Genomic DNA, 143,791 nt, shown 5'->3' on the forward strand with positions numbered 1-143,791 from the left:
AATCCTGGCTTGCTCCCAGCTGAATCTGTAATGTGGTACTTTAGCTTCTTTTTGACCTTCTTCAGTACCTAATACTTCCCTTCATGTCATCACTTGTTGGATTTCATTTAATTTTTCTTTTATAAGCAGTTAGAAAACAAAGCCATAAAAATCCCCAACCAAATGAAGCACCAATAGCAAAGGTTTTCTCTATTTTACCTCTTAGCTAAGAGTGATCAAAGAGTCAGCTGGAGGAAAAAAGTCTTTGCTGTGGTGTGATGTGTGGACAGGAGCAAGCGTTATGCCAGATATGCTGCTTTGGAGTGAGTTGGGGATGGAGTTGTTCCTCATGTCTTGAAGCACAGCTTGTTTATGTGGCTCATCCTGAAAGAGCCCTGATGATAACTTTTTGGTCCATTGCATGCCAACTGCCATTGCAAAAGAGCCACTGGAATTATTTAGTGAGCTTAAGAATGATTCTCTGCTCCTTGGTTCCCTAGTGTTCAGAGCCAGAAATTTACTTTTTAATCCTGAAATCTTTGCATGCCTGAAAGATTGTCGGGGCTTTGTGTTTTTTTCCATCTCTTAGCTGATCAAATAAAAACTAATTTCTTTCCCTATAACCTTTGTCTCAGCTTCAGCCTAAAGCCTTCACAGCTACAACAATGCTACTACTGTGATCAAAGTTGCTTCCATTTCAATGAATCCAGCTGTGCAGAACTCAAAGCAAATTAGCTGTGCAACCATTTAAAAATGACTCAAATGCATTTCTATGCACACAAAGTCATAGCATTAAAATCTCAAGTCTTTTCAGGATGTGTGTCCCCTTTGTGCAGCTGGGAACTGCCCTTCCCTAATAGCATGAAGCTCCTATTTCTATCTTTTCGGGACCATCAGGCATTAAAGATGAGAGGGTTTTGTTTTGTATGGGGGTTTTATGCCTAGAAAAGCATCACTCGCCCAAGGCTGAACCTAAATCTTGTCTATCCTGAGTGGGGATAGTTTGGGGAAAAAAGCCTTTGAAACTGATGAGTTATTTGTAACACTAGAATCCATCTTGGGGAAGATGGATTAATGGGTAGAGTACAGCTGAGCTGGTGAAAGGTAAATGATTAATTCAGTTTTGACAGGACTGTATAATTTATAGCCTGGATCACACCTCCAATTAGGCATATTGCATTCTTTATTTCTACAGCTCCAGAGTCTGGGAATACCATACCTGAATGTCAGTTGTAGTGTGCTTGGTGCTGTACAAACAGGGTTAAAGATACAATGTGAGAGAGGGAAAGCACATACCTGAAAAATGTTGAGATCATTTTGGGAGGCAATGCTGCTCGCTAATATTAGACTATTAGACTTTTATGCTCAGTGAATTCCTATTTCCATAAATATCTCAGTTTCTGTCTTTTCAGCCGTTCCCTCATGGAGGCCAACTTTGATTCCAAGGGGAAAGAAGCTGAGGAAGGCAATTTAAGGGTGCAGAGGAAGCATTGCAAAGGTGGATGTCTGGTGATGTTGTAGATGAAGTGGGGTTTGGGTGCCAGTGTCACCAGAGGCTGAAGCTTTGATTATGAGTGATGTGTGGTATCCTGCTTTCTGGTGGGCTGAAGCTAACACAGGACTATGGAAAAGAAGGGGAATTTCCCTGTAAAAGAAGAGGTCTGTGCCAAGAACAGGTCCCTATGCCTCATTATAGGCATGACTAAGGTGATGAGGAAAGCAAGCTCGGCTGGAGCTCATGGTTCCTGTAAGGACATTGGCTGCCCTTGCTATGGGCTCATCTCTCAATATCAAGCAGGCTTAAACTGAACTGCTACACTGCTAAGAAGGACTCCTGCCAATAATTGTAAGTGGATGTCAGTTAAAACCTCATGTTGCTCTTGCTGCACTGAAGAACTTGCTGTTGCACCTCTACCTGTAGGACTTGGAAGGCTGTTGTAGGAGTCTGCTGTCCACCTCCATGTCACACCTTGGGACTACTGTTGATGGCACAGCTTGTGCTCCACTTGTTAAGGATTTAGGAAGTATCACTGCATAAATCAGTATGCAGGGATACAACTCAGCATCTCTTCAGGCATCTGTTTTCCTGTAGCCTTCCCCAGTATGTCAGACTGGATGGGTAATGAGGAGAGAGCTATATTTGCATGGAAGTGAGTTGCCAGCTCCTTAAGGGTTCATTTATTGGGCTCCAGGCCAAGGCATATTCTGGCCCTTGATTGCATATTACTCTCTGCATTTACTTAATCCAGTGGGGAAGGCTTTAAATTTTCAATCCAACACCATGAATGTAACATTCCACAGTCCTCTGTTTTTTCTTGCTAGTAACATGTGAGTAATGAGGAATGGGGCTAAGGAGGAATGAATCAACAGTGGTGTTTGTCTGAGGAGGGTCAGGGTCTGCTCGATGGCTCTGGGCTCCTTCTAGTACACGTAAGATGGGGACTGTGCTCTTGCTTTTCATAACATGAAGATCCATTTTGAGATGCTTCTGAAAAACCTAGTTTATAGTTGCCTTTGCTTTGTTCCCTTGTAGGAGAAGGATTAATTCTTAGAGATGACACCTCCTGGAAACCATTATAGAACATAGTATCCCTGGTAACTGGAGCTGATATTTCTATACTCAGAACAGAAATCTGTGCCATCTTAAACTGGGGGTTGAATGGGTGGAAGGGAATAAAGTCAAGAAAAGCTGCCCTGAGACACTGGGTCCATCAGAGGTCCATCCAAATGTAACCTTACTCACAAGTGTAAACCCAGTCCTAAATGCATCATCTATCAAACAGCAGTATGTCCAGGGAAGTCACTTAGGCATCTATTTGCTGTCCTACATACATTTTAAATTGCTGAACTACGTTAGTGCTGATACCGCTTTGAGGAAGCTTGAGTTGATTAGCATGCCCTGTTAACAGTATGAGCTTAGCGTCATTCTCTGCTGATCACATTGGACTGAAATCAAGTTCTGTTGTAGTAATTTAGGGGCTTTGATTCACTACCATGTGTGAAAATGAGAAGCTGAGGAAGTTAGGCTTCCAGTATCTGAAGGGGACCTATGAGGATGCTGGAGATAGACTTTTCATCAGGGACTGTAGTGATAGGACAAGGGGTGATGGGTTCAAACTGAAACAGGGGAAGTTCAGGTTAGATATAAGGCAGAAGTTCTTTACTGTGAGGGTGGTGAGGTGCTGGAACAAGTTGCCCAAAGAAGTGGTAAATGCTCCATCCCTGGCAGTGTTCAAGGTCAGGTTGGACAGAGCCTTGGGTGACATGGTCTTGTGTAAGTCATCCCTGCTCATGGCAGGTGGTTGGAACTGGATGATCTTAAGGTCCTTTCCAACCCAAACCATCCTGTGAATCTTTAGGCTGGAAAAGAGCAGGATCAGGGGAACAAATGCCTGCCTTCCAGTGCATACGTAGAAGTCATCAAGAAAATGGAAGCAGGCCCTTTTTGCTCAGGATAGTTAATCACTGGAATAGGGAGCTCAGAGGAGTTGAGTCTGTGTTGTTGGAGGCTTTGAGGAACTGACTGGTCAAAGCCCTGAGTAACCTGGTCTGAATTGAATGCTGATCCTGCTGAAATGGTTTAATTTACTCATTATTTTTCTGAAGTAAGAATTATTTCAAATTACTTATTTTTTCCTCAACTTAGGTGCCTCATAGGCAACTCTTTGAATACAAAGCTTTAAGGATTAAAAAACCCCTTTCAAACCTTTTCTGTATTTGAGAAGCTCAACCTGGAATATCTTAACAAAAAGATGCAATGTGAAGAAAAATGCTTCTGGTAAAAATCCAGTTGAAAAACTTGGATCTGGTTTGTGATCAGTTTTAGCTGTGTCTAGACAGAGTGAATAACAGTGGGGGTGGTAACTAGGCCTTCTCAGATTTATTTCATATTCATGAACCAGTTGCACCCAAGAGGCCTACTGGTAATGAAGCCCCCCATAGGTTGGTCCAGCACATGCCTTTGAAGAACATGTAAATGAAGAAAAAAGTGAATTTATTATGAAGGGCCTAATTTAGCTAAATTGAGTTGAGTCTGTGCTACCAAACTAAAAACTCCAACTGTTTTTAAAGCCTAATCCTCTACTTCTCCACTGAAGAGCTATGTGTGTTCCCTTAGCAGAGCATGCTCTCTCTGGCTGACCAGCACTCAACTGCTACTACCTTATGTTTTTGGGAGCCTTGTGTTTTTAAATGGGCAGTCTCAGTGGAGGTCACACACATTCCCTGCTCATACTAATAATGATATGGAGAAATGCAGGCATGGTGTGATAAGAGGCGTTGAAAGAGGTGACAGAGGATGCAGTGCAGAGAACAGGCATAGGGTGATGAGAAGAGGTGCAGGATACCAGTGCAGACCCCAGCTCTAGAAATACTTCACCAGTGATCAAATACAGAAAAGTGGATGTGACAGCTGGGCAAAACCAGTATTAAAGATTAAAAAGAACAAAATCCAATATATTTAGAAGTTCACCATATGTAGTAAATCTGGATGTGGTGTGGACTTTCAAAACAAGGCAGAAGGAGGGAGATGTAAAATCTTGCTAGAAAAATGTATAAACCTAGCTCCATATGTACCTTAGATGGAGGAGGAAGAATACGTCAATACTGTGTTCTTCCCTGCAAAGAGGAAGATGGGATGATTGCCAGGAAGCATAGAAAACAATCTCAACTGTATTACTGCTCAGGCTTTTTCCAGATAATAGTCTTTCTTTAATCTTTCTTCTAATGATTTAAGCAAATATTTCTTTGAACTCTTAAGATTTCAGTTACACTAACAGTAAATTTTTGGGTTTGCATATAAAGTCTGTTTCCACATTGTCTATAATAAGAATCTATTGTAGACAACATGTAGTGCAACAGTGGCACTCAGTAGATGAGTGACAACAATGAAAAACTGAGACATGCCCAGAAGAGGTAATAACTTCCTTGGGCTCAACTTTGTTCCCTCTGGCACGAGGCATTCTCCTGCCCTTCCAACTTGCAGTACTCCATGAGACCAAGCTCCTGTTGTGATATTTTCTGGAGAAACTAGCAAGTGAGAGATGCCACAGAGTGCTGCCAGCTGCAAGTCAGATGGCACTAGGGGAATATGTCATAGAATCACAGAATGGCTGGGGTTGGAAGAGATCTTAAATTCATCCAGTTCCAGCCTCCTGCCATGGGCAGGGACACCTTCCACTAGAGCAGGTTGCTCCAAGCCCTGTCCAACCTGGCTTTGAACACTGCCAGGGATGGGGCAGCCACAGCTTCTCTGGGCAACCTGTGCTAGGGCCTCAGCACCCTCATAATAAAGAATTTTTTTCCTACCATCTAATCTAAATCTTCCCTCTGTCTGTTTAAAGCCATTCCCCCTTGTCCTGTCACTAGATGCCCTGTAAAAAGTCCCTCTCCATATTTCTTCAAGCCCCCTTTAAGTATTAGAATACAGTTATAAAGTCTCCCTGGAGCCTTCCCTTCTCCAGGCTGAAAAAACCCTGCATGTGAGATGCAGTTTTCCTAAAGCTGAGGGCAAGCAGACACTTAAATTACTTCCTCTGCTAATCCAGTCCTGAACTCGGGCCTGTACTTGCTGCATCTTTATTTCCTACTAATGTGAGAGGGACCCTGTTATGATTCCTTGAGACTTGACTTGTGCATGCAATGGTTATGCTTAGCCTTGGCTGTGCTGCAGCAACAGCTACAAAAACAAGGAATGCTTTTGTTGGTGTGACCTGTTCTGTTCTCGTTTTGCTAAGATAAGCAAAAAGTAAGGCAACTGGTGTAGTGGGTTTTGAACTGCTGAGTGAGGCACCTTGCTGAGACCCTGCTCTCATTTCTCACACTGTAACTGTATTGTTGCTGAAAGCATTCATTGCCATTCACCTTTAGGAGTTGAATTTGCATAATCATTTTTCTTGCAAGGCTTCAGAATGGGCTGATCTGGACTCTCCACTTCAAAATATCTTCACTGTGCTTTTCAATATGCACACAACACTGCGAGCGAGAACAAAACGATCTTGTTGTGTTACCATAGAGACATCCAGGGTCCAAGAAGGGTTCCTGCTTGAAATCGGACTGTTAAAGGAACAAGGGGCTGTTAGAATTTAGAGGGCTTAATCCTTGTCCAGGCACTGGCATAAATCAGGGTGAAATGAACTGGCAGTCCCAATGTAGTGCTTTACAGACAGAGCTCTTCGGTCCAACGGGCCCAAAGGGGCTGTCATCTTGGTAGATTCATTAAAAAAGAGGTGGAAGAAAGGTCCAGGAAAAACACTTGAAAATGTTAAATCACTTTATGCTTTTCCTTCATTTCCCCACTGCCTTTTATTTGAGTGCTAATGAAGAGGCTTTCCTTTGCACTTAGACATTCAACTTTGCTTTTTAAGCATACATTTTTAAGCACCATTAAATGAAGGCAGGAGTGAGGGAAGGTGCAGAACTAACAACTCCGCACTGGAGACTGAAGTCCTACATTCATAATAAAGGCAAACAGTGGGACTATATCTGCGTTCCTGTGCTGACCTGGAGAAAGCACGATTTGGACTGAAAGGACACTACCTTCTATGAGCCTGTTGAGTTTTTAGTGTTGGTGCTGTAATTGCAGCTATAATGACCATTTTGTGCAATGGAGGGAAAAGAAAATGTCTTGCTATATACATAAAGGGAAGCAAAAATTGGTTGGGAGTAGATTCAAGAGCAAAACCTTCTGGCAGTTAACATTATCTTTACTTTGGAGTACGTTGTCCAGGCTACCTATGTAGGCATGAAAAAGGGTGCTTACAATCCTACTTGCCAACTTAAAAGCCCTAGTGCAAAATGGAGAGGATGTACTCTGCCCCATGTTAGATGTGGACCCTAGAATTATAATCCCTAAATGGGCATTTGAAAGAGCATTGGTGAACGTGTTTTGAAAATACACCTTTTGTTGTGTAACTGGTGGGAGATGCAAATCTGCCTTGTGTTATATACATAGAGCTGTTCCTTTCCTCCCCAGCAGTGATTGCTGGTTCAGGCTCTTAGCACCTCCTGTCTCTGGAGTTTTGATGAGTTTAATCCTTCCTGCTGTCCTTAAATTATCCCTGATGACTTCTTCATTTGGCTTAAATCTTGGCCCTGGTAGACTCACCTGACAACTCTTCTGTTATGCAGTGAGTGTGGTAAGGTCTCTAAGAAAAGACAGTTCTTCGCTGTCTTTCTGTTATGAAACAAACTCCTTCTGGCCCAGGCTAATGTGAACTATGCACACCCTGCCCTGCGTAAGAAAATGTGGCATGTTTTGCCAAAGCAGTATATTCAGCAGAGCTAAATTTGTCCACATCCAAGGTACTCTCAACTCCTCAGGTGCCATGTACCCTGACAAATACTGTGTGGCCCATGGCTAGCACTGCAGCAGGCAGTACTGTCAATAATAGCTCAGAAGCTTGCATTCCTGTCAGCAGTGATTTACAGGGTGGTTTAGGCTCCTTCCAGAACAGATCAGCTGGCAGGGACTCTGGGCAGCTTCCCAGCAGCACAGCAAACACTGCTAGGAGGAGAAGCTTGAGTCTGAAGTGGAGTATGAGCAGCTAAAATGTTAACCAACAGGTCATGTCAAAGTGCAAGCTTGTATTTTGGTCTTCTATTACATCATTCTCCCGTTGCTTCTGAACAGAAGACTTCATTTGTTGGCACTTGGCTGCCTAGCTTTTGAGGGACTGACCCTTTGGATGTGGTTGTCTTCCTACTCTGGAGGATCAAGTCAGATCCAGAAGATGCTGAGCACTTGTCCCATGAAGGCACTGACAGGCAGGGGTTAGGTGCATGCTCTCCAAAATTTAACAGTCACTTCAGTGTGGTGGTAATAAGTGGCATTGTGCCTTATGGATGGGAAACTTTGCCCAAATTGACCTTTAGGCCAGTAATACATAACCACCATCTCCATTACCTAGGCTATCTCTGGCCTTTCTAGGTAACTTACTGAATTAAAAGTTATGTTTGCGAGTTATTGATACAGGCACCATTAGTGACACTAAGATTAAGTGGCAGAATGTTCACTAGTGCAGGATTTTAGCCTCTTGTTTTCTGGACTCTTTATTCACAATAGGAAAAAGCATGTATGTGGCTGAAAAACATAATGTGGTTACTAGTTGCCAATGAACATCAAACAGTTAAGAAATGCAGAAAGCTGCAATATCTTTTTATTAGGATGCTGGATGTAATAAGATAAAACACATGAGTTTTCAAGCATGGTAGCCTTTCTTCAGATCAATATGCCTGAAGGTGTGTTGGTATCTTTCAGCTACATCAGCTGGTCTAGTAAAAGTTACTGCTTCTCCACAGGAGTTATTGCACCTCATATCTTTAGACCATCTTAGCTACAGCAATGTTGCTACTAAACAAGATTCTCGAGGACTTGTTTTTGTATTGCAACTGCAGGAATATGTCCACATGAGTCTTAACTTCAGTGTATTTCTTAATTTGGTCATCTATTTGTTTTGTCACAGCTGTGTAATAAACCCTTTCAGCAGTTTGGGGGGGAAAAATGAAAAGTGATTGATTTCCATTTTATGAGCTTTATGGGATGTGCTACTTAGAAGACTTGTCATTAGCACTGTTTGCTGGTGTTTAGTGGAAGATTTAATTCCCCTATTCTAATGATTTGGAGAAATCTGTTGATGTACAACTTATAAAGTTATTATGGAAATGGCAGCATTATGAAATACTTTTATATGGATGCAGCATCCACTGTTTGCTGACAGGGGTGGCATCGTGTGGCTGATGGGGTACAATGGACAGTTGTTAACCACGGTATGTACAAAGGAAAGATTTAGCTGAAGCCTTGGGGAACAATGTGTTCCCAACATGTCTGTGTGGATGGGGTTTGGGGGAGCGGAGTGAAAGAGATGGGGGCTTTCAAAACATGTATTCAAAAGATGTAGAAAAGATGGAGAGACACTGGCAATGCTGGAGATTAACTCAAAGCACATTGGGATGCTCCAGGGTGGTCAGAAATCACAAGGGTGATAGAATTGCATTTATTCCCCGTGCTACTGAGGAAAGGAGCATTTGGCGATGCACTAAGCATAGTTGGTGTATTGTAGGTACTCTGTATGCCCGTGATGATGAAACCAGACAAACTGGTGTGCCCACAAGGGTGGAAAAGTCTAGTGGCAGCAATGCCTCAGCCCAGCTCCTTGGTGCTTGAAAAGCTGGGCTTGATTCCTCCCTTTCCATGAAGTGGGGACAGGCAGAGTAATACTGCTGTCAAGGTGTGGGTCAAAATGACCTTGGAGAAAGAAACAGTGTGGTGGTCTACTTCAGCGCCAAGCAGCTTGACAGTATGTATGGACACATCCACTTGTGCCATCGAAGGAATGCAGGAATTTGCCTGTTATTTTGGGTCTGGTTTCACTTGGGTATTCCCAAGGTCCAAGGCCAGGTTGGACAGAACCTTGAGTGGTGTGGTCAAGTAAGAGACATTCCTGACCATGGCAGGGAGATTAGAACTGGATGGTCTTAAGGTCCTTTCCAACCAAACCAGTCTATGGCTTGGGTTGGAAAGTCTGCATGGCCAGCCTACAAGCAGAGGCCTGAAAGCCTACAGTTGGCAATGCATTGAACTCATGGTGCCTGCACTGGACTGCATCTGAGTTGTGACAGTGAGGGCAGATGAGAGTAAACGAGTAAATACCTACCTCTCCCAGGCTTGAGGCTCCAGCTGATTCCAGTACACAGGCTTTCAAACCCACAAACCTTTGTGCTTGGGACAGGATTCCCACATAACCATCCCCATATAGATGAGTTGACAGGAGTATTGCTATATCTTCTTCTGGTTAGTGACAGGTGCTCAGCAAAATAAATCTAAGGGTTTGTTTTAATGTTTCTATTGAGAAGGTAGGGAAGAGACTTGATTGGGTGTGTCTCTGAAGGTCTGTTGTATTTCTTCTCAGATAGGATTAAAAGAGTTCAATCTGCAAACTCTATTTCCTCTGTCAAAAAGAGATAACCAATTCCACAGACTGAGGTTATTAATGATTGAGTGAGTGAATTTTATCCATCTCTTTATATCTTGGAAGGACACTTCACTGAAGCTGATTTTGATCACTTTGTAAGCAATGTCACCTTCAATAAATTCCTGCCTGACAATAGATAACTCAGTAACAAGCTGGAGGACAGCAGAGGTGATGTAAGACTTGGCATCTCTTGAACCTAGCTGCATCCCCAGTGTTGTTTTGGGGGGGAATTTAGAGCCATGTTAAGGGAAGGAAGAAGAAAAAGCATTGTCTTGGAAGAAAGCCTTCTTCCAATTTGATTCAGAAAGATGTTTTTCCCCAAGACATGAGAATTGCATTACTTATCATAATTTTTTCAAAAGGAAAAGGTGGGAGTGGTTTCACTTTTATCCTTGTTGTTGTCCAGCCTAGCATGTAAAGCCTTGGCAAATATCTTGGCCATTTAGTTGAAGGATCCCATGTCTGCTCTTGTGAGCAATGTAACACAACAGAGTCCTGCAGTGCGTCACCTGCCAGCATCTGGTGGTTGGGATATTGCAAACTTATCTTGTCTATCCACGATGTGCTGTTCCATTAGTGCCAAGGAAGAGGTATAGATGCCAATGGTGGGAAAATAGACTGCTGCAGCAGCAAATGTGTCTACTCCTAGCTCTAGCATCCAACCAGCTGGAGTATGCTGCACTCATTGAATAAATGGTTGGCATAAGCCTATTGTTTTAGGGGAAGGCTCAAGGGCAACTCAAGTAGAAATTCAGGGTTCCAGGAACAGCATCTCCTTGTCCACATCCTTTCTGTACAATCTGCAGCTATTTTTGGAGGTTATGGCAAGGTGGGGAGGGAGCCAGGGTGAGAGGACTGGCTGGTACATCTAAAGATTGTTATTCCCCGTGGCTGCTCTGTCCTTCTGGACTGTGGCCACAGATTGTTCTTGCAGTTGCTGCAAGAGCAGCTAAAGTCACTTGCTGTGTCACTGTGGTTTGCAGGTATCTCAGTGTCTGCTGTGGTGACCACTTCCTAAAGGTGAATAAAATACTTCCTTCTCCTACCAGCTTGGGTCAGAAGAGTCTTTTAGGTCCATTTTGGGCAGGAATGCTTTCTCTGACCACCAGAGATTCACATTCTCACTGTGCTCTTTAGGAAGCACATTAATTCAGCCACTGTACAGGGTGAACTGATCTTTGCTGTTTACTTGCCAGCTGATGCACAGCAGGATTCAAGGAACAGTCCAAGAGATGGCATTGCCAAATGCAGTATGTCCTTATACTAAAAAACACACTTATTTTCCATTAGGTCGAGAGAGCTTCCAAGCCTTGGCAGATCAGGAAAGCAGTGCAGCAGTGGTAGGGAGAAAATGCAATTCTGGCTTTACTTGATTTGTCTTTGCATCTTTTTGTCCCCAGAAGTTATCTGAAGGAGTGAGGGTAGTACAGGACACTGTGCCCAATGTGCTCTGTGCTTTTTACCTTTGCCTTTGAAGCAGGCTATTTTTACAAGAGACATTCATGGGCTTTCATTGTAGTTAGGAGCCTGGACATAACCATTGCATTCCTCTAGGCAGCCACTGTATGTACTCGTGAGGATGGGGGCTTCCTGGAGCTGTTGCTGATCAATAAGAACATCACATTCCTCTGTCCTCTTTCTAGGTGAACAAGCAGCAGGTCAGCTAAAGGAAAGGGAAGCTGTCTAAGGGAGTCAGAGAATTCCAGTCCCCATACTGCTGGAGAATGAGGGAAACGGTGGGCCACGACTCTCCATTTGGTGCTTTTCTGAAGTGTTTTGCTTCATCTGCTTGAGCCTTTGCCAAGAACTGGCTCCTTAGTGGAGCAAAGCTACCTCTTAGGCTGCCTGCCCATGGCAGGGCTGGAGTGGAGGGTGTTTTGTAAGAGCATGAGACCTATGGGACTGTCCACATTGCCAGGTTTGATACCTGAGGACATGCAGCAGGTACCTTATAGACCTGGAAAGAGACTGGGGCTACATCCCCTGAACATGGTGCCTTCTCACCCCATTGTACCACCACTCATTGAATGGAATCCCAGCCCAAGTGGAATCAGCAGGAGCTTTAGTGCCTGATAAGGGCAGGTCTGCCATTGCTCCTTATAAATAGTTGGTGAGTTTTTCCCAGAACCAGGAAAAATCAGTAAACCTGGACTGCTGGAATGACATTTTTACTGAATCCTTTGGTAGAAGGGTGCCAAAGCTTGATGCTGGGCAAGGCAGAGCTTTACCTAGACTGGTTAGATGGTAGCTAGTTTCCCACTTACTATTTTCATGGATACCAACTTTTCATATTGCTAAGAGTGATTTCTGCTACCCCAGATCCTTTTCCTTGTCATCTTTGCTCTCAGGTGAAGGTCCTCCCCCCCTTTACAGTGGAAGTGCAGCCACATGAAGGGTCAATGCTGTGTTCAAGGCAACTGAGGCAGCAGAGACCTGAGAGCTGCTGAGCATGGGGATGCTCCCAGGGGCTCTGGCTGGGAAGGAAGTAGGGAGAAGCATTGCAGGGTGTGAAGGCTGCATGGCTGTGCTTCAGTGGCAGGGGAAGCTTTGGGTAGGGGAGTAAAGCTAACGTGGCCAGACATGGACAGGGAGCTGGCTGTGTGCAAGGAGTCAGTCAATACAAGCTCTTTGCTTTGATCATTTCCCTGGATAACCACCCTAAGCTTCTAAAAGGCTCCTTTCCTACCTTCCCACCACTTATATGCACTTGTTTTTCGATTGATTGATGTTTATGTGTAGCCTTAAGGCCTGTAATAGTTAAGCTAATGACAACTTGTTGATGATTGTTGTGTTAAATGGTATTGTGGGGCCCCAACTTCAAGAGCTGTCTTACTCCCCTCAGAGAGGTCTTGGTCTGATTTTTGGATGTGCTGAACACTTGAACCTCTCACTCACTTGAATGGAATCCTAGAATGGTTGGGCTGGAAGGGACCTTTAGAAGGGACCTTAACTCATCCAGTGCCAACCCCCTGCCATATGCAGAGACATCTTCCAGTACACCAGGTTTCTCCAAGCCCCATCCAACCCGGCCTTGAACACTGCCAGGGATGTGGCAGTCACACCTTCTCTGGACAACCTGTGCCAGCTCCTCACCACCCTCACAGTAAAGAGCTTCTTCCTTATATCCAATCTAAATCTCTCCTGTTTCAGTTTGAACCCATCACCCTTTGTCCTGTCACTACAGTCCCTGATGAAGTCTCTCTCTGGCATCCTTGTAGATCTGCTTCAGATACTGGAATAGCAGGGTTAAGGTAGCTCATACGCTGAGCCAGCAATGTTTACACTGTGTGTGCTGCAGCAACGCCTGGTCCCATGCATCCCAAATTTGCTGTGTGCTGCCGCTCTCTTCTTCCATGCAGCTATAGGCAGGCCCTGGAGGAGAAGATGCTCAGCAGAAGCTGGCCCGTGTAGCATCCCTGCGGATGCAGCGGTACCGGGTTGGCAGCGATGGACACATCCCAATCTGTGGGTGGCCCGCGCCACAGAGCAGGAGTGTAGCGGATGTGCCACCGTGTACCGGGACGGGGGGTGATAGCCGCAGCCCGGCGGGTTGCTGGGGCAGCTCGGGGCCGCCAGGCTGCGCTCTCGGTCCGGCCGCCGCTCCTGCCGCCCTCCCCGGGCGGGCGACCGGGGCTCGGGGCACGGCGGAGCGGGCGGTCCCGGGACGGCGGCGGTGGCACCATCGGCACCACCACCGGCACCTGCGGCTGCAGGGAGAGGCAGGGCTCGGCCGCCCGCTCGGCGCCCCTCGCCCGGCCCGGCATGACGCGGCGGCGCCCCGGCGGCGGAGGGAGGTGGGTGCCGGTAGCCTTGGCCGCGCTCCTGGCCCTGCGAGGTGAGTGCTGCTCGGGGGGAGATGCGGCTCGGTACCCACGGACGGGGCACCGCGGTGGGGTCGGCGACGGGGATGGGGCGGGCGGCCGCCCGCCCCATCCCCGTCGCCGACCCCACCGCGGTGCCCCGTCCGCTGGGCCGGTTGGGAGCGAACCAAGTTTTGGTTGCGGTCCCACCGGTGATGCTCGGAAATGCGGCGGTGGGTGAGTGCTTTTGCAGGCAGGCTTGGGGAAGGAGCGCTGCTCGGCTCGGTGCCTCCTTTTGCTGCTTCTTCCACTGCACCATCCTTCTTATACTAGTATCCTATTCATTCTTGCGGTGCTGTGAAAGTTGCCTTAGGCTGGGCTTCACGTTGCCTGGGCCTAGCCCCTGTGATAATCTCACCTAGGTGGAAAAGTCTGGGTCTATCTTTGAGGCCCCAAGGCAGCCAGGGAACTTTGTGCAGAGATTCCTGGAGCCCTCCGTGTCCTCCTCTGCCTCCTTCTCCTAGGATCTAGCTGAAGTGCCTGCCCCATAGCATGTGGAGAGATCCAAACCACTCCATCCCTTCCCACCTCCAGAAGCCCTTCTGAAATAATGTGTGTGCCCTGGTCCTCTGTGTGGAGAGAGAAACAAATGGCATGTGGCAGATGCTACTAACATCATATAGTGCATTGTTGGAGAGCACCAGGAGGTGCTGTGATAGGGGCAACAGCAGGAATTATGAAGTGTAGAGTGTTCAGACTCATCTGTTGGTCAGGTGGCAATGCCTTCATTGAAGTCATGCCAAACTTCAGAGCAGGCCTGCTCAGCTATGTTTTACTGAGGTCTACAAGGTAGTTTTCTTAAAGTCTACCCATTTATGCAGAGGTCCACTAAGTGATTTTGCTGAGGTACACAGCTCTGCTGCTGGGAAACTGAGAAATCTGCTGCAAATGATCCCTGATTGAGCAGGAGTATGGTAAGAAATGACAGACTCTCCCACTAGAATACCAGAGATGTCTCAGTAAAGCCTGGATGAAACTTCCTTTCAGTCTGCAATTGGATGGATATTCTGCTTGGGTAGATGTGCCTGGCTCTCGCTGTCCTGTGAGGTGCAGCAGTTAGTTTCCCTCTGCCTGGGACTCACTGAGAAACAAGTCTTTTTATGGACAAGGACTTTCACACATGTCTTAGCCCCAAAAGCACTCTGAGTTCTGTCTGATTCACACCCATTAACTGGAAAGGGCACCTGCTGATTTCAAAGAGATGGATTACGGAAATGAATAGTTTGTTAGCATTTAATGGAAAGAAATAATCTAAGCTGTTCCACGCTTCATCTTATTTGTTCACTTTTTATGTACTTTTCCCGGTTAGGAAAGCGAGTTCAATGACTTTGAGTTTCTCAATGCCCCAGTTTGTCTGCAAACATTGCAAAGGTGTAACTGTCTAGAAAGTTAGTGTGCCTACTGCAGTGAGAGGCATGTAAGTGATGAAGTGTTGGTGTGATATCTCTGCAAAAACATATAACAGTAATCAGCTTTCAGATTAAAATTAAAGGGACATTTAATTATTTCTTTAGGCAAAAAGATTGATTCCATGTTTAATTTCTTGGGTTTGGTCGAGGGCATGCGGGGACAATGACAATGGAGAGAACTAGCACAGAAACCCACTTCCCATGAAATGTTTAAGTGCAATAGTGTAATGCTTTTCCTTGGCCTTTAGGGCTTCAAAATTACCTGAATGAACCACTTGTGTCTCAAGTCTGGGGGTTCATTTTCCTTTTTGCCTTAGGAAAGGTCTTTAGAAGATGGTGGTAGATGAAAATAGCTGCAGTACACAGTTACTCTTGTGTTATGTGGTATGACTGTCTCATTGGTGGTTCTTGAATTAGGAAGGAAAACCCGGATAAAGTAAAAGGAACTCATTAAAGCTGAAATAAAATTGGGAGAGTTTTTTCTAAACACCACTTGCAAAAGACCAGTAAGTGTATTTCTGCTCTGGGTTGCCAAGTCTGGTTAGGAAGAGTGATTTTATTCCCTTTTATGAGGCTTTAGATTGGTTCAGAGGATACAGAAGAAAAATGATGGGATCATATGCAAAGTTACACATAAGTGAAAGGCTGAAAAGTTAAAGAATCAGAAACTGTAAGAGTGTATAATCAGAAGAAATACTTGATATGAAACTAATGAGAAGTGGTGGGGAAAAATTGTTCCTGGAGGTTGTTTCATCATTCTTACGCTTCCTGCCTATGACAAAATACAGTCAGGCTTTCTAGTGAAATGTCAATCAAACATTATAGTCTCATTTTCTTACTTTGCTTTGCAATTTGTAGAATAGCTGTGATTCTCTTTAACTGTCTGCTTTCTCCAGGACTATAATACCCACACTGAATGCTCCTGGGGCAGGGACAGCGTCTGTGTTTTCCCTCTAAAGCGTTATGAAAGTAATAACTTTAGAGGAAATAACATTTTTTCAGGCTCCCTAGAGAAGTTTAAGGAAAGATAGGAGGGAATTCTGTTTAGAGCTTGGAAACCAAACCTGCGGTTGCAAATCAATCTTGCTCTGTGGCCAGAAATAGCATGCTGCAAATTGTTAAATGTGTTAGAAATCACACATTTGGGTACAGCTAAACTGCAGAACCGACTTTAACTGCATGGTGTTTGGATCCTGTGATGTAGTATCACAACAGGTGAGATGTTGACGTGCTACAGTCGCTGCAGCAAGGTGAGGGTAAGAGTTGTGTATGCCTGGTGCTAGTGCATCAGTGCAACAGCAGGGCTGCAGATTACACACTACTTTCCTAGTCCTCACCTGAAGTCACCCTCCTGCCAGTCAGGGGTTATCACAGCTGAAATTGAGCAGTTCTGGCCTTGCGGCACCCTTGTGCTAGCTCACATATCCTTCCCAGCACTGCACCAGGTCCTCAACCCTAGCAAAAGAGGGCTCTGGCAGTCCCTTGCTCATCCATACTTATGCTTTCCTTATTTTGTTTTCTTTCCTTGGAACAGATTGCCATTTGTGTCAAGCTGTGTGGTTTTGTGACGTGTAGATAAATCATTTTGCTCACGACCTGACCTTGGTCCTCAGCAGTAGGCACAGATGCATTAACTACTTCTTGCGTCTCTGAAGTGGGCATCCTTTCCTTAGTTTGGGAACTGATTCTTTCTCTGTTTTTTTCTGTATTGCTTAGACTCCAGTTTTCTTTTGTAAGATTCCCTTCTCCAAGGGATCTCAAAGTGCCTCGAGAACAGCTATATTTAGCTGCTCAGTAGTAATATGGACATACAAAATATGGTGTAAACAACTCATTAAGAAACTTAGCAATTGTTTTCCTACCTCCAGTGGGGAGATGTGTTTTTATTATTATACCAATAATAGAGATGGAGAAAGTGAGGTTCAGAGAGGCTTTTTGACCTACTGAAGGTCAGCAGATGCTGGTAGTAGTCTCGAGTGTCTTGGTCCAAACTCTAACCACAGGAGAATGCTTGAGTTTATGCAGCAGGTTAAGCAATACTGTAATGGTACTCTTTAGGGATGTTCACTACTAAATTGTGGTGAGTCATCTATATTTAGCAGGATGCTACTATCATTGTGCTTTTTTAAGTAAAGTGCTTTTAACACAGTTTATTTCAAGGAGAAGTGCATGCACTGAAAACATGTTCTTTGTAGTTTTCTCATTGTGGAGCCTTAATGCTGTCTTTCCCCTTTGTAAATGTTCAGAGGGAAATTTAGCTCCTGGTTGTTTAACAGACATTAGTGCAACAAAGACAGTTCCCTGGTTAATACTACCTTGTGTTCGCACAGTCTTTTGCACACATTAACTAACTGAGAGTCTCCAAACTTTCCTTTGCGCGGGCAGTCAGTTTGATTTCTAGCATGGGAAACTGAAGTGTACAGAGGTGAAAGGATTTGCTGTCAGGTGGGACATCTGCCCAGCTTTTCATTTAGAGAAGTCACAGTTACGGGGCTCTTAGTCATATGCCACCCACTTCTCTCACTCAAATGCTTCATGTTTTATGCACCAGGGAGAAAGCACAATATTATTAAGTATGCAGAGTGAACCGTTGTGGTTTTGGGTTATTTTTTGCCCTTAAATGTTTACATCTCTTTGGTTTTGGAGGTCACTTGTGTCCCTTATGGCTCCTGCTTTTATTGCTTGAGCTGGGGTGAGGGCAAATGCTCTGTTTCATCAGGGTTGAGGGATTTGGCTTCATTCTAAATGGAAATAGATGCTTTGGTTTTGAAAGGAAATTTATTGAGAGAAATTCCATCTTAGGACAACCAATATTGTGTTTCCTTGTGGAATTGTATTATTGCAAAACAAGAAAATACCCTAGACAAAAAGGTAGTTCAGGGTGTTGTGGTTTAACCGCAGCTGACAGCTAAGTACCACACAGCTTGCTCATTGCCCTCACCAGTGGGATGGGGAGGAGAACTGGAAAAAAAGGTAAAAGTTGTGGGTTGATATAAGAAAAGCTCAACAATTAAAGTACAATTTAGTACCAAGAATAATTAAAAGGCAAATAACAACAACAACAAAAAAAAAAAAAAAAAAAAAAAAAGAGAAAAAACACCACTTTCCCCTATCCCAAACAACAGTGAAGTACAATACAATTGCTCACCACCTGCTGACCAATATCCAGCCTGTGCCTGAGCAGCCAAGAGAGCCTTCCAGGTAACTCCCCCAAGTTTCTATACTGGGCATGATGTTCTGTGGTATGGAATATCCTTTTGGGCTAGTTTGGGTCAGCTGTCCTGAGCATGCTTCCTCACAGCTTCTGCCAGTGAGGAGGTGCACACGAGCATGAGAGACTGGAAAGTCCTTGATCAGGGTAAGTGCTACTTAGCAACAACTAAAACATCAGTGTGTTATCAGCATTGTTCTCAGACTAAAGCCAAAACACAGCACTGCACCAGCTATTGGGAAGAAAATTAAATCTGTCCCAGCTGAAACCACGACAATGTGCAAGGCCAAAACTTTTCAACCCAAGTTGGATGCTTCTGTATTTCTGACAATTTTCTCCATCTTTCTTTTTAAATGCAGTTATGATTTTATAAAACATCCCATGTTTGATAAGGTTTGGGATATTGGAAGTATGTACAGTAAAATTCTTAGTGATTGCTATTTCTTATTTCTATGGGGCATTTGAAGACAGTGATAAAAACCAACTTGCAGCAACTTGGGATATCTGTGCACAGTCTCTGTTCATTATTTTTGCCATCTTGACACATATATACAAACACCAGGTACGTGTGTGGCGTTTCCTGTGTCCTTTCCTTATTCATTGTGCAGTAGAACGCTGTTTGTACCAAAAGAAGCAGAATATGGTGTACAAAATAAGACAAGTTTCTGTTTAACAAATACAACCTCTTTGTCAATCTTTGCTTCTCCTTCTGGAGCAGTTGATGGAGAAGTCAGAACAGGACTAGTAGATTGAGCTCAGCCTTCTATTACTGGTACATGTGCAGAGCTCCTCCTGGCAGCACGGTGGTACTGATGCATTTGCATATCTGCATGATGTTAATTTCCAGTGTAATTCTGACATTAGATTAATCAGATTGCTTACTTAAGGGTAAGAACTTGTGCTGTTTTTTTTCTCCTCCTAAGTCAAAGCAGCTATGAGAACATGAGCTAGGTTGGGTTTCACAAGCAACAGCTGGAGAAAGCTGATGTGAACTCCATTTTGTTACATCTGGGCTTGGTTTTACTTGATGCTGAAGACAGGAATGTCATCTGTGGGGCGAAGGACGCACTGTTTGCAGTGTGTGGTGCCATTCCTGCAGTGGCCTGTCTGGGCAGTGCTAGGCCAGGTTGGACCGCTGGCCTGGGGTGGCATGGCCAATCCTGGATGAACATAAAATGAACTAAGTCATATGTATTGCTGCCACCAACACAGAGTGAATAAAATGTCCATCCCTTCTCCTTTCCTCAGGGAATCCCCCTCTGCTTGCAAAGCAACTGATGCAAAAAATTCCCTTTCTGGGAAAACTTGTGGGGTTTCAGAGCCCCCTCTTTAGTTAATGGTATGTGTGTGTGTGCATGCAGCCCCCCTGGGCACCCGGAACTCGGCCTCCCAAACAGCATGGGCTATGGGTGAGCTCTCCCAGGCCCAGCTCTTCCCATGCCTGGCATATTAACGGTGTCTGCCAGGAACAAGTGGGTTGGTACAACCTCTCTGCATGTCCAGTGGGGAGATTACTTCCTAATCCTTGTTAATTAGAAGTTGTCTAATGCCTGGAAGCATGAGGGTGTAGTGGTGCTATGCTTCTTTCTTTTCCTTCATTCTGCCTGCTTTATCAATGGATGTTCCCAGTATCCTTATAAATGTACAGGACTCTGACTTCTGCTGAGCTCTTGACTTTACAAATACATGGACTAATCATTCCTCACTGTTAATTATGGGCTGTGTTTAGAATAAGCAGAAAAAGTGAAAACAGAAAAGGAAAGGGAAATAGTAATAGTTTCCTTATGTCTGCTCACATTTTGTGCTTTTCAGCTGTATTGAACAAACTTTTGTCTTTCTCTTAAACTCCAAACAAACAATAACAAAAAACCTCCACAAAATCCAATCACCCCCGCCCCCCCCCCAAAAAAAATCACCAAACCCCACAAACTAAACCAACCAAACAAAAACCCATAGAAGCTCCTGTTTCGCTTCGTGCCCATTTAATAACTTCTTTCCACCTAGCTCCTCTCCAGATTAAATTGTCCCAGTTTTAATTGTGCTTGACCAGTAAGTTGGCTGGTGATGGATGAAACCTTTCTGTGCATTCCCTATTTTCAGGTGTGCTGCCCAGAAGTAACCGGAGCAATCCCTACCCTGTCAGTGTTCCCACTGGCATTGGACTACTTCCAGCTTCCTTTCCAGCCTTCGCCTTTTGACATCCTAAAAGCTTGCTTGCTTTTTTGACCACTGTTGCACATTGAACAGATGTTTTCATTGAGCCGTTCACAGTGATACCAAGATCTTTTCCTCAAGTGATTACATCTGAATTAGAAGCCCCATGGTATATGAGTCGTTCAGATTATTCTCTCAAGTTCTTATTACTGTCCGTTTGGCAATGTTGAATTTCATCTGGCATTATTCTGCCTGCTTGCCGAGTTTTGTCAGATCCCTTGGAAGTCTCCCTCAATCTTCTTTTGTCTCAGCCAGCCCAAATCACTTTTCCAGCCCTCTGTCTCTCTTCCAGATATTAAGGAACAGATTAAACCACCCCAGAGCTGGTATGAAACCTGGAGATAATCTCTTGTAATTGGGGCCAGAGTGAGGGCAGGGGGAGAGGGCCTCCCATGCCTCTGAGCCTGGGCACTGAGCTGTGGGGCATCAGCTCTGGACTCAGCCTGAATCCAAGTGGCGTGTACCCCATTTGGGGGAGAGGAATAGGGAAAAAGGGAACCCCACTCTGGGCAATCAGGGATGAGGCTGGCACTGAACTGGCATCCTACTCAGAATGGTTTAGCAGATACACTTGCGACTGAAAATGAATCACTTAATCCTGCCTTTCCTAAAATTTGAGTGGATTGAAAGGCCACAAGTTCCTCTGAGCAGAGACCAAGCTGGTTTGTCTCCTGTTGTGTACTTTTAGGGGCTTAAAGAGTTTGACTTAACCAATCCCTACTGCAACTCCGAGGTTAGCTTGTGCACTCTCTCAGGAAAAGCATTACTAACTTGAAGAACCCTCTGACTTAGCAAAAGCTTGCACATCTCTGCTGGCAGCACAGCCACTTAAGAAATGCCATTCCCCTACTGTTCAGCACTTCTGGATGTGTCCTTTGAATACATTGAAATGATTATTTGTTTTTGTGACTTCTGCAATTTGGCCTTCAATTTTGTTCTCGGCCCTCTTAGCTACCATCTGATGAAACAAATGCTCAGGTTGGATGACTTCTTGCTCCTTTTGTTTGACCATACAATGTGCTTTCTTGCTTGTCGGCAGTTTTTTTGTTCAGGGGCACCGAGTACCTTTTCAGTGACAATGCCAAGACTGCTTCAACACCACCATATAGAGTATAACAACTGTAATCCCCTTGCTTTTGGGGTTAAGTTGTTCCAGCCAATTTTTGCTTATAATTGTCTTTTATAACGTTTAAGAGGCGTGATGCAAAGTTCGGGTACTATTTTTCTCACAGCAATGTTAGATTTGATTATGTGCGGTCGCTGTTACTTTGTGACTCAGATTGCTCCTTGCATCAATTGCAGTGTTTTAGCTTCTGAGTGCCCTGGGACTCACTGTTCAAGCTTTACCTACACGCTTTAAGACACTGCAGAACTGTAACCTGCTGTGACACTTAGCTAATTCCTGCCTGTGTTGCTGAAGTCACTGGTTTTTGCTGTTTGTTTTGACTTTGTTGTTCCTTTGCTCTCATTGCATGCTGCATAGTAGATGCTCCCTTTCCTGATCAGGAGGATGTTGGTAAATCCAGGTTGCTGTAGTGAGATTTGGGTTTTAGTTAACCTTTCTTCCTCTTCAGCCTTGGCTATCTATGTGGGATCTGTGCATTACTCATCTTGCAGTTTGATGTCTCTGCCTCTTTGCCTGCATCGAATTTGGTCTGTGGTGAATTCTGCAGCTGTGGGCCCATGGATGGCAAGACATGTTGGATGCTTTAACCATTAACATAGCTATTTCACCCTTTTCCTGCACTGTATAAAGCAGCTGCTGCATCCTGTAGGGAATAGCTTGCTGAAGGCTTCAGCTTCAAACCTTGAAGTGTTCCTTGGAGCCTTTTGCTCCAGCTTCACACCTCTGACTCTAACCTGTGTTCTCATCAGCATCAGCTACACTCCGAGATGTTTTGTTTTGAAGTGATATCTCAGAAAATAGCCATGCTTCTCAGTTAAAAGGTCCCTGGGTGTTCCTGCAGGGAATGCTCTGCATCCCTGTGCATTGCTTGCTCTGCTGTCTGAGATGGGGGGCCTGAATCTCCCTGTGACCCTTGGGGAAGGAGAGAGGAGTGGGTGGCAGACCCTGTTGTTTTAGTGAAGCCTTGTGAGAGAAGGTGCCAGAGTGCTTCTGTAGGGTGCTGCTGGGCTTGTGTGGACTCTGGGGCTACTTCCATAGCTGAGCATGTTTGAACTTTGCTGTCTGATGGGGTTTGATGTTGGAATGTCTGTTTTAGTTGTGGAGCTGCTAAGCTGCAAGCCTGCTGTGTATTTGGAGCTAGTGATTCAGAGAGGTTGATGACAGGACCTTGGCTACTTGGCAGAAGAACAGAATAGCCTCAATCTGCCTGCAGAATGGCCATGTCCTTGGCTTGTCAAGGGCAGCCTTTCCTTTTGCCCCTGAAACAGCTGGTGTGCCCTGGGCCCTTATTATGGGACTCATCCGCAATCAGTACCTCTGCACTGAAAATGCCTCGCACACAGAGCACAGGCTTGTGTTTCTCAGCTGCATGGAGTTGCAGCAAGGCTGTGTTTTGCTTGTTCTTTGGGGAATGCTCCATGTAGCTTTTTTTCGCGTAGTCTCATCTGTTCTTGCTGCTCTTGTCCCTATTCCCAGTGGCTGCTTTTTTGTTTCTGTAAGACTGCATTTTGGCTGCCACATTGACAGCAGTTTTCTATTTATCCACAGAATAGCTATAACACAGACAGGCTTCCCCCAACCCACCCTGATCCCCATCCTCCAGCCCTTTTTCACTACCCCTTACCTCCTTCAACCTCCCTGGTTGCTCCAGCCCGGAGCCAGAGGTCTGAAGTGGAAGGGATCGCTTCAGGTGAAGGGATGAGGGGGAGCTGCAGCATCTTGCAGCCACCGGCTTGTGTTGCATCCTAATTGCAAATAGCCCTTCCGGCGTCAGCAGTTTGTGGGAATAATTGACAGGAGGTGCCGGCGAGGTGCTGAGTCAGAGCGAGGTGTGCTTGCCAAGTCACTGCAGCAGAAGGAGCCCGCTCGCCTCGTGTGGAGGGAAGCCAGTGGACGGTGGGTTTCCTAGCTGCCTTTTGGGCCTCTTTCTTACCCCTTTCTGAAGCTGCAATTCAGCAGCAGCGATGCTATGCATGGAAGGAAAAAACCGGGAGGATGTGAAGGGAGCTCTTTCTTTTTACTTCTTCTTTTGTTTTGGCTGTGAGCACTAACAGTTAGAGGATGTGGGCTCCATTCCCACCTGCTGCCACTGTCTCTGTGCTGCCATTTCCATGCTCTGTGTGAGTAGAAGGGGTAGAAAACACATAAAAGGGATTGTCGGGGACAAGTGAGTGCCCCTAGTGATAGATGGGTGAGGAAAAAGAGCTAGTGGCAGCCTCAGCCAAGCAACAGAGGGATAGCTGAGAAAGCCAAAAAAGCTGCAGAATGAAATGACTGAAGAGGTGTTTTGGCTTATCCTTCCTGCGGGTTGCTTCTGCTGCAGTGTCCTACCGTTTGTTTAGGAGTTTGAAATTACTTGTTTGACATGCAGGAAGATGAGTGCTTGTCCTATATAGATCTAGCACCTTATGGACCTCGAGGTCAGGCTTGTGACAGCTTTGCCATTTACTCCTGACCTTCCTGAGTGTGGCTAGCATCAATGCTTATGCCAGAGCTGAATCTGTTCCAGAAACCTGGATGCTTTCCGTGCTCCAGGGTGACTTCAGATGTCTTTTTCTCCCCTTCTTGTAGCACAGAATACAGTACTCCTGCCTCAGAGACAATCAGTAATTGTTTGGACAGTGATCTAAATATATGTGTCTGTGTGCTGCCTTTATAGGAAGGGTGTATTATTTTTGCTTTGAGTAACCACTTTGTAGAAGATGAGGAACATGAAGAAAGATGCCCACATATTTCTCAGAAACCTTTTGTATCTATGCACCACCCACCTGTGTTTCTAATGCTTGATATAATCTTCCTCTCCACTGACTTAGGTAAAAGCTATGTTATCTACAGCATCATGCAGCTGATGGGGAAAACTGAGGCCCAGAGATGCAGGATTCTTATGGCCAGCATGGGGTTGGAGCCTGCGTCTCCCGACTGCCAGCCTGTGCCTTCTCCGTGGGAGCTGAGGCAGTTTAGCCTGCCTGAATACCTTTCCTTCCAGAGTCTTCATGGCAGTGGTTTCTGGATGGATACTGACTTTGAGTATTTAAAGAAAATCTGCAGTGATTAAATTCAATGCAGTTCTTCTCTCATCCTTGCCTTGGCCACCTCTGCAATGAAAGTCATGTATGGGATCCCCAGGTGGTGGCCCTGGGGAGAAAACTGTGTGAAGGTTATCTGTCCTCCTTGCCTCTGGCTTGCTGCCTGTTCTGTTGCTGCTACTGGGTGCAGTTTGCAGAGCTGGTGGCAATCACAGAATGGTTTGGGTTGAAAAGGACCTTAAGATCATCCGGTTCCAACCCCCTGCCATGGGCAGGGACACCTCACACTAAAGCAGGTTGCTCCAAGCTCCGTCCAACCTGGTCTTGAGCACTGCCAAGGGTGGAAAATTCACAACTTCCTTTGTCAACCTGTTCCAGTGTCTCACCATTCTCACATTCAATATTTTTTTCTTATATTGAACCTGAAGGTCCCCTGTTTCAGCTTGGAAAAGTCAATCTTTGACCATCTGTGGCTTGAGGATGTTTTGGAGGAAGCCTTGCCCCGCTGGGTTTGGCTGCAAGATCAGTTGGGGATAGTTTAGTGCTCAGGCTTGGCTTGAGAGGCGCTGGACAGTCTGCTGCATGACTGGTCTGCTTTCAGTTTGTGTTTCTGTGTGAGCCTTGCCATGGATGGTCTACATGGGCACTGCTTCATTGCCTAAAGGAACATTAGTCTCCATCTGTCCGAATGCAGCCCTTCCTCCTCATCCATTCACTAACGATGCTGTGTCTTCACTCTGCAAAAGGAAAAAAATAGTGTTGTCTGTTACAACTGGGACTTGATAAGGTACTTATGGGAACTGAGCACTCTATTCCCTTGAGTTCCTTTAAACAGCCTAGATGAGGTGGATTTATGTTGAAAATAAGCAAGGGGAAGAAGCAGTCCTGTCAGCAGTGCCATAGGTATTCTCCCAGTGTTTGATACAGCAAATGCTGCAATCAAGCTTATTTGGCTTTTAAGGTCTGTGGGTCAGGAGCTAGGACCAGAGTCTTCAAGAGGTCTGTGATGCCAGCTTGCCTCCGCTGGCCCTATGTGAGGGTCTTTTAAAGCACTGATACGTGCAGTGGAAATACTAGTGTGTAATAACACTTTATGTAAAGACTGCTCTGTGGCTTGATAAATGTACCTGATGTCCACTGTGCCAAGGACTAAGCCTGCTATGAGTCAGTCAGGATGATGAGGCTCTGCAAAACCAGCTTTTCGTTTCACTTCCAAAGAGTAAAGATGTATATGGATGATGAGGTGTAGCCTTTAATCGCAACCTTTGCACCAGCAGAGACAGCATTCGCTCTGGAGACAATTGAGAGCTTACTTCGACAACTGCAAGAACCTGTTTTTCCACTCTCTTCCTCCATAACCAAATAACCAGAGTTTGCATCAGTTTTCCACAGAGAAATTCAGTTGTAATTATCATAGTTTTAACTAAAAGAAAACAAATATGGTGTAAAAAGATATAAAATGACTGAGAGACCGAACGAGTGTTGGAGTACAGCTGTCACTTAGAAGTCAACAGAATGAAAAAGCTGTCTTCACCATCTAGTCTGGTCTCTCACCATCCAGTGCAGAGCCAGTGGGGCCCAAAGACCCACTGCCATACCCTGCCTGTGATTCACACCTGGCTCCCCCTTACTCCTTGTCTGTCTGATGCATGCCTCCTACATCTCTCACCTTTGTGAAAGTGTTGACTATGTGGCTTGATGGACACACAAAAATGGCTGCTCATCAATATGAATTTATGTGAAATGGACCCAAATTGTGGAGATTTAATGAAACTAACCAGCTGTTTTGGCTGATTTCCATTTGTTTTGGTTTTGCTCAGGGAGCAGCTTGGATTCTTCTCTCAGATTTTAAGAGTTATTCAGCCTTGGAGCTCAAAATCAAATCACAGTCTAAAGTCAGACCAGGTCTCCTTAGCTCAGCGCTTAGAACAAAAATGTATTACGCTCCAAGTCCATTAAAGACAAACGGCTGTCTTAATGCAGTAATAGAACTGGACAGTCAAAATAAAGCAGCACTGGGAAATGCATAAGTTAATGATGCCTTGTTATGTATCCTGTATCTTTTATGGCATGAATTTTATAGTCTAAGTGGTAGTAAGATTAAAGAGAGGTGAATAATTTATAGCAAATAATTTATTTAATGAATTCCTCTTCCATTTCTATTTGCAAATAGTTTGTGAACATCCTGTGGTTTCTTTGCCTTTTTCTTATTTGAAATTACTTACTGAATAGCTTCTACAAATAATATGTGACATACTGCATGCCTAGGAGCAGCAGGGTTGTTCTTTGTTTCCTTTGATGGGAAAGCAGTATTTCAGCTCCAGGTTTGGTTGTTCGGTACTGATACAGAGCAAAAGTTTGCACCATTGTATTTCACCCTCCTGACAGCTTAAAGTTATTGCTGGAAATATGCTGTTTCTGAAAGGTACCAAGATTCAGCTATTAATTTTTAGCCCTTCAGATTATTTATGTGGAGAGGCAAGTTAAAATTTCTCTTTTGCCAGCATGTGCTATAATTGCTTGAGATTGTGTTACTTCCTTGTACATTCACATCACTAAGAATACTTGCAGAAACAAGCAGAAGGATGTAAGGACCACAGTCAGCAGCAAGCTGTGCATATGCTTGACTTCAGGCATCTTCTTGAGTAGATGCAGAAGTGGTAGAGTGGCAAATGATGAACTTGAGCATATGCTGAAGTGGTTTGCTGAATTAGGGCCCAAAATATAGAATAAAACAAATCCATCTTCCATGAAAGTGAACATATGAAAGACTTTTCTTTCCTCATCTGCAATTATGGGGTAGTACATCTTTCAGATGCGGTGGAGGAGGCAGTGTTGTATATATCACACTCACTTGCAGTATTTCTGATTCCATCAAATACAAGACACTTCATCTGAAGTTTCCTATGTGTGGTTTTTCTCCTTAAAAACTGAGTGAAACATCATGAATGGAAAAAACCCCCAGGCATTAATTTTACTATTTTATTTCTAGCTTCATCTTTCCTGATTTCTCAGGTTTCAGAATATTTTCTATGTGTCTTTTATTGACTTATCTCTCTAAGAAAAAAAGCTAATTCAGAAATACTAAATAATGCTTGACCAAAGAGACCTTCACAGAAAGGAGTGCTTTCTCTGGGTCTGAGGAACAGGCATGAGTTACTTTAGCACCTTAAAGGGCATGGAAATCAATGGGGCAGCTGTGTGTGGTGAGGATGGTAAGGGAACTGGAAGGAGCTGGACTAGCAGTGTGTGCTGCAGGGAGGACTGGGGAGACCCTGGACTGATGCATTTCCCATCTATATTCCTATTTATCATCAGTGCTGCTCATGTCCTCTTCTGTGATTCCAGCTCCAGGACTGGAAAACCAAGGAAAAGCTGGAATTCCTGAATTTTGCACTGGTAGTTTCCTCTCTTCTTTACAAGGCTTTCAGAACATTAATCGCATAAAATTTATCCAGGCTTATGCTCGTCCCCAACACTTTTAATAACACCAGCGATGAACACTGTGAAATTAAAAAGCAATCACCTATACCAAATGAGATAAACAGCAAATGGATCTAATGGTTGTGCCACGTGTCCTTACACTACAAGGATGCCTTTGGCAGCAAAATAAGAAGTGCTGCGTTAGGTTTACAGGGACAGTGATGCTGTATCTTGAAAGGGCTGTGGGCACTCAGATCTATGACAGGAACAGCATCAAGAGGCTGCTTGAGGCAATTGCATCCTTGTTATTTTGGGACCAGAGCCTGGTCAGCTCAGGAAGGTGGGAGATCAAAGGGCCACTTCTGTGTTTAGCTTGGGCTCACTTTCATAGAGCCCTGGGATGAAAATGGGTGAACAGGTTAGTTTGAAGAGAAGCATGGCTATGTCTCCATCCAGTGGCTAGTGCCACTGAGGAGGAGTTAGCCTCTCACAGAAACTCAGCTTTATATGGGGGGAAATATCCCAAAATTGAGGAAGTGGCAAAGGGGAGATTGCCTTCCTGAAACTGACTTTTATAGAGGTGTAAGATGTGTCTTCTCCTGTCTTCTGCCTTTGTGTCACTCTCTTCAGTGTTATAAACGCAGATTTTTTTTTATAGTAGGAATAACAATATAATAATTACAATAATAATTAACTGGTTTACACCTCCTTGGGAAAGACCCTGGTTGTGCCAGCTGGTTCTGCAATGACTCCGATGAGACAGTGCACAGTCTGAGACCTAAATGACCATGGTTATATATCAGGCTCTCTCTGTGTGCCTGTCGCAGTCAGCCAGGACAAGTCAAAATAGGCAAAAGGAAAGAAAATAGACAAATTTCTGCATCCACAGCATCTGGAGTGAGCGTCAAACAGATGGGCTCTTCCACCCTGATTATCCCAACCTCCTAAATATAGAAATGTGGGCTTTTTTTTTTCCCTTCTCCTCTATTTTTTTGTGTATAAATTTAAATTACCCGAGGGGGTGGTGTTAGCTCATGCTAGGGCAGTGCTAACGAGTGCAAATAGAAGTCATCTGCTGACAGTCAGATCACAGCTTCTGCTCATGACTGTTCCCCTCATCCTGCCCACACATGCTTTCTCCCATTGGAAGTTTGGGGACTGACCGGGATTGAAGCTGTCCTTTCAGTGGGGCAGGGGAATATGTATGTGTGCACACATGAGCAGGCTTTTATTTCAAACCCTGTCCATGGTTATGCAGATACAGAGTGAAGAAGCACCAAGAAAATGGGTACAAACTGCATGTCCTTGCCTCCTCCTGCAGATGGTTTGGTAAATAGATGGGGCAGCTGTACTTCAAGTCACTGCAGGAGTTTGCAGCTATTTAGGCTCTCCTTGCGCAAGCACAGAGAGGTAGAAAGGTGTGGGGCCTGCTTTTATCGTGTCCTCACTTGCGTTCTTATACAGTGTGCAGAGAGATCAAAAGGGATAACTGCTGGTACTGGGCTGGCTGTGCCCGAACACCCTGGTCCTTTTTGTCCTGCAGTGGTTGACACCAATAAAGCAGCAGCAAAGCAGTGCTTTGTGTGATTTTTTTGGGACTCCTTTTGCTGTAATGAGGACTTGGGTAGGGGAAATTTGTTTCCCAACAGGAAAAAAATCCACAAGTTCACCTTCCAGATTACTTTTTCCTCTGCTTTTTCTTGTCCTGGGACTAAACTTTTATAGCTTTGCTCAGGCTTTTATTCTCTCACCAGCCATGGGAGCAGGAGGCGGGAGGAGATGTTGCCTGAAGAATGTGGTAGAGGAGCATGAAGTGAGCATGAGGCAATGTGTCTCACCCCTGCCCTGTTACTTGTGCTGTGGGTCTTGCTCTCCCCTCCTCTAGAAGAGAATGACAGGCAGGGGCTTGTTTCTGAGGATTCTGGCAGGGAGAAACTTTATGTTGGTGCTGTGTTAATACGACTGAAGATGTATAACAAGGGGAAAGGTTTGCAGCAAAACTGCCCTGACTTGAGGCCCAGCCAAGCAGAACTACAATGTTTTTCTCATGTCATTACATACAAGGGTGTGTGGGGCTCTGTGGCTGCATCTACACTACCATCAGTGTAGATATGCACATACACAAAGCGTAAGACTTCAGAGGCACTGTGAAGAGATTGTTTATCTTATGGGCTGCTCTCCATGTAAGTATAGCATGTGGTTTAATGAAGGTCCCAGGGCTTGTGTGCTCATGCTTTCCTGCAGAAACCCAAACAGTTGCAACTTTTATCCCAGACACCAGAGTGCCATACATACCATTGGCTTCTATAGAAGCTGAATGTTCCTTGGAGGTCTCCTGCGTGCAGGAGGAGTTGACAACAGTTGGAGGAGGCTGTTTGGCGAGTTCCCACAGTGGAAGAAGGTGTGGATCAGGCTCAGCCAGCAGTTGGCAGGGTGACAGAGCTGTAGGAAATCCTTCCTTGGGGCAGCCAGATAAAGCTGGTGGTTTCCTGAGGGATGCTGCACAGGGAATTGTTGCCCATGGACTTTTCAGAGAGTGCTCCTCTTGTTACACCCAGGTCATGCAGAGTAGCATTGTCTGGATCATGAAGCACCCAGGTGCTATAGATACTAGCTAGATAAGCAAAAGCTTATCTTGAAACCTGGAAACAGTGTATGTTTGGCATCGTGGGGGTTCTTCCACTAATAATAAGCCTTGCTGGCAGCATGCTCATGTTTGTACTGTGTTCCCTAGAGCCTAGGTCAGGAGAGGGCTTTACAGCCTGCGTGCAGCACCAGACCTGAACTGGCTTCCATGTGTTTGCTTAGGACTCAGGATAAGCTCTCCCATATACTACATATAAGGGATCACAGCGGAGAGACGCCTAATTGGCTTTGCAGGAGAGGCTTTGGCACAGTGTATTCTGATTCACGAGCGGCTGTATCAAACCTGGCTGGCACCGCACAGGGTCACTCAAGCATCTCTGTGCTGTGCACTGGAGACTTCCTGACCAGCAGCAGCTCAGGGATGCAGGCATATACCCATACTGGCTCCATGTGCTGCCTGCTTGGCAGAGATGCTTCACTCAGGCTTTGAGCCACTCTGTGCTTGATCTGCCTCTTGCAGCAGCTTCTCATTCATGCTTCGTAGAGCCAGGGCTACTTGGCCAGCAGGACCTATGGTAAATCTGATGGGAAGCACCTCTGTTCTGCACCAGCAGCATGGTGAATCTGCAGCTTGGAGATGATAATGGTATCTTTAGGATATAGGGAGGCTGGTTGTGCTGCTTGTGTTAATAACTGGTATTTTCAGTGATATTTTTCACCTTTTCTTGCCTTGGTTTCACTCTTGGTAAATGGGGTTAACACTCCTCCTGATAACAATTGCTGCCCCCTAACTGTGATGGGTATTGCTGTTATCTTGTCTTTGCTTAGAGACACTTAACTCTCTTGCTGGGTTTTAAAAGGATGAGCAGAAGCATTCCTGGATTCTAGCTCAAACTGACTTTGTGTGGAAAATTTTAGCCACCTCTGTCCTATTTCTGACAATAAGATTAGGGGGAAAATGGGTTCCTATTGTTTCAAGAGGAAACTGCTTTCTTTTGAATTCTTTGCACAGTGTTGTGCAGCCAGACCTTGAAACACAGCAGGAAGATGATCTGTGTGATACGGGTGTGCTTTCTGCCACCTTTGAGAAAATCTACCTGAATTTGGCTAGGGAAAAAGCCCTAAGATCAAATCTGGTCATTCAGGTGCTCAGCAGGGACACCACAGAAGTTAGCGAGGAAAAAGGCCCTGACTCTTCACCCTCTGTGAGTGATGGGACTGTGCCTTATGCTCCTCCCCAGCATGCAGACCATGCTGAGCAGGTACCAGGACAAACCCAGACCTCTCTGGCATGAGCTGAGCTAGGTTTGGCCTCTGGCAGTAGGAGGAGGATGTGGGTTTGTGTCTTCTTACCTGCTCAGGGGACCTCCTTTGTTGTACTTGGAGGTGACGGAGGAGCAAGTGGCCCTGCAGCACCCCATCCCAGAGGAGCTGTGGGATGCTACACCACTGAGCACCCTGAAAACCTCCACAGGGACTCGATAAGTCAATCTGCTGGCTGGGCCTTGAAGGTATACCACAAATAAAAGCTGCAGTCACAAGTTCAGTCAGTAAAACAGAAAGCTAAATATATGCTCAGTTTCTGCCTATCCTGGAGGTTGAAGGAAACAGGAACAAACCAAAGTATGTGATATTTATTAGTTCGATTTAGTACTTAGCTATATTTCAGCAGTGCCAGTGGTGCTGTTGCTTTTCTAGCAGAGCCTGGCTGAATAGCTGAGCTGTGTTGATACCTGAGTGGTTTGACAGTTTGCTTATAAACTACCTTTGTGAAGGCTGGCGCTAGCACAATAGGTGTTAAAAAGCAGATGAATTAATGTAATGAAAAGGTAATTTATAATAATTATTATATTAGTAACAGTAAACAGCAATGAATTTAAAACCTGGAGTGTTTAAGTCTGCCAAGTAGACTGCCCCTTTTATCCTTTCCTTTCTCCTGTCATTTCTGTGCTGAGAACTCACTGGTATGGTTGTCATTGATTACCTGTTTGAGGTTTGCTGCTGTCCAGTTTAACAGGGGAAGAATTGTGGTGCAGGGATTATAGAATCATGGAATAGTTTGGGTTGGAAAGGACCTTAAGATCATCCAGTTCCAACCCCGCTGCCACGGGGAGGGACACCTCACACTAAACCATGTCACTCAAGGCTCTGTCCAGCCTGGCCTTGAACACCGCCAAGGATGGAGCATTCACAACCTCCCTGGGCAACCCATTCCAGTGCCTCACCACTCTCACAGTAAAGAATTTCTTCCTTATATCCAATCTAAACTTCCCTGTTTAAGTTTTAACCCGTTACCCCTTGTCCTGTCACTACAGTCCCTAATGTATAGTCCCTCCCCAGCATGCCTATAAGCCCCCTTCAGATACTGGAAGGCTGTTATGAGGTCTCCATGCAGCTTCTCTTCTCCAGGCTGAACAGCCTATCTTCATAAAACATGTTGTGGGACTTCTGCAGTACAAGTATTTCATCATCACTGCTCATGGTATGGGCAGGATCGGTTTCTTCAGGAAGAAAATGGGAAGGAAAAGGAGAGAGATTACTAGTGTCAAGCAAATGGCTTCAGCTGGCGATTGCAAATGTAGATGTGAAAGGGATAGGCACTGGATTTCTCCACGTGCTGGGCAGCATGTGCTTGTTACCCAGGTGAAGGAATTGTACCTGGGGTCTCTTGCAGCAAGGGCTGCCAAAAGTGGTGGGATTGCTCACATATGCCACGTTACTGAAGTTCTAGTCTCTCCCCCAGTGCTGCAGCATCTGAGGAAGAGGAGCCGCTGAGTGAAGCAGGGATGCTGCTTCCCCTGGCAGCGGCCGAAAGATGCTCTTTGGGCATTATTGCTCTTCCCTGCTTTTGTTCTTATTCAGAAGAGTGGAAGTTGAGAACAAAATGGTCTCTTGGCTGGATGTCATGTGTGTTTTGTGGAGGCTGTCTCAGCCTTTTGCAAAGGCGGACAGTGGGACTCCTGCCAGTTCAGTTAGGCCAAATACACCATACTTGGGTGCCTAAAGCTGGACGCTTACATTTGTATTAAGGCCCATCAGAAACAGTCACCTCCTCATTGAAGTGGTGAGCTGCTTGAGAGGCTCAGGTTTAGTCACAGAGCAGGTGTTGAAGAAGTTTGGTCCTGCTGAAGACTTGATCTAGAGCCTGAAAGGGCTTGGGGGTCCCTTCTTTTGTGACCTCAAAAAGAGGACAGGGTTGGTCAGACTCATATGGAAATGATCCACTACCTGAAATCAGGCCCCTGACCTACTCTAATGTAGCAGGCTTTTGCTCAGAAGTAAAATAGATGGAGGTGTTTTTCAGGGCTTGGGCACAGAGCAATTTGTACAGCAGGTAGATTGAAGTGAGAGGGAAAGCTGATCAAACACAGTCCTGGTAACAGTTGGTGGTGTGGCATTCTCCCTCCCTCCCTCCCCACTTTTCCATCATGGAGAAAAGGTGCCAAGGCCCATGAAATGTATGCTGAGATCACCAAACATTATCAGCTCCAATAAACTGAATGGGGTTTTGTAAATACCTCTTATTGTGTGGGGTTTGGTGGCTTTCCTCATCTGCTTGCTCCTAATTCTTCATGCAGGCAGGTTCAGTTGTGTAAGTAACTGGGAGATGGCTGTTCATGGCATGGGCATTTCTGGGAGCAAGCAAGGAAACTTTCTGTTTAGCTTTTCTAATCTCTTGCTCTCAGACTGTGTCAAGACCCAGCACTCTGTGATCCAGGTTACCAGTTACACAAAGAGCTAGTGCAAGCTGACCCTCTCTCAAATGGAAAGTTTTGGGTTTTTTTTCCCTTAAATCATTCACCAAGGGATTGTCAATTGAGAGTAAATAATTTTCAAGCCAATTGTAAGTTGAGAGTAATTTTTTAAACCGTGTGTTGTGCAGAAATTACAGATAGTAAGAGGGATCAAATGGGTGCCAGGCATTACCTGGAGACTAACTGAATCACATTCTTCTACCAATATCAATGGCAACAATAGAACATTCTCTCCTTCCTTGCCCTCTGGTCTGCAGGCGTGAGTTGCTATTGAAAGTATGAGAGGGACTGGTACTGGGAGAAACCCACAGATAGTGGCTCTTAATTCCTCAGGGTTATGCACACATGGTGAGAGGTCTCATTACTCTGCAGAGCACATTAGTCTTTCCCAAGGTGGAAATGTAGCTTTTTAATCAAGCAATCTCCCTTCCACCTTGGGCCTTGAAGAGTTGTGTTTCTGTTGTGGCTGTCCATGGCACTTTGTTTTGTTTTGTTTTCAGAAAGACTTTCTTACCTTTCTCAAAGAAAGGAGCTTGGAGACTGCCAAATTTCTGGGCAAATGGAGCCTTCCCTGTGTTTCTGTATAGCTTTAATTCCAAGGTTGTTCCTGTTGCCTATTAGGTACTTAAGAAACAAAACAAATGGGAGCATTTAGTTTCTAAAGTGAAGGATGAAGGTGGACAGGACATATAGAATCACAGAATCCTAAGGGTTGGAAGGGACCTCGAAAGATCATCTAGTCCAACCCCCCTGCAAGAGCATGTTTCATTTGTTCTTTTGATTCTTGCTTTCTGCTTTTCATTGTGAATATCTTTCATGTGAATGATTTGTCAGGGCTTCCTGGCAAGCCCTGTTAAAGACCAGAGCTCAGTGTATCATTTCTCCTTTCCTGTGGCCTGTGATCATGTCCTGTAGTAATTAAACTTTGAATGAAGTCTCAGTGAATTACTCTGAAACTGCCTCTCTGTTATCCTGTTACCAACACTGAAGGAAAAAAAAAACAAACCCCACCTTGTTGCTTTTTGGTTTCGTTCCAGCCTAAGAAATGCAAATTAAAGGTCAGTTTTAGGCTTTGTCTTTTCCCAGTGCCCTGCCCAGAGAAACTGTGCATGGGAAGGGGGTGCCATCGACGAAATGTTTCCATGTGTGATCATGCCTGATCCAGGATGGAAACTCAGGATAAGGAGTGAGATCTGGACCTCAGTCGCAGGGCATCCAGTCTTCCAGGCTGTTGTTGGGGTGGTTCAGCCTGAAGAAGGCTTAAGGGTGATGTAATAGCAGCCTTCAAATACCCAATGGGCCTACAAGAAATATGGAGAGAGACTTTTAACAAGGGCATGTAAGGACAGGACAAGGGGAATGGCTTTAAATGGACGGAGGGGAGATTGAGATTAGATATAGGCAGAAGTTCTTCCCTGTGAGGGTGCTGAGGTAATGGCACAGGGTGCCCAGAGAAGCTGTGGCTGCCCCATTCCTGGCAGTGTTCAAGGCCAGGTTGGACAGGGCTTGGAGCAACCTGCCTTAGTGAAATGTGTCCCTACCTGTGGCAGGGGGTCTGGAACTGGGTGAGCTTTGAGGTCCCTTCAACCCAAACCATTCTATGATTTTACCAAGAATTAATTTAGACTGATAGCACCACAGGGTAGCACAAGCACAGCTGTGAAATTGAAGCCACAGGTCGGCTCATAGAATTTCCTGTGATTGAAGTCATAATGTCTCCTCTTAATTAATTTAATTCAGGTTTAATTTATTGAGGGTTTGCCTTGATTTATTCCACTGCTGAATTGCTTGCTCAGACAGCTTGTGTGAAGAGCCACTGCATTTTCTTGCAGCCTGGAAAGGAATGTTATCATGTAATGATCCACCACAAGTTACTGATGATACTAATCCCATCCTCTCGCCTTGTTCCACCCCTACACCAGTGGGAAGAAAAGTGAGAAGGAAGGGTTGGATTGCTGTTTGAAGAAGAGAAATTTACTAAGACCTGATAACAGTTCTTGCAGGGAGTTATCAGCACATCTCTGCCACAAGTGCATGGATATGTGGCCTTACTCCTTGAGGCTGTTATTTCTCCATGTGTAATGTGGGTCACTTGTGTTTGAGCTTTTGGGATCGCCATTCCTAGAAGTGTTCACACCCAGCACCTTCTTTGCCGTCACGAGGGAGGATGGATTCCCTTTGTTCCCCCGAAGGAGTTTTGGTTCCTTACTTCCAGCATCTGCTTGTGCAATTTATGTGCTGGAAAATGCATCCTCTTCCTCCATCCTCTTCCCCCCCAATCCTTTCCCCTATTGACCTTGTTTTATGGGAGGAGCCTGCAGTCCTCTTGGCTGGGTACATGGCCCTGATTTCCATTTCAATAGTAGGCTTTCTGCTGAGGCTTCCCCACCGCTCAGGCTGGTGAACAAGGAGCCCACTGTTTGCAGTCAGGATGTTCAGCCAGCCCTGACGTCCCGGCTGTCCTCAATGCGGCTTTTCAGCCCCTCTGCTGAAGCCCGGGGCGCCGCGCTGGTGGGGGACAGGCTCCTGGCCCTGGGCAACATGCCACTCACTCTAAGCAGCCCCAGCGTGCCCCCTCTTAGAACTTTCTGGTCTATCAGAGACTTGTTTGATTTGCAGATGGTTTTCATGCAGTGCTGAAGTAATAAGAAAGGGAGGGATAAGTCAAACTGGAATGGTAGCAGGGAATGGGGGATGAGATGGAATCCTTTGCCAAAGGCTTGAATGATGCATGGTGGAGAGCACACCTCATGCCCAGGGCTGCTGTCTGGTGAGTTCAGGCTGATGACTCAGGTCAAAGGCAAACTATGCAAAACATATCCTGTCAGGCAGGTAGCTTTCTGCATTGGCATTTGTTCCAGACATGCAACTGCACCTCCCCATCTCCAGGGTTGTGGGGTAAAGGCAGGGCAGAGGCTGCCCTAGGGTGTTGGAGCTTGGGCAAACCAAACCTTCTGGCCCTATCCCAGCACACTGAGCAGGTCCATAGAATCATAGGGTTGGAAAGGACCTCAAGATCATCCAGTTCCAACCCCCCTGCCACAGGCAAGGACACCTCACGCTAAACCGTGTTACCCAACACTCCATCCAACCTGGCCTTGAACACTGCCAGGGATGGAGCATTCACAGTTTCCTTGGGCAACCTATGCCAGTGCCGCAGCACCCTCACAGCAGAGAATTTCTGCCTTATATCTAACCTGAACTTCCCTTGTTTAAGTTGGAACCCGTTACCCCTTGTCCTGTCACAACAGTCCCTAATGAAGAGTCCAATCTCAAATGAGGAGTTCTAGGCAGGACCCTTCCTGTTGGGTTTGAAGCATCAGAGTCCCATTAATTATCACAGCCAGATGTAGATGAGGGCTGACAGCACCCTTTGCTAATGTGTTTTGAGTTTGCCCTCCAGATGATGCTGCTGCAGGAGTCATGATGGATTGGCGTCTGCCATGAGAAAGCTCCTTTCGAGTCTGGGATAACTTGGCTACTTCTGCTGTTGGCATGAGGAGTCCCAATTGGAAAGCCACAACAGAGCTCCCAGCTTTGTGATGTGCCAGGGTAATGGCTGTGGGGGCTGCTTTTCTGAGCCACTTTACTTCTTTATTGGTTTTTCGCTTTGGGTAGATATAAGGGACTCCAGGTTTGTTTGTGTTTCTCCCCAAATAGTGTCACACCGATGGCGTTTGCATTCTGCAGAGCAGGCACAGAAGGGGCAGCAGCAGAGCAGGCTTCCCTCTCTGCTGCTGTAGGAAGAGCCAGCTGGAGCGTGGGGACAGTGATGAGGCCAGGCAGACCTCTGCCAAGGCTGGCAGCAAACAAAGCCACTAAACCCAGTTCCAATGTGTTAAATCTCTAGTTCACAGCAGACGAGAATGAGAAACCTTTGTCTTCTGTCAGTATGGGTAAATTGCTGATACAGAAAGGAAATACTTGTTTCTGGTCACTTAAAGTTTTAATTTAGGTGCACCTTTTATTACCTTTCTGTTTTTTTTCCACCAAGTGCTTTTCATTTGCCTTTGCTGGTGCCTTCTCATGCGCTGAGCTCTTGCAGTTCCGTTTTCCCCTTCCTAATGGAGACATTAATTCAAGTGAGCTACACCCCTCTGCAGCATGCAAATGGTGGAGCAGTGGTGTACACGGGCCCAGAGATATTGCTTTCATCCCCTCCACTTCCACTCCAGCACTGGTGGTGTGAAGGTGGTGGTGAATCCTGCAAGCAGTGTGGAGCTCAGGTTTGTGTTGGAGACTTGGACCTGATTGATGACTGCTTCTCTACTGTCAATGGAAGCACTGGAAATCCAGCATTTCCAATTCCCCAGGCTCTGGGGATAGGCAACGAGGGTGATGCTCTCTGATTATCGCGATTCTCTTGCTATGAAGACAGCTCTGTGTGAAGGAAAGGCTGCTGTGGCTGCTCGCCTGTGCCCATGGGTAAGGGAGCAAAATGAAGAGTAAGAAACAGACCTGAGAGGTGTGGAGGCTCCTAGCTGTTGTCCTAGCATCCACTGACTTCCCAGCTTGGTGGCACCACTGCAGGATGACTCCATCTCTTTCAATCAGTCCCCTGCTGCCTGTATCAGTGCTGGATACCTCATTGTACCCTCAACTTTCATCCTCTAGTGACTAGTAAGACTGGGTTTCTTTTTGGGATGGAGTCTCGGGCTCAGCATAGAGGAGGGAGGGGATTTCCGGTTGTTGATTTGGCAGTGTTTTGTGTGTGTCTTTATGAAGGCATGATATCACTGTGCTCTGAGGAGAAAGTGCTGTGGATTGTGAAGGATGGTGCCTTTATTTTGATCTTTGGGGCAGGGTTATTTTTATTATGAAAGTAACAAAAGTATGTAGAAACTCACAGTCACATTTTCTTTATTAGGAGGACCCTTCTTGGTCTTTGCTGTGAAGAAATAAAAAGGAATAGAAACCAAACTGAATAAAATTACCATTAGTAGCAGTATGTTTCAAGGAGGCTGAGCACCGAGTGATGTTTGAGGCTATAGGGCCTGGTGCACTGTTATGCTCAGCACTTCAGTGGGGCTATGATAGCTGACAGCCCATGTGGATGTGCTGTGGATGCTCAAAGGCCCAGCAAGATCAGGTCTTGTGTTAACACTACCGACTAATGAAGTGCAAGGGATCCTGGGGAAGTTAAATCCCACTGGAATTCTTGAGCTCCTGTGATAATTTTCAGTATGGAAACTTTAGGCAAGTTTTAACACAGCAAAGAGATTGTTTCCATCTTTGTACTTCCATGGGTGTACAAGCTCTGCAGGAGGGGACCTTCTTGCCAGACAGCTTTTAAATGCTGCATTCCCTCTGACAGAGTTTATGCTGGTGTGGCCTGTTCAAGTTGAGCAGCTCCATTTATACATAGCTGGTAACACATAACAGAGCTGATTCTTTATATCTTAACAGTGGATGTCAGGGAATTCAGGGAGAGAAAAATAGGTGCTTGTGTTACTGTAACATTAATGTCTCAGATGGATAGGTTTCTGAATTGTGACATTTGGGAAATGTTATCTCGTCTTTATTGCATTTGTAGAAGATTGCATTTGTAGAAGATTGCATTTTCAGTATGAATATTTCCTTCTGGTTTTTTTCAAAGACCATTTTGCTGGATGCTGGGTATGTAAAGCACTGAGATAATGTTACTATGAGAATCTTCAGCATTTCATTTCCAGATTAGGAGTGTTTAGGTATGAAACTGTGATGATAGTTCAGCCTGTTGCATTTCAGTTTTATGAACCAGTCTGCACATGGTTATCATGCATGACTCACAATTAAGTAAAAGGAAAAGTAGAAGTCACCCTCCAAAAAATCCAAACCCATCAGTAGCTTTAAATACTGTATAGAACACCCCTAAATCTAGCTCTAAATATTCTCCTGGAAACAGCTCAGTGTTTTCTCTCACAGATGTATATTGAGTTCTTAGATCTTTGAATCTGCTGTTCCCCAGGACGCATTCACTGTGAAAGGGAGCCCTTCCCAAGAGCAGCAGACTCTTCAGCTGCACAATAATACTGGGGCACTTGGTCTCGGGTTATGTATTTGTATCCATTTTTTATTTATTCTTAATTTTTGTGACATTTCTATCTGATTTGATCAGGGAGTTTTCTTCTTGTTTTGTTTGTTTGGGGTTTTTCCCTTCCTCTTTGGATCCATAAAGATAAAGGCTCCTGGAAACTGTTTGTTTGCTCTCTTTTTGCTTTCCCCTGTGACCTGCAGTGACTACCATTGTGAATGGGTGGCAAGGACAGAATGAGCTGCTTATGCTTGTTAGGGTTTCACGGTCTCAGTAACAGTGCGCCCCTTGCTTTAGATTCACATATGTTTGCCTGAACAGCCTGGGCAGGAGAGGTGGGTTCCTACCAGCACATCAGGTGTGTTTCTCTAGCAAACCCATGACTCACACTGTCTGCCATGCTGGAGGGGGGACCAGGAAGCTTTGGTGGCCTGGCACTTCCAAGTATTCATCAACAAAGAGAATGATTCCAGTAGAAGCAATTTCCCTCCCTACGGCACCATCCTGTCTCTTTTGCAAAGAGGATGCTGTGGCAGCAAGCACTGCTGCATCTCTGCAAGTGCTTGCAGATCGCTCGCAGCAAGACACAGAGGAAATGTCTTCTTTCTGCAGGGGTTTAATTAGGCTGTGAATCACATTAGCAGAGAGGGCATGCTTACTGTGCCATACGGTGGGCATCACTCAAGCTGGGCGTGAAAGGGCAGGCACTGCAGGGTGTGCAGCAGGGACTGAGCCATCCTGACTTTGCTCCCTGAGACTTGCAAAGGCTGGATGAAGAACAACACTCATAGTAGTGCACCTTGTTTGAGCCTGGTCGCAGGATGGACTGCCAGAGCTCTGCAGGACCTTCAGAGACGTGAGTCCTCTGGCAGAGCATCCTTGAAGAGTGGGGATGTGGTTTAGGCAGTGTGCGTGTGCCTATGCTGCTGTGATATGTGTGTTGTGATCCTGATGTCTGACTAGGTCAGGCTGTGTTTTAATGGTGTGTAAAGAAATGTGGTGTTGGCAAGGTTGCTTTGATGCTCAGAGTAGGCTCCACATTGCCCTCTGACACTGTGTTGGAAGACTGCTAAGCATTTTGTCGTTTGTGCTTTAAATCGGCTCATGGGCAGGACAGCAGAGATGCTGTGGGGCAGGAAGGGGAGACATTGGCAGAGCTTGGTCTTGGTAAATATTTTCCTGCTCTTTCCTTTTGTCAGGATTTAAAATGGGGTGAAATAGCAAACAGATTCCCCCAGATGCCATCCTCAAAACCAGTAGTGACTGCAAGGAAGAGGGCATGCATAAAGTCAGTATACAGGGAAGAGCTGGGCTGGCTTATTCTGTGCCTGAAGCTGGAGCAAGCAGCTGGTGAATGAAATCATATACACATGCGCACATGTGTTCACACATATAGAGCTCTGCTTTTGTCAGTAACAGTGTGGTAGCCTGTGTATATGAAAGATCATCTCTATGCCAAAGGGGCATCACTCGGGGAAAGTCACGCTTTCAGGGACTGCAAAGGAGAAAATCATTGATATGTATTGCTGGAAGACCGAAAGTGTTGCAGAAGCAGAACTAACTGTGCTGTTTAGGCTGCTTTTTTACGCTTTTATTTATTAAAATGCTCTGGATGCAGAGCAGCTCTGCTCATTATTTATAAGTGTTGCTCCCGCCTTGGAATGGAATCTGCAGGCACTTTGATAAATGTGCTGAAAGCTCGTCTGGTGTCACTGCCACTTCTCTAAAGTGCCTCCTGCATTCTCTGCTGAATTGCTGTTTCATCAGTTTGGACAGCAGCGTTCCTCAGCCAACTGCAGTGAAATCTAGGTGGATCATCACATGGCAATGGAAATAGAGCAGGAGGGATTGAGTACCATCAGTGTCCTGCAAGGTAGAGCAGGGGCAGGAGGAAGGCAATGGCTCTTCTGAACCCCACTTGCCCCTCCATCCTGGTGAGTTTGGTATTGCTGTGTGCACGGTTTGCTTTCACCCTGTACTGACAGCTAGGAATGGCATTGCTGTTTGTATTGCCTGTGCCAGAGAGCAGAAATGAAACTGTTCCAGCATCAGCTCCTCCTTCCCATCATCCCAATGCCCATGGGGGGGACAGGCAAGTGATGAGCTGTACATGGGGCTATCTTGACAGCTGAGTGCAAGCAGCTTTTAAAGAGCTTAAAGAATGCAACTCCCCTGGGATCAGAGAAGACCAAAGTGGTGACACTGAAAATTCTAGTAACCAAAACACAAAGGGAAAAAGTTTTCCCTTTTAAATGAAAAAGGCCACCCTCCCACCTAAAACAAACACCCCCAAGCCAACCATCAGAGAAGAATCAACAATTAAACAGCAGTCTCCCATTACATAGTCTTCCCCTTTGGGCGGAGGGAGTTGCTCTTGGCTGATGTTGTGCCGAAGCTGGTGCCTGTCAGGATGATGAGGCAATGGAAAGCTTGTCCTGCAATGGTTGATTAGGGGAGCTTGGGCTGTTTAGCCTGAGGGAAATGGAAAGGTGGAGTATGAGAGTGCTCTGTGAGTGTGTCAACAGGTAAACAGTGCACTTGGGAAGAGCTTTTTAAGACTGAAGGTGCTGGCAATAGCAAATCTGCTAGGTAACCTGGTGTGGGAATTAAAGCAGAGTTCTGAACTCTTAGGGAAGTTTGAGAAGAAGCTTCCAAGCAGAGTAGCAGAAGCAAAACTCCCATACAGTCTTTAAGATGGCTCTCTATCTGTCTATGAAAGGGATTGTGTGACAGGGGCCAGACTCTGTGTGCTAATACGTTGCGTCCTACACCACTTCCTGTGTTCCTAGTCCCACATTAACCATGCGGGTCTTATGATGAAGTGCACCTAAATAGAAATCATCATTGCAAACTACTTAAAGTTTCATCTTCACACTCATTTCTTGTGTTTTCTTTCCTTTTTATGTTCTTTAATGGTTCCTTTCAGGATGTCCTTTTGACCTGAATATGCCGCAGCTGCATTTCACCCAGTGCCCAGGTTTCCCCTTCGCCCTCCTTGAGCTGTCTCACTCCTGTGTGCAAGCGCTTTCCACCACTGTATAGTGCAGCTCAGCACTTTTGGGGGCTGAAAGCTATTTACCAGCTAAGAGGGCAAGAGTACAGGACTATTTTCAGCACTGTGACCCACCTCAGCCAATTGGATTGTGTCTGCTAATCCTATTTGGTGGAGATGGGGTCACAGAACCTGAAATAGTTTCTGCTCTTTGCCTCCACCTCCGGCTCTGTGTCTACACCGTGACTGGATGCTGTGTCTGTGCTCTAACCTCAGAAGGGAAGAAGGGCAGTGTGAGGTCTGGGGCTGAAGCTCCTGCTCTCTGCCAGGAGGTTGCCCCTTTCTCCCTGCTGATACCCTGTGGAGGACTGTGCTTGTGCCATGGAGCGGGGTTGCTCTCTGCCCCAGTGGAGTCAGGCATGGGAGAGTCTAGCTCCGACTTTTATCTTGCTAAGCCTCTGTCCTTTGGGGTTTTACCTCACTGGGCAAATCAGTGGGGCCTGTGAAGTGGCTGCTGGGCAGTGTGGAGGAATGGTACCAGGTTCCGCATACTGGCCCTCCTGGAGCACTTGGGTACTGACCAAGGAATAATGACACTTTGACCCTGAATCCCAGCTCATCCTGAGCAGGCCTAAGAGCTGCAGTGGAAGAAGCTTAAGCATAGATGCTTCATGTAGCCATCATGGGAGCTGATCCCTAGCTGCGTGATGGCTGCAGGGGTGATTCAGCACAAACCCGGTGCAACTGAGGAGGAATGGGATGAGTGCCATGGCTAGGAATGAACCTGATGGCATGGGGTTGCTCAGTGAAGGAGCTGGCATTACAGCCCAGGCACCAGCCTCAGCCTAAACCCGGGCTCGTACATAGGGGTTTTGGTGGGGAGTGGTACCTCAGCATGCCACTGCAGTGCTTCCATTCTCCCCTGCATTCCCACCTCCTAATGGTCTTGTGTGTCCTGGGATGGGCAGGAAGGGTTCAGGAGTTAAGGCAGGTAAAGAAAGGGATGTTAATAATCTCTTGTACAGTTCACTTCAAATGCTTAAAGCTTTTTGAAAGTCCTGACAGATCTGTTGCCTAAATGAAGCTAAGAATGGAAAGGGCTGTTTAGCCCAAATTGTGCATTTCAGACAGGATTGGAAGCTCTTGAGTTTTTCTTGATGCAGTAGCTAAACAGTGCGCTTGCAGGATCCATTTTTAGCCTAGTTTCACTGGGAGAGGAACTGTGACATTGCACTGCCTGCTTCATCCTTATAGCTTTGTACCTTGTTGGCTGATTTTCTGTAGTCTCCAGAATGCTGCATTTTCCAGATTTCATCAAAACATACAACCAAATTAAGGAAGGAAACCAAATTAATAACTACACTAGGGCAAAGGAGGTCTCTAATGTGAACTTGGATAGATTATTAGGCATAAGAAAACAGGAATGTTGCTGGGTTTTGTAGTTACCGGTTATAGCTCAGCTCAGATGAGGCACTTTCTGGCCCTGGTTACAGCAGCTTTCAGTGCTTTGATTGACAGAGGGTACCCTGCGTGCTGAACTGGTCTCATGTGCCTGCCTTCCCTCTCATCAAAGACAAACAACTGTGGGCTAATCCATTGGGCAGCCCTAATGGCAATGAGAGATCTTCTGCTCTCCTTTGAGGGGTAAGGTGAGATGCTCCTTCTGGCCCTGTCCCAGGTCCCACAGATGCTGCTTAGCCCATACTATGAGTCGATGCTGCTTCTGACTTGTGCTGATGCTCAATGAAGCCATCCTTATTTCAAGGCATGAAACTACGTGGCAGGGGCATGTTCCCTGGAGGAGTGGCAGGAACAAGAAGACTGTCTGAGGACAGTCCCTAGAGAAACATAAACTGGATTTGTGTTATGTCCCTAAAATCAGCATCAGCTCAGGCACAGGACTTTGATTGCCATGGGTGCTGGGCTGGGCTGGGCTGATCCTGAGTCTCCATGCTGTGTGTGGTGAGCCTTTGTCTGCCTTGTGATGCAGTGAAGCAGTTGGCAAGTGTCAGAAACCAGTGCGTGCAGTACTTAGCACTGCTTTAGACAGCGCTTTTCATCATGGGCCATTGCAGATGCTGAGTTAAGCCTGGCAAGAAACCCAGGAAGTAGGACAAGTATGCTACAAGCTGGCAGAGCAAGTGTGGTCACACTTGTGGAGTCATAGGGTGGGCAGAGAAGAGGCAGACTCCTGGCTTTGCAGCATTAGGATTACTGGCATTCATTGCATATTGGCTTGGCCACAGCAAGCTGCATCTTCCTCCTCACCTGCCACTTTGCATGGAATGAAGCACTTTTCCTGCTACACTAATACCCAGCACTGCAAAATTAGGCTGGGGTTTCCGTCTTTCTCCCCCGCCTCAGTATCCTTGTTCCTCTGTGTCTTTGCAGGGATGGTGTGAGCTGTCCCAGAGATATTCAGCAGTAAAACCTTTCTGTTGTTTCAGTGTTGGCAATGGTAGGGGCATTGGATTTGGGTACAGCATGAAGTTGAGCAGCCAGCATAAATCCAGGGTGTATTATTTACTCCAAAAAACCCACCCAATTCATGTCACTGTCATTTGCGTTAGGTGTCTTGGAAACCAGAGCCTCAGTTAGGCAGAAAAGCCTGCACCACCTGCAGTTGAAAGGGTCGTTCCAGTCTGAGTGCTGGCATCCACAGGGGGATTTCCTTCTAGGCTTTCTCAGTTTACCTGGACAATGATCCTAACCTTAGCCTTTCTTGTACATGCTTTAATCTCATGTTTCAGACTGTTGGTCATCTGTAGGGCATTTATTCCTCTGATGAGCATAGCAGGATCTGCTGTCATCTGGATGGGGTTTTTTTTAACCCTTCTGTACTTTGGGGCATGCTCCACTCTTTCAGATTTCTGGCCATTTTTGCACAATAAATTCCTGCCAAGGGTGAAGATGCATTGCAAGGTGTTAGTGGAGCACTTCATCTGCCCTCCTCTTCCTGGGCACCCTGTTAGAGTTACAGTTTTGGGTCTTCTGCTGTCAGGGGAAGAGGGTTAAAGTTATTCTTTGCGGGACCTTTCTGTATCAAAATGCCCATTCATACCATAAGCAATTCCGTGGTGCCTCTAGTCCTTCCTTCCTAGTGACTGGGATGAGATTCACTGAGGACTACTCACGGTCCATGGTGGGGATTGGACTTCCTTGGGGACTGATGCCATGTTTTCCCGCATCCTGCTCTAAGTGCAACCTGTGCCACCCAGATTTGAGCGCTGCTGTGCTTACCCTTTTCTCCCTGTATACCTTTTTGTTCACCTCACCTTGGTTCTGAATTGCCACAGTCAGGGTATAAAAAAAAAATCATTACAGACATAATAATCTGTTAATAATCTAGGTTTAAAAGCAAGTCTTGAGCATGTTTAGTTAAACCTCATGTGATGGAGGCAGCCAAAAGGCATACATGGTGGTGAGTACGTACAAGAGAGCAGGCCGTGGGGGAGCAGCAAGTGTGTACGTGTGGGTGAGAGGGGGAATAAAAGATCTGGTTCAATAGATCCTTTCTATCCATGCTTCAAATATAATGGTCTTAAATGTGTAGCCCACAAGAAAACAACAATCCCCTTATGAAATGTGTGGAGAGGCTTGTGTCAGGAAAAGGTCAGCACATGGTCAGCGTGGCTGTGGGCTGGGGCAAAGGGTTTCGACAAGGAAGAGATGCCCTCGCCAACGCTTTCCTGGCACAGAGACTGGATTTTCCTGCCAGGATCAAGCTGGAAGGCTGACTCCTCTTACCTGGTTTGAAAGAGAGAGGTCAGGAAGGGGATGTGCAGACTGTTGCCTTACAGCAAGGAGCGTGTGTTTTGCTTTACCTAGGCATCAGATGCTGGCAGAGAGGAGGGGACAAGTGGAGTGGAAACAAAGCTCTGAGTTTCAACTGCTGTGTTGGCCCTGACATCCATAACCTTTATGTTTCTTTCCTTCATGAACAAATTGCCACTTAGATATAATAAAGAACTGATTTACTTCTTAGAGTTATCTGGGAGGAGAGGAATGTGGACACCTGGGTAAGCCAGGGGAAATAATTTGGTACCAGTAGACTTGGCTTTTCTTCTTCTTCACACTTCGTCCAGGTTTGCTCCTTACGCTCTCTATTTGCCAAAAATTCTTGACTTCTGCTTCCCCTTCACTGCCACGCGGTTCTTACCTCCCTTCCTATGCTGCCTCACGAATGGGAGTCATGGGGCATTGGTGCCTGGCAGCGTTCCCCAGTGAGCAGGGAGGGAAGGGCAGGATATTTGCCCCTTTTCTGCATAGCTGAGGGTGTAAATGGGCTGTATGCCTCCATAGCTAAGTGTCTGCTGCAGTGAGAGGTTTTCCTGCTGCCGGTGGTGAGGGAGGTGGGTGCTACAGCTGCATGCAAAGCTGTGCCACTCTCATGTGCCTGGTGCCCACTGAAAAGCAAGGGGTTGAGAAGAATAAAGGCTTTTTGTTTTCCAGCTGAAATGGCCTCGACCAGTCACAGGCACCCCCTCTGTAAATGCAACTGTTGTGTGCGATGACCGGCTCCATTGTGTACATCCCCACGCAGCCATTGAGCCACAGGAGCTCCTCTGGTGAAAGCCAGAAGACATGGTGATGGGGAAGGGGCAAAAGATGGTGATCCTTTGCACATAACCTTGTAGCTGTGAGGGCTGCTGGGCTGCTATAGGAGAGCAGCAACCCATTGTGCTTGCTGAAATAAGAATATTGGTGAAAGGTGTTACCTAAGGATTGTTTTTGCAGTCTACGAAGCCTGCAGTCCTGTGTCTTCCGTGAAGTACAGGATGATGAAAAGGATTAGGGTGGAAGGGCCCATCTAGCCCACCTGCAGGCAGAGCAGTGCAGCACGTAACTTTGCATTAAAGGCTTTCTGCTCTGGTTTTGCCATCAGGCTTGGTGCCTGCAGTACCTTTCTCTTGCTTTCCAGCAGTCTCTTGACTGTGTATGGAGCCATTGCATGTGTTGGGCCATCAGGGGAAGGTGTCTTCTCTGTTGGTGCAAGCCTTCTGCTGGAGTCTCTGCTTCTCCATGGTGCTGTTTTTGTGCCACAGCAGCTCATGCAGGTTCTTATTGATTCTAATGATCCTGGCAGTGATGACAAGTGACCCACAGAAGTGTGAATTTAGTTTAAGGCGACTAATAAGCCAAAAAAACCCCAAACCAACCCAGAAACCTTCTAATCTGGTTATTATGCTCAGGTCAAGGGATCAGCAAAATGGTCAAGCGAGGAAGAGAATCAACTTCTGGCCACTAGATTTTGCATCCCTATCCAGGCCAAGTGTTGAGGGTAACTGTGAACGATTGTACCACAGTGAACATCAATCTTGTAACAAGCTTGGATAATACTCTCTGGTGAATTAACAAGGACTGCTGATAACCTAAGTGCTTTTCAGCTGTGCATTGCCAGGAATAAGTCTCAATTCTAGGGGGCCTGAGTCTCTCCTCAGTCTGAGTTTAATTCCCTCCCATCTGCTGTCTGCATTTCCTAACCCAAGTAGGGCATAGCCTGTGTTTTGAAGGGAACAGGGACACACAGTGGGAGGATTTCTGCTGTGTCTATTGTGGTCTTTGTGCCCCCTCATGTGCAACCAAGCGCTGCCTCAGCTGAAATGTCCTGGGAGCCTCCACAAAGGTAGAACAAAACGCCTGAGCTGGTGCAGTCTGGAGCATGGGACAAAGGCGGTCTCATTCCCACCATTGCTGGGAATAAAGGAGATAATTATCTCATTATTCCTGCAGCCTCCACGGCTCCCAGAGAAAGAATAACTGGTGTGTAACAATGCCTCCGCTGTAAATAGCGCCCACAGCACATTCCACTGAAGCAGAAGACGGAGGTAAAAAGCTCTGCCTGCCCTCGGACCACGCTCAGATTCACCACTGGGATTTTGGTCCACTGAGCTTTAGGTGGTTTATTCTGAAAGGGGGGGTAGAAAACATGGTGTGGGCTTTCCTGAGTTTTATTTGTTAACTGAGGGCACGGGTGCAAGATCAGTTTGCAGTTGCTTGGGATTGTTCAAGAAGCCTCTGCCACCCCTGTCCTGGATGTGATGGGGTGGGCAGGAAGGGCAACCTGTGTCCTGGCTGTGCCAGTGTGAAATCAGTGGGTGCTTCTTATTTCTCCTGGACTTGCCAGCATACATTTTCATCTGTAGGCTTTGAAAATGTCCCAGAGATCCTTGTTCGGTGGCAGGCGAGACTAGGGCATGGGAAAGGGAGAGGTTTTGTTGAGGTTAGTGCAGCCAAGAACAGAACCAAGTGCTGTGGCTCAGGTTTGTTCGCTTTGCCTTCTTTTAAAGGTGTCCCATAAAAAGAAGAAATGTACCACTATCAGAAGCAGAGATGTTTCTTTTGTCAGAACTTGTGCGTGTTTCACTGATCCATTGCTGGAGGTTACTGCAGTGCTGCTGATGACTGTGCAGTTATCTGCGGCGTCTGAAATCCCCTGGATCTATGATTTGGTTATTATTCTCTACTTGTTCTCATGGGAAATATCAGGAAGACGTCTCCCAGGTTTTCCTGGAGGGTTTCTGGAAAGATCAGGAAGGTGTATGGTGAAGTTTCTTCATCCTTGTCTGAAAATTGCACTGGCTTTCAGGATAACAGTTTATTCTTACAAGCAGGGGGGTTCGAACTAGATGATCTTAAGGTCCTTTCCAACCCTAACTCTTCTATGATTTGTTAGGTAACTGGTTTAAATATGTGTTAACATAAAGCAGAGTGTGAGTTTTCAATGGTTCTTCCAGTTTCTTGGCTCAGCCTTCGGTTCTGTTTATGATGTGACTTTCATTGGTTCACTGGAGATGTCTTTGGCAAAAATAAGGAAGCTGAGACCTAATATTTCTAATGTGTCTTCAAATTAAAAAAGCAGATGCAAAAAAAAACCCCATTCATGCATGAATTTTCACTGCAGATTTTTGCAAACTCATTAAAACAGAAATCCAAAGGCCGAAGCATCTTTCTCTTGCAGCCTTTCTGGCACATCATTGTGTGACTGTGGTGACCTGGCTGAGCTGAGGACATGGGTAGGGTAGGATGAGGTGGGTTTGAGTGCTCCTGGATGAGAGCAGAGCAGGCTGCAGGGAGCAGCTCCTATCCCTTTGTCCCAGTCTCTGCCACTGACTTGCTGTAAAATTTGGGTGTCTCATTTTCCAGCAGCTGAAACTGGGAAGAACGACAGGGGTTTTGTGGTACAGGGGAGCAATGGGGGTTGTGCTTGTGCCCTTGCAAAGTGCTGGATGGATGTAACGTATCCTTATTCCCTGTCTGGATGCAAATCAAAAGCCCTGAGGCTGTGCAGAGGAAGAGTCCCTCTTCCTTGCAGCCCAACAGCAAACCTTCCTGCCAGCAGGCTCTGCTGTTCCCCACAGAGCCAGCATCTCAATGGTATGAAGCTGTCTGTGGGCCACTTATATGGAGGATGAAGCTTTCCGAAATCCTGTCTGTAACCTCAGGAAGTACAGGCTGCAGCCAAGCAATAAGACTTCTCTGTCTTTGCAGCACCATCTGTCTCTAACTTTCTGTAATCCTTCATCTGATGGATTAGAAATTATCACTGAGAAAGGCTGGACTGAATCTGAAGCAGGGTTCCTCCTTCAAGTGGCTTGGGCAAGGAAAGCCTTGCTGAAATGCGATGTCTTTCTGCTCTTCCTCAGGGTCCTACAGGGTTGCCAGCTGCCATGTTGACATGTTCTACCATTGTCAGATGTCTCCTTGCTACTTAAAACATCTCCTTCCTTTTTCCAGCACTGATGTCAGTCTTTCTGCAGGGGACACAAAGCGGGGTGGCCAGGCTCAGTGCAGAGTTGGTTGGTGCACTGTGTTGCCAATGTCACGCAGCCACCAGAGCAGAACTAGTGCCTTTGTGCACCAATTCATGCAGGGCTCTGAGATGCAAGAAGGCATCTTTCCTGCTCTCACCCCATTGCTGGTAATGCCACTTTTAGCAGGCTGAGTGCTGCAAGCTTTTTCTTCCTTGATGTTTCCCAGTTGTGTCTGGAATAGGATTTAGGGACCTGTGGCTCAAGTGTCTGTCAGTGACACTAAGGTTCTGATACTTATCTGCCTACAGAAGTGCTGTCATGACGAGAGGCACAGCACGAAGAAGTTGGCATGGGATGGTGCGGAAGGAGTTGACAAGCCATTTAGGTTGGAGGACCTGGGGAGATGCCTGGTTCCTCATGCCAGTATGAGACAGCAGTATAATGTAAGGGGCTTGTGCTGCTGGTTATAGCTATTATCTAAGAATGTTTTATTGATACTGAAACCTGAACCGCAAGAGGAACAGCTCAGTTGGTTATGCAGTACCTGCAGGAATAAGGAGCCATTGAAATGTTATCTGGGTGAGCAGAGCTGAGCATGCGGGTGCACATAGAGAGGCAGCCGATCTCAGCAGTGAGAAGGGATCCTTCTTTGCTAACAGCCATTTTTCTGACAGAAGCTGTGCTTCTGTTGCTGCTTCTGTAAGATGCAGCAGGAAAAGGATGACTGCTTGGAGTAGCTATGTGTAGTTTCCTCAGGGAAGCAGTGGTTTCTTTTGTGAGCCATTCCTCTATGTGTGTGCATGTTAGTGCTCAGTGTCATCAGTCCCTGCCTCCCAAAGAACCTACACTACAGAAAGACGGATTAGAGGGGGGAGAAAAGGAAAGATGAGGAGCAGAGGACTTGCAGACTCTCAGGGAGGTGATGTGGGAAATGCCTACAGGACATTGCAGTAAGTTCCCTTGACCTTCCATTCGATCTGGTAGATGCAAGCCAGTGCTGGTCTGAAAGCCATGAAACTGCTTCAGTGCAACACTCAATATAAGCTAATGTATCTTGCGTCTCAGCATGCTAACTACAGCTATGCAGCTTTATCTGTTCACAGGATGGTCAGAGTTTGCTTCTGCCTGCAATACACTGTGTAAATGTACCCATGGCTCTACTGATGCCATCTTATTCCAATCCCTGCTTTTCCCAAAGTACAGCTCACCTCTAAGTGCATGTTTAAGTGAAGGCTGCTAAGGCTGTCCCCTACATAAACCAAATGGCTCTAACGTGCACCAGCTGGTCCCATGTCCTTCAGGCATAATTAATGTGCATGTTTCATGCTAGGCTGTCCACTCAGCAGTTATGTTGTGGCTTGATCCTGTGATGAGTTCACAGAGGGATCTCACATATCACAATGCAACTCTGCAGTATGAACATTAGCCTTATTTGTGCCTTTAAAAATAATAGTCTGAAGCTCCCAATTTCTGTTTCCCTGTAAGCTTGGCTATTCCCAAGCTGTGGAGACCTTTGGTGTCCTAGCAGGTAGTCTGTAGAGGGCCAGCATTTGGGAAGTCACTACAGTGGTTGGAAGATGAAGTTGGGATGAGGCAGTTTTGCCCTGACAACTGATCCCCAAAACGGGTAGTTTGGCGATTCCCTTGTATACCTGCAGCTATTTGCACATAAACGTGGTTGTACAACATCTATTCTCCTCCAGGGACTTGCTGTTTCTACAGAGGAGAGCAAATGAAGACTTTTGTGTGATTTCAGTGGAAGCCAGGGAGCAATTAGGCAGGCAGAGCAGTTTTTGGCATCCCTGTCTCTCTACTGAAGAAACGGTGTGACTGCTAACAGAGATGTGCCGTGTTGCTGTTCCTTTTCATCTGGGGGCCAAAAAGCATTTTACAGGCATTTAAGCTTTACAAAATCCTCCTGCAAGGAGTAGAAGAATTCTTTACAGATGGAGAAACTGCCAAAATGCCTTGCTCCTGTTTGATATGTTTGTCATTGAGAGCATTGGAGATAGGAGCTGGGATACCTATTCTTAGCCCTGTGCACTGACCACAGGGTCCCTGTCGCCCTGAGAGGGGCGTAGTGCACAGTAGTGCTCCTGAGGGGACTTTCAGCATCTGCTTTGGTCAGGAGACTACTTTACAATGCTTCTCTGTTCATGCAATGACATACTGTGTCTGAGCTTTATTTCACATGGATATACTGTCTACCCACTCCATTTCAGGTATGCCAGCCTGCAAGACTCATCCACATGTGCCTCCCAGTCCCTACCCCTCCCTGCTTTCAGTCTATGCTAGTGCACTGATCACTTGAATTACAAAAACCCCCTCCTTGTGTGTACTTTTGCTTGTTTCCTGTTGGATCTGTGCTTCCCTTTCAGATTACCTTGCCAGACATGGATACAAAGAAATCTGGCCATGGGGGAAGGGAGCAGGTTGGGAATGCCCACCCTCTCGGGGATGTGTCTGGTCCTGCATGTTGTGAATGGGAGCTGCTACTCTGTCCTCTCTTCCTCTTCCCTGCAGTGAGCTGACCATCTGCTTACCTTAATGGACTAGAGATTAGCCCGGGGGTTAAGTTATCAACATAATTAACCTAGATTTCTTCTCTATGGCTGAGGCAATTTTTACTTATCTTCTGCTCAGGTGATGTGAAATTTGGACGGCTCTCTAGGAATAACAGAAACTGGAGCAAGTGGAGGGGAGGACTTCCAAAGTTTGAAATTACCCTGAAGCCCCAAGGCACAGAAATGGGAGATGATGAAGCTTGCACAGGGTCATGTGTGTTCCCAGCTATGAGAACGGTGTTGCAGAGAAGTCTAATGTATTATTAATACTGCCTGTTCCTTATGTGAAGGGCTTTTCAGCTCCGGGTCTCAAACCAGGAAAGACTCATTAGCTCTGTTTTATGGAGATTTGCTCCTGGAACATATGCAGAAAGCTAACAAGTTGGAGATATATGACATCCCTGTGTTTCTGCCCAGTGGGCAAAGTGCAGTGTAGGTCTACCTGTAGGACACTTCCCAGCCTGTGCTCTGGGAACACGTGCTTCAGTCTTGGGCTATCATTCAATACTGTGGTTATGTATCACCAGATACTCTTTTCATTCTGGCTCTAATATGCCCTAGTGACTCTACAGTCGTGTGGGTGGCTTTTATGATGCCTCTTTTTCCTTGACAGTTAAAGGTTGCAGTTGCCACTTCAGAGCATCCCTAGCTTCCTTTCCTGCCCTAGATTCAGTCTGTGTTTGTGGATAGAGCTACTGAACATGTGCACAGGCAGTCTTCCCTAGCAGGACTGTCCATGGCAAGGCAGTGCCCTATGTTTCAGATGGCACTAAGTTCCTTCATGTGCCCGTGGCCACAGCATTCTAGCCTTGGGCTCAGTTTGCCATGGACAGAGATAGCTTGCAGAGGCTGTGTGTGGGAACACTCTGACCAATCCCTGTGGGTACTTCCCATGCCAGAGGACACGCCATGCAGCACTGGAGGACGTCTGGCATGCTATCAGGCTCCAGAGATGGCACTCAAGCGATCATCGTAATTACTGTCCTGAAAGCTTTTAATCCCTTGGTTAAATAAACCCAACAAATGATAGTGGGAGAAGGGAACTGCAGCTGGCTGGAGGACAGCAGTACTATGAGCAATGAGATGTGCGAACGAGCAAACACCAGCATCCTGCTAGAGACACCTAGTCTGGCTAACGATGAAATTAGCATGCAGCTTTGGTCAGACCTCGCCCAAACCTCACTGCTTACATCTTGTTGTCATGTCAGAAGGAGTACAAAGAATAACAGTAATGAGGGTGCTGGAGGGGAGCTGAGGTATGAGGAAAGATTAAAGCAACTAAATGTGTTTATAATGGGTAATTGGTGATTAAGAAGGTAACACAACTGTCTTCCTGTAATTTGAAGGGTGTGAACTTCAGGGAGAGGTGCTGCTCAGAAGGATAGCAGGGGGTATACAAGTAGGAGTGATGTGATAAAGCTGAGGGAGAGAAATGTAGGTGGAATATTGACAGAAGCTCCTAATAGACATTTTTTGGTCTGCCTGATGTGTGACAGTGGTAAGAACATCACTGTTTGGAGCACATCTATACAGACAGGAAAATGCTGGAGTAAATGATTTGGCCTAGCTGGGCTGCCTGAAACCACACGAACATTTTGTCCCCTACTCCACACTTTTTATATGAACAAGCAAACAGCACCAGGACTTCTTGTGATTTTCAGTGGGGAGGTGTTGCAAATGTGACACTTTGCAGTAACGCTTTACCCCACGCTGTCACTGTTAAATCTGCCTGCTGTCAAACTGCACTGGGGTGTCAGTCCTCATGTATCTTTGATAAGGTCTGGGAAGGATTTGGTGGAGATTGGCGGCAGCACTTTTATCCCTGGACTTTGCAGAGAGCAATTGTCCCTGGTCAAATAGGGGGAGCACGGGTGGTATGGAGTTGCATGAGGATAGTAAAGCCTCAGAGTGTGCCCATGTTGATGTTGTAGGTGCTGCTTGGTGTGCACTGCTGAAGTGGGGTACCCATCATGCTGCTGGGCTTGCACTCTGCTTTTAAATAAAGCTTAAAAATTGCAGAACTGCGTTTTGGACAGCAGAGCCTCAGCTGCAGTGTGAGGAGGTTCTCCCTTACCTTGGGCAGGAGGGATCAGGGTTTTCTTATTGAGGGGTTTGTACACCCAGTCTGTGTTGTTGGAGGTGTTCAGAAGGACCATGGCTGGAGCAGAGTGATGGCCACCTAAGCCACTGGTCCTTTATCATCCCACAGTTGTGCCCAGGCATAAAAGGTGGCATCATTCTCCTGACAGACACAGAATGGTTGGAAAGGACCGTAAGGTCATCCAGTTCCAACCCCCTGCCATGGGCAGGTGAGGTATCTACTTGAGTGCTTCTAGCAATGGCTGTGCTGCAGCCTTCTTACTCATTAAAAATACAGCCCACCACCCTTCACAGTATTAAGCCTGCCTGTACACTGCTGGGAACTGCTCTCTGTGCATGTTTGATTCTTTCCATATGCTTACACATCCCCCTGCAGCTGCCTGCATGTTTTCCATAGAGTTTGCAGAGCTTTTGCTTGCAGAAGGCATTGCTTAGAACAGGGTCCCATTGCAAGCATCTCACCTCATTAATCTCCAAAACATAATGCATTTACCAAGTTTACAGCTGCCTGTGGGAACCTATCTGTAATGCACACAAATTCCTTACCTTGTACCTCATCTCTTCTTTCTACCTTCCTCTCCAGACCTGCATGACGCCCCCCTAAACATGTCCCTGTTTTGCATGCCACTTATCCAAAGGTCATGGCACCAGGTATTAGCATGGCAAACACTGTGACGTGGTGCTTGTCCTCCACCACGGCTCTTACTTGGGGCGGCTGCTCCTTGTCTTTTGTCATCCTAACACAGAGTGACTTGGCTGGAATGCCCCTGCAGTAACCTGCTTGGCCATAAACTGGAGACCTTTACAGCTGAAGGTTTGCCTCTAATACCTTTTTTTAGCTTGCCTGGTACAATTCTCTGCTCTGTGAGTGCTTGCAGACAGCGTTGCAGGTTTTATTTCTAAAGCAGACTGTGTTGTAATTAAGAGGCCCCAAAATGAATTCAGCCTAGCAATAACAAACCATAATAAACTGAGCTCCTAACAAGACTGACAGGAAAGCAGTCAAGCTGCACTGGGATGTTTCAGCATTCACATAGATGTTTTACCTGACATCATAATAGCAAGTTTCTTTCAACTGCTGTGTTCACCTTTTCTGCTAGGCTCTGACAGCCTCAGAGATCACCAGCAGTTGTGCATCCTTTCCAGGGAGGGAACAGCACCAGCTATGAAATAGAAGCTTTCATCCTGGAAAATATCCAGACACCTCTAGAGAAGAAAATCCTGCTGCAGACAGATACTGACCATAGAAACAAATAATGCAGCCAATGGCAACTGCAGGGTTGATCCTTCGCCTCTTTCCCATAGGCAGGCAAGTCTGAATAACTGCAGTCTAAGACAGAATGCAAAATATCAGTGTCTGTCGCATGACACTGACACAGACATCCAAGTTTTGAGATCTGGTGTCTTGAGTAACTGGAGGCATCTTTCAAGTAGAGTTGTATCAGCTATTTCACAGCCAACAGATACTGGCTAGACAGTGTAAAGTTTGTTGACTTGCAGCCGGCCTGTTGGGCTGGGAGGCTCCATCTCTCTGCCTTATGGACCATTTCTAGTGCAGTCTGGTCTTAGCTTGCTTCAGGACGTTCAATGGAGCTGCTAGTCCTGGTTCCAGCAATGCTTAATGAACCTCTCGGTCAACTGGCCTGGATAAAATTTGGGTGGGTTTCACTACTGGGCCTTCCCTTCCCTGTCTGGCAAGGTCTAGAGAAAAGCAGCTTGCTGATCGTTGTGTCTCTGTGAGAGAAGGCAGATGGTTGTCTAAAGAGCAAAGGATCTTGGCACCCCACAAAAGTCTGAAGTTCCTTTCCAGACAAAGGTTGAGACCCTTCTTTGAAGTCATCCCAAAACCACATGTTCTTGTGGGACAGTGTGAGACAGCAGCTTGTTGGCTGACAGACAGTGCAGAACAAGAGTAGTCCTCTCTGTCTGTGTGCAAGCCCACGTGAACTCAGGGAGCCATTGACTTCTGCCTTCGATGATGCCAGTCAGGCTACTGGTGTGGATGTGTGTGTGCCAGCAAAGGCTTGGACTGGCTTTATACCTGGGAACAAACCCATGCCCATAGGTGGTCCTGCTCTTCTTTCCCTGCCAGGGCAAGAAACAACTCCTTGCAGGCAGCTTCAGAGGTAGGGAGCAGGTTGGTGGCTGCTACAAGCGTGGCTGGTGTCGCACCATTATAAAGGAGGTGGCAGGGCTGCGGGGCCAGGTGGAAGGGTTGTGCTGCTGGATGGTGTAGTTGTGTGAGCTGCTGTCAGTCTGTGGCATCCCCAGTGTGCTTGACAGCTGTGCAAACAGTGCAGGCGAACGTACCCGAGAGGAAGTGACAGGGAGGAAATGGAAACGTCTGGAAGCGTACCAGAGAGCAAAGCTTCATCATAATATACCCCCAGGCCAGAGCAGAATTACTTCAGTGCAATGATACTTTATTCTCTCACACACACACACACCCCGCCACGCTTTCCTCTTGGGGAGAAGATGCTACAGATCTTGACTGGTATTGCTTGGTATGTAAAATGTCATGTTGCGCAGCTGAAAGAGATGCTGGCCAAGGGAAATAGGAAGCAAGCACAGAAGAGCTACTTGAATGTGCATTTTCAGGGTAGCAGGACCTTGGCTTTCTGGAGTCAGCCTGTTTTAGAGGTAATTTTGCTTTTGGGGATTCAGCTGGTCACCCACAAAATCCGGGAAGTTTTCCTTCCTCCCATGTACGTTTACATTCAATAACGGAGCGGTGTGTGTGCTGTATTTTCACAAGGATCAGATTAACTTTGGTATAACAGGGCAGGATGTTGCCCTCTGTTTCAGTACCTGAACACCACAGACCATGTGGTGATCATTTCGCTCTTTCCCCTTTTACCATATAACCAGAGAAACAGCATCTGATCTTGATTTTTCATCTTCTCTTGAAACGGAAGAAAGCAGAGGGGGGGAAAATAGCACACCGCATGTGTGGTGGTGCTACAACCGGCACTAGAAAACCCTTAAGGCTAATGGACATCCCTGCCTGGTAGGTCGTGTCATGATTGCACACTAACATTTACCCACATTGGGGCTGTGACAATCAAATGCTTTTCAGCTTTTTCCTTCCTCTGCATCACAATCTAAATAAATCTCAGAGCAAAAGGCGGTTATGATTGTTTATCATTTGATGAGCTTCAGCTTTGTCTCTGGCAGACACTAATAGAAAAGCTGTTGTCATCCAAACCCAAGCAGCCTTCAGCTGGAGTTAAATTACAGCACTGCTGAAGAGTGACAGATTTGGGAGAGAAAATAATAACAGGTGGGCAGATTATTAAAATAAAATGCAGACAATACCTGGAGGGTAAATATAATTAGCTTTGAGATGGCAATGAAATCTGAGGAGCATTCTGAAAACAGAGAAGGCTGGTATACATGTGCCTTCACAGTGAGGACCCCTGCTTACACAGCTGGAGAGCTGATATCTCTATTTTAGCCACTTGTTTTCTATCATGCAGGAGTGCTTCTTGTACCTGATAACTCACAGGCAGCCTGGATGCATTTTATTTTGTCATGTTTCACAGTAGGCTTCCCACAGCATCCCAGAAACCAGCAATGTCTTATTGGAAAAATCAAGTGTTCTAAGAGGCATTGTGGAAGCCAGTCCCTGTTGCATGGCTTGCCCTGGGTCCTGTGAACTACTGCATGGCTGTGAGCACAAGCAGCACCAGCATTGCCCTCCCTTGATCCCAAAAGAGCAGTCCCATAGCTTCTTTGGGTAAGGATGATGTCTCTCCTGTGCTTAGGCATGCTTCCTTCTCAGCATCACTCTCCCAGCCTCCTGCCCCATGTATCACATAAGCTTTTTGCTCTGTCTGTCCTGCACTCTTTCAGCTGTTTGTTCTACATACATTTACTTCAGAGGGCTGTCTGGGGAAGACATATTCATGCCAATAAAATTGATAAACTGTCAGAGAGAGCGAGAAACAGTTTTAGTAACTGGCATTACAGTGAATTTGCTGACCTGGTGCAGGGAGGGGAAAGGGGAAGGCTGGTAAATTAATTACAGCAGTGCTGAGGAGAGCCTAGCTTATCTTGGAAGTGGTCCAGTTACTTGGCTTGCAATAGGCGTCCAACTGCTGTATACCTGAGGAGGTAACAAATGCATGAGGTTGAGAGTCAAGTATGCTCAAGGCGTGGGTCTGGTTGGTGTAAGCTGTGTTGAGACTGTGCTGCAACCCTCTGCCTGCCCACCCTTGACCTCCCACAGCCTCCTGTGTCCTTTTGTCTCTTTTTGTCCTTTCCTGGGGTGCATTTGCAGTTGCATCCCAGAGCTGACTCTTTACATAGCTGCACACTCATTGAGGCTGATGTGAAGGAAGTGGTGGCAAGGCATGGGCAAACCTGGGATGCCAGCAAAGCATGAATCAGTCTGGTTTTGATTCCTGCTCCCAGCTCAAATCCTGGCTCTAGCTATGCCACTGACCTGGATGAAGGCAGGTCACCTCTTAGCTCAGAAGTGCTGCCTTCCTTGTATGTGGAGGCACATACACAAGGTTGTTTGTGATCATCCTGGAGGAGGGAAAAAACTGCCGTTGCAGTCTGCATCCCCAAATGCTTTCCAATTGACTACACAAACTTGGTACCTTGCCTTGTTTTGCAGTGCTGAAGCTGTCTCTGAAGCACCCCATCCACATTGTGGTCCCCTGTCCCAGTCACAGGGCTGGAGGAGGAGCGCTTATTTCTCACTCCTGTTGCTTTCTCTTCTGCACCTCATTCTGAGTACGAGCTTGGGAAAAACAAACGGGAAGTTAGTGCGTCTGGTGGAGCACTGAATGCGGTGGTTCCAGTGCTTCTCAGTTTCCTGAGGAATTTCAGAGAAATGCAGAGGTCGAGTGAGCTTTCTGCACATAGGAGACGTGGAGGCTCAGGGGCTTGACTGTGTGTGCTAGTTCAAAGAGAAAAGCAATGCGTTGACCAAAATATCTGTAGATTTCAAGTGTACCATGAGTTAGAAGGAAGAATGTCCCTTGCAAAAAGTATATTCTCCCTGAAAGTAAAAAGTCATTGCTGTCCTGGTGTGATGCTGTTACCCCTCTGTTGCTGTTTATGAATCCTTATCACCAAAGGAAAAGTATTTTAATATATTTTGAATACAAGTGGTCTCATTAGACGCCATCTTATCTGTGATATATGACTGACAACATGGCCAGACAAAGGTTACTGCAAGAAATAGACTTGACCTTTTAAGCATACAACAGAGATTTGCAGCAATAGTGAGCACCATGCTTCCTAAATGAATGTGTTAGCAGGCAATGAAAGGAGTACACCTAATTAAAAATGTATGTCAAGGAAAATAGATGGGATAAAGAAGGTTAAACAAACATTAGAGAAGATAAACATATTGTCCCAACAGGCAGCATGGAGAGGGAAGGGTCCTACGTTGGAACAAAAGCAGCCATTTTGGGAGCTGTGCTTAGCACTCAATTGCAATGAAATACAACAATAAAATGCAATTATGGCTCTAGAGCTGGAGGACAAAGCTGTTCTGATGATGGTGCAGAGCCATCGGTAAATGTATGAGGAGAAAATGCAGAAATACTTCTGCCATCTGGTCAAGTCTGGTACTTACGTAGTTTTCATTGTTAATGGTTCTCACATCAAGTATGTATTGTAAGGCTGCATCCTTAGCAATATTTTACGAATGGGTCTATAGCAATAGGATGTATGATCAGACATGCAATCAAATGCATACAAATCTTTAAGTTTCTCGTCAGCTTTTAAAGAGATTATTCTGCCTGCTAGACAGTTAAAATACTTTTTTGCTTATCTGCATTTGTTAGAGTCTCTTTGGCTTTAAATACCTCTGAACAGAGTCTTCCCTGAGCTTGGCTTGCTGGTTTTGCTCTGCCTTCTCTGTAAAATTAATGTGAGTTATTGAGCCGGTATTGGCTTGCTATTATGCCATCTAGCCAGGTCTGTGGAGGGGTAGGGGGGATTAAGGTAGGGAGCATGTAATCACCTGAGCTGGAATTTAGCCATGACACTGGGCTTATCACTTTTAATCTTATCAGAAACAGAATCAAAAGGACCACAGGATCTCTAATGGCTATAAGTGGTCTGGTCCTTAGCTTTACATCTGACCTGAAAGCCTGGGTCTCTTAACAGAATGGATCTCCTATGGGAGAGGCTGCTTTCCCAGCCGGGGCTTGGCAGAGAAAACAGCCTGCTGACAACTCACCTTGGGGAGCACTTTGGTTTTTTCCCCATGAAGGTCTCCTTGCTTTGCTGTAGGATTTTGCCCATTCAGGCTCAGTAAATACAGGAGCAGAGCCAGTGGGAGGCCAGGCTCTATCAAGGCTGTTAAGGAAGGGTGGCTACAGAGATGACTGCTTTTGACATCTCTTTCAGTGCCTTTTTGGGGAGGGCTGAAGGGAGACAAAATGTCAGAGCAGAGAGGACTGAGTATAGGCTGGAGCAAAGCAGCTCTGTGAACCGGTCAGATCACCCTTGCTGCTGTCTGCAAGAGCTTTGGGGCACAGCACGGGAGGATCTCAGTGTTTTCTGGTGAGATGCCCGTTCACAAAGATGTGATTCCTCAGCATGGTCTGACCTCTGTGGGCCCCACTGAAGAATGGGTGTGCAGTGGAGGGATGCTCTAGGCTGTGTGAGCACTTTTGATTCAAAGTGACGGCTGCCCAGTGGTAGCTTGCACAAAGAGCTACCTGACAACAAACTCCTCATGGAAAACAGTCTCCAGCCAGCATTGGGGGTGCAGTGGAAGGAGAATGACTGAAATGGTATATTCAGTCTATGAGGATCTGTCCCAGGCGTTGATGGGTGCCCCAGACCCCACAGTATGGCAGGGGCACAGCCACTCCTGAAGAATCACTGCCTTCCACAGCTGGACCAGCAGCTCTGCTGGCTGTTCACCAGGGATGCAGGAAGAAGATGAGGTAATGGTTTTAGTTGACAGCACTGTCTCAATACCTGTGTAGATCTATAGGCAGAGTTGCCTGAGGAAAGATGAAAAATTAATGGGGACATTTTCACCCTGGCTGGCTCACATGGCATTCTAATGCTATTGCCAACATGATGGGAGTTTCTGCCTGAGAAGTGTGCAGTGAAATCCAAATCGTTTGACAAGGAGTAAAAACAGCTTCTGATGGGGCCTGGGGCAATAAATCAGTTTGTAAAATGCTCTGCACCTTGAGGAAGGTGTATACATAGATTTTGTTTCTGTGGTGGCTGTGGGCTAAGGTTGAAGCACCTCTAAAATGTGGACTGTCTTCAGTAGAAGGCAGACTCTGCTGCAAATGGGGAGAACAGGAAATTGTAGTGGGGAAGCCTATTTTATTCCAAATGATTAAGGCTTGGTCTGTGTGCAAAGTAACACCCGTGTAATGGAAGGTATGATTTGTTAATGTGCAAGTCTTTTTGTCAGTTCTTTTGGTTGAAACTTACCACCTCAATGTTTCAGTGGTAGGTAGCATGCCCAGTGACAGCTTAATGTCAAGGGAAGTATCATAAAATCAAGGGATGATGGATTTTAGACAGAAATGCTGCACAATGTGATGAACACAAAACTTGGGATGAAATGCAGAAGGAATTACTTCTGGGGAGATGGCAGTGGGATGTTACAGGTGCAAAAACATTAGAGCAAATATGAAAGAGTATTCAGGTCCCAGGGATCTCTACCTGGGAGCTGAGGGGTGAGCAACAAACGAGTGCACCCAAGGGCTCAGGATGAGAAGGGAAATGCTGCTCTCCATGCGGTCCTCTAGCACTCACTGTTATCACAACTCATTCTTTGTAAGCCAGGCAAAAGGACTCATCCTCTTTCCAGAGAGATCAAGCCTGCAATGTAAAAATAGTCCGATTTGGGCTGGAGCTTAAACCTAAAGTGATTACATGACTTCTATTAAAGCAAAAAGCAAACAAACCCTATTTTTCCTCTGGTGATTACATAACTCTCAGATCAGATGAGAGTTGGGCAGTTCAGAATTAGAATGGGCACTCTGCAATGCCGTCGATGCAGGAAAGCACCTGCACAACTCAAACCCAGCATCTGTGCACTGCGGGGTTGGATGCTGCAGTGGCAGCTGAGACTCAGAAGCATCTCTGCATGAAAGTTGCTGCTCCTGCTTTGCAAGGGGATGTGTGCCTTTTCCCAGCTGTATTAGATTGGCCTCGTAACCACTCCCTCAGCATGGCATTTCTTATTGCACTGCTGTCTCTGTGCTGCAGGGTATAGATTTGCTCTGTTGGACACTTGAGCTTTGCAGGACAGCTAGCCAACTGGTTTTGCCAGTGTCTGTGCAGCAGCACAGCTAGCAGGTAAGCAGGTATTGAACTGGGTGAGGTAGGAACAGTTCAAAATGTTACTTTCCCAGATCCTGTCTACACCCAAAGTGCAACATAAATTGCCCTGGAGAGCTGCATGGGCAGTAGATCTGAGTGGCAGACCAGGATTTGTCATTGTTAGGGTTGGAAGGGACCTCTGGAAATCATGTAGTCCAACTCTGTCACCTAGTGAAGCTGAAAACTTGTGTAAATCACTACCTGCTGGGTATAGAGATTTCCCATAGTATAGGGAATTTTGCTTCAGTGAAGCCTGCTTGCCCCAAATGATGGTTTTCCTGAATCAACAGCAGTTGAGAGATGGTTGCATGTTGTAGTTCATGCTCTGGATGATTTCTCAGGTGCCTGTGTCCTTGTTATATGTCGTCAGTCAGTCTCCCAGCGGGAAGTTGCTGCTGAGTCTGCTACATGATTTGTAAATGCTGAGGATGAAGGATATGATCTTTTATCTTTGAGCGAGGGCTTTGAATTTTTCCTGGCCTGAAATCCTGTTGGAAACCTGGCTTGGGCAAAGTCATTGTATCGTGGCAGATTTAAGTGCAAATCTCCAAACTAAATGCCTTCCTGGCCTTAGGCTGGGAGTCCAGCAGGTCCCTGGCCCCAGCACATGATACGGTGGTGGTGATGGATATGGGTGGTGATTTCCCATCAGCTTCCATTGCCTGCTGCTCTGGAAGTGAAGTATTGATGCAAGAGCAGCAGGGCAAAATGTGGTCTTTAAAGGCTGCTCTGAGGGAAGATTCTGTAGTTCTATAAGATCATAGGCTTGTTAGGTGATGATGGATACATTGGGAGTATGTAAGTAAGACACAGACACTTTACAAATATCATCCTTGTAGAGCTATGGGCAGGGCCAGGAGAACCCCTTGCCCACAGTGCTGAGGAGGTAGGGGTTATCTACAGGAATGGACCAGCACTTGGGTTTTAACTTGGGCCTCTAGCAAGGACTGAGCTCACATGCCAGGTCCAAACAGTGGGTGTGTGAGAGCTGGGGCAACAGCCATGAAAGAGCTGAGGATAACCCTGCAGTGAAGGTACTGGTTTGGAGGGAGATGAGGGACACTGGGCTCTCCTGAGCAGCTCTACTACTGAGCCTGAGGCACTGAAATGGTAAACTGGGTAGTCCAACATGTAGCCTTCCATGTCGGTGATGGTAAAAGCTCTTTGCCCTATGCTGCTGTCCCTTTATAGGATCTTTCTTGCACTTCAGTGTCTTGGAGTCATATCCTTGGGCTATTTTGCCTTGTACAAAGGTTATCAATATTTCCCTCTCAAAAAAGAAGCATGACTGTCCTCTAGGGATAGTTCACAGTCAGAACTGGGTAGAAACAGGGGCTTGTCCTACTTTGTGCAAGCATTGGGCATCCTGTTACAGACCAGGCAGAGGGGGGCAAAACTTTCTTCATCTGCTTGGAGAAGGTTTTGAAGCAGTACACTGCTAAGGAATTTCCTCCATACTGTGTATGTGTACGTGTTGATTTGTGCATGTCGGCTGTTTCTCATCATGAGTCCTCCCAGTTGGTTGCTGCACCACTTCGTTGCTGAAGCTACGGGTGATTATTCTGTGTCAGAGTGGGCTGAGGGTGGAAATGGGTTTATTTGAAGAGACTCCTTTACCTAATAAGAGCATGCCAGCACACCTTTCAGGACATGTATTTCTTGTCTCCTCTGAGGGTTTACCATCGCCAGTGCAGATGATACTCTCAGACAAGATCTGTTACTATATTCTGCTTTGTGCTCTTTTTGCTTCCCTCTATCTCCTCTAAGATCAGCTGTTATCTTCCTTCTGCTCCCATTAGGCCATTACCTGATCTCCTCTCTCTTAGCTGCCATCCTTACGATCCTAGCTGCCTCCCGCCTCTCAGAGTTTTAGCAATACTGGCAAATCTCAGCTTCTGTTAGGCTTTTCCCCCCTTCCTTTCAATCATATATCAGAGACAGAGCTGGATGTTTGAGGATGTGGTGGGGGGGCTCCCAAGTGTGCAGCAGGCTTTCTGCAATGAGTTGCAAAATGCATTTGCAATAGTTGTTCTCTAAGTGGTGAGCAGACAAATTAATCCAGGGAGGGCTAACCTAAACCCCAAAATGTAACTGCTGGTGTAGTTAACTCCTTGATCATTGAACAATAATATCCAGTAAACGTGTGATACTGCAACTCTGAACTGCCTACAGTGTGTTGCTGGAGTGTGAAGCACCCTGTTGTCTCATGCTCAGCTGCTACAGCTTCTTAACTGCTCCTCTGCTTCAGAGACTTCTTGCAAAGAACTTGATAGTTACAAGGGGGAAGGAGCTGAGTTAAAGCAGATTTTATGTAGAAGCAGTTAACACAGATGCAGCATCCCTGAGCGTGTGAGTCACATTGAATTCAATTTGCTGAGAACTTGCATATAGGTGGCATGGCTGCTGCCCCTGTCAGCATTTGGTGCCTAGCTCTCAGCTGCTACAGAGTACAATGGCTCTGAATGATCCAGTTTGGCACCTTTAAGCCCTAAGATCGAAGCTTTGAAGCCATCTGAGGAAAGCGGCTGGTGAAATACAGACATAATCCTGCTTCCAGTAAACCTATCTATGAAAAGGGCTGTTTTTCTCTGAAGTAAGACAGTGCCAGCAAATAAAGGTGCTCAGTCGAGGCACTAAAATTTCTTGTTCTTGAGGTATTTAAAGAATCCTGCATTACTGATCACAATACCTGTAGGTATCGGTTTCTCTAGACAACATCATTGCTCCAGCAATCTGTACCGATTGTGTTTATTGCCATATTAGCAATTACCACTTGGGTTTTGTTCCTGAATAGCTCTACCTACATATGTACCTTCTACTGAGTGATGCGTGTCTCAGATGCACTGCACAAGTGACACTTTGATTGTGCTGTTCCAGGTTACTGGCAGGCTTTGTTATTCTCCTGTTACCCTGTATTTCTTGATCGCTCTGTTACACATGTGAAATGCCTTCTGTTATGTTAGACCTGCACCGGCTACTGGGTAGCAGAGCAGATTCATTGCTGCTCTGAGTCTGGTACATCACACACTAATTATATCTAGAGTTACCTCCTTAAAACTTTATAGCTGCTGTCTCTTTCTTTCTGCATCAGTGCTCTGTCCCATGGTAATGCAGAGAAGCTGGATCAAAAGGATTGCATCCACAGGTAAGCTCTGTCTCCTACAGAGCAGTTGAAACATAGGATTATGGTCTGAACCATGATGGGATGTAGCATCATACTTAGAGTTCCCGGTGAATAGTGAAACACCAAAGCTCAAATCTGAGACTGAACTCTTGTAAAGCTACTGTATCTAAGGATAGAGGACTTCGGCCCCCTTCACCAGCCCTCCCCAGTGAGTTAAGCCTGATGGGTCTCTCTAGTCCTGCCACCTTGCACACTGTGCTGCCATCCTGCCAATGCCATGTGCCTTGTTCATCACGGTGCTGTGCTGTAAGATGTGCATGTAGGGTAGCTCTTTGACCTGTTCTTTTGTGCTCTGCACTAGAAATGCCTCATCTGCTCAGGCAGAGGGTGGCTTGTTCTTATTTCTGGTACATCATTGGTCTCATAAAAGACTGAGTGACTCAGTTCAGTGGTGCAGAAAAATGGAATCTGTGTTTTCTGTCTAGTGGTTGTTGCTTCTTAGTTTTCTCTGAGACTCATTCCTTCCACGTAGGTAACCCCCCCATCTCCCAATTCCTCCTGCTCCAAGCCTGTGCACAACCAGGGACTCTTACCTTTATTCTTTCATATTCTCCTACAGCTTCTCTCCCTGCTGTTCCTTGGGCTTACATGTAGACCAGTCATTTGGTCATGGGACTTTGCCCAGTGTCTGGGGCAGGATGCTTGAGGGCAGTAGCTCCTTTTCCAGCCTTGTTTGTCTGAGGAGCCTGGCCACCTCACGGGCTTTCTGATGTTCAACCGCTATCCCTGCGCTGTCCTCAGCTCCTCACTCTCAGTTCTTCAAGCCGTGGGTCATGGGGTGCTGTGCAGCTACCCAGCCTCTGACTGCACATGGATATACACTCAGTTTCACTTTACCTGTGATGTGGTACCTGTCTTACCCTTTGGGAGCCATGTCCCAGGAGTAACACTGACTGCTGGCCTCATAGGAGCCCCTGCAGAATGTCACCCACCCCATGAACGTACAGCAGGGAATGCGCCCGAGCGGTGCCTGCCAGTGCTGCTGAAGGGCTCCTGGCATGCTTGGCCTGACTTGCGTGTTGCAGTTGAGTCCATATTTGCTGTCTGTTTAGAAACCTTTCACTGGGGCTGGTGGTGGGCTCTCTCAGCCTTTTCTTCTGCTCAGGGCAGGGGTGAAGTCCATGTATTTTTATCTGCACTTGGATGCTGAATTCCATGTCTTTATTTGGCTCGCCATCTTCACCCCTCTGCTAGGATGCCTCTGGCTGTACCTGGCTATATCCAGCACTTAGGCATGTGTGTGGGGATTCTTGAGAGGGTGGTGGGCACCCCCTTCTTCTCCACCTGTCATGGAGATTTGGGGATGGGCTGTGGTTGAGGATGCAGCAGCAGTTGTGCCTGCTGGACAGAGTTAATCCCTGGAGTCTTGAGCGTCTCCTGTTTTGCTGCCCCCTCCCTGGTTTCCTGCTTCCAGTCCCTGTTCCCTTGGGGTAGGGTTACCGAAGTGGGAGCCACAGGGAGAGCATGTCTATTCTAAGGAGCCGCATTCGGTTACTGCATGCCAGAGGTGCTCAAGTATTGCTGGCAGGGAGCCATGTAGTAATGGGGCAGGGGAGCGTGAGCTGCAAGAGGGGAGCAGGAAGAGGATGGCCAAGGACCTGCAAGGCTGCATGAGCCACTTCTTTGTCTAGACAATTACAGAGATAAAATGTGTCAATTCAGGACCAGGAAGCTGTGGCACTGAAAGAACACAGAGCAGTTTATCTGTTAACCTTAAAGTATTCCTCTGCCTGATCACAACCCACTACTGCGTCTCCTTGGCAGTGAAGGAGAGGATACTGATCTGTTTCTTTTGTGGATAGCCATAGTGCAGTGATTTGTCTGAGGTTATGGGGGGTTTGTGGCTCACGGATGACCAAATCCTCAGTCACACACAGATGGCCTGATAGATCTGTAACTTATCTGCTAGATGGTAATGGATGTTGCAGAGATTGTTTGTAGATACTCAGTTGTTCTGAATATTTCTACAGATAATGATCAGGCGTCATTCAGATGCAAAGTGGTTTTCAACACACTTTATAAGTCCCTGGGGTACAGAAGCTCAGTTTGGAAGTGGAGACAGGAGATTTCCTTACCTGAGGGACAGGACATGAGGCAACGATGTGATGAGCAAGTGTACTCAGATTGGGCTTGTTCTGGTTTCTCTGTGCTGGCAACATTTGGGTGAATGAGGACATTGCTGCACCTACTGGTTCCTACCCCTTTTTTATAGAACTTAAAAAGAAAATGGTACTTTCACCTGCTGACACAAAACCAAAAGCTCTCTTGGGAACTTGGCTGCCTGCACTTTCCTGTCCTACATCCCCAGCATTCCTGAAATGCCATGTACTTCTACTGGCATCCTCAGGATCAAGCACCACAGCATTTGCAGAGAGTCCACACATCATCTGGCACTCTGTGCCCTGCCAAAGCTTTCTACACCTTCCCACCCCACAACTGCGAGCACTCGGCTCCTTCTTACATTGCTGTGACCATTGGGAATATCTTTCACTTTCTCCTCTCCTTCCTATTTGGTTATTTCCTACTCTGGAAAGTTGCGTCCTTGGCTTTGGGATTTATGTGTGGTGATGAACTGCAGGCAGGTGAAATCAGGCAGCTGTTTGTTGAGATGTCACAACAGTTTGTCACCACATGGATTTACTCATCCCCTCGATGTCACAAACCTGACAGGGACCTGGATCAGGGAGGTATCTACTGCTTTGTTAGAGCTTCTGACCAGCAGGTTTGAAAACTGTGTAGGTGACAAAACACTGACGTACACCCACACAAACTCCCAGTGTGAGCTCAATAAGTGACAGAAGTGTTGTATATGTAGAGTATATATAGAGAGTATATATACATTTTATATATACAGTAATCATAGCTTTCTGGCTTTAAAGTGTGGCCACCTCTCTAATTTCATTACCAATCAAGTTTTGTCACTTTTCTGTCTGAATTATCTGTGCAAACTCTCTTGGGCTTTCCTGAGCTTCTCTGTGGTGTATATTTTGTGGGTAGTTATGCTTAGACCAGAGTCCCGGGTCTCAGTGCTGTGTTCCTCTGGCTTGGAGAAGAGCTCAAGCATCATGTCTGTACATAGCTAGAGTCCTGATGGGCCAGCCCCCAACCCATTTCCCACGCACAGAACCTGTGTGTGGATGCAGCCTAATGAAAAATATTTATGCCTGCTTGTCTTTGTTCCCTGCTTGGCACTGCGTGTGAAATTCCTGTTTGAGAGGAATGTAGGAGAGCCGTATGGGAAAGCATAGCACTCTTCCATGAATAAAAGGGTATTTCCAAAACAACGGGGTTTGTTATAGCTACATGCAGACTTTATACCAGATAGCGATGCCAGCATTCCTAAGAATCAGCAAGCAGAAAGACTATTCACAAGGCATAGTCAGCTGATGAATTTATTCACTGACAATAATTCTTATGGACATGCATTCTGGAAAACAGTATTTGGGAAATAAAACCAATAGTCCTTTTCAAGAATTCCAGAGCTATGAGGGAAGTCAAGTCGCTTCATACTTTCCATTATGTGATGCTTGATAAGCACAGAGCAATCAGGTTCTCTCAGTTTGAACGTTTTTGTATATATTGCTCCGGTAACCAGAACTAGTGCCTGCTGTCTTGCAGCTATTACTGATTGTGCTGCTTCAACTCATAGGTTCAGCTCTTGCTACACCTTTGCCTGCAGTCCATCAAAGTTTCATGGTTTTTCCTCCACATTTTCACCTATAATTCTGTCTCTACCCTCATTATGAGCTTTTTCCTGCAGGATGCTCCTCTGGTGTCTCCTTTTCTCTCCAACTTACGTCCTTAGTTTTAAAACTTTCCTACTTTATCCCCTTATTCATGCTTTTGCCTTTTTGTGCTCTTTCCCTCAAGCTCCCCACCAGCTCTCCATCCCAACTTGGTTTATTACAGCCTCAGCCGCCAGTTCTTCCCATGGATACCTCCCTTTACAGTTTCTTCTGTCTGTTGTGGGTTTTCTTTCCAGTCTTGATAAAGCTGCTTCCTTGTCCTCCTTTTTCCCAGGCCTGTGCTCTGGTTTCTTACACCAACTTGTTGTGCCCTATTTTAGCTTGCTTAAGACCTTGGAAGCATCTTTTACTCTTAACATCACTAAAGACATCAGCTCCCTGGGGTCTCTAAACATTACTGTCGTACAAATACTTATATAAAATTCATCATCTTGCTAAGGCACATTCCTGATGTCCTAACCTAGCAATTTCCTTGCTCTTAGTGCGTGGGTTTTTCAAAGGATGTGATAGAGAAGTATATTGTAGTCACTTAGCAACCAGGACTGGCTTTTTGAAAGCAAAAATCTTGGAGTTTATTTTGTAATTTCGATTTCTAAAACCTTAAAATTAACAATTGCGTGCTCAAGAAATCAATGAAGTGTTTGCACGGTTGCAGAGTGAAGATGCCCTCTTGGTTTATATGGTCACTTGCATGTGTGTGCGCGCGCTTACTAGCTTTCTATCCCTAGTTATAGCTGGGACAGCACGTTTTCTTGTCCTCTCCTTTGGCCCAGTTTTCAGGAGTGCCGTTTGAACTCCACTTAAGGTCAGTGGGAACTTTGGTGCTCAAAAACCAGTTCCTCTGCTGCAGACAGAAGCTGCCTCCGATGCATCCCCAGCTGTGAAAAGTTCCAACTGCCCTTTATTCAACAGCCAGTGCTTCCAGCTTTGTCCCTGGCAAAGTCTGCAATGCAGCTCCGAGTGATCAATGCAAGAATCTTTGGCACATGGAATCTGAAAGTGTGGGCACAGCACAAAATAGATTGAATTGCAGAATGAAAGAGCGCAGGCAATTCTCCCGATCGCATTATTCAGCTTCACATTTATTTAATTAAACCCCGACATTTTCTAATTAAAACACAGCCTCTGCAGAATTTCTCTGTTGCCGCCAGAGAGGGGGGGATGGACCGGTGGGACCTGGGATGGGCGGCTTAGGGATGGCCCCCTCCTTCCGTGACGATGCTGAGGGTCAGCCGGGGGGACACCCTGCCCGAGGTGTGCCTGTGGTCCTGGCCCGGGTTTGGAAGGACCCAAGCATCCCGTTTCCAAGGCAGCGCACTGCCCTCTAATGCTGCTCCCGGGTAGTGGAGGGGGATCCGTCCTCTCTAGGATGAAGGAAGCCCTGTCGAGGGTTGGGGGGGAAAAGGAACTTTTTCGGCCCTGCTGGGGACGGGAGGAAGCAGGGCAGTGGTTTAGGGGGTACCCCGAGCCATACTCTGATGCCAGACCTGTAGTTTTCCCGTTCCTATCCCTCGATGTGCCTGGTGCTGCAGCCAGGGATAGGGAGCCTTATAGAAGGGCTGCTGTGATGCCTTTGGTACCCTGGTGACTTGTGCTTTTCTTTCTGGAAGTAAATCTCGCCTGAAATTTGCTGTAAATGAGCTTCAGGCCAGAAATGGTTGTTGCCTCAGGGCTCTCTTTATAGCTGTGACCTGTCTTAGGTGAGGTCGTGGCTTGAGCTGCTTCGGAGTAAATGCTGCCCTTTATCAGCGCTGCCCTTTTTGCTTTGGAGAGGCATGTCCAAGCTGTGTATTGCATTTATGTCAGAGATGTACAAAATTACCGTATCTTGCACAACTTGGTGGAGAGGGACTTCCACTGCTTGAGCCTGTGTCTGAACAGAAAAGCAAGATTTGCTCCTTCTTCTTCCTAGGAATGAATGCCTGGAGATGGATTAGCCTTTGCTTTCTTCACCAAGGTGGCATTGAGAAGGAGCTCTGGCTGCCCTGACTGTGGGATCACCTATTTAAATCATAGTTCCTTATAGGGAAATCACTGCAACAGAAAGTGCTGTGTTTTAGATGCTGTGGGAGCCAGGCTGCAGCAGGGTAGAGGCTCAGTGCAGCCATGGTGCTAACAAGAAAGGGCTGGAGAAAGGATGCATCCCCTGCATGGGGTGACCTCTCCCTGGCCCCCAAAGGAGACTGGTGCGAAGCAGAAAGCTTCTGCCTGATAATGGAGTTCAGTGTTTTCCTGACTCGAGGGCAATTGGTAGGAAGCTTGGCTGGGAATGGCTCATCATAAGACTGTCATCAGTTGGTTTAAGTCGATACCAATTACAACGTTATTAATTAAAAAAATGTGACTGCTGTGAATAATGATTGTAACCCTTTGTTTTCCAGGCAGTCACACTGCAGACATCGAGTATGAATTAGAGCTCTCTACATATACTGACTGGTAAAAGCTGTGCTCCCTAAACATACCTTTTAAGTGTCATAACATCTTTTTAAGTGTTAGGACAGACATTTTCCCTTCCTAATTATCTTTCTCCTGCCTTCAGGAACCTTCTCTAACTTGAGGCTGTCTATGCGTTAATCTCCTGCTGCCTGAGAAAACATTAGAAGTCTCTTAAACACAACCCATCACGAAAGAGTGAATGGTTAATCATGCATGGAAACTGCGTGATGTCATCTCTCAGGAACTCAAGGAAGTTTTCTGGTGTTCCATTAAGCGTTCCCATGCTTTCATCTGTGGGAAAGAGACACCAGAATAGTCACCATCCTTTGCTGGCACTGAGATAAGAGCTTGGTGCTCATATGATGGCATGTGAGTTGTCTTCTGGGGTCAGTCTCCTGACTGCCTGGTTGCCATGTCCTGGAGGAGGGAGCTTGGGGCTAGCTGGTTCACATGAGGACAGGAGTGTTTGTTCAAGCAATTACTGTGTTAGAGCTGAGCCTCTGATAGTTTTCCAGGTTAGCCTGATGGATCTCTTTCCTTGTTTGTAGAGGGGGAGAAAGGAGTAGAGGGAGGTGGTGAAAGAGCTACCTGTATACACTGTGGTTCCCCTCATGAAGCATGACTTTAATCTGGTGGTGCCTTATTTCTGTTCTGTACCTGAGGCACAAGAGCAAAGAGGTGCCTGGCTTTGGTTTAAGGTTCACCAGCCAAACTCAGACGGCTTCAAAATGGGTGTACCCCTGCCTCCAAACCTCCTGTATCCTTGTGCCTCTAAGGTTTATGGTGCTGTTCGGCTGTGCCCAGAAAAAAGTGTGTTTCCCTTCTTGTTGGTGCACAACCTGATGGATCTAGGGGCATGAATCCTCCTCGGGAACGCACGTAGCCCTGGCTCCATCACCGCTGGGCAGGACAGATGTGAATCCACGTGCATCAGTGACGCAGGCAAACTGGATTTGGCCAGCTGCCGGGGCTTTGAATGCTCATTTTGGGGGAGGGAGGGAGGGAGGGAAGGAGGACAGTAGAGGGGAAAACCTGCCTTCTGCCTGCTCCTGGTGCTGAGGTGCCTGGGGAGGGAGTGGAGATCCAAGAAAAGGAAGAGCCAGGACAGGGCTGCTGCTTTGCCAGGAGCTCTTTCCCTGTTTGATGGCAGACACATAATATCATGGGGCCAATGCACAGGAGCCGTTTGTCCTTTTGCTGTATCTGATGGATTTGCATGCGCCTGTGTGTGTGTGTCGCTTTGTTTTCCACCCTGTGTTTTTTAGCAATAATCCCCTCCAAGGTTATAGAGATATCATTTGTCAGCAAGCCGACAGAGCTCTTTCTTACTATGGGATTACATAAGAGAACACAGGCTTTATTGCCATTTTAGGACGTATTAGCATTGTGGATTATTTCCATAGAGACTGAGCACAGCGAAGGCCTTCACTCATCCTTCTGCCCCCCTACCTCTTCCTCTTAAAAATGATATACATTAGCAAACAAACAAGCAGGAAGCATCCTGTGAAGCCTGGTCCATGATCAGTGGTGTATGTGGAGGTTTGATGTGAGTGCTAAGTGTGCATCCCAAGACTGCAGGCAGAAGGAGGGATTGCAATAAGATGATGCAGAGCAACAAGAAAGCAGATGTGCCTTCTTCATGTCTGCTTCTCCTCTTGGGAGGCTTGGGAGAGCCCCTGCTCCTGCTTTGGTCATTCATTACCTATGGGATCATGGCAGGTCAGGTCAGTGATTTATGCCTCAGTTTGTAAAATGGGGGGTTTAGTTATACTGCGGTATCCTGTTGGCCAGGGTAACTCACAAGCCTATGTGTTATTACCAGCAACTTTTCGATGACAAAGGCCAATCCTAAAACAGCTGTCTCATGCTGGCTGTGCATCTTTTGAGCTGCTGGTAGAGTAGGAAAAGAATGTGGAGCATTGCTGTAAATAATGAAACTGCACATTTCTCCCTTTGAAAAGCATCTTGCCATACTATCAATTCCTGCATTTCTGACATGTGCTGTAACCAGGCTGTGGTGGGTTCTCCTCCATGTATGAACTAGCAGAAGATATTTTAGGTTTTTCCCCTTTTCTATCAAAACTTTCAGAGAGCAGAGATGTTTTTCCTAGGTCTAGGGGATCCCTAAACTGTAAAATCTGGAAAGGGTCTCTTGGCTGTGCGTCTGCTACTGTACAAAGTACTGGCATTTCTCATAGCCTGGCAGACATGGCATGGGAAATTATTGGCCTTCATGTGTGCTGGGGGTGTCCATTACAGTTCATCATGAGTCTCAAGCTGCTGATAGACACGGCTTCTAAGGCCAATGCCAGTTCACTGGTCAATGATTAATCTCTAGGTCTGGAAGGGAGTCTCTCATTTCACCTCTTGCCTGGTCTTTTCAGGGTTCATAAGTAATCTAATTAGCGTTGTTCTTTCTGATGCCACTCATATGTTACCTGTAACATGAAGGTTGTACTACATCCTGAGTAACTCCCAGCCTAGGGAATACCCGCAATGTTTGCGCTGCAGTCATATGTCACAACTACCCCCCAGGGCCAGTCTTACAAGACAGCAATCAGACAGCTAACCACATCCAAGAAAGAGCCTGCTGCTCTGCTTCTTGAATGCTTCTCTTTGGGCCTGTGCCCTGATGGGAGCTGCATGTTCGTGCCACCCCTACCAGTGAAACCCACAGACTCCAGGTAGCAAACATACCCCAGTGGCAAAACAGGCCTCTGCAGAAGAGATGCGTTCTACATGAAGAACTAAAAAGTCACTGAGGCTCAGTCATTCATGAGTAACTCATTGAAGAAAGACAGAGAACTCATCGTTGTTGGAGATGGGTGGGAAGATACTACTCAGTTCTGTTGAAGTGGGATCTCAGATGTGTTACTGGCCACCTGAGAAGCCACATACCAGACAGCTGTAGGAAATCAGGCTTCAGACATTCTGCTGCTCAAGAAGCTTTTTGTTCTTATTTTAAAGAATAAGTTTAACCAGAGCAATGAAAAAGTAGGTGTCCTGTTGTGACCATGGTGATCACATGGTTTCTGTGATAATGAATAGCATCCTTACTTGGGATAGTAAACTCAACCTCAAGCATTACCTGCAGGCTAATTGCACCTGAGTTTTGGCGTCTTTGCTGCCATTTCCAAATATCCAGTGTATTTCTTGCCTATGTCTCTGTGTTGGGTGGGCCTCTTGCAAGTGGGTCCAAGAGAGGGAAAAGAAAAAAGAGAAGTTCTAATCTTTGTGACCTGCCTGGACTTACCACCTCAATGCTCTTTCCTGTGCAGCTTTCACAGATTCTTCTAGGCAGAAAGGCCCAAGAGCCCTAAAAGCCCCTGAGAGATGCAAATTCCTAGCTAAAGACCTGTGGCTGTGTAGGTAACAGAGGACCTTGCTCACGTATAACAGATTTTGATCTTTAAAGATATTTAGCTGGATTCCTTATCAAGTCTTAGGACACTGTTTGGCCAACAGGAAGTGGTCTATGATCCTTATTTTCTATAGGGGAGACCAGGTATGATGTTTTAAAGGCTGATCTCAGTCCTTAGAGAAGTCCATTTACACAAGCCCTTCATAATCAGAATTGCCTTATCCTGTCCAAAGTGGGCTTGCTACAGCAGACCCCAGTGACACAAACCTGTTTGTGGGAAACAGGCTAAGGAAAAGCTGTTAGAGCTGAAATAAAAATCCATATGTAATTGACCTACTGAGACCTATCTAAAATGTCAGTAGTATCGGTCCTTACTGCCCACTCTGCTTACCGCTGCTTGTGGAGTTAACATTGAAGCGATTCACGTGCGTCAGAACATGAAGCCATCACTTCTGGTGTCTGGAAACAGAGCAAGGAAGAACTTTCTTAGGTTAAATACGCTACAGTTCAAGGAAGACTTCTAGGATGTTTCTTATCAGCTTGCTGAAATCACTAGGAAGTCCCTTAAACATCACATCCTACACACACTGCTCTGCAGAGCTTAGGGCACGTGCTTTTCTTCCTGGAAGCTACACCAGCATGTACTGCAATGCCTGTTTCTTGAAGGTTTTGGGTAACTGCAGGGGGACTGCAAGTGTTTGTGCCTTGGCCTGATGACTGAGTGAGCAAACCCGCAGGCCTGTGCAGTCAGTGGGAGTGGCTGTATTCCTCATGCAAACACACACAATATGCATTCTTCCACGGGCCTCAGGGAAGGGCACACATCTGAACACTGCACTATCTGTGGCAATGATTAGCATCTATTTATCACAGCTATTGTGAAAGCAGGGTAGCAGTCTTCCTACCACATCAGTTCCAGGAGTGCCTTCACCTCATACTTGTTCATTCATGTGGCACAAATCAATTTTCGTTGATGCTTAGCTGGATTGCATCTGCAGAACCACAGGAGTAAGAGCAGGCATCATTTCTGTTTCTTGTGGTACTCAAACCCCCATTGAGCTGAGTTCTGACTGCAGATTTTCTAGTCTGCAGCTGCTGAAGATGCAGGAAGACATCCATCTCAAACCGTGTGTCTTGCCTCAGGCAGCTGTGAGCTTTGGTGCAGTGGGATCCCTTGCAGAAATGAATGTCAGTGATGGAGGGTGATGACTTGGGGGTCCCCATTAGCCTTTCAGAGCCTATCCTGCCCAGGTCATGCAGCAGTCCAGTGTGTACTGTGTTGGTGTGATCCCTGTGTGGTTCACTATATACCTTGCAACCTGGGAGAAGACTTATCCAATATGAAATTCCTCATTTACTTACTCTGAGTGGTTCTGCCTCCATCCACAGTGGGAGACCTCTCAGGAAAATTAGCAGCCAGCTGTGGAGCAGTTTTGCGCATCTGTGGTTGTGATATCAAACCCCTCATGCCTACATTGTATTGAGACTCTGGTGTTCTTAAACACTGTCTTTGTTAGACACCTGTTCTTACTTAGTGTAGGACTTGAGTATTATATGTATGGAGTATTTATACTTGTCATACCACAAAGAGTTGCTTTACTGCCAAAAGTGTTTGTGCTGCAGCCTGTGAAATTAAGATAATTATCCACCTCTGTGCAAATTATAAGGTACTTGGTGGTCTGAATTTCCCTCTGCATGGGCTTGTCTCTGTATTGAGATCCTCTGAACTGTGTCTGAGTTTGAGTAGGCAGTGTGACTGCTCTTCCAAGTGACTTCCAGGGTCACATATATTGCTTGTAGCATAGCAAGGAGAAAGCAGAAGCAAAGACTTCAATCTCAGAAAAGCACCCTCATTTCAGAGCTGTCCTCCCTCGCCAGGTACACTGATACCAACATTTCCTTTGGTAGAGCTCAGTTTGTCTTGCAGCAAGGAGAAAAACACCCTTTGACTTATAAATTGAGCACATTTAATGGGGAGCAGCATGGGAGGAGTTATTATTAATAATTATTTGCATAACAATTGCCTTTCTTCCATAGATCTCTCAAAGCTGGGCAAATATGAATTAATTCGACCTTAAACTACCCACGTGGGAGGATGCAAAGTATCATTATCCACATGAACAGTTTCTTTGCATGATTTTACTAATTATAGTATAGCACTTAGGTGTTGTTATATGTGCTATATAAGACGGTAAATATCATTTTACAGAGAGGAAGAAAGGGCATTTCTTACACAATCAGACTCCCTTTCCAGTACACTCTCGGTACTATCTCCAGCAATGAGGAGAATTATTCCAGCAGAAGATGGAGGAAATGGGCCATCAATGGGCAGCATGGCCAGAGCTATGAATAGGTGAAATGCCTTGCCTAAACCCTGCAGAAGCTCTCAAATTGCTGGATCTAGATAGTAACTCAAGTTGCACACCTTCCACTATACAAGAACAGCTTTCACCTTTCTCTGTTGCTCAGAGGAATCACATTCCTGATCCTAACAAGGCAGCGTAATGCAACCTTCCCAAAAAGGCTGAGCTGTTCCAGTAACACTGGCTTAAGATGTCACCAGGATGGTCCAGTGAAGTGTGGGAGCACCTCCCATTTCATGATGCTTTGAGCATTAGGGAAACAGCTACTTCCTTAAAGCCCTGCGGAAGGAGGCCTTTGCCATCCTTTTTACCTTGCTAAGCACATGGAAAAGAGCTGGCTCTAGGTTTTTCTGAGGACAGCCCAGCAATTGGGCATGGAGGTGTCTGAAATAAATATAGTTTTGGAGGAGAGTTCATTTCCCCTGAATTAATGCAGCCTGACACAGAGCGCAGGAGCATGTGCCATCTGGTCAGATCTGCCTTGCTTTTGTGAACAAGGGGGAGGGTAACTGATACCTTTATGAACTGCAGTTGCTGCACATGACAAAACAGTAATCCCCTAGGTACTGACAATGTGAGATGCTAATCTGAAATTGAAATGAGTAAAGGCACACAGGCCTGGTAAGGTTGTGAAGGTCAAAACCTTTGTCTCTAAGGAAATTAGTATTTTTATCTTGAGAAACCCTGGGCACAGCCGTGTAGTGCATCAATTTAATAAGAGGCAGTGGGGTAGCATGCTGCTCTTTTATTTCAGAGCCAAGCTTGTTCCTTTTGCATGTAGAGTGTAATGCTATTTCTTTCCTTCATTCCATGACCTGTGTGTGTTCTCTGTAGAGATTTCACTCCCATATTACCCATCCATGCCTCCTGCACCACTTCGGCCCTTTTTTGCCATTGCCTTCTGACGCTACTGTATAAATTGGGCTGGAGGGTGTCCCTGTCACTTGTCCTCAGCTAGAGAGCAAGCATCTAATTCTGCTGTTGCCTGTTGTCCTGCCAGGCACGTAATGAAATGGCCAAATTCCACCCATTTTCCCTGGGAGGAAGTCTGAAACTGGTTAGCGGGATGTTGTGATGCAAGCTGTGATTGTGGGGAACCTGGAGGAGATCCTCATCTCTTTCCTCATGCTGCCTGTGAGAGCAGGGCTTGAATGTTTGTGAGCAGTGGGCAAGGGTTCTACATAAGCTGCTGGAGAGTGATGGTGCCCCACAGTGATGATGAGGAAGTCACGGCTGGCCATGACTTTGGTACAGGATGGGCTCTTAAGGCCAGCCATGCTGGCCTTAATTTAGTAAGTAATGGCTGAGTAACCCAGGGGCATGTGTAAGGCAGGAGCAGAAAGTGTTTGCCTTGTCTTCTTAGCAAAATTGCTCTCTGGCTGCATGCCTTCCTGATTCTCAACCATTGTCCTGTAGTGCAAAATAGCAATGAGGGCTCTGAAGATTCTCTGCCGATGAGGGCAGCTGGGCCTGCAGTGCTACCAACAGCAAAGGAGAGAGCAGGGAGGTGATACAAAGCTGCTTTCACATGCAGCAAACAGAGGGGGAATCTCTTGGGGTTCTGGGTGAGATGCAGGTAACAGCATCCACTTACCTCCCTAAGGTTTGTAGTGCCTGTGCTGCTCGGAGGTAGGACCTGCAATATTATGCTTAGGATGAAATGGAGTGGTAGGATAACAGAGTGTAACAAATTTGTGGTGGGGGAAGAACAGATGTGATCATTGCATTTTTTTTGGGGGTGGGGTTACACACATGCATGCTGGAAGCCTCTGTCATGGAATCATAGAATAGTTTGGTTTGGAAAGGACCTCAAGATCTTCCAGTTCCAATCCCCTGCCATGGGCAGGGATGCCTCACACTAGACCATGTCACCTAAGGCTCTGTCCAGCCTGGCCTTGGACACTGCCAGGGATGGAGCATTTACCACTTCCTTGGCATCATCCCAGAATTCATTTCGCTGAAACACAGCCCTGCACCTCCCACCTAAGGGGATAATTTGTCTTCTGCAATTAGGTCTTTCCCTGCTCTAGGTTCAGTCTGTGGGTAATGGGCAGGCCCACAGAGGCAGCATGCACCACTTGGGGTTGGGTCAAGCTGTGATTTGTGGGGAGGTGAGGGCTTCAGGAGGGGTAAAGATCAGGGGGTATGTTTTCTGTGCAGTTAGTTGAAGGAGAGTATCGCTGCTCTTCTGGCCAGGAAAGATGAATGGGAGGAGGATGTTTCTGTGTGGTGGCTTGATTGTCCTTTTCCCCTGATGAAATGTGGGAGCAGTACCTTGATGCATTCCTCTCATTCTCAAATGGAGTAAAACTTGCCTGGCTTTTCAGGTGGATGAAAGGTGCTATAAAGAAAGGTGAAGGTTTATCTGGCCTGCAAAGCCCAGATAAAGGGTCAAGGTTTAGGTTTAATTCTTGACAGGGAGATTCTTGCTCAGAAATTTCCATCAGTTTCAGGAGTGCTAAGCTCTGATTATTTGTGCAAGGGGCGTGTTCTTGTAAAGATACTGTATGTGTTCCCTCCCCACATCTCCAATCACCACCCTTCTTTTCACCTGGAAAGGAAGTACTTCCAAACCTAGGCAACTTTAAATATGTCTTCTCTTTTACCTTGTTTCTTTTGCTCCCAACCTTGGGTTTGTTTCTGGCCCAGAATGCCTGATAAAATCACGCAAAGGTCTTTATATTTGGCTAGGAGCTGACCAGATGCCCCAGCCTGTGAAATAATCACCATCTGTTGATTGTAATCACAAGGCAAAAGCCAAAAGCCTGGAAGGTTTTTTCAGTGATGTATTCAAAGAACTGCAGCTTGACTTTTCGGAATAAAAACAAAGCTTCTGCTGTGGGTCAGATGTTTTTCTTCCTTCCCTTTGCTTTATACCTCTCCACATGCGGACTGCCTGTGAATAGCTCTGCTGCTCATTCCCTCCTTATCAGAACCTATTTGGCTTTGCACTTTCTTTCGTTTTCCCCATTGCTGTCTGAGAAGGTGACACCGTTGCTGTGTCCCGGTGCAGTGCATCCATCCTCTGCTGCTTGGCACTTCAGTGCAGAGCATGCTTATCTCGGGTCCTGTACACAGTGAGTTTCTTCTCTCCCTCTTTTTGTGTCTCTGACATCTTGCCATTCTCACATCAGTCAAAGATCTCCCTGGGGAAGAAGGACAATGGCAAATACTGCAGGTGCAGTGAGAATCAATAATTCATTTAATTATAAATTAATAAATGCTGCTGCTGCTTGGGGACAAGAGGAGAAAAAGGAAGAACATTAATAAAGTGGTTTCCAGATCAATTCCACGACTCTGAGAACCTGAAGAAAGGCTCTAGAGGGCCAGAACTTCCTAACTGTCAAGTCTGTAGGGTTCCCTCACTAGCATCATCGCTGCTTTTGGGTTTAATTCAGCAATACGGCTGTTATCTGCCCTTCTCTCCTGTGGAGCTTGGAGGCTGCAGAATTGGTATTTGCAGGACAGAACAAAATGCCTCTGGGTGGGGCAAGTGAGCTGCATTGGAGCTTTTATTCTTGCTGGATAAAACCATTGCAGTTCTTGAAGTGCTTCTGCCAGGCACTAAAAGAAGGCAGGTCTCCAGTCGCCCCTAAACAGCTGAGCTTGCTTCTCTGGAACCATGGGGTGCAACTGAGTATTGCTGCCATTGGGTTACCTGGGAATGCTTAACACTGTGCCACATCTGGCCCTGCCCAAATACATGGTGTGGAGTGCACATATGCCTCCCATCTGCTTGAGACTACAGCGTATGAAGGCAGGGCAAGCCAGGATTTAGCCATCAGGACATGAAGAATGAATATAATAAGGATGTTAAGTGTATTAACCTCCAGAAGACACCTCTCAGGCAGGAGATACCTGTTTATTTCAGTAAGTGGACAAAGCCTTGGAAAGCCCTGATTGCAGCACTCCTTCATCTTGTGGTAATGGATGTAACGGGTGGCCAGACTTATCAAATGAGTTACCACTTCCCAATACCTCCTGTCTCTCCAGTGTAATCTGTCCTTCCCTGTGCTTGCAGTAGTGCAGACCTTTCGCGGCAGCTCAGATGAAGGTCCTTGGGGCTGCTGAGCACTCATTACTCTTGTTTTCTCCTTCATTGGCTCTTAAGTAACAGATGTGGATGTCTCCTGATGGGGGGGTTGGATTTGTCTTGTTGAAAATACATAGGACCCCAAGGATATTCCTCCCTGGATTTAGTGCTCTGTGTATGTACCTGCAGTTGGGGCTGACTTAAATTTCAATGAGAGAAAAAGAATGGTCATTTACATCATTGCTCAGGAGAAGAGGTCAGGTCTGTTTATGCTGCATGGTAGTGCTTAGAGGAGGTCAGCAACTGTGCCGCAATCCCAGCCCTTCCTGTGGTCAGCAGGCATCTGGAAACATGACCTCCCGAGGGACAGGAGGTCTTTTTAATGTATTTGTATGTCACTGTATTAATAATGGTAATGAATAGTGGAATTAGAGCCTTAATATCTCTTTTATGTAACTACACATGTTGCTAATGGGCATAAGATTAGCCAGAGCTGCTGCAATACCCAGCAATGCTCTTTTGCCTCAGCAGAGGCTTATATACTGGCTAAAGTCTCTGCTTTTCCTAAAAGGAAGGAACAAATCAGTGCAACCAAAATTGCTCCTGGAGCCTGGGAGCTGAGATCTCAGGCAGTGCAAAGACTGGGAGAGAGGGAAGGGATCTCCAAAAACATCTCCACTTCTCTGGATGGATCTTAGTGCCTGTTTTCTGTGCCCTGTCTTTCATTTCTGTTGAGTTACTTCTAATTTTCACTGATGCAGAAGCAGAACCACGCCAACTTATTTCCTGGTGTAAGGTCTATATTTTTCTTTTCTTTCTAGTTTAATCTCATAAATCCTAGTTATTACCTCCTTCCACTCTGCAGCATTCACATACATCAAGTGTATTTTACAGTTTACTTCCTTAGGGTTGTTCCTTAATAAGCTGCACACATTAACCCTTCTTAGTCTTCTTTATGAATTCTCCCAAGCCTGTTTATCAATTGCCTCTGATTTTTTTCTACTTTGTTGCTCATTCATTGCTGATGAGGAAAAACTGATAGAAAGAACAAAATTGAATCCTTGGGCTGGTTGCACTGAAATGGTGTCGAAAGCCTTTCCTCCCTCCCATTGCTGTGTTGGGATGCTCCTCTGTTCAGCACCCACAATTAGAAGAGTCTGTTTTGCTAATACAGCAGCATCAAGATTATTTATTTGCTGTAACCTCGACTCTCAGAGAACAAAACAGTTTCTGTGTTTTTTCCCTCCTGCTGAGTATCCATCTTTTGGATTATTGCTCTCCAGGGACATTACCTGCATTTTTCTATTTTGTTGGGTTCAGCTTGCAGCTTTGATGAGTCCAGATTCAATCATCCTCTGTCCCACTCATGCTACTCTCTGCTTTAACTTTCGTACCATTGCCCACACACTGCTTAATTTTAAGGAGCTCTGTATTCAGCAAGGGCCCATTTCTTTGTCTTCCATTATATTTGCAATTTCTCTGTAGGGTGTCAACTGCAAATTTCATGGACAGTTAGTGCTGGTTTCCTGTGTCACTGGTTTAATAAGACCAACATGGATGCAAACCCTTTGGCATGTCATTTATCACTTTCCAGTACAACAAAGTGCATTTTCTTTTGGTATCTCTGGCCAGCTTTTTGATCAGTGGGCTGTTGGCTCTGGTCAAACTGATTCAGTGGAGCAATGTCAAATCCTTCAAATTCCTAAAGCTTGAAAGTCCCAAAGCTTCAAATTCCCTTTAATGCCTTTCCTCTGGATGCTAGTTGTGCATATGTATTCATAGAATCATAGACTGGTTTGGGTTGGAAAGGACCTTAAAGATCACCCAGTTCCAGCCCCCTGGCATGGGCAGGGATACCTCACACTAGACCATGTTGCCCAAGACTCTCCCCAACCTGGCCTTGAACACTGACAAGGGATGGAGCATTTACCATTTCTCTGAGCAACCTGTTCCAGTGCCTCACCCACTCTCACAATGAAGAACTTCTTCCTTATATCCAAAAGATTTTTACTTGTGTATTGCATGTGTTTTTATTCTTTAGATTCTTAATGACCCTTCATATTTATTTCATTATTTCATTAGGGAAAGATACTGACTTGGAATTTAAATATTGCCAGCTCTATTTCTTATTGAAAATCTTTATTACATTTGCTTTTTGGTTGGTTTTGTGGAGCCTCTCTAACTCAATGTAAATTGTCAGATTATTTGTCACTGGGATAATACTTATGTCAATGCCCTGCCATAACAAATTAGGCTCCTGATCCTGCATATATTTATGCAGGTGCTTATATGTATGGATTGCTTAATGTTCAGCCCTGTATTAATTCTATTGAAGTGAAAAATACTTTGAATAAATGTCTCTGTCTTCTCTGGATTAAGTTCTAGGATGTCATTTGCTTTATTTGGTTTGTGAACCTATCATTCTTCAAGGTCTTTTTGCTTCTGGCTTTTTTTAAACTTGCTTTATTCCCCCTTCTTTCCAGTCCAAACTTCCTCTTTTTATTCTTTTGGTTAAGGACAGATTTAAAAAAGCTGCTCAGCCATTTCTCAACCATTAATGTCATTCTTATCCTCATTTATTAATGAAACTACCTGCTTTCTGGTGCTGCTTCTGCTTCTGATGAGTTTGTAAATCCCTTCTTATTCCTTTCAGTGCCTTAGGCAACGTAAATTCATTTGCTTTTTTCCCTGCTTGCCCTCATCTTTTCCCTACAGCCTTAACCCACTCTGTATATTCTTGTTTAGTCACAATCTCCACTTCCATTTGCAGCACAAGACTTTTCTTGTGATTTCCTTGATGAAAAGGCATTAGTAGGAAAACACTGGTGTACAGTGCAATAAGACCTGAAGTGTTTCATTTCAAGTCCTGTGTGTGACCTCAGAATAGCCTTCCAGTACCTAAAGGGGTCTACAAGGATGCTGGAGAGGGACTTTTCATCAGGGACTGTAGCGATAGGACAAGGGGTAATGGGTGTAAACTAAACCAGAGGAAGTTCAGGTTAGATATAAGGAGGAAGTTCTTTACTGTGAGGGTGGGTGAGGCACTGGAACAGGTTGCCAAGAGAATGCTCCATCCCTGGCAGTGTTCAAGGCCAGGTTGGACAGAGCCTTGGGCGACATGGTCTAGTGTGAGGTGTCCGTACCCATGGCAGGAGGTTGGAACTGGATGATCTTGAGTTCCTTTCCAACCCAAACCAGTCTATGATTCTATGAAGGCAAAGCACAAGGGTGAAACCTGAACTGAAAAACTGAGTGGCTCCAAGAGCGGAGAGGAGGCAGGAGGTCCTTCCATCCTTCCACGCTCCACTTCATGATGGATTAGCAACATTGCCATGCTTGAAGGCAGGCATGGTCTTTGAACTCCGTTCACATGTTAGGTAGGCAGAAATATTCCATGAACACCATGGCTGTTGCTAGCAGAGATGGCAAACCTGCTTTTGGGCAACAAACTGGAGACTAATGAAGAAGTTGCTCCATGAGGTCTGGAAACAAATAAGCTTGGAGGCTAAATTTGGAAGCTCATTAGGAAAGACCTATTCAGCCAAGCCTGATCTTGTGATCTGGAGAATGCCTGTAACTCATGTCATGTGAATGGGGCTGTGCCACTGACCTGCCCTGTAACCTTGGACAAGTCTCTTTCATGTTCAGTTTCACCATCTATAAAATGGGACACAGTTATTGCAAACTACTGACTATGAAATCACCAGGAAACTGGGTGGAAGCAACAATGTTGTTCTCTTGTAGGGAGTCGAAGTGAAGCCTTTGGTGGGGCAAGACAGGAAGAAGTGGATTGTGTTCAGTGCTTCCCATCACCTCTTTTGGGGATGCTCTTACTCATCTTTCTCCCTCCCTTCCTCCCTATGTAGAGAGCCATGGAGAGGAGCTGTAGGTAAGCAAAGAGTAAAAGAAGATCACGAGTTCTCCTGTGCCTCTGGAACCAGAATAGTACCAGCCAGTGCTTCTTCATCTTCCCACATCACTTTTGGCATGCTTCCTGAAGATGGACAAGTCAGGAGTCACCCAGAGTCCTGGGGAGATGAAAGAGCACAAAATATGCTTCAAAATAGAGGTCACACCCATAAAGCCGTGCTTCTCCCCTTCTGCTGTGCCGCATGGTGTTGTGCTATGAGGACAGGGGGTCTGCCAGGGCAATGGTCAGTGTGTTGGCTGTGTGCTCAGAGGAAATGCCTTTTTGTTTACATGGGGGAGAGAGAAGCTTAGAGAAGGACCCTGGCACAGAGCAGTTGGGATTCGGTTAATCTGCTTAGAAATACATTAATCAGAGGATCAGATCCTGTCAACAATACTCCTGTCAACAGCCCTCACTCTCTTCCCTCTTTCAGTACCATCCTCGCCACTGATTCCATAGGGTCCTACTCCTCACCCTCCTCCTTGTGTCCCTCCTCTCCCCGGCTGTGAAAGTCAGGGAGTAATAAAGGACAAGAAGATTAAGGCAAAATTAACAAATAAAATATAAATCCTAGATCTAAATGAAAATTAAAAATGGCTCTTCAGCTGCTTACTTGTTTCCCTAAAAATAGCATCATACCCCAGCCAAAATAAACATAGCCAGGATTTCCCTGGAAAGTTTCTGGGAAAACAGGCAGGTCCCAAAAGATGAGCAAAGAGTGGAAATAGTGGGTGTCTGCTTCCCCCCGACTCCATTCATCTCCCTCCACTTCCACTGGAGCCTGCAGGAGAAGCTGTGGGGCCACACTGAGACATGGCATTATCCCAGGGACTGGAAAAAGGAATACTCCAAATCACCAACCCTTGATGCCTGGGGCAGGAACTGCAGGTACTTGGCTCTTGGTTAACACCTCCTCCCTAAAGGTCATCTGTCATTGTCAGCAGTCACAGTTTAGTGGGTGCTCTGATTAAAACTGGAGCTAGCCAGCTCAGTTTCTCTTCTGTGCAGATGGGGTAATAAAACACACAAAGGACATTACCTGAGAAGCTCTGAAAGAAGGTGTTACTGTTCCTCAGGATCATCTTTCCTGCCTCACCTCTGGTGAATTGGAAAGCAGGCTCAAAAGTGGCTACACAGAGCTGAGGTTGACACACAGTTGGGTGCTCTCTGAGCTCTGTTGTCAGAGCAGTGTTTGTTTTACATGCACTGTCTTCTAGCATTTTTGTTCTATTAATTTTTCAAGGAAAGCACAAGAACAAAAAGCATTGCAGCAAACAAGATATCAGTACCAACGGGAGGATAAAGAGGAGGTAGATGGCTATTGCTATCTACTTTTCATGTTCACTTTGCACGCACAGTGGTTTATGTTATTGGGTTTTGTTGTCAGATATGCAGCACTGGGTTTCATCCTCTGTATGAAGATACAACCATAAGCAATGCAGGATGTGCGGTGTGGCTTACTTAATTTCAAGGGAAACCTTTAACTTCAGGCCTCTCCTGCTCTTTGAGCCATTGTTTTAACAGCATTACAGTTGCATTAATTTTGGAGATTTTACAATCCCATGTTAATCCAAATTCCATTGAAGTTAGTACACAGACACCCATTGTCTTATGCTGGGGGTTGGTTCAGGTCATTGCTCTTCATATTGTGCAGAGGGAAAGGATGGGGATAAAGGGAAGGATGCAGTGGTATATCAGAGCTCAGCTTCTCTTTGTGCTTTCATGGGTGAACTAAATGTTGCCTAAAAAAAAAATGGAGGCGGGTAAATGTTTTTACAAGAGGATTGTTTTTATGAGGGAGCAGGAGGCATGAGGGGGGGGGTTACAAAGCTAATTGTGCAGCAGTACTTGTCCCAGATGGGAACAACAGAGTGCTTTGGCCAGAGAGTTCTTGATGCATCATCCCTCCCATGGGAAGATGTGTCCATGTGCCAGTTTCCCTCATTTGCTCCCTCCTGCTGAACCACTGCACTGAAAAAAAGAGAGAACCCACCTCTGGTTCTCCTCAGTCTGCTTTAGGGAAGGGTCCAGAGCAAACAGTTGCCATTCCGCTGTTTATGGATTTATATGAGCAAACATATTCAGCTACTTGAGGGCACGTGGACCCTTTAAATGTTGGTGCACCCACCTTTGCTTGGCATACCTCCTGCGTTCATTCTGCTAGCCATTGTGGTGCACTGCAACCCAGCTGCTCAGTGTCCAAGTGTGGCTGCCATGGCTGGCACTGGTGTCTGTTGGCTATGCTTCTATGGGTGCTTCTCCGGCCTCGTTTCCCTGACAAATGTGTAGTGTAGATCTTGTGACCCGTACGAGTCAATGGGGCAACAGCTTTATAAGACCTGGGCTTGAACATTGGCCCTGCAAACAACAAGTGGTTGTAAGGCTCTCCAGTAGACCATGTCCAGACATTGTGCCAGCAAGGCAGAAATGCTGAGTTAGCAAGTTCCCAAATTCCTGCATTTTGGCTTCATCCCAGCAAGTGGGAGGTAGAGAGCCAATAAACCTCACAGAGACATGTGCCTTTGACAGCAACCCCATGTACATGAACTGCTCTATTGCTCCTGGCTGGGAGCTGGGGCTCTGACCCTTGCTGGATGAGGTTATAGCACTGGATCAGTGCATTTAGGGATTTTTGTCTGCCTGGGCAATAGAGGGTGTGATGGCATTGCTGCATCTGTTCTGTTCAGCATGAGTAAGAGTCTGAGGGAGTATATGGCAGCACAGATCTTGCTGTGAGCTGCTATCAGGAAAGCACACAATGTCCTTTCCAGTATGGTATCCCTGCTCTTTTTAGCATACTAGCTGGATTAAACCTACTACAGATACATGTACTCGTGCTGAATTTTGCTGAGCACAAATACTTGTGGGCTTGGGGCTAGCCTATGTGTTTGGAATGTCGTGCAGAGCTGGTCCAGGTTTTTCCTTTATTACATTCCATTATATTCTTCTCTTAATTTCATGTTTTCTATTGAAAATGGTCGGGGAGGAGGAAGAAGTGGGGACAAGTGGTTTTTAATTCTTTTCTAACACTGCTTTTAATTTTCACTTTGAGGAAAGGGGAGGGAAAAGAGGACTGGAAAGGAGTCAAGGGAGGAAAGGAAAGAACCCTTTTTTGTTGCTTTTTGTCCAATTTTGGTGCTGGAAAACTCTTATCTGTTTTTCTCCTCGCTTTCATCTTCATCTATTTACTTCTTGTGTTCCTTTCTCCTATTTTCCCTTGTCACAGATACTCACTTTCCTGAGGACACAAATATCCACAAGTGCTGATATTTGCACGGAAAGTAGGGAAGGGAACTTGCAAGAAAACACAGTGACTCAGGTAGAAGCGTGTATTGGTATCAAGCTAAGCTGGTGACCTCTTCTTGAGCACTGAAGCTGCGAACTGCTGAGCCAAGAAAGGGTGGATGGGCTTTGTGCTGGTGTCAGCCTGGTAAATCAAACTGAACCCAGGAGAGCTGCCTCTCCTCTCCTGAAAATAAAACAGATTTCTTCCTTTGTTTTCCCCACTGCATGTGGAGGAATCTCCTTTTGGGTCTTCTGGCTTGAGAAGTGAGGATTTTAAATGTGAATGGTGCTGAGCAGAGAGATTTAAGACCTTTTGTCGTGCTCCAGTGCTCCCAGCAGGAGTTTCCTAGCCATGATTGTTCTCTGCCTGAGATCAGCCACTGCTTTTTCCATTCTCTTAATAGCAGTGGCTTTGCTGGGTCTTGCCTCAGGCCCATCTAGCCCCATAACTGGGCTACTGGTCAGAATTCTGATTTCAGCAGATGTTCAGAAAAAGATGCTCAAGGAGGCATCTTCTCCCATGTACCTTCACCCTGGAGTGTCATGAAGAGGGTTATGAAGGAAGAGTGGCTTACCACCAACTTCTTCTCGTGCCATTGGCTTCCTTGGTCGTAGGCATGAAATGACATAATTCAGGGCCTGACGTGCTCCATTTCCAGGCTCAGTGTTGTGTGCCGGTGTAGATGGTGGGCAGTGGGGCTGAGAAAGGGGGTTGGAAGATTACCCCTCCTAGTATCTACCTGCCACAAATGTACTGTTGCTGAGCAAGCTGTAGGTCACTGGGGCAAAGTGGGCTTCCTGCAAATCCTGTTTTCTCTGTGGCCTCCTTCATGTTCAAAAGTAGAGAGCTGCAGAGGCTTGAGAACATCTTGGGGTATCTCTTTAGGCCAGTGATCTTTGGGTCTGTGGTCTTTGGGGCTGAGCAAACTGTATTAAATAGCAGCTTTTAGAAACTCAGTGATTTCATGCAGCTGCTCTCCAAAAATCAGGTAGTGAATAGTGGGCCAAAAGTACAGGAACCACCGATCTGGTCTGTGTCCTGCTAAGGCAAAGTACCTGGTCAAACCTCAGTCGGCTCTATATCCTGCCTCTGAAAGCTGCCTGATGTGGAATTTTCACAGCCTCCCAGGAGCAGTTTGTTTCCGAGCTTTGCTGTTGTCATAGCTAGATAGCTAGTCTGAGACCTCGCTGCAAATTCTGTTGCTAATAAAGATGATGGGTAGGGAAAAGAGAACTATTTTTCTCATGCAAATTAAAAACATACTACATTTATCTCTTAGCATTTTTCTATCTGTCTTCTCTTTCTTTTCTGTCCCTTTGATATATCTATCTCTATTTTATTTCCTACCTTCCTTCCTCCATGATGATCATTTTCTCCTTTCACAGGGGGCAGAAAGAAGCATCTGCTGTGTGTTATGGGTTCTCACTTAATCCTGCCTGATCCCCCACTGCTAGAAGGCTCCTTTCCCTCTGGTACCTTTGTGTCTGGTACAGATGAGTACGACAGATTCCTGCAGGAGGTCCTGTGCTTTTGGGATGCTTCCCAACCAGTGCCTCCAGCCCCATCTCCCTCCTCTCTTAGCCCCAAAACCTCATGCTCAGATGTCAGTGTTATCACTCATTTCTTCTAGTGCGATGGTGCCTGGAGCTCTCAAATATGTTCATTAATTAAGCCTCCTGGGGCGTACTCCCTGCTGACCACTCTGTGTAAGTACATGAAGGTGGCAGAAGGGAAGAAAGGGGAGAGGACATGCCTGATGCTGGAGCATACGCTGTGCATCCTGCTGCTTTAGCGGGCTCGCTGTAACAGTTGGTCATTCCTTAAAGCCTCAGCTCCCTGCAGAAGCGGAGAGGGCCTGGGATGCCTCAGAGGGGCAAAGAGACACAATTGGATTTGACAGGATTTGCACCACAAATTAAGTGCTGAGTGTTAACGTTTGACACTCCAGCTCCATGGAGCTTTCGGGTAGCCCCTCGCAGAGAAATCTGTCAGAAACGCAAGCATCCAGAAAGCAGGGGGAAAACCACCCTGCCACCTCCTGTTTTTCACTTCTTGGAGGATGCAAAACACTGGATTGGTGCTGCATGGCCCTGTCAGCTCCAGTGAGCACCGTCATTCCGTAGCGCTGGAGAGGAAGGTGCTGTTATGGCAGGGAATTTTCATGCTGTTAACCCCCATCCCACAGCTCCATGTTTGGTGCTTCTATGGCACAGGGCTGGACGTATGGCTGGCAAAGTGAGCACAGGTCCTGAAGAGTGAGGATCCATATGATGCCCTTCAACTTGGGAGCACTAATTTGCCCCTTCCTGCTGTTCTCACAGCCATGGCCAGTTGTGCTGTTGCAGTGGTGGGCACAACCACACTGCTCGGAACCATGTCCTCTTATTGGTGGGGGGCAATACTGGTGTTGGAGAGGAGAGTTGTGAGGGTCACTGACAGATCTGCAGGATAGGTGAGCCAGATACTCAATGCCCTTCTCTCTCTGCCAGGGAAGTGCTGAGCTGCTAGTCACCATTTGAGGTGCAATGGGATTGTGGAGGTAGCATCACCATTACTCTTAATCAATTAAAAGAAAAAGTATGAAGCAAACCCATTTAATTACATTGAGCCAGGGATGTTCATGTCGCAAGACTAATGGAAGGTTGTTTTGATTTGTTAGACTTCCACTGATCAAAGAGGGCTGGATTTTCTTTATCTGTCCTCTGTGGTTATGGATTGTTGCTGCCGTCTGAAGCAATACTGTCTTCTGGCCTAGCAGAAATGCAAGACATTTTGTGACACGAGTGTAGAAATACAGATCAGTAGGTCCTACTGTAATGAAAGCTGCGCAAGCTGTTATAAAAAGCTGTTCCTCTGATGAAAGTTGTCCCTGGATGGGCAGCAGCCTTGTGCCAGTCTCAATACGGCACAGCCTCCCACAATACCACCTTGTCATTAAAGCTGAATCCCTTCCATATGGCCTGTGTTTACTGTGCACATAAATAACATCCCTCTGGCAGCCTCAGAAGACAATTCCTTTTGAGCTGCTGTTGTTCTAAGGTTTATCCAGTATAGTGCTGACCTTTCATAGCTGTTGGTTCCTTCAGCTCTTGCCCTGCTGTACTGTTCTTTAGCCATTCCACATCCTGCTTAGAGAGAGCCAAAATATCTGTAGGGATATGGGGCTCTTGCAGAGGCATCCAGTGGGTAGCCTTTCCCTCTGTGTCTCTGTGGAGTGTGGGTTTTAAGCCATGCTGATTTAACTCCATGATCTCTTAGGTGTATACGGCTGAATTTATTTCTTTCTGCTTTTCAAGAAGTGTTTCTCCTAAGGTCATGTTCTAGTTTGCAATCTATTGCTTTGAGTAGTTATTACTTTCAACCTGCATGTAGACCTTGGGGTATGGCTTCTGATCCTTCCATCAGTCTCTCTGCTTGTATACCTGTCTTACCTCAATACCACACGCCCAAGCAGCACAAAGCATTGGTGGGGTGAGGGAACACTGCTCCTGTTCACAGCCAGGCAAATGGAGGCAGTAAGTTTTACCCTTCTGACTTTAGGCTTGCTTATCTTAACTGGTTTTCATGGAGTCCAAGAGTAGCCTGCAACTCCTGAGAGGTCTGGGGACCAGAGGCTGGAAACCCCTCTTCCATCAGCCAAAACCATCTTCATGGTTATATGGGCCTCTGCAGCAGCATTTCCCTCATGTTAACGTCTTTGAAAAGGGGAGAGCTGGTGTGAGCACTTGGGTGAATACTGTAGAAGCAAATTCAGAGTTATTCAAACAGATGTTCATGAATATATTTTGCCATGCTTGTAGAGTCTTAATTGTAATCTGAATTGATGGGCACATGAATTTAAAGGTAGAGGACTGAATCTATGGAAGGAAACATGATCTAGGAGATAAACGACCAAGCTGCGCTCTGGAGAGTGAGGGTTCACATCCAGCTCTGCACAAGTATGGGCAAGTCACCTGGGTTTATTGCTCCGTGCTTCCCATGGGTCCCAGGAGTGCTCACATCCTGCTGGGGGAACACATCTGCATCCTAAGCAGGCCTGTTAGTGTGCTGGATTGCATCTTCATTCATGATTGTGCTTTTCTTACTTTCTGCTCTTGGCAGATATATTGGAGATGTGCCATTTTTTTCTCTCCTACCTATCACTCATCTGTCCCCAAGACTCTCCTCCACTCCTCTCTTGTTTTCTCAGCTTCCATGGGAAACTGTCAAAACCTTTCTTGGTGGGGCCAATCCTACAAAATCAGAGCTCTGTGAAGTTTTGGTAATGCTTTGCTGCCTGGTGAGCAAGAGTTCTGGGAAAGAAGCCAAAGCATGATTCTACTACAGTGATTATTATTATTGTCATTAGCAAACATGGCAGGAAAAGTTACGGTAAACAAGGGAGAGATAAGTACAATTTGTATGTGTTTAATCTCTTCTGTGTGCTTTTTCTTCTCCTCCTTGATGACAAGTGTTGCTTTAAAGCTAGAGACAGATTGCATCATTTTCCCCTGCAGTCTGCTGACATCAGGGTTGTCTATTGCATCTCGCAGTGTATTTGGACTCACACAGTACCTTTCACACAGCAGGTACCAGTCTTCACTGTGGATGAGAGGTACGCTCCTCTAATACCATCTGGGAGGGTCAGAGGGGCATCAGCACCTCCATGGGGGGGACATCACCTCCAAGAGCTGTGGTCGCTGCCCATACACCTTCCTCACCTGGGAGCTGCATGGGCAGCCCCTCGCCTTGGCTGTCACAGTGGTTCATCTGGTGGGGACCCATCTGGCTGCAGGTGAGAGCAGCCTCCTGGGGATGGTCTCAGGTGGAGGATTTGGAAAGAAACAAGCCTGTGAGTGTGGGAAAGGGGGTAGGAGAGAGTCTACTTCTTGATGTTAACTGCCAGTGCAACTGTGCTGAGGTGGCTGTTAAAAACTTTGATGCTTAAAAAGGAAGTTTTACCCCTTACAATAAACATTGTGGTATCACAGACTATAGAGATGGAAACCTGCTCGGTCCACTGCAATATTGTGAAGATTTCAGCTGGTAAGACAGCAAATGCCTCCAGAAATCATTGTAAAATTCACAACCCCTCTGCACATGCTGCCTTGTCCCTCAGTCCCCCCTCCCCAAGCAAAAAGAAGGGAGCACAAAAAAGTAAGTAAAACTGGGGGCTCAGTGCTTCATGTTTCTAAATGACAACCTTTGTAGCACGTGGCATAGGGCAGTTTGGGAACAATGTACAATGTACAATGATGCTGGAGAGGGACTCTTCATCAGGGATTGTAGTGATAGGACAAGGCGTGATGGATTTAGACCGAAACAGGGGAAGTTCAGGTTGAGAAGTTCTTTACTGTGAGTGTGGTGAAGTGCTGGAATAGGTTGCCCAAAGAAGTTGTGAATGCTCCATCACTGGTGGTGTTCAAGGCCAGGTTGAACAGAGCCTTGGATGACATGGTCTAGTGTGAGGTGCCCCTGCCCATGGCAGGAGCTTTGGAACTGAATGATCTTAAGGGCCTTTCCAACCCAAACCATTCCATGATTCTATGAATTCTTTCTTTCATGATGCAAAATACTTCAGTGAGTCCTCTGAAAAAGGTCTTTGCCCACAGTGAGCTGCGGCAGTCCAGACCACATTGGGCACAGACTGTTTTCTCCTTAGGGCTATGCATCCCACATCACTTTGTTAAAACTGCAGGTGTTCATGGGCACCAGCAAGCTCAACACTGGGGTTGACCTGCAGAATTTAGTGCAAAGCCTCCCCAGCATTGCCAAGGCACTTCGATAGGGTCTGGCTGCAAAAAGACACAACCACTGCTAAAGAAGGGAGGGCTGTTTGAAAGTGTCCTGCTTGTTCCCACCAGCTGTGGATCACAGTGAGGGGCAGTACTCTGAAATGGGACCCAGAGACCCCTGGTGTGAGCCTTTCCCAGCTCTTGGGAACCACAGCAAGGCTTCTCTGAGCTTTAAGAATAAATGGGGAGAGCAGTGAGTACCTGCTTCAAGAGAAAGGAAAGAGTTTGGAGAGACTTCTTTATGCAGAGTAGCACTGATCTGAGCTTTTAATAATGCAACGGACTTGTAAGTGTTCCAAACTGTGAGATTTTGGAATGAATTTTTAATCCAGGGTTTAACATTAAAGATTAACATGTGCATTTTGAATTTCAAGATGGGAATTTACCCCCAAAAGGGTAAAGACATCCTTCAGTGGCTTCTTCTGGTTTTGTTTCATTTTACTTCCCTGTCTTGGGGCATAAAAGCAGAAAACATAAAAGCGAAAACCCAGCATCCAGGCTGTGCTTGGGGAATTCTCAACTTGTTGTTAAACCAGTGGCCGCTTGGGCTCTTTCATATTAATGCTGCTCCTTGTGCTCTTAGACTTGGCAGAAGTGACAACATCTGTGTGAAGAAGTGAGCCAGCTGTGCAGAAATCCATCTTCATTCAGAGTAGTTGTGTCCTTTGCTGTCTGGGCACAAGCAGCTTCTTGTGTTTGTTACAGAGGGGTAACATTTGCAAAGTGCTTTGCTGAGGTTCTAACTCTAAAAGGCAAGGGAGGCCTGTTCCAGCTTTATGTTTGCAAAAGTTACCAGGTTCTGTAAAAGGGAATTTAGGACATTGGGGAGGGGGAGAAAGAGAGGGCAAGCATAAAACCAGAAGCTCTGTGAGGCTTTAGCACCCATTGGTAACTGCTGGCATCGGAGAAGGTGATAAGGAAGGAAGCGCATTGTCTTATACAGTAACAGCATTCACAAAACCTCTTTCCTGCATTTCAAGCATGTTATGGTGGTAGTCCGTGTGTTTTGAAAAGCTGTTTAAGAGGTCTGGAGCATTTTGTGTGCATCTGACACTTCCTTCATGGTAGTGTTGCATGCCTCCCTGCCTGCAGCGCTTTGGGGCAGGGTCTCTTGAGCATTTGCTCTTACAGTTGTGTTTGCCCCCAGCAGAGCTGAACATAGTGAACCTTCTTGGTTATATTTTTCTCCTTGATAAGAAATGTGTGTGTTAATTTGAAATCAATACTAATACTTGGCACAGTGGTGGAGAACGTGATTAATGGGCAGAGCAAGACCCATGAATCATATGCCAAAGTCCTGTTCTTGTCTCACCATTGACCTGCTGTGTGGTGTGTAGGTGAGTTATACCTTCTCCATTTTGGTTTTTCTCACTACAAAATGGGGACTCTCTGCATTGCCCCAGTGCCTTACCTGCTACTATATTGCAGAGCTACACGTTCAGCTTTCTGCACTTGGGTATTTCAGCATGATGCTGGATACCCAACTAGAGGTCTGTCACCAGCTGGAGGTGAGAATGATCAGCATTTGTGAATAAAACAGACTCAATGACCTTAGCTTGGATGCTTAGAGCTGCAGATGGCTCAAACCTCAGTACACTGTGAGCAGAGAAAGCTTCCCAGCATTAGGACTTGTTTCCCTTTGCGCCCTATGCTGGCACATACCTACATGCCGAAAGGGAATGGAGCAGACAGGCAGAAGGTTTGCAATAATCTGAGTGCTCACGTTTTATGTGTTGGTCCTGTTTCCACCATACAATGTAGGAATGATTACCCCAAATTGCTGGAGAGGATGGGGAAGAGGAAGCGAGTCTCATTCAGGGAAAGGACTGAAAAGTGCTTAAATAGATGTGTTCCTGAGGCTCATGCATGGAAGTGTCTGTGACTGATGCTGGACCAAACTTCAAACAGAAACACCTATAGCTCCTGAACTCTGAATATTCATAGAATCAGAGAAGAGTTAAGGTTGGAAAGGACCTTAAGATCATCTAGTTCCAACTGAGCTGGAGTTGATTGTAGGTAAAGCTGGTAACAAACTGGTCATCTATTCCAGGGAAGTACTAATGTATCTTCTCTGTTTTGTCTCACATCACAGTGAGAGTCCAGATTTTTCAGTGGGTCGAACAAAAAATCAGGGGAAATTTCCATTGAGAAAAGATGCTGTTCACATGATGTTCAAAGGCCACAGCATATTAAGTATGTGTGTGTATAACACTGTACCAGCACTGAATAAAATTATGCTAAGTCAGAATTTATGTAATGGCTAAATATATGGCAAAAGTTTAAATGGATTGAAATAAAGTGCTTTTACCTTATTGAACTGAAGTATGCCAATATTACCATAATTAAATGGGAAAGTCAAAGCAATTCATTTTGTCTTCACTCACTGAAAATGTCATCAAAGTTGATATTCTTACAACCTATTTTGATTTTAATGAAAACTCTTTTTTTTTTCCCCAGTGGAAAATCGTCCTTTTAAACCTCTTTCAGACAGCTCAACTCCTAATCTGAAACATTCAATTACTGACCTGACATTTGCCAGATCGGAAGACAAGTTGGCTTTTTGTACCTTTTCAATTTAGATGAAAAGAGACCCTGCCTTTTTTTTTGGTTTGTTTATTTGTTTCTTTTCTGTTTGTTTTCAATAATTTTAATAGTTTTAAATCCAAAGTAGTTTGGAATTAACAAAATTTAAGATGGGAAATCTAATGTCTTTGAACATCCCTGTGAAAGCTGGTTTCAACCTGACTGCCTTTAGAGACTTGGACTGCTTTTATCAGGCTTGTTTTGAGCGTCGTGTATGAGACAGGGAAGCTTCAAATGCATGTTCTCACTTAAAGGCTCTCTGTCACGTCAGTGGGCCACAAGAGTTTTGTTATCAAAATGGATGCAAATGTGATTAGAGCTTTAAGCCCCAATTTGGCAGGATATTTAAGCATGTGCTTAATTCTGAAACATCAAGTATATTTCCAGTGACTTAACTGCCTGTAATGGAATTGCTAGGGCATATCAAACCAGCATGGGTATCCATGGCCAAATCAGCCCATCCATGTGGGCACTCCGCTGGCCATGCATAGATGAAATAGGACTCACACAGCAGGAAAACTCTGATGGAAGCTCAAATGCATGGTGAAAACCAAAGGACATCTCCCATATATCCTTCTACTTTCACAAAACTTGTGAATTTCATAAGATGAGAGCATTTCAATTATGAGACTCAAAGCTGGTTGTTGGTGTTGTCTTAGCTGAAAGTTGTGGGTTGCTGGACCAGACCCTTTAAAACTCATTCTGATGACAATCCTTCCTGACTTCCAGGAGAATGGGATCAGTTTATAAATGAAAGCTTCTCAGAAATGGCTGATCTCTTTCTCCTCAGGGGTTGCTTTGATTTAAAATTATTTAATTTTATCTTGGTTTGCATAAGGCACCCCTTTGTTGAGGGATCAGCCCATCATAATCAACCACAGGGTGATGATGGTGCTGGAGTATCCTGGTAACGGGGGAAGGCAGCTAAGGTGGGTACCCCAAGAAGCACTGGCATACCTCTCCTGTATTTGGCTTGGAGATGTATGTCCATTTTGTGAGGATTTATTTCCTACCCCCAGGCCCTTCTATTCATGGTCCCCTGCACTTCCTCAACTTAAATCCCAGCTCCCGTGCTGCTCCCATGGCCTCAGTGGGCTTGTGTCATATGTGCACCTTGCACATATGTTTGTGGAGGATCTCATCAGCACCTGGGTGGGTGGAGGCGTTGTGTTCCTGTTCTCTTGCTGCCTCATCATTTCTTGAAGGTGCAGCAGCATCAGGAATCCGCCTGAGGTTCTCAGAGGATGTCACTGGTGTCTGCAGTGAGAGAGCCATGCAGCAGAGTTTCCCTGCATCTTCACCCACCCTGTGCCTCATAGAGCAAGCACTATCTCTATTTCATCCATCACCCTCTTCTCTTTCTCCTTTTGGCAGAGGATCAACATAGCTCTTGGTGCTTTGGGTAAAAGTAGTCCAACTGTAGATCAGGTCTATTTGCACTAATGATGGTTGTGTCAGGGTAGGTGAGAAAGCCACTCAGGTGTGAGTTTGAAGCCTGTGTTTCAGTGACCTTTTTCCTGTAATGGGGGTAGGAGGTGGAGATACATGCAGAACATGTCTCTTTCAATGCATTCTGTGTTGAAGTGTTAAAAGTCACTGATGAGCCAGTTCTCCTACCCCATCCTCACCTCTTTTCCCATCCAGCTGCACTTGGTGCCCCTGCCTCTCCCCTCCACACACAGATCATATATTCCAGCCTGCCCACACAGCCATCCTACCTTCCCCTGTACCAGCTCCCCTTACCGGGCTTTAATCTTATTCCTTATTGCCTCTGTCCTTCCCACTCAATATAGCATTGAGCGTATTTAAACCTCAGGTTGTTTTCCCTTATTAAGCAGTTTATCACTATGTTGCTTTTTTTTGTAAACCAGGGGAGAAGGAAGAAATTTATTCTTTTGACCATAAATCATTTACAAAGCTGCTGGGTCGTTAATGTATATTTTATGGCTCAGCAAACAGAAAATAGAAGTGAGCGTCTTAGCAGAGCTTTGCCGACCTGTTTTAATTCCAGCTTCCCTAACCCTGGCTGTTCCCCACTGTTGGGAGCAGATCCATTTCTCTTGCAGAGGCACCAGTGGATGCCTTGTTGTCCCAAAGGAGGCAACTTTGCTTTGTCAGCAGTGTCAGATGCTGTTGCCAGCACTTGGCACTGATCCACACTGAAACATATCTCTGCTGACTGGGCTGTGCTGGGAGGATAGTAGCAAAGAAATGGGATGGGCGGGGGGGAACTCGAACCTGTTTTTCCCTTTAGGTCTTGGAGAGAGCTCTAATTAGTCTCCTGCTCTGGGGTAAGCAAGTTACACGCAGCTCTTATCCCATGCAGCCTCATTCTGTACTTTGCATAATGTGGGTTCAGCGGGCCTCAGGTGTGGTTACAGATACCCATGGGGATGCTTGCGGATGCTTTCAGAGACAGTGACTGGCCATGGTAGTGGTTCCCAAATGTTAAAAGCTGGCTTCTGTGAGGTTTTGCAACCAGCTCTAAGCAACATGCGCCTTTGCAGCTCCCAGTTAACTCCAAGTCTTTTCCCTCTTTTAGGAAACATAGATACAAATCTTTGTTGTGAAAGGTGCATTTTCCTTTCAGATGTGACTGGCAAGCAGTGAGATAATTAAGAGGAGGGATGCGAGAGGTTTATGTTGGCATCTGAGCTAGATAATGGGAAAATCTGCAGCTCTGAGCTGTTGCAGGCTTTTTGCAAACCCAAGCCCAGCTTCCTACCTTAAATGTACTTGCCATGAACATTTGATTAGCTTTCATTCCCAAGTCCCTTCAGCTAAAGTAACTTCCTAAGTTGTCCATGGTCATTTAAAATGTTCCCACTCCCAGATGTTCATTACTGTTGGATGGTGCCTCCACTGTAGCGGTGAGCAGAGCAGGACTGTGTGTCTGCAATGCAGTTTTCTTCTTTCAAGCAAAACAAGTTAGCCCATCCTTACACCTTCCTCAACAGGTTATGCTTATTAATGCCTGGCTGTGAGATGGAGGCACAGCTTCCTTTCTGCTTTTGCTGGTCTGGGGGCAATGACCTTGTGTTGAGTGACAAGGCAAAAAGCAGAGGATGACAGCATCTTAAGTAACTGCAGTAAGATTCCCCACAGCTGATCTATCACAGCACTAGGGGTGAAAGAGGAAGGACTGTATTTGCCATTCTCAGCTTTGTAGAAGACACAGAATAAGGAGATACCTTTCTAAGCTCAGCTAAATCTTCACTTTCCTTCTTGCCTGTGCCTGTGATTTTGAATACGGTGTTTCAAGCTTCACTGGAGGACCTTAGGATGGAAAGAAATGACTGGCACTCCAGTTGCAAGCACACAGGGGTACCCTGTTTGTACCTTGAGTGTGTTGTCTCATTGTGGCCTTCAGCCATCTTCTATAGACAGATTGCATGCTCCTCCTGATTTGCCCACCTGAGTCCTGGGAGGATGAGTCACTGATGACTCTGATGCTGGGCACAGCCAGGAATGGGCAAAGTTGACACCAAATGGTCCTATAAAGTGGGCTAAATTAGGCTTACATCCCCATCCACTCTTTCAATTCAGGGAGCAATGAGCAAGCACTTAAGTTCCTGGTCCCCTCTGGTCTTGCTCATCTGCCAAGGCACACAATTCCCCAACCTCAGTAGTGCAGCTGCTCCCTGATTCTCCTGCAAATGCTGTGAACTCAAGGACTGCCAGCTCAGATCACAGCAGTCTCTGTCTCCAGCCAATGCCGCATGCATTGGAGGGAAGTGTTAAACTTTCCATAATGTCCCTAACTGTGCAACACTATACCATGGAGAGTGGATTAACATATGCCCCAGAGCACGGCCATTGATTAGTTTTATCCTAGTTAATGTCACTGTAGATTCTATTTTTTTTTCCTATTGATGTTCCTTCCTATTTTTATAATCTTGCTCTAATACAGTGCAGTTGGTTTTTTATCTCTAACTTGCATGCATACTGCATCTAAGACAGCAGAGATGCAAGGCAACCATCCCAGCTAGCAGGAGATGCGAAGAGGGCAGCTTGAGACAGACTGGATAGAGACACAGAGCAGGAAAAGGTACTGGGAGCAGAGCAGGAGTTCAGAACTGGAAAGGACTTTTGGGTCGTTGGGTCCCCAACCCTGCTATTACCATGGCATCTATACACTGGATTTGTGTTCGTGTTAGCAAGCTGCTCTAACACTTTTGCATTTGAAGACTGTGACACAAGGATTAAGATGTGTTGGAAGAGCCATGTTCAGGTCACACAGATAGCTTAACATCATCTGATCCCTGCTACACGGAGAGCACAGCCCCTCTTGATTTCCCTAGCAGCTTTGAATGTTTAGCAGTACAGCAAATGAAACCTTTGAGGTCTAAACCCAAGGGTGGGAGCAAATCCCGCACTAACAGGGACCCTCTGGCCTCCTGGAGTTGATTGACTTGCTCAGCAGGACACAGGGAGTCTCTTCCAGAAATGGGGAAGGAATCAATGGGAGGCAACTGACACCATTCTTGAAGTGCATATAGCCAAAAGCTTTCTTGTCTATTTCTTGTCTTTAAGTTCAGTTTTCATCCCGCCTATGGCTGCAGGTTGGGAAGAGCAGTGGCAGGGAAATGTGCTTCGTGTCATCTCAATCAGACAGTTGTTTGAAATCCTCTTCACAGCTGGTCTGCAGAGAAAGACCTATTTCTGAAAGGTAGGATGGCAAGGGTGGTAGGGACTGCCATTCCCCAGGCCAACAGTGGAGGCTGGGGCAGAGTGGGTCAGCAGGAAGTTTCAATATCAGCTTTTGTCTAGGTCAGATGAGGTTATAAATGATAAGGCAGAAAGGTCAGTATGATCAGCACAGACTTACAGGTAGACAATGTCCCTGATCAGCTGGTCTGGTTCTTGGCAACAAACACCGCAGGGCTTCAGTTAAAGACCCTGACTCTTTTTCTCCCTGGATTATTGTTTGCTAGCCCACATATCCCACAGGGTGGGCTGCAATCCTGGGATTACTCTTATTGTGGTAAAGTGGATCTGTTTACTTGGGAGGTTTTATACTGGACAGGTGACTAGATAGCACCAGTTGTGCCTGATGATTTCTGCAGGGATAGAGGTGCTTAGATGTTAACTTGGCTTTTGACCTGTGTTTAACAGAGAGAGTAATACTGTACACACCTCAGAGGAAAAACTAGTGTCAGTGTAGGTTTAACACCTGTGTTATGGAAACCTTGATCTAAACCTATGCTAGGTGTGATAGTTTTCACACTGTTTGTTCCAGCCTGTCCTGCAGAGCCAGCAAGGATAGGAAGGAAAGAGCTGGATATTTTACCGTCGGATTACTACCCCATCGCTAGACCTGTGAGCAAGAAAGAGCCAGCATGAGCCTTATTCTGGGATATTGCCCCTGTTCAAATAAAGGGAATAGGCTCACCTCTATAACAGATGCCCACAAACTAGGGCATGGATGCAATCACCCTCCAGATGTGTGTGGACCAAAGTCTGCCTTCTCCTTGCTGTGAGCTAGCAGAAGGGCTATAGTGTGCTGGAAACATTCCTTCTTCTCACTATTGCTGTCAGCATAACTGTTCCAAGTAAGTGTCTACCAGGCATCCACCCCAGGAAAGTTTGTGCTAGGGCACATTGGCCCAGGGGTACAGTCTACTATGACAATGTGCTTCTATCCCAGATGCCTGCCCTGCAGGAATGCATTTGGAGGCTGGAAGCTTTTCCCATGGTAGGATTTACTTAGTGAACTGGAAATAATTCAGCCCAGCTGGGCATTAATTCTGTGCTTGGTGATGTTGGTCCTACAAGCAGGGTAGAGTCTATTGCAAGCTGCCTCCAGGTACTAAGCTGGGTGAATGCTGCTTTTGGTTAGATAGATTCTGAATTAGCAAGGATAACACATCTAGAATGACAGGAGTATATGCAGTTCCTGATGAGAATGGGCAAGACCAGTATTCAGGCAGCTTGTTGAGCAGCCTGTTTGGATGCTGTCATATCATGCTGGATAACTTCAGTGTTATCAGTGTTTGTAACTGCAAGTTGGCTCCTTCAAGAGCCTTTGAATGGTGTCTGCACTAGCAGATCCTGTGGCAGAAGCACTCCCTGCAACCTACTGTCTCCTCCAACTGAGGCACTCCTTCCTGGGTATGGGTTTTGCTACTCTCAGTGCGGGGTGAGCAACGTACCTCAGCTCATTTGGGGTGGGAGATATCTCTCCTCTCTAGCACAGAAGGCAGCTTTGGTCCCAGACTCAGATGTGTGAGGCAGGCCAAAGGCACAGTGACTTGTGTTTTCCTTTTTATCTCAGGAAAAAGACTTCTGCGGTGTCTCCCTCTGTTGCCAGATTGAGCACCATGTTCCTGCCCTATTCTTGAAGCTTTTGAGTGACCTCATCTTTGCCTCTCTAACAAGGGACCCAAAATGTCGTACTGCCAAAGGCATCTTCCCCAACACGTGGCAAAAGGATTGCTAATTGTGCCAGAATGGATGGGGGAGCAATTCCCTGGGTTTCAGATGCAAGCTGATACAGCTTGAAGCTTTATTGTCATTTTCCCCCCAGTCATATACATTTCTGTGAGTGTTCCCTTGAGGTCTAGAGATGCAGAATGCACACAGCTGAGTTTTTTCATCCCTTTCACACCTTCCTCTCTCCTTTTTCCCCTGGCCATTTGCTTCCCTGGCTTGCCAGCACTGCAGGGCAAACCTGTACCCCGGCTTCTGCGTACGCAAAGTCATGCTAGCCCAGCTTTCCACACCACTGAGTATCAGGAGATTGCTGCTAGCAGGTGCAAATGCTGCTGACTTGCCAAGAGCTCTTGGGGGCACTTGCAAAGTCAACACTGTCCTCTAGAAGAAAGTAAGGCAGGAGCTTGACTTCTGTGGTGTGAATGATCCTACAAAGAAACCCCAGTTTTTCTGTGGTCCTGGGAGATCAACACTGAAGATGGTGGGGAAAGACCGTCTCTGTGCACTATACTGCAACCCAGCCAGTGATAACCCACTGAGCATGGTTGTTTCTGACAACCAGATGCTGGGGATGATCCAGCAGTAGAGGAGGGCATGCCCTTTGCACAACTTCAACAGTGTGACCACAGTGCTTCCTGAAGGCACAGACTTTGTGGTCTGCGACTGCCTGTCATCATGGTGACATGGACTGGTGATTGTGCATCGGCTGTTTGTGTTATAATCTGGCCTATTGATGTGAAGTGGTGGTGGTGGCAGTCCTCATTTCCCCCACTGTCAGCCAAGGTAGTTTTCTGGTCTTGCTGGTAATCTCTAGCAGAGGGGCTGTAAGTAAGTGGGAGCTGGGAACATTTTCAGTCAATTTAGTCAAAGTGCTAAGATGTGCCCATGTCTTTCAGCTTCACCGCATCTCATGTATTCTGAAGCCTCTCAGGTCTGCAACCCTTGTAGGACAGCTAGTAAATGTGTGGCAGCACCTGCCTTCCCTTCTTCATGCCCAGCAGGGAGGCAAATGCTGATTGTGGGACTCGGCCTTACACACTTGTGTCATGCCGTATGAACTATCTGTACAGACTCCTTCATGGATGCAGGGGAGGGAGCTAAGTGTGCTTACTTGGAAAACCAGCAGTGAGCTATCACAAATGAAACCAGAGTGATCTGTTAGCAGATAATTACTTGGTCCCGGAAATAGGAAGAAACTCTAAAAGAGCCTCTGTAGCCAAAACATTGTTCTGCTGGCTGGGTACCGCATAGGGGACACAAAAGTGGAGCATCTGTTCTAATTAGTGATGGGAGCTTGCTGCATCAGGATCAAAGGAGAAAGCCTTTACTGAATCAAGCTAAGATCAAAGTGTCCTATGTACAGGAAGGGTCCGTTCCTCTTTCTGCTGACAGTGGTGTACCCTGCTCTTCCTCTAGGCATGCTGCTTGCAGGGATGCTTAATTACTGAGTAAGGAGAAGTCTGCACATACAAGAGAGGGTGTAATGGCTGTTGTAATCCAATTCTAAGAGATGATTTGTCGTGATCAATGCTGCTTGTCTCTCAGAAGTCATTAAACTTTTTTGAATGCTTAGAAAAGATCTGAATTGTGTGCCCTTGCAAAAGGAGATCCTTCAAAACATCCTTTGCCTGTTTTTTCTGACCCCTTATGTGCAATTTTACTTAGTAGATTGGCTGTATGTGTCTGCATATGTCTATATTTGCATTTATATTTACCCAAGGGGATTCAAGTCCTCATTCCTTAGGCTGCATTGAAAAATCCTCATCCCAATGGATATGCTAAATTTGAGATCTCTTCCTCCCTCTCTCCCCTGCCTCCCTCCTTTTGCATTAATGCAAAGCCATGTTTTTGCAACCCCTAGCTTTGGAATGTTTAAATATATATCGTTTGCTTGAGTTTTCCTAATAGGTGTCTTCTCGGGCATACAGGTTTATAAGCGTATGTGTCTTTGTGAACATCCACCTGTGTCTTGGGCCATGAGTATTGCTGTGGAAGGATGCAGTCATGTAGATACTTAGTCTGAGAGACAAAGAAAGACACTGTAGTTTCTAAGGAGGATTTGATCTTTGGTCTTTCAACTGTCTCCCTGAGAGAGGAGTTGTGTTGTAGTAATGCCCCCCAGGTGCTGTGCTAATGCACCTACTTCCCTTGTTTATGCTTGTGGAAGAGGACTTTGTCTACCTTTGGTCTCCTGACTCTCCTATTTCCTTGTTTAAGCTCACTTGTCAGAAGCGGTTGTGTATGTTTTCCTCAGCTGTAGCCCTACAGTTGCCACTTAGCTTAACAAAACGAGTCTTCGTCTTTAAATGCCTCCTTTCTTGTACACATCCAGGGTCAAGGAGCAGCTGACAAGCCCTGGGATACATGAAGCAAAGGCAAGTCTGAGGAGCTGGCTTGCTGGGTGGTTTAACAAGACAGAGACAGGACAGCATGGTCTGTGTGAGGTGTTCATCTTGCATGTCAGGTTCAAAACAGCTCCCCTTAGCAAGACAAATGGACAGGAACCTCAGCTCTTCCTTAGTGCATCCCCTTCTCCCCCGAAACCACTTCATGGCATTCAAATTAAAAAGGGTGCTGTGGTCCCTTGAAAGGGGAAGAGGATTATGGGGGCTGTGGGATGCTGCAGGGTGGGAGCCGGGTACTGGCAAAGCAAAGGGAATATTATCTATTTCTTTCCTTTTTATAAAGTGTTTATAAGTAGATTGGGAGATTCCCAAATGTATTGAAAAGATATTTATGAAGTGAAGAAATTATGCATGTTCTATTTTAGTGTTTTTATTATTCTGCAGGATGTTTGCAATCAGCTAATAGTAAATATTAGGAGTAGCAAGATTGTGGTAAGGTATGAAAATCACATCAGCTTGATGATTGAGTGATTGATGTAACTAACCTTGCAATGCAAACTGGAAACTCTACCTTTTCCAGTGAATTTACTATTAGTGAATACTCACACTTAAGCATTACTTTTTCTGACTGACAGGAATTTGAATGTGTGGGGTTTTCTCGGAGGGGATAAGGGATGGGTCTGAAGAATACATGCTGCTGTTCCAAATCAGATGAGTAGTTGGTTTTCCTCTCATGGAGAGCATCTCATTAAATCTATGCTGAACATGGCCGAAGAGCTTTCTGCACCATTTTGGAACAAGAAGTTAATCCAATAAATGTCCAAATTGTTGTAACTCTGCACACTCTTTAGCACATGGATGGTGCTAGACTGGATGAGTAGTCATGGCATGGTAGCCTTCAACTCTAGGCCTGCAGAAAATATGATCCCTCATCAGTGTCATATTCAGTAAGAGTCATCTCCAGACTTGACATGAATCACTTTTGGGCTACTGCCACTGGTTGGCCAGCCATAAGCAATTGAGGAGTCCAGAACCATTCCCAGTCTGTTGACCACAGACGCAACTGGAAGGCAGATGCTTTGTAATAAAGGTGATGCTTATTACTGGCTCTTCAAATGATTTACTTCCACTTGCTGCTGACAGCCCTGGATAGGAGATTGATGGATTAAGCTTTCAGCAGCTGCATCATCCAGGCACCTAATTCTCTGAGGTGTTAGCACCAGAGATGAACTATTTCCCTAGGACTTTCCAAAATGTTCCATACTTTTAAACATGTGCCAAGCCTCTGAGGGAACTCAAGGTATTTTTTTCCTGCAAAGTAAGAAAGTAATGAACTTCACTTGGAGGCATTAAAATAGCGTTTTGTCTAGCTGTGTTCTGAAGCACTTCTGAGCTTCCCTGAACTGCCTGAGGCTTTGGAGGAGGGAGACATGGAGGAGAAAGGTTGCTGAGGATTTGCAGCATCCTGGGGTACTGCAGTTACAGAGCAATCAGTCCAAACCCAGACACTCATCATAGGCTCTTCAGGTGCTAGAAACTTTGGACCTGTAGCATCTGAAGCTCAGTGCCTGCAGGTTCTGAGCAGCTCATCTCTCCATTAGGAAGGCTGGGAAGGATCCCACAGCAGAGAAGTGTGTGGAAGAAGACTCATCTTTTTCTCAGAAATCATCCTGTTTTATTTCTTCATAGTTCAGATAAAAGCTCATTCTTGTGAAGCATTTCACCTTCAGCAAACCAGTGTCTCTTAGCAGAAAATAGAAGCTTTGCTGGCAGCCTTTCCTGGGGTCAGCAAGACAATAATGTGGTCCATGGACTACACCTAGGTGCTAACAATATTCTGATGCTGCCTAAAAGCTTGAAAACTCCTAGCCTTCTCCTCCAACAGCCTCCGACATGCTTTTAACAAGAAGATGGTGAGCTGTCACATAGAGAGATGGTTTTCTGAGTCAATATTTTGTTTTTTTTTTGGGGAAAAATGGTTTAAAGAATTCCAGTGGTATTCAAAATGGTGATGGTTAATCCTTGGTTAGTTTCATTTGATAAGATATTGGCAGTAGGAGGCATTTCCCTGTGTGACTTGCAGTCTAAAACCTTCAGCCTTTTAGCTGCTGTGCTGGGAAGCTGGGGCTTATCTGGCTTTGAGCCCTTGTCTAGCCTGTGTGTAATGCAAATAACTGAATGATGGAAATGGTGGGAAATAAATGAGATTTGATGAGATCCTTCATTATCAGTAGTAATTTTTCAGCAGCTAGATAGTAATACCTGGTCTGTAAGAGTTTTACATTTTTAACCCTTTAAAAGCGGCACCAAAATGTTTCTGCTTATGCAGGACTTTGTGAGGCATAGAAGCATGGGAAGAACTCTTCTTACTCCCTGGTGAAGATTTGTGGAGTGCAGTTTCCTTTTCTGTTTCAGTGATGTTGGGTATCATTAAGATTGATGGGTTTGAAAACATACTTTGTTATCTCTTAGGCACAGCTTGGCTGCTCCTGCAGCTCTCCCTGTCACTAAAACAAAGCCTATTGTTTTCAGAGGCTCTGAAACTAGAGTGCTCTCACTTAAAAGGGCCACCTATCTGCATGTGTCTGTGGAAAAGTTCTGCATGAGAGCAGTCTGATCTGTTGAAGGAGGAATAGTATTCTTTTTAGCCTGAAATAATCAGTAAAGTATAACTGTGTAAAACCAGGATGCTGCTGTCATGACCTGCAAGTGTATGGGGCCACTTGCAATGCTTGCACTAGGTGTCCTTCTCTGGAAATGCTTGAACTGAGTGTCCTTCTCTTTCCAGGTCTGGTGTGTCCTCTGGAGGTGTCAGTCAGTTCAGGGAGTATCCAGGTTGCACGAGGCCAGACAGCAGTATTGCCCTGCACCTTCACCACTAACGCTGCTCTCACTAACCTTAATGTCATCTGGATGGTCATTCCTCTTTCTAATGCCAACCAGCCTCAACAGGTAGGTCCTTTCTTACTGAAGCATGTATTTCTTTAGGATTTTCTTTTCCTCACCCTTTTCATGCTGATCTGGATGTAGATGCTTTACAATGCTGAGTCTCTGGTTGTCCCAGAACTTCATTGTCCTTTCATTGCTGAACATGCCCCTTGGATCTTACATGAATCTGTTTTCTTCAGTGCTTTATTAACTGATGCACATCGTGTCCTTGGCCACCTTGGCTGGAAGAGCATTTGGGGCAGGTGTATCTGGTACTGTATTGCTGCCCTGGACCTTTGTGTTCAAAAGAGCACAGGAGATGTAATTCAAGTTTTGATGCACTGTATATTGGATTTGGAGGACCTAGAAGCAGCTTCAGACTTAAACGGATGAAATCTATGTAAAATGTGCCATAACACGATTCATAGACTCTTCTCCCCTTTTGCTTCTCTTCTTTTGTACTGTCAGTTGCTTATGCAAGTGCCATTCTCATTCATCAGCAAATGAGAGTCTGTTGTGATGGGCATAAGAATCATAAGCTGAGATCTGTTTTTTGCCCACAAACTCTGACAGCAGAAGATAGCTATTGCTCTGAAATGCATCTGTCTTGGGTCACACTGCCCTTATTACATTTGCTATTCAGTTGTGAGAACCTGCACTGAGGAGTACTTGCTCCTCAGGGACTTGGTCTGAATACATACAGCTACATAAGCTGTCTGACTGGTAGAGGCTGTGCAGGTTCAAGGGTTACATTGCCTGTCATTCAGTTCATCCCAGTGATCTACAGTAAGTGTGAAGTCATGGCAGCGCCTTACTGGCTGAGACTCCAAATGATACTGTCCACTGGGGAGGAGTTTTTCAGCAAAGTACTCACTGACCTGCAAAGAATCTCTGCTTCTCTACATTGATTCTATCCAGATGGGTGATGACTATTATATGAAGCAGGCTGGTACTGCCAATCCAGCTATGGAAGACCTGTGTATCTATCTGTTCTGTCAGCTTTGTGAACATTTTTATTGACATAAAATAGGCTACAGAGTATGTTCTTTTAGAGAAAACACCTCTGCTAGGTTGGGTCTGCCTTGGACAACTGTATACTGAGGTGTGGTTATTTACAGATCTTTTAGGAACTGGTCATTTTGGCTTTGGAAGCTCACATTTTGCATCCTGTTCTTCCTCCTCGCTCAGTTTTGTTTGAGCTTTCTTTTCTTTTCCAGGTTATTCTCTACCAAGGGGGTCAGATCTTTGGTGGTGCACCCCAATTCTATGGGCGAGTGGGGTTTGCTGTGACAATGCCAACCACCAGTGCCTCGATCTTCATTAACAACACTCAGCTATCGGATACTGGCACATACCAGTGCTTAGTCAACAATCTTCCAGATCGAGGCGTCAGGAATATTGGAGTCATTGGACTTACTGTCTTGGGTGCGTTTCTTAGTATTATGGGGAAGATGGGAGAAAGGGGGACAAAGGACTCTCTGGTCATGATAGTGCATCATAGCAGAGAAATATGGTAGCGTACATATTGAAGCCCATTGGCATCCTGTGGTGAGGGATGCTATTGTAGGAGTTTGTAGGGCACACAGTCTTCCTATATAGGTAATACGTAATGGAGTTTCAAAATATGGTGAAGAAAAAACTTTCATGGAGTTGCAAAGAAGCATGAATTAAGCATGAGGGCATCCTGGAGAGCTGAAGGAACCATAAGAGTTCTGAGGAGAAGAGAATGACTATAGATATTTGCTTCCTTTTCATGAAAGCACTTAATACTGGATGATCCCTAGGATGTTAAGTACTCCAGAGCGTGTGCCATTATAGGGATATGAAAGCAAAACCCGACCACAGCAACCTCTATTAGCTCTCACCACCCTTACTGTCTCAAAGACAGAAATATTCACATTTTTCTCTAAGGAGGGATCTGAAAGAACGGAGTCCTGTGAAAGTTAGCAGTGGTCTGTAACCTTGATAGGCTGGCGAGTTAGGAATCTTTGTGAAATGTCACACCGCAAATCCTAAGGGATACTTGTCTGCTGCCCGCCTCTTTTCCTCTTGTCAGCTCTTGCCAGTGTCCTTGCTTTCCCCAGCAGCCTGTACCCAGAAAAAGCCTGAACTCCACTGTTTGGTTGTATTTCCTGACCTGCTGTCACCCTCCCCTCTTCTCTCGCAGTTCCTCCATCTGCCCCGCTTTGCAGAATCCAGGGGTCCCTGGACGTGGGCAGCGATATCACACTGACCTGCAGCTCGGAAGAAGGCATTCCCCGACCAACATACCTCTGGGAGAAACTGGACAATGTTCCCAAGTTACCCCCAACTGCCACACAAGGTGCTCATTCTGTTGATTATCCTCTTATTTCCCAAGTGACAACCTCGGCTTTCCTTTCTCTGAGCCGCCAGAGGTGGCATGGCTCATTGAGTGTTTGCCATCACTTGCATGGTCACTTTATTTGAACAAAGATTCCTAGAGCCCATGGGGGACTAGGTACCTCCAGTGGCCACTTCAACTTTCATGGGGTTTGGTACTGAAAAATGTTCCTCGTTGAGGAACAAGGATCTGGTTGAATGCGAGAGAGAGAACATGGTTGCCAGATGTTGGCCTGTGGCTGGAGATCTCAGTTGCTGACTCACCTGTATTTTAAACCAAATGAAAGGATCATAGATTGGAAACTGAGAGAAGGGAAGCAGAATCATCCCAAGAAAATACTGCCAGCTTCTCACACCAAGATCCCTGTTCTCTGCTATAGCTACCTTCCATTTGTACGTAAAAGCAAGGCTCTGATCAGACTGGGTATTGCCCAGCTCCAAGTCCCATCCATAAGATTTCTATGGAAGCCTAGGTGTCCTGACCAAGTAGTGATAGCTCTTACTGTTGCCCGTCATTTTTCTGTATTTTAAGAATACACAAGCATTTTCATTTTACGTAATTCAGGAATGAAGAAAAGTGGCGGAGCATGAGGTGGGAAGCCCAGGGATGGGCATGCAGGGGTTGTGCAGGGCAGGACTGAACTTGGTAGATGAGTCTGGGTATAGGTAATGAAACATATCCTCCTTCCTCCTTTTTCTCACGCAATGCTGAAAGTCCCAAGCTTTGATTTGCAGAAATTCAGCTATAAGAAGAAAAAGAAACATCTAGTGTAAGCTCCTTAAGACCTAATCTTGCCTATGGTTGGGAGGGGTGGTGTGTGCATGCACACACACACACAGTGCTTCAGTCTCAAGCTTGTTTCCTGATTTATTTCTCACATCAAAATTCTCTATTTGCTGGCTTTGCCTTTTCATGGTTTTCCTCAAGGAGGGGAGGGATTTAAATCCTTCTTTTCTCTCTGACTAGACCAAGTCCAGGGCACTGTCACCCTCCGAAATATCAGCACTGTGTCCTCAGGTCTTTACCAATGTGTGGCTTCAAATGCCATTGGAACCAGCACTTGCCTTCTGGATCTGCAAGTCATTGCGCGTAAGTATTTTGCCAAGGGAGTCTTGGTTACCTGCTTCTGCCTTGTGACAGTAAAGCATGTAACCATGTTGCTGTGAGCCACCATATGCCTCTCTATCAGAAGATTGTTGAGCCCTGGAGAAGGGATGTTGCCTTTCCCCCCTTCCAAGCCACGGTAGCTTCAAATGCTCATGGATGGCCACAGCTCACCCCTGATTTCTTCTCCATTCTCTGTTCAATCATCCCTGCAGCCCATCCCCGGAGTATAGGCCTGATTGCAGGAGCGGTGGCCACAGGTGCTGTTGTGCTCGTGGTTTGCATTGTGTTGGTGGCCGTGGCACTGTTTTACTGGAAAAATAAACACAAAGAAGAAGAGGAGGAGGAGATTCCTAATGAGATAAGGTAAGAGGCAGGGAAAGCTGGTGGCAGGGAACGTCTCACTGCTTAGCAAAAGTAGCAGCTGATAGGAAGGCAATCAGAACTCTTACTCTTGCTAAATCTGGGTTTATTCCAGTGGGTCAGGGGAAGATGTTCTTGTATGTCCAGAAAATGAAGGGAGCAAATGGAGAATGGTAATCACAGATCTAGTTTTCAATATTGTCTTTATTGAGAGCTTTGACTTGGTGTTAGCTCTGTAGAAATATGATGTGTTGGGGATCCAGAACCACAACATCAGGCAGTGATAGCTGAAAAGCGCTGGAGATAGAACTTTGATCTTCTCTGGTGTTACTGCTCCAGGGTTTCCCTCTGGCGGCTACCTGCAGGTCTGCTAAGAATCAGTTTCATTGGTTGTACAGTCACACTTACTACCTGTGAATTACTAGTGTCTGATACAGCCACTGGTTTTGCCACCCTAGACACATAAGTGTGGATTGTTTGCCCCAGTGGTAGACACACAGAGGAATTAATGTGCAAACAGGGGTGAGCGAATGGGCCAAGAAGCAATGTTGGCTCATGTTGGAGCTGTCCTTCACCTGAAATTGATGGTGTTGACCCCAGCAGGATGTGGTGGGGAGGTGTTGGGCAAGTGGGACAGCATCTTTCATTTGCCCTTTCCCTCACAGGGAAGATGACCTGCCACCCAAATGTTCCTCTACTGCGAAGACATTCCATGCTGATGCGTCGTCATCGGAGAATGACACCCTCACTTCCTCCAACACCTACAACAGCCGCTACTGGAACGACCCCAAAGCCAACCATGCCACAGACTCCTTCACCCGCTTCAGCAATGCCAACGATGCCCATCAGCCCCCTTTCTCCCGATCAGGGAGCACGAGCACCCGTCCTGTCTATGCCAACGGCGGCCACCCATCCCCGGCTCCCCCTAAGACGCTGGTGGTGACGGCCAGCACGGCACCATCCCCTCAGGAGGTGATGCGCAGCAATGGCTCAGTCAGCAGGAAGCCACGGCTGCCACACACTCGCTCCTATGCTGTCAGCCAAGCCACGCTGGAGCGCATTGGGGCTGTCCCCGTCATGGTGCCCGCTCAGAGCCGCGCTGGCTCCCTTGTGTAGGATCATACTGGCGGCTGAGAGCCAAGCAAGGGACCTCTCCTACCTGGTGGGGGCAAAGAGACCCTACTCCTTCCTGAAAGGCAGCGAGGCGGCAGGGGACACACACACTTGCCTCTCCATCTGCACTCCCCTCCGGAGGCTGCTGCTGGCTGGTGGGACATCCTCGGCTGTGCCGCATTGGAGGTCCTTGTGCTGGTGGATGCCGCAGATGTGCCAAGGCCGGAGGAGCAGGGATGTTGGGATGTGCTCCCCAGCTGCTGGGCACTGGCTGGGATGTGCACCCAGCCCTGACCCTGGGGGGACTTTTGCTTTTGTTTCCCTCTAGGGATCGATTCCATCCATTTGGGTCTTTCAGGGAGGTTTGGGGAGATATATATATATTATTTTTTTCCCGTTGTTGTTGCTGTTTTATTTCCAAGAGGACGACAGCCTGCATCGGGGCAGGGAGAGGTGCTGAGGCAGGATATGCCTCAACATGGCAGCCCCAGCTCCCTCCCCATGGCCCCAGTCCCACTGTTGGATGAGGAAGGGCAGCGCACCAGGGCCAGGAGGTATGGACCAGGCTGGAGAAGCAAGATGAAGGCACAGCTACCAGCCTGGCCAAGGGGATGGCTCTCTGAAGACACTGACTGGGGAGCATTTGTATTTATTTTCTGCAGTTCTTCCCCCACCCCAGCACGCACACAAACCCACACAGACACACACGGGTCCTCCTCAGGGTGGATGTTCTTCCTGCACTAGCTTGAGGTACCACCAGAGTTCACGTTGTTCATGGCTGTGGAGGAAGCAGCTGTCCGAGCATCTTCCCCTGAGACACTCGGTGCAGGGTGAGGGTGCATCGCTGCTACTGCTGCTTCTGTAGGGCTCGCTTCTTTTTGGTTTTGGTTTTAGTTGTTGCTGGGCTTATTCAGGAGGCAGAGAGGAGCAGAGTGGTGTGGCAGAGCAGCAAGGCAGGTCCAGAAGCATCTGCTGCGCCTGGGTTGTTCTGCTTTGGGGCAAGTGGCTTCAAATCCCAGAGCTTTGGTATTTGCATGGTGGGTTTCCCTTAGCCAGTACTGTTCCTGCAGGGCATGTGTTGTGCTTGGGGCTTTCACATGGAGGCATCACAGTTTTCCTTCCCGCTGTCCCACGTGCACAGACTTCACAGACGCTGATGTCGGCAGGATTTGTTTCCACATCTCTCCTTAGAAAGAGTGAAAGCAGGGGCTTAACGGAGGGGGCACCCCTGTGGAAGCCCACGTGCTATCTCTCTGCCTCCCTTACTTCCCTCAGCGTCCCGGTGTCGGGTACTGGTGGCATCTGCCAGTGGCTCTGCCATCTCCTCGCAGCAGGGAGATGGCTGTGGCTGGCACCTATCCTTTTTCTATTGCAACTAAATAGCCTTAATAAAAGCCAAGAGTTGAATCTGCTGAAGTAACCTGGTGCCATTTGGAGGGCTGGGTCTTACCCTCTCAGAGAGCACTGGCTCAAAGGGACCATGCCTGGATGGGTGTCTCAGCCCTTCTGCATAACACCAACCCTTGCACATGGAAAGCCAGTGAGCACCTCCAAAAGCACCAGAGCCATGCCAGGTCTGCTCTTGGAAAAGCAATGTGGGGAGTCACAGGTGACTTTCCGTAGCTCTCACATTGGATAAAGGGTCTGTTTAAGCCAACAGACTCTTCCTCATTCCCACTTTCCTTGTCCTGGCACAGCTTTCCTTTCCCTAGCAGTGCACAAACCTTGGGCAGGCCCCTCTGCCTCAGCAGTACCTTTCAAATGCAAGCACAGACTTTGAAGAAGAGGAGGGGAGAGGTGAGGGCTGGGTTCCCACATGGGCACACTGTCTCTTTGGGAGGTTGGTGGCTCCCGGGCAGCACTAGGTTTGAAGCTTGGCTGAGAATTTGTGCCTTCTCTGCTTAAAACAAAATAAAATTAAAAGGAGGGGGGAAAAAGAAATCCAACCTCCCTTCTTTCCCCAAAACACAACTCCATCCAGAATGGGTGCAAACACCTGCAGCAGTGCACGCAGGAGGCTGCTCTGTGTGCGTCTACATACATTCTACCAGAGCAGTCCTCTTTCCTGCCTGTCTGCTCACTTTGCTGCTGGGTGGTAGGTTTAAAGAGGGAAGAAGAGTGGCTTTAGAAACCTTAATGTGGGAGGGGAAAACACAAAGGGAAACAATCAAGGAAAGACCAGACACATTCTCTCTGCTGTTGTAACAACCCCTGTGTGACATTTACAGGAACACTGCCCTCAGCAGGTCCCCTCCTCTACTGGGAAAGCTCTTCTGGTTCCTACCCTCCATGAGACTGTTTGCTCCTCTTTCTTTGTTCTTTCTAATTGTCTAAAATTCAATAAAACTTTATTCATATAAAAAAAAGGATTTCTTACTGCCTTCTGCTGCTTTTTCGACCCCCTTTATCTGACTCTGTAACTACAATCCATTTGGCTGTTAATACTCAACCTTGATACGAGTGGCAGTAAGCAGCAATCGTGCAACCAAGAGCTGCGTGTTCTTAGGTCAGCCAGTCTGGTAGTGAACCCTGGTACTGTAGTCTTGTTTTTCTCATTCATAATAGACTGACACATTGCCCTTGAAAGTACAGTTTCCCAAGCTTGCAAGGTCTCTACTTCTCTAGACAAATGTGAGTTTAATTTTCTGTCATCTGGGGGGAAAAATCCTTCGCTGCTTTGAGTGATGTGGGAAAATGTCTTAGAATTGCCTAACTTTGCTCATGTATTAGATTTCCAATATGAAACATGGCATGTTCGTCCCAGATTCTGAATCTAAGGCACTCACCCGGACAGTCCTCAATGGCTTTCTTTGACTTGTGAATAATTTTGTTAGGGGGAAACTGTCAAGAAGCTAACAAAAGTGCTGATTCCCATAGTCAGAGCATCTTGAGTGACATGGTTTAGTGTGAAGTGTCCCTGTCCGTAGGGGGGGTGGAACTAGATAATCTTAAGGTCCTTTCCAACCCTAAAGATTCTATGATTAGCACTTCCAGGGCATAAGTGCACTGGGAAGCACACGCTTCTTAGCTCATGTCAATAGCTGCTAGCAGAAGGTTATTATTATTTAGGGTAACCTGACGTTTTGCCAAAGATTTTGCATTTTTCTTTCTGTTTAATTTTCCTTGTTTCTTCTCTAAAATCCCCTAGATATTCTGAGAATTATTATTAAAACCCAAAACCTACAGATAAACCAGCAGTAATAATTCAGCCCTGTTGCACATGCATCATATTCTCATTCCTTAGTATTTTTCAACACCTCGTTTCAAATACCCCTGTAAACATGCTTTCAGCTATAGGCCTTACAGTAAATGAGATGAGAGCATTGCCATTCTTGGGAAGTTGCAGGAATCTTATTGTTTCATTTTTTGTCTGTTGGTTGTGCAACCTTGATGTGACATTAATAGCATCTTTGTATTTTATTCCCATGATAGCCCTGTCAGTGTTCTGCTGTCCTATTCATTCCTTGTCATGGCTTGCCCCTTACATCATTCTTTTGCATGGCTCTGACTATTGATGTAGAGGAGAATTTCCTAAGAGACAGGATAGTTTACTAGGCTTGTACAGCACCCAGCATGCTGGATTTTTAGCCTTCAAATTTTATGTAGTGAGGCACTGCTGCAATATAAATATCTAGCCAAAAATAATACCGGTTAGATGACTTGATAGTGCTCCAGAGTGACTATCACTAAAAAGCAAACAAATGTCCAGGCTTTTATGGTTGTCAGTGGAAGTCACTTCTGAAGTGCTCGAGTTTGAGGATAGCTTTCAACCCCAGCTGTGTAACAGGGATTGTCCACCACTGTGGGTGCCACCTATGTTATTTTAAATGCCAGTACTTCTTGGTTATATCACCTTCCACCAAAGAACATCAGAAGGAAACTTGTTCTAGCACAAGGATTAACTGTGCATTTGAGTATTGAAGCAGAGAAATAACAATGGGAGGATGTTTCATGCTTTAGAAGTCAAGATGTTTTTAGAGGCTGGTGTAGTTGAGAACTCAATTGAAAACATTTGGGAAGCTCTAGACTGACATAAAGGGTTTTTTTAACTTATACAGCTTTTGGACTCAAGTCTGCTGATCCATCTGAACTAAAAAAGAATAAAATTGCCCAGACACATGCACTTCATCAAACTATTGCCAGAACACAGATGAGTTTCCAGAGAAAGCCAGTCTAACAGATGGTGTCCTGTCTCAGGCTACCTGGCTTCCCATAAGGACCTGGGATGCTCAGGAGACCAATCCACCTTATGTCACAGTTTAGGTTCTCATGGAGAGCACCTCAAGTCAGAGTAGTCTCAGAGGACACCCTGAGTCACCAAGGTGACTGGGTGATCCATTTTGGCAGAGGAAATTAAACTGATTTTTTTTGATACCCCACTGAAAGGGAAGATATTGGGGAATTTTCATGATAAATTACTGGTTTCATCAAACCTATTGGTAAGGTTTTCCTAGTTATTGGATTTTTCTTGGAAGCAACATTTTGAGTCCCAGCTGCATTTATTTTAGGCATGCAAGTACCTTTCTGTGGCTAACTGGGATCTTCCCATTCATGGTGCTGATGGTAGATAGATAAGGCTGTAGATAGATAGATAGGTAGATAGGCAAGGTAGGTAGATAAGGCTGTTGCATGCGTGTGCCAACACCCAATGCACACAAAATGGTTCAGCAGATTCTCTTAAGAGGGTCTTGAATATTTCTAAGACAGAGGGCAGGAAAAACTGAGGAAACTGATCCTTTTCACATGTTAACTTCAGAGCAAACCCAACAGGCTGTCCTTTTAACTCATCTGGCCTCTGTTAAAGGGATACCTGGAGAGTAAACCCAACAGGCTGTCCTTTTAACTCATCTGGCCTCTGTTAAAGGGATACCTGGAGTAGAGGAGTTATGAGGTATCTTGATGACTGAGTTGCCATTCTCCCTGTGCTTTTTTCCAATTGCTGTTGGCCATCCTGGTGAATGAAGTTGCTAAGCTGCTGGCCATCATATTTGAAAAATCATGGCAGTCAGGTGAAGTTACCAATGACTGGAAAAAGGGAAACATAACCCCCATTTTCAAGAAGGGGAAAATGGATGACCCGAGGAATTACAGACCAGTCAGTCTCACCTCTGTGCCTGGCAAACTCTTGGAGCAGATTCTCCTGGAAGGCATGCTAAGGCACATGAAAAACAGCAAGGTGCCTGGTGACAGCCAGCATGGCTTCACAGAGGGGAAATCCTGCCTGACCAATTTGATGGCCTTCTATGATGGGGCTACTAAACTGATGGACAGGGGCAGAGCAGTTGATGTCATCTACCTGGACTTGTGCAAAGCACACTGTCTGCATGATATCCTTGTCTCTAAATTGGAGAGACATCAATTTGATGGGTGGACCACTCGGTGGATAAAGAACTGGCTGGATAGTCACATGCAAAGAGTTGTGGTCAATGGCTCAATATCCGGCTGAACACCAGTAACGAGTGGTGTCCCTCAGGGGCTGGTGTTGGGACTGGTCTTGTTCAACATCTTTGTCAGTGATATGGACAGTGGGATTGAGTGCGCAAGTTTGCTGATGACACCAAGCTGTGTGGTTCGGTTGATATGCTGAAGGGAAAGAATGCCATCCAGAGGGACCTGTCAGATCCCAACCTTATGAAGTTTAACCATGACAAGTGCAAGGTCCTACACCTGGGTCGGAGCAATCCCAGGCACAGCTACAGGTTGGGCAGAGAAGAGATTCAGAGCAGCCCTGCAGAGAAGGACTTGGGGGTGTTGGTCGATGAGAAAATGAGCATGAGCTGGCTTCAGTGTGCACTCGCAGCCCAGAAAGCCAACTGTATCCTGGGCTGCATCAAAAGGAGCGTGACCAGCAGGTCGAAGGAGGTGATCCTGCCCCTCTACTCTGCTCTCGTGAGACCTCACTTGGAGTATTGTGTGCAGTTCTGATGCCCTCAACATAAGAAGGACATGGAACTATTGGAACAAGTCCAGAGGAGGGCCACGAGGATGATCAGGGGACTGGAGCACTTCCTGTATGAAGACAGGCTGAGAAAGTTGGGGCTGTTCAGCCTGGAGAAGAGAAGGCTGCGTGGAGACCTCATAGCAGCCTTCCAGTATCTAAAGGGGACCTATAGGGAAGCTGAGGAGGGGCTTTTCATTACAGACTGTAGTGATAGGACAAGGGGTAAGGGGTTAAAACTTAAACAAGGGAAGTTCAGATTGGATCTAAGGAAGAAATTCTTTACTGTGAGGATGGTGAGGCACTGGAATGGGTTGCCCAAGGAAGTTGGTTGCCCAAGGGATGCTCCATCCCTGGCGGTGTTCAAGACCAAGTTGGACAGAACCTTGGGTGACATGGTTTAGTGTGGGGTGTCCCTGCCCATGGCAGGGGGGTTGGAACTGGATGATCTTAAGGTCCTTTCCAACCCTAACTATTCTGTGGTTCTACGATTCTATGATCCTGCCTGCAGCTTGTTCTCCTGATGCCAGCAAAGCAAGGGTTCCTCCAACATGCCCTTGTTACAACGGCCCTCTTGAAAGTAAGGCAAGATGTGGTGATAAGTATCAGGAATATGGGTGCTGAGAAAGGGAATTCAGTGTCACTGAGCTATGTCTGTGCACAGATGGGCACCAGGTGAGCACTGGGGACAAAACAAGTCTTGAAAGCAGGGAGAGTGACAGTCTATGGCTCTTTCCAGACTGCTTTTTTCCATGTCTGCCTCTGTGCATTGCAAGTGCCAGAAGGATGTTACTGAGAATTACCAGGTTTGCAACCTTCTAAGCAAGAGAGGGCACACAGAGCGCATTTCCTGAGCCTGGCGCTAGCCCAGAGCTCTTGTTGCCAGCTAATTGGCAGCAGAGGGAAAGATTTCATCTATACAGCTATTGAGGGGCAGAGGGAGATAATGCATGGTAAAAGCTTTGGGCATGGATTGTCAAATGAAGGGGTTTTGGGAAGAAGAAACGTAGTAGCCTTGGAACTTCCCAGCTCCAGTGCTGTGGCATGTTTTCTTTAATGAGTTTCAATAGACAATGACAGCTAAAAAAGCACTTTTTCTTTCCACATGGTAGAGGCTCCCTTGCTTTAGAGAGTGCTGCTGATGTGTATGAATGGGCCATGCTAAAGTGCACATGGCTGAAGATCAGACTCTTCACTAAGCTTTCTAAAGCCATTTGCTGCTTGTTATTTGTTCCTGATTTCCTCTTTCCCCCTGCTCCCTCTGTAACATGTTTGAATGAGAAAGTGGGTTGGCAGGAAATTTAATCAGTGTAAAAAACCAAAACCCCAGAAACAAATAGCAGCAAAGAAGAGAGTAGATTAAGACACAGCTTCCATGGCTGGCTGGTAAGTGATTCTTTAACATTGGATGTAGTCTGGGTCAGCTCCTGGATTTGGATTTACTAATTCATACTTTGGAAGGGATGAAGACTTGCTTCCAGTCGATATGCTGTAGTTTAGCTTGCTGGTATTTAAACCCCCTGTGGCTGGCACAGGGGCTGAGCTACACAGCCTGGCTTCAGTTTCCTGGATGCTACCAATAACTGCAGGATTTCTTTTAGGTAGTTATTCTTCTTAAAGGATCTCGTGATACTTTGGCAAGCTGAGTATAGCAATCACCAGATCATTATCCATGTGGACATCTGAGATGGGAAAAATGTGTGTGTGCTGGGTTGCAGCAGCTGTACTTTAAACTATGGCCGCTTCTAAGCTTGCACAGTAGCTTAGAGACTCTCTTTTAGTGCCCTGTGTCACCGGTACAGCATTTTCGTTTGTGATCTTCTCCTGCCTTCTTAGACAAAGACTTGTGACAAAGGCTTGTGGTCCTTGCGTCCCACATGAAGGATCAAAGGCAGCAAATGCTGGAATTAGCTCAGTAGAAGAGACAGTGTGGCTTTAGACTCTCAAAGATCATTAGGGATAAAAGCTGCTACAGAAATGTGCCACGAACATCATTAGTGCCTCTTCCTCTTGGCTGTGGTTTGCTGCTGGGACAAATACACACAAAACCAAAGGTTACCTTTTAGTGACACAAGCCACAGAAATGGGTGAACAGGGTGAACAGGCATACGGACCTCCCATGAGCTCTTTCCTCCATGGCTGCAGAACGGTCTGTTCCTGCTATCTGTGAACATAACGTCCACATACATAGATCTCGTGTGTCAATGAATCCTCTGTGCACCCATCCATGCTCAGGGACACCAAAAGAGGTTGAAAGCAAGGCACTACTGTAAGATATGTGAATACGCTATGCCTTTGCTCAGCTCAGTCATCTACAACACGCATCCTATTTGTTTTCCAGGCTAACCTGTTGCACGTTTCTCAAATCATGATGGGTTTTGTAGCTTCTCCTGTCCTTCCACATGTTGCACGCTGGACTAGGGTAAGTTGGTTACTTCTGGGGACGTAAACAGGAAGGTCTGGGGCTATTGTCCTGGGAGCGGCTGAGCACGGCATTTATTCACTGTCTCCAGATTTGGGTCACAAAACTCGCTTTTTTTGGTGGCTCTACGGTGACATCCTCTGGAGGGACGAAGAACTACATCGGCTCCTGTCTGCACCAGGCTTCACCTTAATAGCTCTTGGGTTGGTTTCTTTTCCTTGTGGTTCTTCCAAGAATAAAGTACTTTGTGCCTTCAGTATGAACACCTCTTTCTCTTCTCTCCTACGACTGTTACTTAGGATCTGTCCTTAGTACTGTAGGATTTGCTGTGCAGTGGTGGAGAGGCTGGAGTGCTTTGTCTGTACCCCAGAAGCAAATGGTTTTCACCGTGGCCTTTAGCTTCCCAGTTATTTCTTCTGTTATGATGGTCTGCAATTCAAAGGCATGGGGAATGGTCTGCTACATATGCAATACTAGGAAACAGATGGGACACAATGCAAAGAGATGCTGCATCCTTATTTACCTGTATCAACCAGTGGAACTGACTTCTTATGGGCTCACACCTGACTCAGATTTGTTCTAATACCCTGCTGTTGAGGTTGAGAAGAGCTGTCTGGCTGAGTGGTGTAGCTCCTCCACACTGGAGCAATGCTTCAGAGCTTAAGAAAGCACCCAGTGGAAGAGCCTGCAAACTAAGTCTCATGTGCCTGCCAGCCAGCTCTGGGGCTCCAAGGTTTCAGTGACCTCGTGAAAGCAGCTCCCATGTCCATGTTCAATAATGTGACCAGATTAGTTGCAGCATCAAGCACATCAGGAGTTTGGGTTAAGATATGAGAGCAAAGTACTTTCTCAGGCAATTGTGGTGAGGCTTTTGTTCAAAAGACAAACTTCTCAAGCTAGATTTTCTTTTCAGCTATGTGTGGATGGGAAGTAGGAAACATGACCCTGACAGAGTTTGGATGTGACCAAGACTTCAAGGCTTTTCACTTTACGCAACCATTTCCAGCCCCAGGCAGTGAGGTTCTGGGATATTAGAAATCAGAGAGGAAGATCTGTGTTTACCAAAAGCTGGTTATGAAATGGTTCAAACCTCAGTTCTAAGCCCAGCTACTCATCAAATACTGTGTGCCTTTGAAATACAGCTTATAATCAGGATTTCCATGCCATGCCCTCATTTCTGTTCTTGTCAGTCAAGTCAAAAACATACACTCCATGGGGCTTTTCTGATAGCCTTTAATATCAGCCTTGTGCCCTCATCTCTCCCCAGCACACACCAGATACACAGTACATCTAACCTTTCCTTCAATTGACATGAAGTTGCTTGTCCACTGGCTGGGAGGGAGTTGCAGTGTCTGATGGCTGTGTCATATTTCTGAGCATGGAGTTCAAGGTCTGCATTAAAATTGATCAAATCAGTCTCTGTCAGTTTTAATGATTTTTGTTGGCCACAAAGGATTATTCTTGGGCTATAGATCTTTGTTTTGTTTGCTTTGACAAAAGCTTTTGGAAGTTATCAGTGACTGCCTGTCTTCTAGATGTAATGGCCATGCATCTTTGCATCATATTTCAGTTCTTAAACTTAAGTCTCAGCATTAGACTTGTGTTATTCAGAGCTGTTGCAAATCCATTACTTGTCAGAGTGAAGCACAGAGGGAAGGGAACAGCCCTCACAAATGCAACTGCTACACAAGGTAGTAGTGGGAGAGAGCAGGTCCTACGCTCTAGGTGGTTTAGAACATACTATATTCTTCTCAATCTATTTATTTCTTTTGGGTCTTTTTCATTGTTCATTAAAGCTTCCAGTGGTCTTTCTACTGTGAAGCTACACTTAGTAAACAGAAAGATTATCTCTTTTCATGCTAACAGATTACCTTTAACACTTGCTGCTATCGATGCTATTGAAGTCAACATGAATGGCTCCACTCCTGCATTTCCTTCCTAGTCTTCACCAGCAATATGATCAGGGTCAAAATGAAATTGTGGTGTAACTTAGAGAAGTAAAAAGAAACTTCTGTTGCCTTGTCTCCATCTGAGAGTGGCGCACAATGAAATGGAGCTGCTAAACCGCATTTGGGGCTGAGAGCAGTGTAGTTCAATTAAGGTGAAATGAATGAAGGCAGTATTAAGTTAACTTGCAGCAAAGGTATTCACCCACAGTAGCACACCAGTGTAACACTGGTTTGCAGGCCAGCTGGTACTGAAGCCATAAAACATCTTCAAATAGGGAAGCCAAGTCACATCTCAGCCATTAGAGAGTTAAATTCAAACTCCTTTTTGAAATTAAATTAAAATTAAATATAAATATAAATTTAAAGACTTATTTAAATTATTCTTTACTTTGTAGGTATGTGACTTATATCCTTCAAAGGAAGGAAATTACTCAAGTGAGTAGAAGAAAAGCACATTAAATGAAGACAAATACATTGGGCACTTGTGATCCAGCAAATGTGCCGCTGGGGTCCTAGTCAGGATTTCAGTCTTGTCAATGGCTTGCTGCATGACCTGAGGTAAGCAGGGATGCAGATACCATCCTGAGGGGCCACAGATGGGCTCTTAAAGTGCATGTCAGAGACAGACACATTGGATAATCTGATCATAGGAGCCTGAGAGTGTAAACATTAGCATTAGTGTCTCTGAACTTTTGTTTCCACTTGGAAAACTGATATAATCATAAAGAACAAGCTTGAGAAATACTTAAAGAAAACCATCTAATCTTAACACACATGCACATGCGCATACAAACCCCATAAGGTCACACCTAAGAGGTTTAACTACGTTTAATCCCTTGCTGAAAGATGGTTAACTTGCTTTTAAAGATCTCTGCTCAGAGACTCCACAGTCTTACTAAGCAAAGGGATTAAAGGGAATGCTTCCAATATTGTTTCTGACTGACTGCCTTATAAGAGTTTTATTTTTTAGGGATAATCTACATATTTCTTCATACACACATTGCCAGCCCTGGGTATTAACTTTGCCAGATGCTGCAGAGAGGGTATACTAGGAGTAACCTTGTAACCAGAGACTAGGATTTTCCCTAGTGTTAACCTGTGTTTTCAAGACTACATAGTTCCTTCACTCTGCTCTGTTGGAATTGCAGCTCTTTGACACAGATGATCAGTCACACTCAAACTAGTTCTTAAGAGATGCAAGAAGAGATATAATGCAGTTCCAGTCATCTTTGACAAACCTGGTGGCTTCATTCAGCGGACAGGAAAGCCATGGGAAGCTAGTTTTATCTAGCAATAAACAAACTCAATCTTGGGGGTGTCCCATAAGCACAGGAGAGCTGTGTGTTACCTCCATAGGCAGAGATGTGGTTAGTCTTGTCACTCCTGGCTATGGCTGGGAGCTGGGAGGGTCCCAGCTAACTCAAGAGCCCTCCTCAGACCTGGATGGAAAACCAAATCTTTTTTGCTAATTGGAGAAAAAGAGGGAGATATGGGTCTCCTGTTTCTGGTGCTCCTTGTAGGAGATGGAGAGCTTTGGCTGCTGTGTTGTGTGGCCTTGAAAAAAGGACCATCCACTGGGTTTTAAGACTTGCCCCACTGGCTGAAGGAGCATTGCTGCTCTGTGGAGTGGTGCAAAAGCCATTTCTCTCTAATTTGGTGTGAGGACCTTCTCAATGCTGCACTGTGTGGTGGTTCAGCTTTCTTTCAGGATGCTTTCAGTAGAAGCATCAGCTCTGTTGCCTGGGTTGCTCCAGCTTCCCCACATGCTGGTTACTTGCAACCAGGGAGTGTGCTCAGTGGTCAGCTGGTGAAAGCCCCTCTTTGCGGAGCTGTTGAGAGTCTTCACAGTGAGTGCAGTTCCTTCGCACAGCGACAGCCACAGCACAGACAGGGGCAGCTGTGTCTTCCTCTGTGCTGTCCCTCCTCATATGCCTCATCCCCAAGGCCCAGGGGATGTAACTGTCTTTTCAAGCCAAGTCCCAAAGGCACGATGTCTTACTCCCTAAGACTCCTGCTCTCAGATTTAGCCCCTATGGCTTTTTCCATCTCTTCCCCTCTTCCATCCACCTATTCTCTCTGAGCAATTCCCTCCCTTGCTGTTTGCCTCAGAGAGGACTTTTCTCTGTTTTGCCACCTCTGTTTTGCCTCTCCTACTGCTGACATTTCTGTTCCCTCACTGTGGACTCTGCTATTCCTTCTTTTCCAATCCCTACCCCTTTCTTTTCCCTGCCTGCTACCCTCTTCAGTCCTGACCCCCAGCCTGTGAGGCTGAACCGTTTTGTCGTTTCCTTTTCCTCACTCTCTAGCTTTCAACTCATCCTTCCTTCTGGCTGTGGGCTTCGTTTTCCTGTTCTCTTTCCCTTTCCCATTCATTTTCCCTTTCTCTTTTCCTTTCCCATTCCTTTTCCCTTTCTCTTTTCCTTTCCCATTCCTTTTCCCTTTCTCTTTCCCTTTCCCATTCCTTTTCCCTTTCTTTTTCCCTTTCCCATTTCTTTTCCCTTTCTCTTTCCGATGCTTTCTTCCATCCTTCCTCTGTTCATCCAACTTCTGCCTCCTCCCAATTACCTCCATCTCTTCCGATGTTCCCATTTTTGTGGTTAGGCCCAGTTAGCCCCACTGTGAGTTTCTGAGGGAACACAGGACATTGGCTAGCAGGTTGTAAAGATGGTGAGGCCATGATTTCACCAGTACCCAATGACTCCATTCTACCATCTCTTAAGGGAACATCTTAGTGTTGTCCACTCCTCTGTAAATCAGTGGTGACAGCAGCACATCTCCTAGTGAAAATGTTGCCCATGTAATAGGCAGCTGCTTACCTCTTGGCTTTTGGGCTGCCTTAAGGTGCAGAGCTTCTACATGAGTGCTGATGACTACCCATGATATTGCAAATAATGAGAGAATCTATATCCAATTCCCCCAATGCTCCTTTACAGAGATGTAAATGGAGATATAGCAGCCTTCATGTCACATGTCATTCCTGAAGGATGGTGAATAAAAGAAGTAATGGAAGCAGCCAGCCGTGTTCCTCACTTCCCATGCAAGGAGATGTGGCAGGCCATAGCGACCGGTTGCCTTTGTGAGCTGGTACAGAGTGTTGCTAGACAAAGAGTGTGAGCTGAGCTGGCCAGTGTTTGGAAGAAGTTAGTCAGGTCAGATGGGGCTTGGAGGAACCTTGTCTAGTGGAAGGTGTCCCTGCCCATGGCAGGGGGCTGGAACTGGATGAGCTTTAAGGTCACTTCCAAATGAAACCATTCTGATGCTGTGTGGACAGACTATACCTTGTGGACAGAGTGCTTTGGTCTCTGGGGCTGCTGCTTCAACTATCAACAGGTACCTTTATTACAAGGTATCAAAACCCAGAGCTTAATATTCAGCTGCCATATGGAGCCTGCATTTGGAAAAATAAAAACTTTAGACAGAAAATAAATCTCAGTGAAGGGAATAAATAAATAGTATCGAGTTGACATCTTTAATGTACTTCTTTTTCCTCTAGACCACGACTGCACTTAAACCCTTTGAAAACAATGGTTTCCCTCAGGGTCACCTCTGCAGGACCCCGGTTCCCCAGCCTGGCCGCTGTGACCACCAGGGTGCAGGCGGCTACCTGGGAGGGACCGTCGGGGGGCAGCAGCCACCAGCGCTTCAGTAGCTGAGCTCCACGGAACCTGCCAGCAGGCTCCTGACTGACACTGGCTGCTTTTGCACCTCATCTTCGGGAGCCGGCGTTCGTTCCAAATCCCAGCCGCACAGGGCTGCGTGGCGGTGACACTTTAACATGCAGCATATGCTGCTCGTTTCCTTATTCACTAGGCTATTTGTAAACCTAATTTAACCTTAATTTAAGCGAAATCTCTGCCTACCCTTATGGTTTTACATGGCTCGGAAGGAAAGGGTGGGAGGGGAAAAATAAGATCAGGTGAGTTGCCAGCGATGCACCCTTTTTGTCTTCCCCTTCTAGTCCAACTGCTTTGTAATCATTCATTTGCTGCGGAGGAAGGACCTGGCACCCTTTATTCATATAACCTTGGGTGCAACCTTCATGTCTTCTGAAGCCAGTGCTGGAGAGGAAAAGTCAGGTTTCCTGGGGAGGGTTGAAGAAAAACAAATGCACTTCTAACTGGGATCCATCACTCTCCCAGTGTCAGAGGGAGAAAGGCTTGCCTGTGTAAGGGGCTGTGAGCAAGGCTGGGGTGGCAGAACAGAGGGAAGCAGTGGGATTTTGAGTGAGTGGTCAATTTCTTCCAAGTTACTAAAAAATGTCATATGTTTTGTTTGCAAATTGGTTTGATTTGTTTGGTTTTGACAAGACTCATAGCTGTGATCCCTCCCTGCACCCCCCAAGGTCTCCCAGCAAGTTAAAAGCATGAAATTTCATTAAATTCTGCATTTTGAAAGGTAAATTATTTCACCTCCATAAATTCCTTCCAAAGTAGTTTTAACCAGCTACAGGCTTTTTGCTCTCATTCTTCCCTGCTGCGATGCAGCTTTGCTGTTCACTGTTAAACAGCTGCTGCTGCAAACCAGAAGGGGATTTCATCTCCATCCTAGGTGAAGTACTGTTTGTTTCTTTTCTTTGTTGGTTGGTTTGTTTGTTATCATGATAAAAGGAACTTCTAAAGTTAGGAAAAGGCCATGACAGATGTTCCAAGGAGTCTGCTCTCTTGAATGGTGCAAGAAGACTGACGGCAACATGAATGAGTGGGCACATTTCATGTGTGCATTTGTAGATTCCTATTCAATAATGTCTGTGTGTGGAGGAGCAGAGGAATGCTGGATTTGCTCGTAGGCATTTGAGAGAAGATCTTGGAAAGCCAAATCTCATGGAGACGGAGATATGAAGAATGGCAGAAAGCTTTGCAGAAGGAATCAGAGATGTATCTTTGGTCACAGGACCCTTTAGGAAGAGGTGAGAAGTGACTACTCAAGAGGCTTCAGCAAAGGTGCTACTAGAAAGCTGAGTGAAAAAACATGTGCAGAGCAATGGGTGGAAGATGAGTTGTCAAGCTGAGGTCAAAACACTTCAAATGGCCCACAAAGGGGAAGAGAACTGGTGAAGAAAGTGCTTGAATGTGTTGGAGAAGATAATGGCAGCAGTGTCTTAAATAGGCTGAGGCTCAACACATTTTGTTGTCAAAGCTCAAGGTAATACAAGTCTAGAGAAGGTTTAGTTATCTTGTATACATTCTGAAGGCTCCATAATGAGGCTTTTCTCATATAAAGCATACAAATATCTTTCAAATGGCAGCTTGGAGACATGTATAACTGTTGTTCAGCCTGTACCAGACCTCCTTCAAAACTGTCTATTGAAAAAAGATGGTAAGAAGTTCATATACAATTTCCTTGCAATATTTTCACAGCAAATGTATGGGAAGAAACAGGAATATTTTTCATCATACAGTGAAAAGCTCTCAGGTTTGTCAGTTGTTTACTGGGCTTGGATACTTTTTTTCCTCTTTCCTCCCTCTCAGCACCACCTTGTTTTGTTTCTTCTGGCTTTGAATTTCTCAACAGAAAGTCAACATTTTCTCCAGTGAGGGTCATTTACAATTCTCTCCTAACTGCCAATTTATTTATCTGAAATCTCAGCTGAGAAGGCCTTTGCATTCGCTTTTCCGACATGAAATAGCTACATGGAGCAATTCAAACCTCAGGAATAAGAAAAGAAGCCTTAGAATTAGAAATGTTGCATCAACCTGTGAAATTTCTTCCTCAGGGCACACTAGTGGTGCTGAGAGACTCCTGTTGTTACCTGCCTGAGGATTTTAGGGTGTTGCTGCCCCAACATGCTGCTGATGGAGAAGCAGGACCAGCAGCTGGGTGGCTGTTGAGAGCTCCTGTGTGAGTAGCAGCCAGATTTGGCAGTACCGGTAGCAGTGCTCTGGAACACAGTGATCTAATGTGAAGAAAGCCTGCTGGAGACAGATAACAGGGCTAGAGAAGCCTGCAGGCTTGTTGAACGGTAACTCCAACTTCAAACTAGTGTTTACAACACAGTGTGTTCTACTTTCTTCTCTAGAGAGGCAAAGGATGCTCACAAACACCCTGGGAACACGCTGAATGGATTAACCCACCGGAAAGCAGGTTGGCAAGAGGAAGGTAGGTCTGGCTGTGATTCAAAACTCACCCATGTTACTTCATTGCAAGGGTACTGAGTAAGGAGAAAGAATCCATCTTTCTTAGCTAATAGTAGAACATGCACCCTTGTGCTGCACAAGGAGATGCTGCACTGTAAATGTAGCCATCTTCCCAGCTGCATTTAGTGGTCACCCTTCAGGGAGGAGTGAGAACGTCAGCTTTGACTCTTCACAACCATCCAGTGGAGTGTTCCTGTCCTGCCCTTATACAGAACAATTTCAACTGGACACTGCTTGTTCTTTTTCCAGCCTGGTGTGTTGATGTGCTTAACCCACCCAGTTAGATTGAATAGGCTGATTCCTACCAGGGCTGAGTGAAGAGGGGGAGAAATCCACTGGAAATATTGGTTCATATTTGAAAGTGAATTTTCATTCAGAACAGAGACATGTCCACATGACTGCTGCAGCTAAACCAACCAAGCATTGAATTGAGGCTATTCATAACAAACTGTCCGTGAATGGCCTGCAGGGCAAAAACTACCTGCAGGAGAAATCCACAAGCAATTTTGACTAATGAATGAATTTGGGAATTTGGCTTTTAGTTTGCAGACAGTTCACAAATAGAAAGAAAAAAAAACCCCACATATGAATCTTATTGAATAAATGATTTATAGTGAAGTATTCGTTCTGCCCTGATCTCTGTAATGTGTATAGTTTATGGTGTTAGAAAGCACTTTAGGATTAGCTGTGGGAGCTATATGTCAATGAATAGGTTCTGAAAAAGCATTCCTTTCTGAACTGCTATATGGAGAAGTGTTTATGTCGCCTGCCACAGAGGGAGCCTGGTAAAGGGCTTGTGCTTAGGAAGGAATGTTGGATTCCAGCAGTGCTCCTGGGATCTTCAGAGCAGAAGTTAAGGCTTGAAATCAGCCATCATTGCTGACTGCAGTAACTGAGGACAAAAAGGGTGAATACTAGGGCTTATGCATGGGAAGGTTTGTCAACCATTTGAGAAAGAGAGTAATTTTGCTTCTGCAGTGATATTCACTGAGAGACTGAGCTGTGATTGATTTTCACCAGGGCTGTAAGAAGCACAACATAGCATGCCTTCCTGCCTTTATTCCATAGCATTTTACATGGCACTAGTTCTAACAAATCCTCCTGCAAAACAGTAACTACACCCTGTGTGGGTGTGCTTCAGGTTCATGTGAAGATGTTCCTAACTATCCTCTCTTCGGTGGTCATCTAGATATTGTTCCACACTGCCTCATATTAAGACTAGCTTGCCACTTCTGTGGCTCTGGCAAAGCTAGAAGTGGAGCTGGCTTCTGAAGCTTACCTAACACTGAATCCAAGGAAACTCAGAAAATGACCCAGGATGAAACCAAAACCATCCCTGTTCTATGTTAGGAACCCTGGACAGCACTTCTGCAAGCACTCTCAAGTGGTGCAATGAAGAGCTTTTGGTAAAGCCCGTTCTGCTTTTGCTCTTCTCCCCCAAATTCACTGAGAACTTCTGAGTCCGCCTAGGAGGATATACATGCTGCACACAGACATCATGTGAAGGAAAGCTTTGGGAGCAGCTTGCTTGTGAATGAGGTGTAGTTTAATAACCAATATGGTGTGGCATTTCATTACAAGTGTCTACATGGAGTAAACTGCATTGTATGGATTCTGGTTTGTTCTGCTCCTCTGTTTCTTACAATATTATCTAAGATGGTTCTCAACCTTCTTTCCCTTACAATTGCTGGCTGTAGTTCTCTCTATGTCCCAGTTCTGTTACTGCTCCCTGCTCACTCTTCCACCCCTTCATCTACCCACTGTGGCTCACTTGCTGTATCTCCCCCCAGCCTGCTCCAAATGTTGTCTTGGTGCAAGGTTAGCTAATCCAGCATGTTCCATATCAGACTTGTTTATGGCATCAGCAGAGATAGACACAAAGACATAAAGAGCAGAGGTATGTTGGCTCATGTTCTTGTTCGTATTTGCTTTTACTAATGTTGATGTTTTAGGAAATAAATGGCCCAGACTGGACTAGGAAGATCTTTCCAAATGAATTAAAATTTTAAAGCATTGCAAGGGATTTGACTTTAGAGCAGTTACTTTTGAATTCTATTAATTTTGTGGCATGTTTCAGATGTCAGAAAAAGAGAACTTACAGCAATTATAGTACTCTATTTTGGTACAAACAACGCATAGCAAAGCAACTTTCTTGGAAGTGCCCATCTTGCAATTATTTTACTTCCAATTCTGACTCATTTAGAGGAACAGGGACCAGCTAAAATTATCCTGAAGCCGCAATGGAGAATTCTTAAGCTAAGTATGATCTTAATAACATTGTTCTATCCTTTTACGACATCTTTCATTATTGCAAATCTATGTTTTTAAGTCAATGTATTCTTTTATCCTTCAATCTTACCTGGTAATAAAACAAATTTCTGAGTAATAAGATGCACATTCAGATACTGCAGTCTTTTAGAGCTGCTTTGCAATTATTTAATCTTGAGATGTCAAACCCTTATTTCATCTACTGTCCAGTGTGTGGCACTGTAAAGTCACGGGGAAGTGCATCTTTGTGCTACAAGGAGCAGTGGTCAAGCAGGCAGTACATGCTGGTGTGATGTGAAGAGGCAAGAATGATCATGAATGTCTTTGGGAAGTGACAAAAGAGTAATAGAAAAGAAAACGAGAAGGTGATCCAGTGAAAACATGGTGCTGGATTAGGATCAGTGGAAATGCAGTGAAGCCAAGCACCCTTTCACAGAAGTATGTGGGCATGCCTTTTTTAAGCACGACTCTTAAAGGAAGCAGAAGCCTGACCAGAGAGTCCAGAGGACAGTAATGAAATCAGTGTTCTCATAAATGTGACCTATGAACAAAGATTGAGTGTATTTGGTTTAATTAGCCCAGAGAAAAAAGGCTGAAGGGGGAAGGTGGTAACAGTCTGCCAGTATATAAAAGCTGCTGCAAAGAAGAAGACAATAAACTCTAATGTTCATCCATGGTGGATAGGACAAGAAATAATGGGCATAAATTGCACCAAGGTAGATTTAGGCTAGAAATAATATGCCCCTTGTAGTGAAGGACCAAAATGGATTGCCTGAAATCTTTCTAAGAGCAGATTAGGTGGCCATTTGTCTAGTTCTAGTTCATCTTACCTTATACCAAGAGATGAGCTAGATGGTTTCCTGAAGTTTCTCCATGGCTTTTTGCTTTGTGGTTCCACCTGAGCCTGGGATTCAATCAACTCCATACATGAGTTGAAGTCTGGTGTCAAAGGCAAAAAGAGTGATCCAGTCGCACAGTCGCACAGAACACTGATTTAGTGTTCCCTCAGGTTGTGCTAAGTAATGTTCTCAATTGCCTACTGAAAATACACTCAGGTGGGTTTTCTTCCAGTTGCGGTGGGAGCTAGGTGCTACAAGGAGGCTGGACGCATGTAGTGTTGAACCAAGAAGTGGCCTCTATGAAAAGAGAAGTCCTATCATGTTTATTTTTCAGGAACAGATGGAGACGGTTCAAGACAGTTTGGTCAAACTAAGGTGTTAAAATCATGCTCAGGCTTCAGACTGTTTGTCAGATTTATCCTTCAAACCTTCTTTGTTCCAATCTATGTTACTGTTGTAGTAATACCTGGAAGTCCTTTTCCCCATGCTGCCTTCTGCTGTTTCTGATCTCCCTCCTTTTAACCACAGAGGAATTAACCAACCAGTCTATCTGAATGCCACACAATTCCTCCTTCTCTTTCACCCTCCCTGTCTTTTCAGCCTGCCACACAGAAACCGCACTATTCTTAATGCTGTCAAACACTGACAAAACTAAGCAGAATGAATACTCTTTGGTTGCTGTGCATTCATGCCCCAGCCATTGCCTTTCCCCTCAGAGGAGGCAGACTGGGCATCTCTGACTGTTTCTTTGACCATATGGTGACACCATCTCTGTCTTTGTCAATTCATAACGTTCAGAAAGCATTCACTCTCTGTTCCCTCCCAACCCCCAAGGTCTCTCCTGCACTGTCTCAGATGTTATGCAAAACACAGCAGGCATTTATCACACCAGGCATGTTTAGATGATTTATAAGGCAGTACCACCTGCCCTTCAGTCTCCCAGAAACATGTGCCGCTGACATCCTACAAGGAAACACTTGTTCCTCCAAGTCTAAAGGCCTGGTGACAGGTACTGCAAACCAGGTGGGATGGCTTTCCTGCACTCGAAGGAAGAACTGTAAAGGAGGGAAAGAAGGAAGAAAGCAAGTAGTTTGACAAAGCTTGTAACAGCCCCTGTTCCCACTGTTCCTGAAATCGCAAGCCTTGATTTCCAGACCTTGACATGCTGAGACAGAGATCACACACGCTTTTCCTGGTCTTTTTCGTACGTTCTTCCTGAGGTCATATTTTTCTGTCAGGACCCCACAACTTGTTCTAGCCATCTGAACTAGGTTAGCAATGACCTGTTCCGAAAGCTAAGCCAGCTCCTTCTGCCAGAAATGTGGAAGAGATTGATTTCAGGAACATCTCAGTCACCAGATCTGACCAAGCAATACTGTTTTCTTGTCTGCAGCTGGAAGAGGGCATGATATCCAGCCCTGACATTTGTGACTGTGGAAGTGTTACCAAACCCATACGAAGAGAGCTACGAGGTTTATATTATTGTAGTCAAATAATGTTTTTGCCTGATGTGTGATGGACAGAAAATAAGGATGGAGAACTGTTAGGCTGCCTCTACGCTGTCTGGGATCATCTGTGCAAAGCTATCAACAGCCTAGGTGAAAGACATTGCAGTTCTTCCCACAGGGAGCTCTGAAGGGAAATTTCCTCTGGCCTCCTGAAGAGACAGGGCTGGTCATCCCTGCTCTGCCTTATTGCTGTAGTCGCAATTATTTCAGGTGAAAAGCAGTGCTCTGCCAAGAAAAGCTCATCCCAGTTAGTGTCTAGTGGAAGTAAGTTGTAAGTCCTGCTTCCCACTCACACTGCTGTCGTATTGAAAGCCTAATGAAAACCTAAACCCTAATCTCACTTCACAGTTTCTCATAGCTGCGTGCCATCACAGCCATATTTTGCCTCTTCTGATCACAGCATCTGCCTGAGTGGCCTCTATTTTATCAGCCAATACTTTGAAATGGTGCTTGAAACATTCATGATGGAAGTTTGAAATTTCAATCCCTGCTCCAGCCCCACATTTCTTGTGTTATCTGATGTGAAACTCAGTATGCATTAGACCAAGAAGTGTAGATCAGAGCAAAGCAAAATCTTGTACCATGGAGTATTCGTTTATTAAAATGCTTGAAGCTTAACAGGATTGAACGTGGAGCCCCACACATACAGTGAAGTCAGCCTCAACAAGCAGTGTGCATGCACTTCAGGTCAGGATTCTTCACTTCAAGCAAATGAGTAAGAGATGTGGCATTAAAGTAGATTTCCTCTGAGTCTGAGAACTAGCCCAAAAGGAGAGAAAAGTAGGCTTAGAAAATGGGCAAATCTCTCCCAAAACCATTGTGTTCTTTTGTCTTTGTGCTAGGTTAGAAACGGGTGGAAAAATAACTTCTCCCACTAACAGACAGTGAGCACTTTGGAAGTGACAACAGAGTATAATGACAACCTTCACCAGTGTCCATGGAAAGTACTCTGGGTTTGGGGAGATGGGAAAAGATACAGACCCCATCCTGCAAGTGTGGGGGAAAAGATGCTCTGAGACCCATAGTTCCATGAAGGAAGCCTTGCACAAAGTTCGTCTCAGCAATGCCTTTGACCTCTGCTCTCAGCCTGTTCCTTACAGAGTCTGAATTTCACACTTTAAACCAACAGGTTTTGTCCAACGCTCTCCATCCTTATTGAGTAAATCAATGAATGATCAAAGAATGTGCCTTCTTCCACTGCCTGAAGTAGGTGTATGCATTCCACTTGGATCCCTTAGGTGCCAAGCCCAGACCATTAGGTTTCACTGCATTCACCAGCAAGTGGTGGTTTGCTAGGTACTGGAGTGGACTAAACCTATGCTCTGTAGTGAAGCTTCCTTTATATACTTCAATGCCCTTTTCTCACAGCTGCTGTGTTTTTACTTCTTTGAGACAGCATTATTCTGAGCTCTGCCGTGACGGCATTGTACAGCAAACACCCATCTGTATTATTTCCTGAATGATAAGAAATGTTAGATTTCAGCCCCTCAGTTTTCTGACAGGAATAACAATGCCTCTTCCTCTGGAGCGAAGGGCTGAAGGCATTGTATGTGATTACGGGAGCTCTGTGTTTCTGAAGGAGGGTGTTTGGTTAGACTCTCCGGTGATACAGGTTTGCCAGCCATCCCTCAGCTGTCATCAGGATTTATAAAACGAAACCCCACCTGACCCCTCGTGACAGGCTATGGGGACAGGAAACCGCTCTTAGTCCACAGAAACCAACTAAATAGGGCTAGGAAACCTTCCAGAGTCCACTGCTGTACCAGAGAATGATCGTCTCCCAGACAGCTCTGCGTGAGTGAAGCAACAGGCTTTCCTCAGGGACACAGGTCAGCATCTCCATTATCCAGTGTGCCCATCAGAGGCTAAATCTCCACCCATTTAATTTCACCCTATTCTTCATAGCTGTTAGACCTTTATTCCTCCCAGGACAATTATTCTTCCATCAAATACTTGTAGCAGGTTAAGCATGCTCCTCTGGGTATAGCTAGGCGCAGCTATACGTATTTAGCTCTCGTTCCCTCCCCAGGAATCAATTTCCCCAGCCTTTTAATCATGTTTACTGCTCTTCACTGAATCTATACTGTTGCTGGTATTTTGTATTGGTTCCCATTCATCTCTGGCCTTTTTGACAAGCGGTGAGGCTTCATCTTTGCCTTTTTCCTACCAGAAGAGAGGCAATCTAGAGAAGCAGGTAACACTCTGAGCTAATGGCCTTCTGTGACTATGATTCTCTGCCTCCCTAAAGTGCTTGGGTGATCTTGGAGGTCAGTTGCTTGTTGCAGCCTTTCTCATTGGATGAACAGAGACTACAAAGGTTCCCTCTCCTGTGAAGTGCTTGGAGATCTATGTGTTCCAACGTGATAGAAACAGCAAACAGTGCTAAGTTATAAACTGTTATTTCTGCCTAGTGGAGTGGCTGGCATTGGGAAAAGATGCCAGGTTCTTGGGCAGAGCCCGTCCCAACCTCCCTTAAAGAGTACAGATGCATTTGTGTTCACTGGCATTCATCTCTGCTGTGCAGCTCACGTTTCTCAGCTGTGAGTCTCAAAGGAAAGAGGACAGCTTGAGCTCGAGCTGGGAGCTATTATGTTGCTTAACAATTTCACCTCCCTCTGATTCTTCCCTGTCAATGAGGGACCAGGACATTAACTCTCAATAAATTAAGTCATTATATTGGGTTTTAATCTCTCTGCAATGTTTCATTGTTGACTTTTCTAACAGAATCAAGACACTTGGCAGCTTTTTGATTCTTGCTGAACCCTGGTATTTGACCCTTAGAGGCACCGTTTGGTTTCTCCCAGCATCTTAGATGCCAGTAAAGAGCTCTGCCCACCCTTTTTCCCTGCCATCTGCCATCCTGGCATTTCTTGCCCTCAGAACAGAGGACCAAATTTCACATGGATCAAGTCACACAGCATTAAGGTAAGAGCCTTGGTCTCTGGAGGTACTGTGACTTGGACTGAAGTGGGATTAGCACAGTAGGCACAAGGTAGCAGATTCCTGCCAACAAGCTTTCTAATGCCAGTGCAGAGAGCATGGATACCCCCTAGTCAGGACCTGCAGAACAAGGCAAAGCAGCTAAGAGCTGGGTGGCTTTGCTTTGCCAGACATGTTCAGCAAACACTGCTGGCTGCCCAGCTGTAGGGAAGTGACTCCAAGCCTACTTACTACAGGCATCCTATCAAAGCTGATATGTGTCTGCCTGGCTGGAGAGGAATCATCAGCCAGTGGCAGAGATAGGGCAAATATGTGCCAATGGATGTGAGGCTGGAAAATGTGTTAGGCTGATCCCTACCAACATCTCTCTGTGTCAGGGGAGATGAACGGTAGGGATAGGAGTTTGGTTCCTTTTAGAGCCAAGGGAGGGAGAGAGGTTTCTTCAATGGGTTGTTCAGAGACATATTATGGTTCATGTTATTGGATGCCCAGAGTACACAGGTAATTGAGAGCCAGGCTTGAGAGAAGATGTAGTTACAGGTAACGTCAAGAAAATAAGGCAGGGAAGTAGGCAAGTCTGGAATAGAGCTAAGGAGTAGGAAGGTCACTCCGAAGCAGTTTGGCCATGACACTGAGCCTTAACACTTATGTACTGCTACAGCTTTTAGCCAGACATGTTGTGAAACTAGTCCCAGCCATAGCCATGCACCCTGTAGCCAAGCCTTAGCTTCACACAGGTTTTGGCTGGAATTGTGGTTAAAGAGCATTGCAGAGTAGATTCCTTTTGCCTAGGCAGAGATGAAGGAGGTAGGTGACGAAGGGGTTTCATGTGATGAAGATCACACCCCACTATATGTGTTTATGGCTGTTCTCGGCACAAAACTCTTTTGAGGAAGCAGCAGGGGGAAAGGGAAAATAAGAACAAGGTGGCAATGAGAAGAGCATCTTGCTCTCAGAAAGGTGACCAGGTAAAGGGAGGCTGCATGAGCACAAACTTCAGATGTGAGCCAGAAGTAAAGTATCAGCAAATACATTTTACACAAGAGCTGTTTGTGCGTAATCTTCACTGTGATGTGGCTGTCAGGATCTTGTGCTGTAAAAAATGTGGCTGTTACACAGGATCCAATACCTGGGAAGTACGACCATCTTAAACACTGCTCTTTTGAAAGAATCTACAGTTTGGAAGGCAGAGAATGGGCAAGGGACAAGGACAGCAAAAGGCAGATACAGTGCTGCTCTGGGGCAAAAAGGAGTCACCTCAATAGCACCCCAGTGTACTGGGGACTACTCTCAGCATTTGCATCTCTGTGTTTTCTCCCCCTGAGTTGACACACACATCCCTTTTCCCCATTGTGTGCTGCCTCACTTCCCACTGCACGCATTCACACTCCTCTCCAGCATTTTCTTATGGCTCCTTAGCTAAGCTGATACGTGATGTTTAGATGTGCAGTGTCATGGTACATCCAAACCAGTGGAGCTGCTTAAACAGCTTATGTGAAAGGAGTATTGTGGACCCTTGTTCTGCTTTTTAATATATAGATTATGGTCTGTGTCTTCAGGATCATTTTGTTTCAGGGATGGTCTCTACCCTTCAAGGTTACTATGTACGATGTTGATTTTTCTCTTTGCTATTTTGGAAGCCATTTTAGATGTCACATTCTCTATTTATGGTGCAAAGGGCACTTGCATGAGAATTTTGGATTGAAACTTGACAACTTGATGAGGGAAGAAAAAGTGAGGCATTGCAATGATTAAATCCTTGACTGGCACTAGTTGAATTTGACAGAGCTGGTGGTGAAAGCACAGGCAGATGTCTTTGGCAGACTTAAATGGAGCAGAGTAAAAGGCTGCAACTTCTTAGGTGTGCTTAGGTGAGTGTTTTTTGGATCTCAGCTATGAGGGCAGTTCTCTCTTCTGAAAGGCTGTAACAAACAGCAGGAACTGCTATCTTCTTCCACTATGTTGGCTCGATCTGTAAAAAGATGCTAGCGTGGCAGTAAAGAGGAACTGTCTGCAGATGTACCATCAATCTGAATTTGTGGCCACTTGGCTTCTGTGTTATGACAACGTTCAGAATCTCTGAACCTGGGCACCATATGAGGGAATGGGCTGTCCACGCAGGCAGTTTGCAGTCTACCACTCAAGACATTGTGATAGAGGTAGGAACTGTGCTCTCATCCTGTTTAACAGGAGGCATGCTTTTCAACTGTCACAAGGAGCATCACCCTTTCAAACTACTCTTAGGAAGCAATGGATCATTGTTGGGAAAGGTACTTAGTTAGCTTATGGGTTATCTGCTGTAAACTTATGAAAAGAGCTGTGCCTCTCACTTGAAAAGTATCTGAAATTACTGACTTGAAATATGAGGTTGTGATAGTTTATAGGTGGAATCTAGGAACAGGAAGAAGGCAAGGAGCACAGCATGCTAGCATGGATTACAGCCCCAAAAATACCAGTCACAGAATCTATGTGATCTCATGGCACGAGCCATGTCCCTTTGCCAGGGAGTGCAGAAGCTGCTTAGCTAGAGATATGAGTAACTCAGTAAAATCATCCTTAGCTTTCCTGTTTAAGCCAAGATGCTTTCTCGTAATGATAACCAAAGCAGGAGGCAGCGTCTCTTGGCAAACAAAGTGACATTAAAAGCATTGCTGGAAATGCTTTCCAGTTTGTTCCTGAAAACGTTCCGAACATGTTGATAGAGTAGCAGTTGTGCAGCAGGAGCCCAGCTCCTGTAATTTGAAGTTTGAGAGGGGAAGGGTCATAGGGGTGATGAAGACCCTCTAGTGGGATGTAGGAGTTTCCTCTTCTGGGAAGCTTCTTATATTAATCCCACTAATCACTTGATGCCATCTGCCATAATCCAAAGAGAGAAAATATGCTCTTCCAAAACATGTTTAGAAGCTACTGGGATATGTCATCTCTGGTGGGGGTATGATTCATCAACGCTGGAGAAGAAAACCGCTGGGGAAATCATCCTTCGCATGCAGATGTATCCGGGAATAGAGCCCAGCAATGTTCCTTTGAACACACTGCTGCTCGGTACCTATGGGATAAAGGCAGCAGCAAGGCTGACACAGGCCATGTCGGTGGAACCACTGTCCCTGGAAGTATTCAAAAGCCATATAGACAAGGCCCTCAGTGACATGGGTTAGTGGTGGCCTTGGCAGTGCTGGGAAATGGTTGGACTTGATGATCTTAAATGTCATTTCCAACCTGGTTGATTATGATTCTGTGTGGTTCTGTTCCTTGGTAAAAGTGAGTTGTGCAAAAAGAAGCACAAATGCTTCGCAGCCTTCCTGGCTTCAGGCTCTGTGGCTCCATCACAGTCAACCCATGGGACTGCTTTGGAGGTTGTGCCTGGCAGCAAGGTATCATGCTGAGTATATGTGGGCTCCTCTGGTCCTACATGTGGTGGGAATCATGGTTCCACTGTGCCTGAGACTACACTCAGAGCTTGCAGCATGGAAGCTAGGCAAGGCTAATCCCAAGGCTGTCCTGTAAGGCATCAACGGCTGAAGGTGCAGAGCCAGGATGCACACTGCTGGATAGGAACCATTGACTCCAAGGCCTAAGTTTCTACCTGAATGAAGCAGGCACTTTACAGAAGCTGGTCTGAGATTAACTGAACTTCTACAGGAGCTAAGTTTTGCCTGTCACCCCACTGTCCTTTCCTCAAAGTCAAGTGTTCTTTCTCACAAAAGAAGTGCAATAGACCTTAAGGTACAAGCCTCAAACCTTATTGAAACAGAAGTAGGAAAGAGAAAGAGAATAAACCCAAAGTGAATCCTAGTATTTCTCATACTTCTTGGAAAGCTATCAGCTGTGATGGTACTTAGAGCAACTCTAAAATCCAGCATGAAGGTCAATGCAACTAACTTTGCCCACTGTCTGTCACCCAGACTTGCTTATAACCACTGAGTCTTACAGGAATGTATAAAATCAGAAACACTTCCTTGACCTGCAAATAACTTTCAGAACCTCAAGCTCAGAGGCTTACATGCAGACGGGACACCATGCTAACCACTTGTGCATCAGGGCCCTGAGTGAATAAACCTGTGTGTCTTAATGGTCTTGACCAGCCTCACCTGGACCCTCTACCGATGCACCCTCCACCATTGGTCCAGGAACTGTTTTTAGGCTCCAACCCCAAGTCTTAGTCCTAGTT

The 143,791-nt window shown here is 45.8% G+C and overlaps 1 protein-coding gene across 3 annotated transcripts; it reads left to right on the forward strand.

The window, feature by feature from the left end:
* Window positions 1-13,712: 13,712 nt before the first annotated feature.
* IGSF11 (immunoglobulin superfamily member 11) lies at window positions 13,713-115,628 on the forward strand (the record flags this gene model as incomplete). 3 transcript variants are annotated; one of them, XM_080613646.1, is made up of 7 exons in its annotated part: window positions 13,713-13,785; window positions 110,544-110,707; window positions 111,901-112,108; window positions 112,851-113,006; window positions 114,012-114,134; window positions 114,365-114,515; window positions 115,178-115,628. In XM_080613646.1, the coding sequence occupies 7 exons, from the start codon at window positions 13,713-13,715 to the stop codon at window positions 115,626-115,628; spliced, it is 1,326 nt and encodes a 441-aa protein (XP_080469772.1). The 3 variants fall into 3 exon arrangements, with proteins under 3 accessions (XP_080469772.1, XP_080469771.1, XP_080469773.1); XM_080613645.1 differs by lacking the exon at window positions 13,713-13,785 and adding an exon at window positions 75,200-75,326; XM_080613647.1 differs by lacking the exon at window positions 13,713-13,785 and having other exon boundaries at window positions 110,564-110,707; window positions 114,012-114,062.
* Between the last annotated feature and the right edge of the window lie 28,163 nt (window positions 115,629-143,791).

Source organism: Psittacula echo (assembly GCF_963264785.1).
Source record: "Psittacula echo genome assembly, chromosome: 3".
NCBI lineage: Eukaryota > Metazoa > Chordata > Aves > Psittaciformes > Psittacidae > Psittacula > Psittacula echo.